Source organism: Plectropomus leopardus, chromosome 2, assembly GCF_008729295.1.
Source record: "Plectropomus leopardus isolate mb chromosome 2, YSFRI_Pleo_2.0, whole genome shotgun sequence".
NCBI classification, from domain to species: domain Eukaryota; kingdom Metazoa; phylum Chordata; class Actinopteri; order Perciformes; family Serranidae; genus Plectropomus; species Plectropomus leopardus.
The window spans coordinates 5,949,337-6,093,515 of record NC_056464.1 but is presented as its reverse complement, the minus strand read 5'-3'; the positions used below and the strand labels follow the sequence as shown (position 1 = coordinate 6,093,515).

Sequence of the window (144,179 nt, the reverse complement as noted above, 5' to 3'; positions counted from 1 at the left end):
GAATTATGGCTGACAAACAAGAGAAATTTAAGTATGACAAGCAAAATGAGGCATAAAGGCTTGTATTCTGGGAGCTGCAGTAAGGAGATGATTGAGGGGAAGTGGGAGAGCTCGCTTCTTCAGCGCGGTGTAAAATCTGACTGACCTGGTCAAATACAGCTGCACACTCCATCCTTGGGCTTTTGATGTGTTTGGTTCCCCTCTGCTCTAACAGAGAAAATATGTGTTTTGTAGCTGCAGGCCAGGAAGACGGAGTGAAAGAGAGAAAGAGAGGGGGGTTGTGAAAACCACAGGCAGGGGTGCCATTCTGCTGGCCAGAGTCCGGCTCTTCACATGTCCTCCTCCAGCACTCACAACAGCACCACACAGCGAGACAAAAGGTGAAGGGTAGGCAGGTCAGCACACACACACATAACACTTTTCTACCCACCTTTTTTCCCCCCATCTGCCAGTCTCTTCACTTCAACCCCCTGCATCCTCCCTTCCACTGCAACCAACCTGCATGCACTCTCAAGGCAAGAGATGTGAAGGTTAACCGGCCCTCTCATCCCGCCTAAAACAACAACAAAAGGGACGACGAGTGATAGTGGCGCTTTTGAGTAGTTCAAAAAGACGTCGACACACATAAACCCTGCGTCTATCTTGATCACAAAGGAGGGTGACGTGAGGGAAAATAGCACTTGAAATGATGCAACGAGGCAGCAGCGACAATTTGCGGGGAGTTCCTCGCAAACTGTGATCACACGTGTGAAACAAAGACCTCTTGACATTTGAGATGGATGAAATAGATGGTTTGTTGGGAGCTCAGATCAATGCTGCAGGCAAAGGAGGAAAATAAGGAAAAAAGAAAAGACGGTGAAGACTTCTTTTTTTTTTCTTCATGTCTTACTGTCTGTTACCTGCTAAGCAAACATGTCATAACTGAATTTTTGGGATCATACTTATTCTGACAGCAATTGCTCTAGAGGCTGGGAGGAGATTTCCCCTCGGGGCATAAAACATCATTAACATTATTATTGTTTGAGTTCGTTTTTTCCCCTCTCTCCGTTAATTCAAAGGAGTTGTATTTACATGATGGATCCACAGTATTGACTGAATAATTTCTATAGAGTGTGAATATGCAAATAGCCGCTCAAACGTTAGAAAATACATACCCTACATGCAATTATGTAAATTGTCTTTGGTTATTCATTCAGTTATTCACCCTTGTATTCGCTCATGCATTCATTTGCCATATTAGGGTCTCGGCAGTGATGCCCTGAAAGCGGTGGGCTCTCTCCGCAGGCTCTGTGGACAGACAATAGGACAGGGAGAAAATCCCCCTCTCCAGAGTTGGGCTGCGAGTTGACCCACTCGCAGCACACAACACCATATGGAGAGAGATTGCTTTGAAGAGGCCCCTGCACACCGGTACAACAAGGAGCAACACACACATGCCTGGGCAAACACCCCTTGACCTCACACACACACACACACACACACACTGTACATGAGCACTTTCCTGCTGTAAGTCACACACAAACACTAGACCAGTGATATTCAACTTACAGCCAAATCTGACCACCTATTGGGTGCAGGGTGGCCCCTCGACCACTTTCTAATTCACAATAAAAATAAAGAGATTCACAGTTTGTACAGTCCAAGCAAATCCCCTAATGTCCGTAAATAATATAAACTTCCTAAAATGCTAGAAAAGTCCTAAAATCCTACAAATATTCTGCAATCCATAAATGTCCATGGCATCCTATTACCTAAAATCCTCGAGATGTCCTGAAATCCTCGAAATGTTCTGAAATCCAAAAAATGATCTGAAAACCTAGAAATGTCCTAAAATCCGAAAAAATGTCTTAAAATCTTAGTAGCATCCGTAAATCCTAGAAATGTTATGAAATCCAAGAAATGTTCTGGCGTCCTAAAAATGTCCTAAAATTGAAGACATGTCCGAAAATTCTAGAAATGTCTTGAAATCTGAGAAATGTTCTGAAATCCAAGAAATGTCCTTAAATCACAGACATGGCTAAACATCCTACTAACATCCTAAAATACTACAAATGTCCTAAAATCCTAGAAACATCCTACAATTCTAGCAAAGCCCCAAAAGCCTTGAGACATGTATGATGCTACTGCAGCTGACCAGTAGCCCCCAGTTTTTGTAAAAGTGGCTCTCAAGAAGAGCAAGTTGAGAGTCCCTGCACTAGGCTCTCTGACAAAAACAGTTTCAGATCTTTCCAGGAATGAAATGACACTGTAAATAAAAAATGTCATCAAATTCCCGCTGCTTAAAATGAAGAAAAATTAGTTTTTTGACAAGCAATATCAGACAATAAAGATCACACTGTTCACGAGAGGAAAGAGATGCAACTTCTTCAAAGTGGATCAAAAACAAAGTTTTATAGCTGTGCACCCTCAGGCGCTGGTGTGTCTCCAGCGTTTCATCTCGGTGAACAATACTTTTCGTGCATGAGTTAATGTTGCCCCTTTTCATGCCATGCGAGTGTACAGTAAGCTCACAAATACGCTTGTGGAGAGCACATGGGTGGGTCACCGCAAGGATTGATTTCCACGAGGACTGACATGAAAAATGTACACATAATGTTCGGAACACATGGTTCTGATCAGACTTTTGACCTCCACGTGACCTGCAATCACTAATTTGGAGCTTGCTTCCATATGGAGAGGGAGTGCCGTATTAAAGGTGACATGCAAAAAAAGAAAAAAAAGAAAGAAAGAAAGAAAGAAAGCTTAGAAAAATAACTGTATTGTGTCATAACCGGCCAGTCATGGTGAGATATTTTCATTCCTGAATAGCTTCACTGTGTAATGTAATGGATGCTCAGGCACTGACATTACAGGTGTGTGTGCGTGTGTGTGTGTGTGTGTTTCACTATTATTCCCCCCCGCCTCCATATCCCTCTCTCCTGCATACACTCCTATTCATTAGGACTCATGCATTAAGACGGAGGTGGTATTGATTTAAGCAAGAAAAGCATAGCTGACATATGAGATTATGGCTAATATTCAGCTCCAGACCTTGAAACAAAACAACCCAAACCACAAACTGCTGTTGTGATGTGGCGTTACACAACATGCGCTGAGGCAGTTTGTCTGATATAAAGCGTTGCTGGAGGGTGAGAGCGCATCCCGTTGCGACACCCAGGGTGACTTAGAGATATGTTTAGCGGAGGAACAAAGAGCAGGAAGGAAATGCAGAAGACACACCGAGCAAAGAAAAACATTTTCAGACACGACAGCAAAACATACCCTCCTCCCATCTTCAGCATTAACCGAGTGAGTTAATGAGTTCAGCTGCGTGTTGGTGGTCACTGGCTTTATTACTGGTTATTAAATGTCATATTGTAATATCCTCTGTTAATGTTTATTTTACATTAAAATGCAGTCATTTTTTTGTGTTGTCTTGTAATGATCTGATATACTCCGTATAGCTCAACTGGTTTTAAGGTGTATTTTAAGAGTTTATATTTGTATGAAAGTTTCTGATAATGGTCATATTTTTTGCTGATATGACTGTTTTGAGGGGAAAAAACATCCAAAAAAGCCAAGAGACTGAGTGCTGCCATTGCTGTATAACAGCCCAGCCACCAGAAGAAAATGTTTTGTCTACAAACCACGAAAACATTAAAGTTGTACATTCCATATCAATATTTCTAAAATGATGTCATACAGACATTTTTATGTGGATGTCGAGGAGATGGTGGATGGTGTGACACCGAGGAGAGAGGCCTGCCCAGATGCAGATTACTGCTTAAGACCGATAAACAACATCATTGTTTTTCCAGCGGCGACGCCTAACCTTAACCCTTTCCTAACACATTAACACAATTTCCTGTTGAACTATTAAACTACTGGCAGCTATAGTTACCAGCATCCTACTGTTATTTTACGGTGTCACTACCGGAATTTACTTCATCATCAAACTACTGTTAAATGCATAACAGTATTCCACAATGTGAGTTTAAAAGTGTAATACCTTGCTAAGCTGCAGGTAATATGATGATTTATGATCGTTGCATACGGCTTCTGTCCCTCTTCCCCGTAAGGCTTCTAGTAAACTTCTGGTAAAATTAAAAATTCTGCATAATCATAATTCTGTAAATTATACAGCAGCCTACTCTTTCTGTAAGTTGTTTATTTATTTATTCATTGGATCCAAAAAGTTTCAAGATTGACAGTTTTATTGTAGTGTATGATCGAATTTGACTATATTTTTACAGGAATTTTTTCCACTTCAGTGTTATAATGTAACAAAGTAATAACATTTTGTTACAACAGTAAGTATTTTTGGAAGTAGCTGTACTTTACTTGAGTTTTTATGTTTCTGTCAACTTTCACTTATACTCCACTACATTTACCCTACGCATCTTAATCACGTCAGTAACCCATTACAAAATAGGTAAGAAAGGAAAGCAGGAAGGGAGGGATGGATGAATGAAGGAATGGGAGGGAAGGAAAAACTGGAGTTTGTTTTTTTAATCATTTTAGTTGTGGAAAAAACTTAAACCTTAACAGTCATTTTCTGTACTTTTATTCAAGCATGGCTTTTAGGTTACTTATTAGTGAATACTCATGTGATTTTGTGCCTAAACCTAACCACACACTAACCACATCATGGTTTAAATTTAAAGCTATGTGCATTTTCAAATTTCTTCTACATAATAATGTACAAATGCAATCTATCCAGGTTAACAGAAATGTACAATGCCAACATATATTCTGGTGACTTTGTTGTATGAAAGCAGTGGAGAAATCAGCCACTTTGTCTGGCTGAAACAGTGAAACGCAACTTATACATTAATGCATTAGTATAACAAAGTGTAACAATAGTTTTTGTTTTTCTTTTGATCATTTATGTACATTTTCTTTATAAGACTTGCATTTTTTTAAAAAAAATTGTATTTTTACAGAGTGGTAAAGCTGTTTATAGTCAAAATAAAAGATTTGAATTTGTCCTCCAGCACTGAAGCCTCTGAAATTACTGGAAATTCAGTTACTTCTGAGGAAAGACTTTAGCAGCTCCTAAAGGCAAAGTGACCAGCCGATGCCCCTCAAGATGTTTACTTTGAATCATATTCTCACTTCTGTTACACTGACATGATTGTTATCTGCACCTACGTGCCTGAATAGGATATTCTTCATAAGCAGCTGTCATTTTTCAGTTCAAAATGAAAAAAAAAACAGACATGTGACAAGGTGCAACGTATCCAAACTGTTATTCTCAACTTTTAAAAAGAACATTTTCCAGTTCCTCACTCTGTCTGTTCATAAATCACCGTTGAGGTATGTGTGTGTGTGTGCAGTGGAAAAACTGAAATGAGGACAACCAGCCTTTCATTTGTGACTTGTAAATAGAGGCACTTTGACTCCTCTTGTAGGGAGTGTGTTTTTTCTCCAACAATAAGTGCAAGTGGTCCCTCTGCGTCGGTGCATCCGCCTCACACGGGGGCCTGAAACGCTCCACGCTGCATGTTTGGGTAAACTGCGTAACAAATTGGAGAAAAAAGGCAGGAGTTGGAGACAACGAGTAAACTCCCTCCTGGACAATACCATGCTGTATTATTAAAACAACAGCATAGGTCCCGGAGTTGTAACCTGCTAAGATGGGGGAACATGCTCATCGATGATATCAAGGTGACTGAACACACACGGAGCAGCGAGCCAGCTGCTGTTCAGGCTGCATGGTGGGGCTCACGCTGTGGACTAGGTGCCTGGCTGCATAATTGGGAATTATTAAACATAGCTCTAGCAGCGAGGTGATCATGAAATTGTATTTTCAGTCTTGAGGGATGAAAGCAAGAATTAAAATGTTACCGTTTGTTAGGGAGAGAGACACAGGGAGAAAAAAAATTGAAGAGTCTTGTCCTAAACCTCCCATGATTCAATTTATTTTAAGAAACAAAAGAAATGCATTTGGACAAGCGAGGAGATGGATGATACAGACTGCTGTCGGAAATTGTGGATTGTTGTAAATTGCAATCTGGATAAATATTTCAGTGGCAACTGGACCAACATGATGAAACACAGGGTGAGATGTTGTCCATTTCTCTGCCAGTCAAAGACGCAGACAGCTACATCCAAAAAAGAAAAAGAAATGCCTTGCATTTATCCATGAAAACAAACAAATGAACATTATATTCAACTTTTACATCGAGATGTCCCTAAATCCCACACAATGGACTTTTCACATATAAAGAAACTAGAAATATAAAATGATTTTTAATTATTTCACATATTAAATAAGAGCCATCTGGAAATGATAATAAATCAAAATCATCTCAGTGCACCACATATTATTTTATATTTTATTTTTCACCACAGATCTCACTTTTGTCTTTAGCCTTACACTTCAGTGTCATATGAGCATGTCACTGGTAAGACCCTCTTAATTGAGTTTTTGTGCAGTGGAGTTGAAATGCAAATGACCCAAAGAAAAAGATGTTCTTTTATGCAAAACAGTAAGACATATATTATACCGATTGCTTTATTTGTGTCATTTGTTTGTGATTTGTAGTTATACAGCAACATTTAAATTGAAACACCATTCATAGTCTGGCCTGTATGTTTAGCAGAACACCCACCTCATGATACTTTGCACTATGCATTTCCTGAGAATCCCAAGAGGGATGTACTGAGGCCAGTAAAACATCAAGAAGTATGAGTGGTAAAAGTGATAAAATGACATTTTCTGTGTGATGAATGAGAATCTGAAACATGATTGAAACTTGTTTCCTTTTTATGGAGAAAATCCAAGCAGTGATGTAGGTTTCATTCCAAAATGACAATTATTTCTCCATTCTGTTGATTTTCAAGCACGAATTTGTGCATTTTCATCAGTTTAAGTGTAAATGTTGTTGATTATGTCAAAGTAAAAGTCCTCTGCTATTTTCTTCAAGTTTATTGAGGGAGAGGCTACAATTTTAAAATCATATTGGGCCAACCTCCAGTCAGCGGATGACGGCAAAACACTTCAAATCATTCAGATGAGAATTTTCTACATGATGCTTGATGGTTCTACCCATACACAGTGTTCTACCAACAAAGTTCCGACATCAAATACAAGCTGCTCATCGTTGACCCCCAGTGTTGTTTGACATTTCCATCCTGCCTTTTCTACTTTCCGTGTTATGTCATCATGCATTGTGTTGTGTTGTCTGAAATCTAACAGAAGTACGAATTTCTGTTAGATGCAGTTTTTGTTTATGTGTAAATTTGGTTCAATCAGACTTTATTGATTTAATATTCAGCTATATTCAAGTAAAACAATGAAAAATGATTGTATGATAACTATCATCAGAATGTTTGAATAAATGAAAAATGAAAGAAAAAATATTTTTTTATGCACGTAATCATGAATTGTTTTCAACTAACTAACTTATGTCTTCTAGAAGCAAGGTTGTGTTGTCTTTTTTTTCGCCATAATTCAAACACATCATGAGCTGCATTCTGGTGAATGTTTCTGCACTAAGTTGTGCATCTGCTTCAATTTAGGTGTAAATGTCTTTAAAAGTGTGAAAACAGTAGTCTTCTACTTTTGTGTCTTTATAAGGAGGCACAAATGCACATGTTCTAAAAGTTGAGTGGGACATGTCTTCACCCACTCAAAAAAAAACAAAGAAAAAAAAATAAACAAAAAAACAGCCTTTGACTATATAGAAGTTCTAGAATTAACATTAAATTAAGTGAAGGTAAATCATCTTCATGACTCATGCATGAGGCCTTCATTTTAAACACCTGCATCAGACCACAAATGTCAACAATTAGAAATAAAACAACAACTTTCCTCCGCTCCATCAAATATTAAGCGAAAGTTTGCAGAGGGAGCAAATCAGAAAAGTGTGACAGGCGACACGCGTCTTTGAAATGAGTTCATCTCACTGGAATCATTAGTTTGGAGCTGCAAGCAGAACATTTCCTCCATAGCAGCACTTTCAAATCACAATGCAATAATATTTTCCAGCATAATCTAAAATGATGTTGGAGGAAGAAAAAAAAAGGCAGTGAGTGGCTTGATGTGGCAAAGCAGCAGAGGATGTTAGTGATTGTCCTATATTGCTCATGCTCTCGTGGATTACTTAATTATCAGCCCGTGCCGACGTTGTGCTCTGTTAATGGTAGGCAATATGGCCTTTACCTCACTTAAGGAATAAATTGTATTGCTCCATCTCTCTCCATCTTGTATGGAACACACCCTCCCATGCACATATAAACATCCCTTCCCTCCTCTCTTCACTGCTCTATAGATCATTTAAGATAGAATGGGAGAGTCACTGAAGCAAAATCCAGATGAGATCCAGTGCTATTTCACAATAACAATTTCTTTAATTGGGCATCCTCTCGCCTATTTCCCAGCAACCTGTTTTATTCTCCTCTGCAAAAAAAAAATCAGGGATGAGATCCTCGTTGACACATGCTGGGTTTATGATTTTGAATCACGAGGAGCGCAACTTCTCAGGGAAATTGCTATTGGCTCAGTGGGAAGCATTGTTGTGAGCAGAGGTTTAGAAGATAAAAAAATATATTAAGTTAATCATGAACTCAGTCAAGTCAGGGAGCCGTGAGCTGTGGCAGGTGGCGGCTGGGTCGACATCAAAAAGAAAAATACACACCTTGAAGAGGAGGAGAAAGGCAGGGCAGAGGATACTGTGGGTATCTGTGTCATCAGGAGGTCATTGTCATTAGCAGCTGCAGGGCGGCAGCGCAGGGCAGAAAGGATACAGAAACAGAGAGGGTCTTAATATTAGGCTGTTCTTAGACAGTAAAAATACATTATTTGACATTTTTATTTGTGAGATATGAAAATGTAAATATGTCTTACTGAAAGTTTTGAGAATGCAATGTAAAAAATCCCCAAATACTTTAAATAATAATTAAAAAGGTCCACACCACTTAAGTGTCTGTATAGTAAATATGAAGTAAAAGAGTCACTCCTTGAAAAGTTTTATGTTTGGATCTTCAACATTTAACTGAAAAAAGAGGCAGTATAAACCTCTCAATATTGTTTTCAGTGGCTGATGACACTTATTAGCAAGAGGCAAAGTAAATCAAATAATAAAACTGTAATATTTATATATATTTATATTTTGAACTTATTTCTATTAAACTAGTCAGTTTTCCTAATCTGCTGTGCCCATTTCTTGCATTCATGTAAAGTAAAACTCAATAAAAATAGCATAAATCGCCACCTTAAAATTATAAGTTTAAAGATATCTGCATTCAGAGAAGTTTTGAGAAATTGAGCATTTCTTATAAAAACAATAAATAAATAAATAAATAAACACCTCACATATTATCCATAAGTTGTCACAGAATCAGAATATATGAATGACCAATTATGAAAACAACAAAAAAAACAAATCAGATATAACTTTGTAATTCTAAGGTGACAAAATCTCAGGACTTTTTGTCCCTTTGGGCAGTACAAATTTATGCTTTTTCATTGGAATGGGTTATTCATCGAATAAAAAAACAATACTTTGGTCAAGATTGCATGATTTTTATGTGTGCATGAGTTTCACATTCCACCCAGTCACACAAATGGATTTCTCCTCCAAAATACTGTATTATTCCTTTAAGTGACATCACTAAGAGGAAATGACATAATTTATACGTTGGTTTGAAAAAGAAAAACAAGAAAAATAATAATTGTTAGACTACTCTTTCAAAGCCTTCTCTATCAAGCATAACATATCCACCCTGTCATGCAAAACACACTGGAAATACACATCATTATTATTATTATTTATTTACTTTTTTTTTTTTTAAATATAAAAGCTAGAGGAGGTGATAGCTTTGAGATAACTGAGGCTGTAAATCTTTACGCTCCGTCACAGGCTGATATCTGGATATAATTGGTTAAAACAATGTGCCTTGCAAAATATATTTTATTGCAGGTCTAACATATTGTTCTTTCTATAAAATACAAAATCTTGGTTGAAAAAAATTAATAATCTGAGAATTCCAAGGTCCAATCTAAGCAGTTTTCAAAAGTTTTTTTTTTTTTTTTTTTTTTTTAAAATTACTACAGTTACATCATTAGAAGCAGCATTGTAATGCAAGTTGGTACTATGTGTACCTCATTTCTACATTGTCGGATATTTTAATTAATAGCAGTTCATCATATTTCAGATTTGCAAGATTTTTATTTATTTTTTTGCTGTAAAATCTTCATCTGAAAAGTAAAAGCCACAAAACCTAGTGACTGAATATTACTGTAAATTGTGTCAACTAGACCAACCACAGCTGATTCCCGTCAGAGTCAGAGACTTAACCAGGTGCTGAAGTTCTTTAATCACATTGACATTTACTGTTGGGGGAGTTTTTGGATCGAGTGTGTTTAATGTTTTTGTGTTTTTCCCCATTCTATGCCTTTTTTTTCTATTGATTTTTGTGTTTTATTTTTACACATTTGGATCACTGGCAGCAATTTCATATCGCTAATAAAACTTTTACTGCAGCAATTCTGTCACTTCCCATTTTTTACTGTACATTCTATGAAGTAAAGATGACTCATTCACTTTTAAATAGTGCACTAGCAAAAAAAAAAAAAAAAAAAAAAAAGCACACATTTGAGAGTTATATAAACTAAATTCTATTTTCGGACTTTGTATTGCAGAACAAATCATCAAATGTTTCAAAAGTTGTGCTATGAGCAACTACATGTTCCTCTTGGATAGAAAACGTCCAAGGCTTTCAAAGAATGATTTGATATTGAGTCTGCCTGGCTGTTTTGATAGAGGTAGTGTATGTAGAGAAAGTTGTTTTTTTGCATTTTGAAATGTAGAGATAAACAACATTTGGTTTTCAGCAGAAAATTAACTATTTGTGGAGGTGTGTTTTTTTTCTGCAGTGTGTATGTGCAGCAGCTGACCACACACACGCACTGCGAGCACTGGGAGGGCAGAGAGAGAGTCTGACACCGCTTTAAAGAGTCCCATTGACCTCATCATGAGTTGCACTCTCAACAGGAAGTCTCCTCCGATTTACACTTTCACTCCACTGTACTGTGACCAGCAGTGAGTCCACTCACACTACCTCAGAAACCTTTTAAAACCCTGTTTGCCGGGTCGGTGTGTTTCCCCCTCACGGGCCTGTTTTGGAGTAAACATCCGGCATTAATATCCACACACAGATCTTTTGCCAGGGGATTATTGAACATTAATTGCATTAGCATTTTCTCTCTGACAACAAGGTGGCGTCTTATCTGTGATCTTCAAACTGCAACCGGGAACTATTGATCTGGGCCATGTTGTCATTCAGATGATAATTAGGAGCGGGTGAGGGGTCAGCCTCCAATCCGTTTGAACATCTGGATGAGAGTTCCTCAAGGACAATTGGAGCCGCAGGATGCCGCCACTCTGTCGAGCCCCGCATGTCTTTATGTGCCTAAGTCCATTATACAAATTGTCTAATTAATTCCCACATTCCAGCAGAGTGGCCCAACAATCAATGGAGACAAACACGTGAATAGGAGGCTAGTGTACAGTTTCAGTTTATGCATACAGAGCTGGAGGTGCTGCACCTGCTGCAACCCTAACCCTAACCCCTAACCTTTTTTATACTTGCATGTTTTTACAGCAATTATTATATCAGTATTTATATTTAATATCTTATATTTTAATGAATGTATTACATTCACCTGTATGTTCTATAGTTTTAATTACTCATTTTTCACATTTTTTATTCACCCAACCGAGGTTTATGTAGCGATACACTATATATGTGTATATGACTTTTAGAAAACTGATTTTTTTTTTTTACACCTACGGTCTCCTGTGTGCCTGTACTCCTTGTAGCATTCTTCAGAGTACTGCCTAACCCCAACCCCAACCCCTAACCCTAACCCTAGCCCCCTGCAAAGAACTATCAATCTATAAAATTCCCTACTAACATACTGTGAGCGTGCCACAGAGGTGCAGCTCTATCACAGGTTATCCTTATCTATAATTAAAACTGTATTTTGAGGACATGCAAATGGAGATATTAGCAGACCTAACATATATCCTTCTCAGTGTGGCGGGGCGGCAGAGTTCAAAAGAATCGTTTTACAGAGAAAGAGAAAAGTAGTTCAATGTATTCTTTTTCATGAGTAAATAAAGGTAATCTCCACGGGTGCATTAAATTCTGTCGCCGCTGCATTTATGTTATCGTTAACGCGATGAATAATTCCGTTTGCACACTCAGAAAGTGCTTACAGCAGAACTTTGGAAGAATCAACTGAACAAATTGTGTAAGAAATTCCTAAATGGTCTTGTTCTGAGTGTTTAAAAAGATCTCCTGGCTCCTTTTATGCATTTCCATGCATGACCCCTTAAAACAATGCAATGCACAGTTCAAAGAAAAACCACAGCAGGGCAAGACTACACATGAGGTGGAATTTTTTCCCCCAAAACTACAGATAAGGATACAAAAGAGGAAGCGTCTGTTTGAGTCTGTAATTTATTATGGCCTGTAAATTGTAACATAAAGAGCCTGTGGTGCTGTTAGTCAGACGGCGTGAGCTGCTGTCGCTACAGGAAACAGCTTATCGTGGGTTTCTGTTAACATGTTGCAATGTAAATGAACAACTAAACTGCACTTGATCCAAATGTGCAAATGCAAAACATAAATGTAAATCAGCGTGTGTGTGTGTGTGGTGTGTGTGCGCCTGGGGAGGATGCAGACAAACAATGCAAATATTGCCCCCTTGTGGTTCATGTGCACTCATGGGTGTTGAGGGAAGCTGGCAGCCATCTGGGACAGCAGAGTACCTGTTATGGCTTGATTTTTGGGGTGTTAAATAAAGGTTGGAGCAGCGGAGGAGGGGCATTTTAAACTGGTATCACGTTGGAATCATGAGGGGAAAATCAAGGTTTTGTATGCAGGGTATATGATGTCTTTCTGCAACCAAACGTCCAGATTAAACACATCCCCTTCTCATAGCCACATCTCTCTCTCTCTCTTTCTCTCATTAGAGCAGAGTAAATTTCAATGTCACTTAAAGTCATGCCTGTAATTTATTGGCTCCTTAATACTGACAGACAAAGGTCGTGAGCAGCGCTGTGAGGCGTTCTATCAGGTTTATCTGTGCAGGTCATTAACCTTGACCTGGTGTAAATGCACTTCAGTCCAGGGATGCTCCCCCCGTCCTGCACATTTTCCATGCCCCCAAGAAGTTCCAACCCAGCGACAGCCACTCACGCCACCGCCACCACCGCCACCACCGCCACTGCCCCGCTCAGCTCAAGTGCTTTAAACTTGCCTTAATTGTCATATGGCAGCCAACGCAGCTTTCTTAATTGATCTGACCTTTCACAGCACTTTCTAATTTCCAATCCCGCTTTCATTGTTCCATCTGGCACTTTTAAAGCGACATCTGGTTGACTGTACTTTACCCGCTGATCTCTGTACAGTTATTTTTAAACGTAATGTATGCTTCAACAGATGTTAGTTTTTATAGGTAAGCGAGGAGCTGCTGGACGGCACTCTCAGCGCCGGCCCCACGTCCATAATGCTTTCCCCCTCAACTGTTCAAATATTGACAACAGAAATTAAAAGCTGGCTCGCCAGCAAACTCTGTGCCATTATGTCGGGTTTCTTGTTTTTGTTCTCCAGTCGCTGCCCATAAATAAAACCTTTGCTTTCATTTTAATGGATAAATAAACAATTTTGTTGCCACACAGAGTTTGGTTTTGCAAACACGTCTGATGTCAGCGAGATGCAGCAATATTTGCTCAATAAATAATAAGCTGAATGTGGCCACTGTTCACCATGGACACTGAGAGGAAAGAAGCTCACTCTCATACTGGAGTCCCTATCAGGAATGTTAAAATATTCCCTCCATTATCAAGACCACAGCTTCTTTTTTCTCCCCTGAAATCGTCTGATTAAGAAGCCTCTCTGCAGAACTGTTATTTGTAGATCAGTTCTACCATGGGGCATCTTCCCCTCTCTGCATGTTCTCAACAAGATTTCCAAGCTGCAATCTCTCCGACTCACGTAATCTTCTCTTTAACCCTTTCCCTCAAACCGCAGCTCTCCGGTTTGTCCTCCCTATCTCCAAAACACTGAAGACATGTTGCAGATTTCCATGTCCCCTCCCTTTGAAAACTTCATTTTCTGCTCTGACATTTTTCCAAAAGATAAATTTCCTACAGCCTGTATTTTCATGGGGAAGTGCTCAGAGATGGCTCTACCTGCAGGCTGTTAAATTAGTGCCATATAATTGACTGATTAAACGCTTATTGATTGCCGAGATCCAGATGATGGAGACGAAGGATATGGATACTCTTGCCCTTGCATTTTACACTGTCCTCTGCTCATGAGGAGGCATAATACAGAAAATGATCCCCAGATGAGAAAAACCCTGATTTATGCTACATTTTGTGGACTGAGGGTTGAAGTTTTATCAAGCTGTCTGGGAATCTATCAGGAATGTAGCTTTTTTTTCTGAGCAGCCACTTTAATATCAGAAATTAAATGTATTGTGTGTACAATTTTCTGTTGAGCAAATAGGGCAGTCTCGCAGGACTTTAGGAGACAGGGATTGACATGCGGCAGCCTCAAGGTCAGAGTCTGCTGCTCCCCTGAAAGCCTCCAGCCACTGATAGACACGTCTTCCCTCCTGAGCCGTGCTGGAGCGAACACACCACAGAACATCTGTTCGCAAACAGCCCTGATGGAGCTGTACTGACACTGAACGCGCACCCGCCGCCCGCACCTCACCACCCAATTCCCCGGCCGGGGCCAGATGGCGGCCTGCGCCGCCGCTACCCTCCTCTCCTCATCCAGGACAAATCATGAGGAAGAATGGCCTGCAGGTACCGCCCCAGGCACGCCTGTGCCACTCATCGCTGACCACCCTCTGGTGGCTTCCAATGTTCCCTCCTGTCAAAAGACAAATTGTCCAACAGACTGCTCTTTTATGAATTCACCCCGCGGTCCATTTCTCAAAAGAGGTTAAGGAAAATCCTTGGCCTGAGCCGCTCAACTTTGAGACAGAACTCTGTTCTCTGCAAAGTTAAGAGGCCTGGAGACAGAGCAAAGCAAGAGGGGGCTACTCCGAGTTTCTCTACAATGTTCGATTGTTAATCTGACTCCATCCCGCCGCCATCCTCCGTCCCTGACCTTTGAATTATGTGCTTTGCTGCCATTGTAAATAGGAACTTAGGTGCGGAAGAGGGGAGAACATTGGGGGACCTATTTTTGGGGGAAATTACCATCAATTTAAAACAGCAAAGCATATTGCTGGAAAATAAAATACAGACTATTCCCATCTCCTGGCACGTGTTTATTTAGTGTCAGTTTGGAGAAGCTGAACCTAAAATTTGAAAAGGATAAACACAAACGACTGAGGTTAACCACTAACACTGCTTCAATTTCTTCTATGGTGCAATAACACACACACACAAACACACACACACACACACACACACACACACACACACACACACAGACACACACATCAATCACCGAGCAAACAACCCAAATCATCTCATCATCATGAAAACCAGTTGTTGTGTTCAGTGATTCAGCAGCTGCCTCTCTCTGGTTTCTCTCATGTGATTGTGGGTTATTCCTCCGTGCCGGATCTCACTTTGAGAGCGGGCTTTTTACAGGTGACCCGGTTAGGAATGCCACCACAGATCAGGGATAAGTGTGATTAATCTCCACTGGCACTCTTATGGCACCTCTTACACAGTGTTTCATCTTGAGGCTGCACACACACACACAGAGATGTGTGGGAAACAATATCTCTCTAATGATAGTAAAAATCCGCCTCATGGATAACTGCAATATCTGCTCATTTAGACTTAGTGCTATTTTGGGGGTTAGCTCATGTTTGCTCTAGTTATAGTTACCACTAATTATCCTGGCTGGATATTCTGAAAGAGCTGTAGATCAAATAGATTAGTTTTTTGTTTTACCATAATGTCATGGTGCAAATTAGGCTTTATGTGTAGGTACAACTGCTAGGGTGTTTACATTATGTATAATGGTCACCATGGCATTTGCACTGGCAGTTTATTCTTAATGCTATACTTAGAGAATAAAGGAAGGTTTTTAATAGGTCACAAGGTATAGGTCGGAATAGGGAAAACATACCCATAAATGCTTTTTCATGCTGTCACAGTAGCACACTGTACTTACCATGAACTCTAATAATTAATAATGGACGTAGCCGCTTCGACATCACCCATGGACTTTTATTTTGAAGACTGAAGTTCAGCATTTTAGTCATTGCCGTCTTGGATTTTTGGAGCCAAAAGTGACCATAATTGTATTGGTTTGTTTTTGTACTGTAAACATGCTTATTTCTATTGTAAAGTTGGCCATTTTAACATTAGGGTCTATGGGGAGTGACGCAGTTTTGGAGCCAGCCTCAAGTGGCCATTAGAGGACCTGCAATTTTTTGGCACTTCTATGTTAGTTTCATTTTTCAGCTTTGGAAGTTGCCATTTGGTATTTACCAGAACAACACTACTCTTGGTACAACTCAACCAAACATGATTTGACTCTGCTCTTCATTTTACTAAACAGGACTCAAGCCAGTAAATGCGCTCAACATTGATCAGGTACAGACGGGCAACAACTCAATGCAATGCTTATACTATGCATACACGTACTCAAGTCACACAAGATATTTCCCAATTCTCCCTTGTGGTTTGCAGGCATGCCGATAGCTCTGGTTTTTGTTTTGCTGAGATTATTGCAGAGAATGACTGGTATTCAGTTTGCGGTCCTTCACTCATCAAAGGAATGACATGTAAAAAACCCAAAAGGGACACGTCTTTGCAATGTCTCTGTCAACTCTGAATAATCCACAGACCTCAGTGTCAACAGTTTCCAATTAGATTAAACAAAACAAAACAAACAGTAGAGGGAAAAGCTGCGAATTATCCTAAATAACAGGGGCTTTTTTTTTTTTAATGAACACTCATTTTAGAATTCTTTGTGTGCAATAATTCATTCTAAAACCGTTACTGTCTGTGTGTCCAGATACTACATGGGGTAGTGGCTCGTTTATACTCCCTTTACGTAAGAAAATAGATACGTACCTGCATATATACACTCATGCATCCTTTATCTTGGCATAAATTTGTCCACTAAATGGTACTAGTCAAAAGTTTGTGAGGAAACTTTGAAGGGTGTCGTAATAATCTACCTTGTAACAGAGGCAGAATTGTGGACAGCAGTAGTCTGATTATGTCTTCATTGTGTCTTGCTTGAACTATATACGATTTCTAGTTGTTTTACTCTTTTTTTGTTCGTGTACCCTATGAAAGGAATGCAGAGAGCAGAGAGAAAGCTTGATCCATGTCCATATACATATCTAAAGTTGAGCATAATTAGCTTCAACTGGAAAAAAATATGTCTTTTTGTGAGCTAGGTGAACTAACCCTTCAAAGTTTAAGGCTGGCGATGTTCCATATATTTTTTTCCCCATTGTCTGCATTTCATGAAAAGGTATAAGCCAACACTGGGCCAATTTGTCACTTAATTAAAAACTTTGCAACATCCCCAGCCTGATTGTGGCTCTCAGCCATAAGCCATTTCATTCCTTCTGATAATATAACCCTTTAAAAAGAGGTGATTTAAAAAGGCTCAGTCATTACATAAAACAGCAGGGCACTGTAGTTTTTATCAAATATCATTCAAGCTGAAGTAAATAGTCCATTTGTTTGGGGACTATTTTCTCCTGGGGATTAATACACATTTGGCACCCTAGTCAGTATTTATAGCAGTAGGACAGTGTGTGTAGGATTGACTCAAAATAAATTTTACAAATGCCAATTATAATGAAGGAACATGTCATCCAGTACAATAATGTGGCTTATAATATGCTATTGATAGTTGTTTCACAATGGAGCTCTATTGCCAGGCTGTTCTCATGCACAGCTCATACGTAAACCTATGAAAAGTGATGCACCAAAATTTGTTTATGTCCGATATAATCGGCCAGTAACTTGTGTATAACTCTCACAATCAGAAAAAGGCTGCAATTACATGACCAATGTGTATAGTAAAGGGATTCAAGATTCCAAAACTTATCCTCAGGTTTTTCATCACCATGTTTCTTTTCCCAGACCTACCCTAAATAAATCTACTTTCCGAAATCTAACCTACCTTAACTTAGGTTAAGTATAGTAGTTTACATTACATAGGTGGTGTCATTCATGGGGCGCAAATTCATTAGTCAGTTGTATGAACTGCTGTATGAGGATTTGTTGCCATAGCACAGAGTAAGACAATATATCAGGATTTGGTTATTCCATCATTATCTGTTAGTAGGGTTTATGCAATGTTGGTTTTGATTTTTTCATTGGTTTGTTGACAGTAAGAAGAATATAAAATATCACCAGACTTGTCCATTGAAGCCTCTAAAGCATTGCTTTGACTCACTTTTTTTGTCACTAGAAAAAGGATGAAAAAACAAAGTAGAAAATTTTTTGGTTTGATGGTGGAAGATTATTTAAGCTGAAATAAACACAAATAAAAATCCCAGTTTCCCAGTAGTTCCTGCAGGATTGTAAATGAAAAACTTCAACATATTGATAAAACATGTCCTTATCTTGATCAGAGCAAACACAAACATCTTGATATCTTGAATTTAAAACCTAAATCACTGCTGTATTACCTTTGCACAGATATTCAGATGACAATTTGCATAAATGGGAAAACCCAATATCAGCTGATTGTGTACTGTAAATCATCTCAGCTATGTTGGGCTATGACAATGTTTATAGCTTGATGATACATGTGTTTGGTCTGTCAGGCTGGTTTTGGCAACCACATAATTAAATGCTGCCTCTACAGTACACCATCAAGCACTTCTCCCTCAGCTCCATCCAGAGCGCAGCCTCTTGACCCATGCCAGCTGCCTGGAAACATTTGAACTAATATTTACACCACTTGAGAAGTTCCATAAACATCAAATATCAAGTTGAGGACTATCAAAAAAAGCCCCCGAAGTGCTCTTAATGACAAGATCCGACTAAATTCACTCGGCTGTTGCATCATCGTGGATGACTCAACGATTTCTGGACGGCTTCTATCAAGATATGAAACCATTCTGCTATGCTATTTCCTGAGCAACACTTCAAGCATGTTTACAGTAAAAAAGCAGGGCCCTCTAGACACACCACGCAAGAGCGCACTTGACCGTGTGATGCGCTCTCTGAGACTAAGGTAGAAAACATCTTGAACTAAGCAGGCCCCTACGGCGAAAGATCTCTGCCAAATTGCACTGGTGTTATTCATTGAGATTGCGCTAATTAAAGCCGTGCTTCATGGATGAAGAGGTGGTGGTGGTGTGTGGAGGGGGTGTATTTCTCGAAGCACTCACAAGCTTAATGGTGCAAAGAATTTCTACCTGATGAGGGCATTCCTACCACAGGTATGTGTCCCGATTGCCAGCAGCACCGCCAGCCAAACAGCAATTTAGCACTCCACTACAAGTGTTTAGACTGCACTTTGGCTTTGCGACTTTTTTAATGTACCATGCTGTTTTTTAATATTCAGTGTGTATTTACACTGAGAGGGTGATTTTGAGAACTTGCAAATGGTACACTAAGCCTGTCCGGTTTGGGCTGGAGCCCTCCGAGGCCACAGTGTGAGCTCGTCCTTGCAGAGCTGTGGCTGAAGCCCACTCACTTTCAGAGTGGAGCCAGTTGGCGCTGCAGGGAGGGCAGGCATAAAGGGTGGGTGTGGGTTAGAGAAAGGGGGGTGGGGGGCTCTGCCTTCAATCCCACATGATCTCACTGGTCCTGGAGAGTATATCAGGCAAAAGCAGCATGATCATTAAATGCCCATGCTGCAAATCTTTTTAATTATTCTCCTTCCTCCCTAGCCTTTTAATGAGAGGAGTATCCACAGATAATGCGGGTAATTGGACAATGGGATTCACTCATTCAATTATTGACCACTGAATCTGCTCAAGAGTTGATGGGTATTTTTCATTCTCAGCCTCTGGCCCCAGGGGCTTGAAATTCAGCATCCTAGTGAAAAAACAAAGATTGCTCCTTCTCCTCCTGCTGGATTGTATGTTGTTTAAATACATTTTTGGGTTCCATCCAAAAAGCATATTACATTATAATTAGTTTGAACCATGAAAGGGTTAGATCTAAATACTGCATGGCAGGCCTATCCATAAAATCCTGCTAAGTAACCTCTGGTATGTGATGCTGGCCTTTGCACTTAAACCGCAAACGCCATTTTCAGGGGGAGACACGTTTGTTGAGTGATCGGCTTTTGTTTGAAATCCATTGTAATCGGAGATGAGAGTGTACCAGTCATTTTAATGGTCTGCTCTGAATCCAGTGGAGCAATCAAGCTGCATTCAGAGTGTCCACTGAAATGAAATGAAATTTTCATGATGAAGAGGTGGTGGTCATTAAAGGAATAGTTTAACATTATGTGAAATGCTTTTTTTTTTCATTGCCTTTTTGCTGAGAGATAAATGAGATGATTGATACAATTCCCATGTTTGCATGGTAAGTAGGAAGCATAGACTGTATGTGAAGATGGACAAGGTGTCTCCATTTACCCTCACTATGCAAAAATGAAGCCAAAATATCCCAAATACAACATCTGCCATTTTGTCCTGGTGACATAATTTGGAACTGGAGTCCAACTAATCACAAGCAGCCCCGTTGATTGCGAGCACGACGAGTGAGTTTTTAGTTTGGTCCTATCCACTAACATAGAGGGGGCGGGGTTTATGACCTATACTGCAGCCAGCCAACAGGGGGTGATAAAGATGTTTTGGCTTCACTTTTGGGGAGCTCAGATGTTATCCATCTTTATATGCAGTCTATGGTAGGATGCTACAGTCTGGAGACAGCTTAATTATCTTAGCATAAAGACAGAAAACACTGCTAGCCTAACTCTGTAACAAAATTTTAACTAGCAGTTCACAAATTTACATATTATATTTTGTGTTTAATCCATATAATAAGCATGAAAAAGCATTTTAAGTACTTTAAATTTTCCATTTAAAGGGGGTTATGTGCCTTAGTGTATACAAAGTTAGTTAGAAGACATGATAAGACACATGGTACTTGTGTCCATCTCTAGCTAGCTTACACCTAATGTGTATATTTGCCTTGCTTTCACATTTTTTTTGTATGTTTGCTTGTTGTTTTGTACTAAACTAACAAGATGTAATGTCTCATCTCATTTTTTTAGCATCACAATCCCTGCAAAATTACTCAATCAGGATTTAATCCATTTGGTCTGCTAAAATTTGGAATGTTTAGAGAAGCCACAAGATCTAATCATTTAATCCCCATTTAAGTAAGTGGAGTGCGGCACTTATTATCATTATATATTATTATTACTCTATTATTACTCTATTGGCCCCATAATGCAGAAGCAATGTCAGTCATCCCTGTAAATCTATACTGTTGAACAATTTTGGCTTCATGCACCATTGAGCAACTTTGGTAGAAATGAACAAGGTCTTGCATCCAAAGTGGTATCTAGTTCTCTTTATACATCCATGGGAAGGACAGCCTCCTGACTCACAAGTGGATTAGGAATTAAAGTGCATTACTTTGAGAAGAAGGTATAAGTATGAACAGTAAATGAGAACAGCCTAGGTAGTTATAACGAAATATCAGTAATGTTAGAGCAAAATTTTTTAGTCACGTCTTTTTGGTGGTTCTTCCACATCACACAAGCAGCATAGATTTCATACAGTAACTTCTTTATACAGGTATTTATGGTCTATCCTGGCTGACCGGCTAAAAAGAGGCGATTACTTCCCCCTTCAGGACCCCTGCTTAATGCTCAATTGAAAAAAAGTCTCTGGATAAAGGACTTCTCCAGTTTGAGTGAATTTCCAACCTGAAGGCAAAATCTACAAACCACAGCAAAAACCCCAGAGAGTGGGAGAATTCCCCCACTGATCATCCAATTTGGATGATAGCAGTGCTTGTGGAAAAAAAGAAAGAAAACAGGGAGAAAAAATATATATATCTCAAAGGAATCTTCCATCACCCTGCTCCTTTGCAGCGGCCCACATTGATCCAGCACATTAATCATGAGCAGACAAACAGCATGTTGTGTCTGTTGGTAATTGTGACTCTCAACCATACTTAGCCTATAGCTACTCTCAACATGAGCTGATAAACCACTCTATTACTACAGCACAATGTAGGACACGTTCCGTCAATGGTAGCTTGAGAGCAAAGAGCTTCCTGCAGCAGTATCACAAAAGGCAGTTTATCTGTGTTGGGTAATGGAATAACACACATTTGACGGAGGAGAAGCCAAGATATTTTCACTGTGGCATCGCTCTATTAGAAGAAACGGGTGGAAACATATTTTAGCTTTCCAGCACGGCACTCGTGTTCACAGTGCCACAGTGCCCCCCCCCCCCACCCACACACCCACACACACACACAACCCCCCGCTTGTGAAATTCACACCTCCAGCTAGAGTCATTATCATAATTGTTACCAAATACTGTAACTCCCAAGTTTTAATTGCAATACCATTAATTTCCAATCTGAATGATTCCCTTGCACAGACAATTTCATTTCCAAATTGACATCCCCACTCAAATGATTTCATATAAACACACTGATAAAAAATAATAATATCTCAAGGGCCAAATAGCAAGAATGAAGGGGGGGGGGGCAAAATGATTTCAATATAGTTTAGAGGCAGGCAAATTGTATCAAGAACTAGTCACGGTTATTCCTCTAAGGCTTTAAAACAAATATGCCCTTCAACTGACGTGTTATCGTCGTCTCTGCACTGCAAATAAACTACTCCTTGCCTCATTTCTTTTCAAGATAAAAGACCAGTCGTTTGGGCATAATGGTCAGGGCCAACAAAATGAAATAATAAACCATTCATTAAATCAAGCACACAAGTGGTAACTTTTCTAATAAAAGATTCTGAAAGTTTAATTAATAGCAGTCGTTAGCGCTCGTTTAAAACTTATCGATTTAAACATAACAGTATGTTAAAATAATGTATCCTGCAACAGTCATCACCCCCCCCTCGGCGGGGCCTCTGCTCGCACCACATTGTAATCAACAGATTGTTAGACATGCATTTTCTGGGCCACTGACAAAGCCTGATGTATGGGGTCGAAGGGAGCGTTCGTAATCCATCCATTGCTGCAATTTATTATCTTATTTTAATTGTATACACAAACATTGAGGTGATTTAGGTGACACGGTGGAAAGATGAAATCCGTTTATATTAAAAGGGTTGCTCACCCCTGGAGCCCACTGCCAGCAACACCTTTCAATGACTGCTTTTAACAACATGGTTATTGTTTTATTGATCAGGGTTTTATTACAGATTTGACACCCATGTTATGTGTTAATCGAACCGCATATAATTTTTTGACACATATTTTACGAGATTATGACTGCAATTAATTTAATAACTATTATTTTTTCGGTGATTTCAGTCTTAACGAGGTTTGTGGGAGAGTGCTCCATTCGTCTTGGCCATGTTGTCACTCATGCACTCTCCGGCACGGTGGCGCAGTGCGTGACCTTAATGGAAAGCCACGGAAATGGCCAATCGAGCCAGCGTCCACACTCCCCAGCTCATTGCAGAGCCACCTTCTTTTGTTCTCGGAAGTGATATCACTATTAAGGAAGACATTCATAGCCATATAATTCCTCCTTTCTACACTTAAACGCTCCGAGCTTATGGGAAAATTATACAACTCAGCCTTTGCTCAAAAGTACTTTGAGGATGTGTCATTTTTCAGCCAGTGTACGTTTAACCTGGGAGGGGAAAAAAATAACCATTTTCCGCAATGTGGACAAGGATTAATATCTTTTCTTAAAACACAAATTATGCAACATTGGCTTTACACGCAGTAAATCAGGAAAACATGGACGCCTGCTGATGGTACGCGGGCCGTTAAAACGGGACAGGGGGACGGGGAACATAACAGCGTGTCAAGCGGAGATAAAGCTCACACATCTATAAAGGCAGACACAGAACGGGGCCACTGTTGGTCAATAGCCTCCATCTGCGTCGCCTCTCATCTCAAAGAAGTGCACATCTGCTGAACATGGCACAATTTATCTATCAGAAGAATTATTAATTAATAGTTCATCTCATCCTGTATAATTGAGGATAGATCTGGAACGCCATTAGCTGCGATAATAAAGAGAGCGATACCTCCCGCCCACCTGAGCACACGGGAAAAGCCTCCCCTGCTCCGGTTCTTTGTGGCCTTGTCAGCAAATGTATTCTTTTGCACTGAGCAGTAGTTAACAACTTATAGGTTTGTCAAACCAATTTCATTCTTTTTTAAATCTTCATAGCAATTATCTTTTTGCATAATCAGTTTCAAGACCTTGGGGGTCTACTGGGTCTTGTAACGTCTTTAAAATAATTGTTCAGATAGTAATTTGAAGTTTTGTGGAAATTGCTTAATAATCAGATCCCAAAGTCAATATTTGGCTGAGGAACTAAGTTGTAGATGGAAAAGACTTCATGGGGCTCCGACAGAAAAGAGGACCGGCTAAAAATAAAATTACATCAGAAGTTGGAGCCAACTCGACATAAAAGCATATGTGTGTGTGTGTGTGCTTGGATTTTCGAGCGTGTGTGTCCACATATACTTTCACATCACACTTGCTTTGTGTGTATGTGTGAGAGAGTTTAGCGGTACAGGTGCACATCCAGGTTTTTCCGGAGACTGTGCAGATAAAATAGACCCATTTGAACTTGTTTTAATTTTCTGTTTTAACATGCCATCAAAAGAGACACAAAGTGGGAAAGATATCAGTGGGAATAAAGCTATATTATCATGAAATATTAACAGCTGTTGTGGACCTAACACAGCAGTTATCTACTTTGAGCATTTGAAAGATATCCAACTTAAAGGGAGGGGGGGTATACGGATTTTATGTTTGTCCCAATTACCCTTGTAATGAGATGTATCTGAGTCTGTAGTAATGACAGTAATGAGAAAGATAAAATGACAATGTGTAAAAACAGAGCTAGCATATCAATGACTCGCCAGACAGAGCTCTGCGTCTGATGTATGCAGGGACAAAGGAAGTACAAGATCCATGATCCCCCAACAGCAAGGACAAATAAAAGAAAATACAGGTCTAACATGGTGCTCCCCTTGACTCCTAAAGTATATATGAATCACTACCCTTATTATCACCCTGACACAGCAAGGAGCTTTGCTTTATGAATGCTACTTAAGGAGCATCTCATAATGTGCACTGACTAAACCCAATCATAATCCGTCTTGCCCAATAACAACAAGACAATGCTTTACAGAAAACGTCTGATGTCATATCATCATTACACTAATAGCAAAAGCTCCGGCTACTCTTAGCACCCCCCAATTAGTCATTTTAAACTGCTTATTGGTGAGAAAGCATCAATGATCAATTCAAGCATTTAGCCTGTGGAGCAGGGCTTGAGTCAGTGCCAACATTGATTATCTGAAGGAGCAAATTGGTCCGTAATAATGGGTATTTCTCATGATGCCTGCGTGAAGCTGCATTTTGTACAAATGTTCTGCTGATGGAGGGCTTTATTTTATTATTTTATTTCAACATAAAGGTAAAGCTCAGGTTTCTCAGAACTTATGAGTTATTGTTTTCATACATCATAGTTTCTGCTCAAAATGTTATATATTTAGGATTCAAGTAATCATCTTGATTGAAATACTTAATAGAAAAGAACATTTAAAAAAAGATAAGAAAAAGAAACTGTAATTCATTCTTTCTTAAGGCTGCAAATATTTGTATATTAATAATGTATCAAATTATTACAATAGTGGCCAGTTAATAAATCCAAAGAGACATCCACATTGGCATGACTTCCCTCCTTCTTTTTAGCATTTTTCAGCTTAATGTTTTGATTTTAAGGCCTATGTTTCACTCTCAGTTTTAGTGTATTTTCCAGCAGCAGCTGGTTTTCACAAAAAGTAAAGATAATACAACTGTAAGTTACCAGGTTAGCACCAAATGGTAGACAGAGTTAGCAACCAGCAAGTGAGCTAGCTAGTTAAGAAGCTTGAGATGGATGAAAGAAGCTAGCAAAGCTAAAAGAAGAGTTAATATTCAACTTACGTGCACAAATACACCAAATAAATATTGTTCTGGGACTGTTGGATGTGTCAGACCATGGTTTGCTAATGCGTTAGCCATGCTAACTTTATTTGGAGATAATGTGGTAATACTGCCCTCACATCCGGGAAGGTATGGCACATCGTATTTTGACATGTGGGTCCACAGACAAAGCGTTTGATGAGTTGGGATGAGAGCGAGTTGAATCTCAAGTTAGATTTACAATCTTATTTACTCTTCCAACAATAGTTTCTAATTTGGATTAAATTTTTGGCAGTTTTAGAAAACTTTATTGAGACAAAAATCTTGCACAGTTCCAACATTTAAGAAACTTTGTTCAGTAAAACATAGTGTTATAGAGAAAACGACCAGCCTGTATTTCTTGATTTCAGTTAAGGTATTTTCAATATCAGTGCCCATATGATACCCAGCCCAATATGGAGCACCCAACTAAGTTATACACCTCCTGTATAGAGTTACAGCCACACTAGTTCTCTTTTTATTCCTTAAAATCTGATGACAAATATTCTATATTATAAGTTACAAAAGTAACAAAGTTCAGTAATCAAAAGATGAGATGCTTTTTAGGTTCACCATTGTTTGATCCTTGTTGACATTCAGTGTGGTACAATAAGACCGCAGATATTACCAAACCTTTCAGCTATGCAAATTAAATACAGAATATTGACTGTATAAAATGAAATAGATTGCCTGAAACCAGTATAGAAGCTTTGAAATCAGAGCAATACAGCCTAAATGTTAATAGAAAAAAAATCTATTTAGCCTTGAATAACTTGAAGGCTTTTTACGAACACCCCATGGATCATCAGGAGGTCCCAGGTGGGACTGTTGCCTTAGGAAACTCTCACTTCCTCCACTGTGAGAGAATCCCCAGGTGGTTTAAGTCATATACTGTTAGACGCCAAAGAATCCAATTTACCCCGTTCCCATACTTCTTTGATTTCCTTTGCTTTGTAAGGTCATCTATCTGCAATCTTAATTTGGAAACTGCGATTTCTTCCCTTTGTGACAAGCAGTAGCACCCCCTCCCCAACCCCCCCCCCCCCCCCACCCGCGCTCAGCTGTCATAAATGTAGGCAGGTGTCCTTAAAGATGTGGGAAAAATTGAATACAACAGGCATGTTCAATTAGAGTAAAATGATGTTGAAAATGGATTATTATGTTCTTAATGGGTTGAACAGAAACACTCCCTAGAGCACACAAGGTGAGCTCTGCTTTAAGGTACAACACTTTAAGTGGATCAGAACAAAGTGCTCCACAGTAAACTCTGTGGTAGTTAATGAAGACCGTGAATAACTGCTGAAATGTATTCTCTAATAAGAGATTTGGCTAAATGTGTTTTACCAATATCTGAGCAGTTGGTCTATCAGAAAGAGATTCTTTGGTTTCATATTTCGTTCTCTGGAGCACAGCTCAGTTTCTCAGAGGTGATTTTTCAGGATTATCAGATAATCCCATAAGGAAGTAGCTGTTGGAGGTGTTCCCATCTCTTAAGGTTGACCAGAAACTTGATGCAGAAACAGATGGTAAAAGTCAGTTAACACAGAGAATCCCTGGAAATGTTCAGAGTATCATTATCCAGAAATTACTCATTTTTTATAGCAAATGTAGACCTTTGATAATCTAATTTGAGATATTAGACTGTCAGTTGAGCACATTTAACACATTTATTTGATAACTCATAATTACTTTCTAATGTATTTAAATATCTCTGCTGTCATTAGTTTGTTTTTATTGCAAATAAAGCAAAAAATCTGACTTTTTAGGTATTTTTTCTAATCTTTTTCTAATGTTTTTTAAATGGATGTCCAAGGTTTATTTATTTAAAAATGTACTTATTAAGTAATTATTATTAATTATGACTGAACAAGTACAATATATGAAGTATAATCATTTAAGCAGGAGTATGAAACTGTATTGTCATCATTTAACATATATCAGATACCCTCCTGTGTCAGATTTCGGACCTTTTCATCTATGAGGACAATGATATTTGCCTATGAAAATAAAGTCGGCCCAGGGTTAAGCACTTGTAAAAGGAGAGAGTGAATATGACATCAAGAGTCGTCTTCTCTTTGTCTTAGCCAGCCTCAAGGTGACATGGGAGTCTGCTCTCATCACCAGAGCCAACCATGACACTTATTCTCTGTGGAACTCATTAAGGGGCAAAGGGGACCTTTGCACTGGCAGCATGTTCAACAAACTAAGACATTTTACAAAAACCAAAAGAAAAAAAAAAACCTCACAATTTCCATTTAGTTCCACGAAACACCTGCCACAACCACACACATGCATGGAGTAAATGTTAAGGTGTCCTTCCAAGGTGATCTGGAAGATACTTTCTGGAAGACTTTCACATGCATGAATTATGCTTTGATGCTGCATCTAATGTAAGATTTATTCTAGATTCAACCAGCCAGCTGATTGAAATATCAATGGATATATGGGAAGTTTTTGAGGCAAAAACATATTGTGGTAGGTGTGTGAATACAACAATGTTGTAGAGGCCTACTCGAGATTGGTCTTGAGACCGGTCTCAATACTTTTTGAAAGTCTCTTCTTAGGCTCAAACACATTTTCCCTTAGTCTTATCTCTGTCTCGGACAAAGACGACTTGGGATTTTATTGTTTTTCAAGACTGAACAGGTCCACAACTGGACAATGGGGGAGTGCCGAATGAAGTTGACAAAGGTTAGGTTAGATTTTTAATTATTGCATTAAAACATTTCTCATTGTCCACTTACATACTTAAATAAAGTATGCAAATAAAAGAGATGGAAAAGAGAAGTATGATTTGTGTATTCCATATTTTATCAGAAGTTTGTATGTTTGTTTGGTGTGGTCTTGATCTTCTCTTTCCATCTTTCAACACAGGTCATGCTAAGATGTTAGCACAGAACAGTATCCTACTATAATCAGTGAGAACACATTGCATGTATACAAATACTGACTTGATTTATTTGCATTAATAATATAAATTAGGGCATTTTTGAGTTCAGAATGACCCAACAATTTCGACCTAAACCAAAATTTTGAGTTTGCAAAACTTTGTTGATTAAGTTGTGTGAGTCTCTCATGGAAAATAAACATTTAATAATAATGATAAAATAAATAATTATTGCTTTGCAAGCTGTTACTTGTGTTTTTAGTTTCATTAAAGCCTTTTTTTGCTGTTTTTTTTTGCTATTTATGGCACTGCTGCTCTTTCAAACACAACATTGTGGTTCACCCTCTGACTTTTGTAGCACAAATGCAGAATCAAAACTGACAGAAATCTCACTAATATGAGGCACACATATAAAGAGTAAATGAAAATCTGATGACCCAGTGCTGCTAATGGAGTACTTTGCGACAATGCTGTTGTAACCAAATTCTCATTTCTTAATATTTATTTTATCTCTTTATTTTAAAGAACAAAAAGATTCAAGATCCTAAAAAAGATGGTAAATTCCTTTGAAGGGAAACAAACCCTTTGAAACCTCAGAAAAGTGATTTGCTCAGCAACTTAACAAGACATGGCCAAAAAAAATAGGCAAGAAATTAGCATATATATATATATATTGGACTTTTTACACTCTTTTTTAGGGCTATTCCTTGTCACCTTTTCCTTATTTCTTGCAATTTGTGGGACATTTTTTTGCAAAGTCGCTTATTGCTTACCAATTTTCTCAGGTTTCAAAGGGTTAAAGAGCTTGTAAAAATCATTTGAATGCAGCACAAGAAAACAGATGCTGACACAGGTTTTAAAGGGTTAAGACAGAGAAGCCAGAGTGACAGGTTCACCCCTGTGCCACAAACGGCATGAAAACGCAGCAATACTGAAGCTCGATGTGTTTACAACTGTAAATAATGAAGTGGACTGTAACTACAAAAGGGGTGGGGTGGGGGGGGGGGGGGGGTCAGAAAGCTGTCGCTTAGATGTAGTGTAATTTGCACCTGAACTTGATCTCGGGCTGTCACTTCACTCTACATTAGGGAAAGCTTTAATGGGCTTGAGTGTCAGCCACCGTGACTTTTCTGCAGACGCAGGGCCGCACAGCTCATTCCACTGAGAGCACATTTCCATGGGTGCCAAATTAACCATGCAACCTGCTGAACCTCCCTGATGGCATGATTGACGTTGACCAATGAAACCAAACCTGCTGTGTCAGTGAGAAACTCACAGACCACAAAGTGTGAATACGGTGTTGTCAAATCACCGCTGTGGGCCTTTTGAATAAAGCACAATCTTGATTAGTTTTTTCTCCATCACTCGGTATCACCGTCACAACATGGAGAAAATGAAAGGAGGAGGAGTAGGAGGAGGAAAAGAAAACGCTAGAAACTCTCTGCGGAAGTTCACCTCAGGAGTTATATTTACACTGAGTGCAGCATAGTGGGAGCTCTGTAGACAAATACTCTCACATCTTAATTTTTCAATTAGCATGGCTCTTGTTCTCTAAACATATGCAAACACAGCGGGGCGTCCATTAAAATGCAACTCCAGTGTTGAGCCTAATTAGACTAAATTGGTTGGCTTGTATTCGGAGAAATTTGAATGCAGCTCGCTATCCATGTTTCACCGCGTGTTTTTGCCCCAACAAACAAACTGGCACTGGTTGCCTCATGCATATGTTCAGCAGAAGCACAGCCTTGGAGGAGTGAGCGGCATGTGCATCAAAATGTCTTTTCTTTACAATAATCTGCCAAATATTTTAATATACTCAGTGACTTCTCTATGCCCCACATTACTATAACATCACAAAATCTCTTTATAGTGTGCTTAATAATGCATTTGTATAGGGAATTGGACTTTTAATGTGAAATTTTCCTTTTATTATGTGATGCTCTGCATTTGCCTTTGGCTTCATTATCACTTCATAAAAGGAAAAATAACATACATACAATAAAATGTTGCTGACTTTGTCCCGGTGATGTTTTAATAGGAGCGGATCTCCAATGTTTTTGCCAACGTCATTGGAACATTGGAGAGGCTTACAGTACAGCAGGCAGCAGGCCAAATGGACCCTGTGCAATGTAAAGGATAATTTCTCCTGGATGCTCTCTGCTTAGCCGAGGTAAACAGCTGCCTCCACAGCCCAGGACGAGAAGACTATGTCGCAGCCCACTGCGTGAGAACCTAATCCCGGGAGCGTACTGAGACGCAGAGCCGTGGTAACACTGTGTTTGACATTAACTCCCGTTGGCCTCAGCTGTGTGCAGCCACATTTTTTTGGCTTGAGATAATCAGGTTTGTCATAAGAAGTGCATTTTTTATTTGTGATGCAATGGACCAGATGGCAGATGAAATGACTCTGAGAGCCGATGTGAAAGACAAAGGGAGAGTAAACACTGCTGAGGAGAGCTCGACGTGGGTGAGAGGAGGTAAGTTGATGTGATTGTGGAAAAAAATCTGAGCATTGGTATAGTCATTGTGTTTCGTGAAAAATCTGTTATGATAACTCACACTGTCATTCCTCCTGTTCCTGGAGCAATTTCACTTCTACTCTGTTGCACTAGGTATTTAACTTGAGAAATAACAAAAAAAGTTGCACAGTTTCAGAACAATTTCCCCTGCAAATCTCATTCTGCAGCAATGAAACAAATGCTTTTTGTTGGGCGTTTGCTTACAACCACTCTTCAAATTGTGTGGATGTTTCCTGTTCCATGGCTCTGATGTGCTGCAAATTCCAGTTTGCATTTTGATTTAAAACACAAAGTGAAATTATCTTCAGATGCAAGCGCTCCGAGTTAACTGTGGTGTCTAATGAGCGTGTGAGTGTGGCTCGGTGAAACACTGGAACAAAACCTGAAAAATGCATAGTATGCCTGCAGGCCTTATTTCTCTATCAGCTAATGGTCATGGGCATGGACCAGCTGCACTTCTTACTTAATTCATCTGATAACCCGGGAGCATCACGCAGCTTCTGAGCTCAAACGTACACGCAGACGGCGCTGATCTGAAGTCTGCTTTCACTTGTTGTACTTCAAATACCAACCTCTGCCACCTCTCATTCAATCACCAGAAATGACAGATAAAAACATAGACAATTCTAATGAGAGATCAAAAGAAACCTCAGGCTGATGAAAGGTGCAAACAGGGGGGACTATTTTGAACTTTGTTATTTCACACGTATTCAAAAACAGCTAATGAAATCTTAAAAATGGCCAATACAGCCCTGAGCAACGTCCATTTGTATCTCTCTTTCAACAATTTAGGTAAGACAAATACAGTTTATTCGACTTTCAAAAATGTGTCCAGAGTGTGAATTAATCATTAGGCATTAAATGTTAAATAAAACAGAGAAAGGAACGGTGAATAATTCATCTGGAATAGGTGGTGAAAAAGTAAACAGTCTGCACCCAGCGCAATAATTCATTAATATCTATTTAAATCAGATGTTAACAAACAGATCTATTCTTGCTGGAGATTTCTCAGACTAACTCCGCATTTTTTTCTCCAAGTTTCTGGAGTTTCTTTGATGTTGACTCTGATCTTATAGACTGTGCATTTTGTTGTGTGAACAATACAGGTTTACATGTATGTTGTGCTTGCACACATACTTCTCAACAGCTGTTTCGAAACACTACTGAAGTGCTAAAGATAATAAAGTAATGGACAGTTTCCAGGCAATGAATTCACTGAATCTAGAACTTTCAAGAGTGTTTAGGCTATTTAGGCCTTCAAGTTCCCATTTGCAGGGTAAACAAACAACAGTTCACCAATTTGTTTGACCAATATGGCTTTTAATCAGATACAGATATTAGTCTTGCAGTGTTTGTCACACATGTTATGTTGAGGTTCCTATCTGTCCATTGATAGACTAAACTAGAAGTAATTTTGTAGGCTGGGTATGAGATTTATTCACTTTCTTGCCGAGATGTTTGGATACAGTTTTGTCTTTGTACTAAATATGTAGCTAGAGCAAAGGGGCAGGTAGCTTAGCTTAGTATAAAGACTGGAAGCAAGGAAAACAGCCATCCTGGCTTGGTTTCATGGTGCAAATGAATCTGCCACCAGCACCTCTAAAGGTCTAAAAAATAAATATCTCACAATTTGTCATGTAATGTTGAGTAAGTGGACCCAAAAACAAGAGATAACAAGCATCAGGAACTCAAAAAGATCACTCTTTAGTCTAAAGAAAGAGCAACTGAACCTCACGCAACCGAAATAAAGATCAAACAAGGACTGAACTGAAAAGAGAGACACTCAGGTAAGGGGAAGACAGTGATGAAGCAGAAGAACAGGCAAAGAGCTGATTGGCTGGGAGCAACTGAGGAACAGAGAAGGACTAACAAGGCTGATGCAGGACAGCTGTGAAAGAAAAAGGCGGGAAACAGACAAGGGCAGGAAGTAACACAAGACATGATACATGAGAAGAATACCTACAAAAATGAATCATGAAACAGACACATATATTAAACAAGGATAAACACAAAGAGGAAACCCTAAAATGAAGTCCAAAAGGACACAGAGTTTAATGTAAACCCCCTGCTAAACAAACAGCAATAACACCACCTTATGCTGGTACCTGGTTTTACTTGGTTTTAGCTGGTTAAAGATGGTCTTAGATTGTCCTGACCCAGTTCTTGCAGATCTTTGATGGTTTAGCTGGGTGGGCCACCAGCCAGAAATGCTGGTGTTACCAGCCTGACAAGCTGTGCACATTTACCTTTATTCATATCCCATGAGAGCAGACTGAACTGATTTATGCCCTTTGCTTTTCATACACCCCCCTCATGACACTGATATTTCAACAAACTCAAGAACATTGATTTGATTTCAATTTTACAGGAACGTCAATGGATAAACCAGCTAGAGTGACCATCACAAGCTGGTATGAGCAGCTAAACCATCAAAAATTATGTGGAAGCATACCTTAAGATGGTCAAACAAGCTAATCAACCAGCTTAACCATCATTTTTTCAGCGGGACCAAGATCTTGACAAAATTTGCAGTTTTAGAGGGGGACATGTAGATGCACTATTTCTTTATCTGGGCTAGCAACCTCAGGAATTCCTGCATATTAATTTATATGTGGTGGCCTGCCACAATCAAAACATTTGCCACCATGTGTTGATTTTATTTTTTTGGAGCTGAACCATTCATTAAGAGCACTATTGGAATACATACATTGTTCAGTTATGTATTGCACCAAACTCTCAGAGTGCAGAGCGTACTCTGGGCACAGACAGAGCAGCCAAATGTCAGGCGAAATGCAAGTAAAACAATTGAGCTGGGTCCGAAGGTTTGCATTCACTTGTCTCTGCAGCAGCTGCTCCTCTTATCCTTCGATCTGATCTAGTAAGCTCCAAACAGTTCAACAGATCAATTGTCCACTCTGTGACTCAATTTTAACAATCTGCTGCTGAGGAAAAACAGAACTCATGTCAAGTTTTGACTTTTAGTTTGATCCAAACCAAAATTACAGGTGTGAAATTTCAACCCAGACAACGGTTTGGACTGAACAGACAAATTTTAGTCTGATGGAAAGAGGTGGTCTCCATCCGGTTTAGACTGAAGAATGGTTTGATTTGTTTGGACCAATTACAAGAAGTTTTGGGAGGCTATCATGAAGTGACAAAAGTAATGAAGTACCGCGGTGCAGTGTGTGTGTGGTCTGGCGACAGAGAGTAATGGTGGCTGCACTCAGAGCAGACAGGTGTTAGCGATCAGAGCGAAGGAGAAATTAGGAATAAAGTTGTCAAGTGATACTAGATTAAGGTTTCAATTTGTCAATAAAAAAACAACATAAGCAAATGAGCCCCGTCAGCACGAGTGAAGGAGACAACTTTATATGACCAACTTGGCAAGAAATGTCCCACCAAATGTAATAATTAGTAGCATATGACAGGAAAATCACCCAAAAATTTGTTTTGCAAAATGAGGATCATGAAACTAATTAAAAACAAAATTATATTTATAATAATTTTGTATTTCAAACTATGATAAAACATTAATCAGAATATTTTCAAATAATATTCGTCGGGCTTTTTTAAATTTTCAACACTTTTTTTAAGGTAATTTTCTTGTTTGTTTTTGTTTTTACTTTTGCTTATTTTCAAGGAATTTTCTGAACTTTTTTATCCAGTTTCTTGTGAATTTTGGACCATGTCTTTTTAACTTGTTTTTTGTTTTTTCCCATGTTTTGAAAGAAATGAAACCAATTTGCTGGAGTTTTAAGGAATTAAACCAGTGTCAGTTACGATAATCTTTAAGCTGCCATTTTTGTGCTTAAGTATAATCAAATTGTATTTGTACCTATTTATTTAACATTTCATCTCTTGGACAGAAAGGCTACAAAGTAAGGCTCAAGGCAACGACTGGAAACTTGGTGCCTCTGCAGACACTGACCCTGGGGACACCGGTAGAGACACAGGCACTCCGCGGCCTAAAGAGTGTGACAACTCTTCTTCGCCTTTGTTCTCTTTGAAAATGTACCTGAGGAGGTCTTCTTCTGCAGCATCCTCTACAACAGACTCTCTGTCTTCTTCTCAGCAGAGCAACATTGGAGGTTAGTGACACCAGCACTTCATCACATCCATCTCATGCCTTCTAGCTGCACATGCACAGCTGTTGAAATTATCAAAAGAAAAATCATGTGTTGAGTCCTCAGTAAAACTGTTATGAAATTAACTTTTTTTTCATCCAAACATAGTTTCTCTACTGAAGAAATAAACGATGATTAATATGCAGAATAATAATGCCACAGACCACAGACAGAATAAAAAATTTGACAAATTGCAAGCTTTATGCCTCACCATGCTGTGAGAATGCTTAAATACAGTTCATATAATCAATTATGAAAATGTGTGAATAATTTAGGAACTGAAACTACAGCAAAAAGAGAAAAACTAATGCAAAGCAAGGCCACCAAAGTCGACTTGCTGCTATAGATGCAGCAGCATAAGTGATTACACCATAGACTGTTTATATTCACATGCACTTTTATCAAATTAACTGAACAGTATTTAAAGTAGTACACATTCTTAGGTTTTCTTTCCAAAAGATGAGAAAAATGTCTGCCTCATGTATCTGTGTACATACTGAGTTGGGGTCATGATATGGTAAGCCTAGCTTAGCATTAAAACTGGAAGCAGGGGAAAACACCCTGACTCTGTTTTAAGCATAGACTGTATAAAATTATAGATGAAGCTGCTGTGACGTAAAGCATGCTTAGTGAGATGAATGTTGTTTTTTTTTATGACTGGTAATCAATCATTGTAGGGGAAGAGTGTGTACAAATTAATAAGTGCAATGGGAGGGCTTGTAAGTAGTTCAATTGTTCATACTGTGCAACTTATTAGAAATATGTTCAAGCCATATACTACTTTATTTTATAAAAGTTAGCTGCGGGCCATTGAATAATGGGCAGCTGGCCAAAGTTGACGTGTCATAGCAGAGGGCATTTTGGCACACAAAGACCTTGACTAAGGCTGTTTTAGTAAACCAAAATATTACAGTCAACTTTCATGGCCTGAAAACACACCGAAATAGTGACAGCTACATCTAAGCCTATACTCAGTGAATCTGGGGTTATGGTAACGTTACCTAACCAATATCTTTTCTGTAGTAGCGACTTGTCAATGAGTGAGTTCTATTAAAAAAAATCACTCCTGTATAGTTGTCATGAATGTTAAAAGTAGCTATAGAGACCAAAACCATTATATGTACCAGGCTGTAAATATATTTATTTTGGGAATTTTAATATGGGGGTTTAAAGTGATTTACTCGCTCTTCGAGCCAGCCTCAAGTGGTCGTATGAGGAACTGAAGTTTTGTCACTTTTGCGTTTGTTTTATGTTTTAGCTGCAGAGATTGCTGCTTGGTTCAGAGACATAATCTGACATAAACTGATTTAGCTTTTTAATGCATTTAAAAACTGCAAACACATTTATATGTTTACTTTTATGTACTCCAGATTATCCTGCAACATTAACAGTTTTTTGCCATAAGGTAGGGCTACAAAAATGGCTTAACTTGATGTTTGTAAGTCTGAATAACTGGAAATTTGGCTTAATTCATCCTCATTTAAGGCCTATAAACAACAACAACAGATCTCAACAGATACTCTTGCCTAGATTAGCATGTCTATTGCCAACTATATTTTAATCTTGATTGTGCAGATTTAAAAAAAATATGTACAGGATTTTGCAGCCTTGTGGGAGGTGTACCTTCACTAAATACTTTTCAACACAAGCCATAAGGAGTTTCCTACAACATGTCTTTGGTGAGTAACTGTTCATGGTCAGTGTCATTTGATGATCTCATGCTTCATAGCGCCCATGGGGGCACCATTTGGCAAAGGCTGCTGGGAAGACACATAGCACATTGTTTGACTGCAACCGCAAGGCAACTTAGAAACGCTCCTGGCAAAGGAGAGGAGAGACTACTGGTAATTGATTATGTCTCCAAACAGCCTTCTTGCTTGTCTCTCAGTGAGGGATCAAGACATGATTTCCTAAATTATGCATGTGTAAAGGAAGGAAAGGAGGCTTTTAAAATGTTAGAGATGTAAGTGAAGCACAGTATTATAGCAACACAGATGATTAATGTCCCAAGATGTGGTTTAAACACAATTCATCACACATCATTTGAAAGAGGTCATTGAAAATGTGTGAAGAGGACAGGCCTGTTTTTGACCCACAAGAAGTAGACAATAAATGCATTGTCCAGCCTGTCTGTATGTGTCTCCCTCAGTTGACTGTGCAGGAATCATCCTCAACTGTCTCTTCTGTCGGTTCTACGATATGATCCTCATGCTACCTGACTCCTGTGAGAGAGTCTTCAATCGTTGTTTCCCCAACTACAAACAAGTCGTCACGGCGATGGAATCTGTGCCTAGCAGTAATGACGAGTCCCACGTGGACTGGGACTGTGGTCTGTTCAGCTCCTGTCATGATGCAAGTGACTGCCTAGAGCTGGCTATGGAGATTTCTGAATTATGCTATCATTAGTGGGAAACCCGTACTAATCATCAGTCATGATAAGGGACTGGTTGGATAATCCAGGATCAGACTGTGCCATGTGACGTGGATTTCTAAGGGCTAAAACACAAATATATTCAAAGAAGATCAAATTACAGCTGTAATATGCAACATTTGTGATATTAAAATGACAATAAATATATACATTATTCATCTGTGTATGTGTGCGACCTTATGTTTATGTCTCTGAATGTATGAAATACACCCTGAATCAGTATTAAGCCTGAACATTTCATATTGTGCTTTAAGGATGGATGGCTTATAATGTATAAAAACAGCAGCAGTACAAGAGAATTGGGATTGGGGGAATAACTGGCCAGTCTGGAGTGTTCATACCAGGTGCTGATGAATTTTGATGAACCAAAAATAACAAATTACTATCACAGAAAAACAATATTCAAAGATCCCCAGCAAATACATAATTTGAAATGCACGTTACTAAATGTTCAACTTATCCTCACACAACGGTTAGTATCATATCTAACAAATTAGCACCCCACAAAAGACATTCCGTACATAATGCAAAGTCACGTTGGTTTGGTTTATCAAAAGAAACATGGTGATGATGTACATAGAATTGGCTGAAAATTCAGTTTGTTTCAAATGATTCTAAACATCGGTCTCCAGTGGAAAGTCCTGTGTTTCGTTACATCTAACAAATTAATGCCCCATGAATTGCATTCAACACTTAATGCAAAGTTACATAGGTTAGGTTTTGGCAAGTAAAGTAACGTAAGTTAGGTTAAAGCAATTAAAGTCACATGGTTTATGATGATGACTGACTTAAAATGAAGTTCCTTTTTCATGGTTCTGCACACCAAGCTCCAGGGGGAAAGTCCTGTGTTTAACTAATAAATAAACAACTAACAAATTAGTGTCCAATGACTTGCATTTTGGACCAATGCAAAGTTACATAGGTTATGTTTAGGCAAGTAAACTAACATAGCTTAGGTTTAGGCAAAGAAACTTGGTGATGATGCACTTAAAATGACTTAAAATTAGGTTCCTTTCACACAGTTCCATTCACCAGTCTAAAGGGGGAAAGTCCTGTGTTTTGTGATCCATCCATCATCCCATCCTCCCACTGTATGCAGACCGCTAATTTCTGTACTCCAGTCATCGCATTTGACATGATGGTAGCCTTCCCAAATATGTGGATTATATGTGAACTACTAGCTCAGATATAAATTTTGTTGCTTTACTCTATGTAGGTACAAACAGTGCATGAGAACAGTAGGAGATGTTTAATGTTATAGAACGATACAAGCAAAATTAATTCAGTGAGTTTCAGATTTAAAACATCAAATGCATACATTAAGTTTATGATAACAAGCACAAATAGTCACAATCCAACTCATAGTCACCACAGAAAAAATAACTATAGCACTGCCTCAGTGCAATGTTAACTTACCATATCATTGGAACTTATTCGGTGACAAGCTGTTGTTTCAGGACTATGGAAAGTGTTGTTTATTGTTTGTTGTAGTGTGCGAACAAGACATGCACCAAGAGCTGTTCCCACAGCACCGCCCTTTGCTGAGTTTGACTGAGAAACTTAAGCACTCTGCTAGTGTTATGTTCTCATGAGAGTGCTCTGATTAATAAATTTGGTCTTTTTCTTTATTTTCTGATCTGCAAGTGAAAAGCTGCAGCTAACTGATGAGAAAAATCTGACACAGTGGACACTACAGAAATTAACTCTTGGATTGACAATAGTCATTACCATTATATACTTCTGAAATCCTGCATGTGATCAACCTACTTTGTTTCTTTTTCGCCCAGAAGCTAACACTAACCATTGCGCTGTTCCAATAAGGGCTTTGGTGCAATTGTATTCCTTTCAGAAGCTTTTTAATGCAGCCTTGAGCTACAGTTCCTCTTTGAAGACATTGAAAATAGTTAATGATGTTGTTAGCCATCCACTGGCCTCAATAGCAGTAGCCTGCATAAGAGATGTTTAGGGGACATGAGTACATTGTAGTGTCGAACAATAATTTCAGCGTTTCAAATCACACAATAAGCAGCAAAGGTCAGCTGTCACTGTCATTACATTTCTATTCCATAAATGTTTTTCTTTACAAAATGACTGAGGAGAGAAGAGGGCTTATGTGTGGCTCTTTTTTTTTTTCTAAGGCAGAGCTTAAGACCCTGCCGCAATTGCACCCACATCTCTTACTGTCCTTGTAAATAAATATTTCTTTATCTCTAACCTTGTTCTATTTGGTTGTGACAAAAACTCACATCATGGCTGTAAAACTCACCATCTACTGTAGATACAGAATGAATAAATACCTCAACAAGCTGACTAATGTAGTGTCTTGAATTCCAATTGTACAGTACCAAATCATTATGCAGAAAGGGAGCGCTGTCCTCACAAACAATACACTGGCCTTGAGGCCTGCACATTCCATTGCTGCTCCATTGATACACACACTGACACACCAACAACCACTTCAGCTTCAACATGATAGTCTTTCTGAAGTACAGAAAAAAAAATCTTGAAGCCTGTCCCCTGTTGAGCGTGCCTATTTCAGTTCAAGTGCCACTGGAAATACAGGAGCTGTTGGATATGGCATTTGTAGGACACTCGTCCTTGTCGCTCCCCTCGACCTCTGTTCTCAAAGACAGTTCTCTCAAGTGGTAGATCACTGTTTGGATCACTTCAGTCTGAAATATGTCCTTGTCACATAATGGGAAATGGACACAGGAGCATGGCTGCTATGTCACTGTGAGAACAGTGTACAGGACAACATTGTACTTAAGCATCATCTGTTTCCCAGAGAGGTCAGTGTGAGAGGCGAGGCAGAAAACACAGTGTTACTGGATTATCCTCAATTACCAAACATTTGTTTTCTGCCATTACATGTAAAAACCAAGAGAGTAACCTCACTCTACAAACAAGGAGATTATTATAGTGTAGTTGTCAGAAGCACTGCTGTCTCCTGTTGTCACAGTTATACACTGTGGTATATGGTAGTACAACATAGTACTGTACTGACACATGTTTGCATGACAAATTCACTATCAGCAAAGCAAATATACCATGATCTATAATTTTGCTTTGGATCTTTTAGCCCTCTTGCTCAGATGTACTCAACGTATCCTCATACAAAGATTTGTGTGATATCCTTTGAAAAAGTACGTACAACGGTTAATATGATATTAACTGTTAGTACCCCACAAGTTAGTACCCCACAATTTGCATAGTCACATTACAAACATAACAAAAGATACAAACTTAATGTAAAGTTATTTAGGTTAAGTTAAGCAAGTTAAGTTACATAGGTTAGGTTTAGAAAAAATAGGTTTAAGTGTAGGAAAACAAATATGGCTGAGCATGGTCAGATTATGTCTTTAGCATTCGGTGACAGTTTAGATTTAGGAAAGGTAGGTTACGAAGGAATACGAACGAACATAAAATTGCGACTTAATGTAATGCTATGTAGATTAGGTTTAAACAAGTTAAGTTACATAGGTTAGGTTTAGAAAAGTCAAGTTACGTAGGTTTAGGAAAAGAAAAACGGTTGGGCGCCATCACGTTATGTGCTTATTTGTCAGGTTACATAGGTTAGGTTAAGCAAATAAGATTGATAGATGAAGATAGATTAGATTTAGAGAAAAGAAACATGGTGACAACATACCTCAAAAAAGCTTGTTTGTTGGCGTAACATGGGACACAAACACCAGTCCCCTGGGGGTAAGTCCTGTATTTGTTTGACCCATCAGCCACAAAACCTGTCTCCTTATGTGGGCTTTTGGTCTATATACTACTTCCTTTCTTTACTCCTGTAAGCTCATTGGTCTTGTGATTGCAGCCCTCCGGATTATGTGGATATAAGAAATCTGGTGCCTTTTTTTTTGGTAGGTAAACAAATATTTCATGGAAACTTTTCCTCCTTATACTTACTACACACTATTCCACACAGAAGAAGACTGTAGCCACATATCAGAACTGCTACAACTGCTGCATTTTTATAAAGAAAATTTGTATTAACTATTTAAGACCCACACACAACAAATATGGTTGTTTATCGTGAGTAGTTCCTGTTTCCAACACCTTTTGAGTCTTTTGAGTTTTTTTTTAAACGAGTATTTTAAAACGAAATCATCTTTTCTTAACCATAACTAAATAGTTTTTGTGCCTAAATCTTACCACAAAATAACCACAGCGTTATGGAAATGTAAAGTTGTGGGACGCACAATCCTAACATTTATTCAAGTGATTGGGTTGCATGTTAAATAAAAAAACAATCACCATTTTTTTTGTGTTGTCAGGCATCAAAAGAAGCAAAATACTTCCTCGCTGGAACTGCATCAGTCACAAAAAATTTGGGAGCATAAAAAAGCTGTTATTTACAGCAGGGCTGACATTCACTGTCAGTGGACAAGGACACACAACCTGTTATAAAAACACAACACCTAGAATCATACAGTTTTCAGATAAATCTGTATTTCTTTTTTCTATATAATACAAGTTTACCTTTGAGGAAGTCTCAGTCCATGATGTGTGTAACTGTTGAACATGTTTAGTCAATGACAGCATGTGAAATGGAGGAAATTGATTCCATTGTTGAGGTCCAGTTTCCACAGTCTAAAGACTGACAGAAATCATCACTAATGCTACATTTCTTTTCTTCATAATTTGTCCATCATCCTTGTCCAAGAGGTAACCATGAATATGTAAATACAATATCCTGATAACATGACAATATTATTGTATTGGCTTAAGAAGTGAGCCTTGAGACAAGTCATATTTAGGAAATACTTTAGCAGTATTTTCTAATCCAGGATGAAAATAGTTTGACAGGTAATATTAAAACCAGGCTGGAGCGGCTGCAGAGAGATAATAATCCAAATCCTCCATCTTTTAATAATACTAATACTTTGATCAGCTGTGTTGAAAGTTGCAGTTTAGTCACAGAGCACAAACAATGATTAGTCCGCATTCATCAGGAAATCATCAGCAACTCTGAGGTCAGTTCTGTTTCAGTTTTATTTCATGAAAACCAGACTGAAATATTTTGTCCATATAAAGGGGTTACACATTACATAGAAACTCACACACAATACCATTTATGTATTGTATCATGTGTTTTTTACAAAAGATCTGAAGAGGCTCACTTGCTATAGACTTTATTATTCATAATGTATGTATGTAAAATTGTTGTCTGCACATGTATTTTTAGATTGAAGCAGTCCTCTTATAGTATGAATTAGGCTGTAATTTGTGACCCTGTTAGACCTCCTGAAAGCTGCACAGGAGCTCCGACAGCACTGCACAGACTACAAAAAAATAAATGTAGATACTGCACATGCTGTGCAAATTGTATGTTGCGAGTTACATCTACAGGGAACACTGCTTGTGACCAATTTTCTCATTACCTGGTGCAGCACAATTACAAAGCTGAGTGCTTGAGCTGATACTGCTCCATAAAACCTATTGGAGGTCCTTTGTGGTTTTTCGAACATAAAGTGCGTCTGCATAAACAGATGCCAGTTTTAAAGCGAAAACATCTGCACATCTTAAACGGGCTGGATCTCTTTCAAATTACCTGATGGCTCTGGGAGTAGTGCGGGCTCTGGCTTTTTTAATAACATCCAAATGGCCTGTCCTTTACTGGCCGGGCTCAAATGCGGCCCCATCCCGGCCGAGCGGATGTGGACAAGGTCAGGTGGTTTTCACTGCTGCACAACACATGCATGCACCTTAATGGTTGTTCAGAGGATAGTGTTAGCCCATTAGCTTGCATACTGCGTCTCTAGTCTGCAGCTTAATTCAAAACACTTGTGCAGAGGGTCAAAAAGAAACTCTAATATTGGAATGATTAAATGTGAAATGTGTTGTTGCTAGCAAAACACTTCAAAACGCTGCACGCCGCTCGGCTGTTGTGTTTAGTGACACAAGACTCGCATTAACGACGTGATCTAATCGCGTGCGGCTCCGCCATGTTTACATGCATCTCTGCTCGCTAATCGGATATGAGGTTTCTTCAGAGTTCAGGCCCTGATCGCTTCATTAGTGTGAAGCTGCTCTTCCTCCAGAGTGCACAGCACTAATACCGTCTCCCTTCAGACACAGCGCTGCAGCCCAGAGTGGCCTCCCGAGGAAGCAGCACCATTAAATATTAATGCCATGTGTTTAGAGGATTTTTATTTCAAACAGCGGGTTTGTCAGCATCTTATGTAGTGTTCCTCAAGATTAAGTCCATGTGGAAAATGGGGTCCCGAAGCTTTGTGCGGCGTTGTGCCTTCAGAATAATTTAGGCCTGTTTTTCTAATGGCCTTTCTGTGTTAATATTGCCAACATTTTCACTGTGATTTTTCTTAAGTAAATGGAGCATTTTTAAGTGGCGGAGAGTACAGCTTTCTGTACCTTGCAGCGTGCAGTGTAGCTGTCACAATGTGAGATATGTTTCGGTGCATTCGACTTGACGTCACTTTGGATAGTTGATGCATGTGTTTCTAATAAGCCCATTTTGCAGTTACACCCATGATGCAGGGCAAAATAACATTTGGCTTCATCAAAATCATGACATTAGAAGACAGTAAACACCCAGTCAGTTCTCACAAAGTGTTGGTACGTTTTACAATGAAGAGTATTGCACCCAAGTTTGTGCATATCCCTCGTATCTTGAAAGGCTGCGATCATGTGACCAATGCGCTGACTGGGGTAAACAAGTTAGGAGTCCTGAATTCAGAATTTCCACCACTGGAGACACGTGTTTGGAACTGCGTCTACTTTTATTGAACTTAAAGCCATTTTATGGTACGTCCCTATCATGTCATCAAAAAGGGGGAGGCATGTCAAACAACTTTTTAAGCACTGGGGGTGGGACTTATACTGTCTATTTTGGCTTAAGGGGAAGGGCATACAACTTTAAATGGCAGTATTTTGTATTACTTTACTGATATTTTTTTTTAAAAAACATGGGGAGACCTACAATTGGGTCTTTTTTTCCTTAAAAAATGTTTGTCGATTTTCGTAGAAGAAAATGTTGGCTTTCTTTTTCTTCAAAAGTTTTGTTTTTGTTTGTTTTTGTTTGTTTTGAATGAAAAACAAATCAGCTATTTTATTTCCTTCAAAAACTTTTTGCTTTTTTTTTTCCACCACTGATCAGAGCCAGAAACTGTGAAAGCCAGAAAGGTCCTTGAGGTAATAATGCGTTATTATACAGGTGTGTGGAAAAAAAAACCAAGGCTTTTCCAAAATTTTCATAGAAAAAAACTTTTCCAGTCCTGGAAATTGCTATTTGCAGATTCCTTGACTTTTTTATGACCGTAGCAACCCTGGTAGGATATCATACAAACTCTTCAATAAGGATACATTGAAACACCACAAAGCAAAGTTCCTCAACATAATCAAGTCCTCACTTGTATTGCTGAAATACCACGTAACGCTTCATGTGTAAAAGCAGCAGGACATGTCTAAATTTATTAAAAATCTATCAAGAAATTTGTCATGTGTCCTCATTTTTTTTGTTCTGTTGTCCTAGTTTACATGCCAATTTCACAATTACCCCCTCAAATGAACCTGACCTCACTCCCATATAGGGAAGTGGTGGTGTGCGAGCATCATCCTCAATTAGGTCAGGGGCGTTAATAGTACAGTGGAAAGCGAACACTCCCCACAACATCCTCCAGGAATTGCGCCTGACACTACTGACTCTCTTGAATCTATATTTGGGCCACGCGTGTGGATGTGTGTCACCCAAGACTACCCGCCTACTCTCCGCCAGAGAAAAGTAAAGTGAGTTGTGTGCCCATGGGCGGAGATCGTCAAGGCACAAAGGGAGCTCCCAGCAGGCACTGCCAAAACCAGGCCCTGGGCAGGTTTTTATGATACCTTTCAATCAGAGGATGATTCCCAGCTGAAATGACAGGTGATTTGACTCAGCCTCCAATTAATGACCTCATTTTAACAATTAAGAGCAGAGGAGGAAGGGGAAAGCCCCGTGAAAAAGACAGCGAACAGGGCCGGGGGGCGAGTTTTGATAGGACGTGGCGAAGCTGCTTTGTTGAACATGACTGGAGCCCATTGTCCCGGCTCAGGCAAACTCTCTCCCTCCTTGAACCTGGTGGTGTCCTGTAGGGAGAGCACACATTGGCGAGGAGCTGGCATCGGGATGGGAGGTGGAGGAGGAGGAGGGTGTAGCTCGGCGAGGGCGAAAGGGTGACAAGAGGGTGGCAAGGGGATGATGGAGTGCATCAAGCTGTGTGTGCCCCCCCTCCTCGTCCCTCCCACCCCTCCTTGCCCCACCCCCCACAGCATAGAGGAAATTAAAGAGCTGTGTAGCAGGAGGAGAAGAGGGGAGGAGGGTGGTGATTTAGAGCGTGGCGCAGGGGGATGGGGACCCGGCGCATTGGAGTTAATTACTGAATAATGAGGAACAATTTATTGTGTTCTTGTTAGAGACATCAAAATGCTGCTGGATACTGCCTATAGAGAGGAGCATGTCTCTCTCACTCCTTGTGCATCAGTTCAAATGTGGCGTTTAACTCAGAGCCAATAAAGGGCCCCTGCCTTGCTTTTCCTCATGTTATGAAGTGGGGGTGTTGCAGGTCTTTTAGGCTGATGAGTGGACTTATCTCGTTGCCCTCACATACTTTCACCTTCTTCCAGGCTGTCTGGGTTCATGCTATAACCTAATGAGAGCAGCACTAAACTGAGGAGCAGTTTGTTTTAAAGGCTTGTGCTGAACATGTGTAGACTGACCACTGACAGCTGTTCACTAGCCTTATGAAACTATCATTTGTCATCGATCATTTACAATGCTCACAGTGGCAGATTTGCAGCTTCAGATTTTTACAAATTTCTGAAACAATGGGTTGTTCCTAACTGGCACCGGACATCAAGCCATTTGAGTTGGACTGATGTTAAATTTTACTTGGAATGAGAATGGAGTTTACTATTTCAAATGTCTAACAGCCTTGTCATTCAAAGTCGTCACATATTGCTGCTTTGTCAGTGGACCTCTGCGTCTACATATTTTGCTCTAGGTATTATTTTGCATCTGCTGTTGATGTTCAGGATGCTGCTACAATGCCGGGATGTCAACAAAAGCACATGGTGGGATAACACTACAAAAGCATGCGGTTATGTTTAGGCAACAAAAGCACATGGCAGCCAAAGCTGGGATGTCAACAAAAGCATGTTTAGGATTAGGCAACAAGGGCACCAAAGATTAGGTTTAGGCAAAAAGTGCCCATGGCAAAGTTTAGGAAAAAAATATCACATCGTAGACAGAGAGCAAACACTGCACTCCAGCAGGAAAGTCTGTGGTTTGTTAGATTCATTTACCACCTCTCCTGCCCATCCTACCTGTACTGTATCACACAGCCACAAAAGGTGGTTTTTGGAGTTGGGATCTTAAGTTGAAATCAATGCAAAAATGGTGGTATTTTGGTTGTACCAGGCTGAAAACACCAAATGTTAAGCTGGGCATTTTAACATGAAGCTTTATGGGAATTGACTCTGTTTTGGAGCCAGCCTCAAGTGGCCATTTGATGAACTGTAGATTTTGGCACTTCTGAATTGGCTTTATTTTTCAGCCTTGTACAAGCAATGTAGGTAGAAGGGGTAGAGTTTGAATTTGTGACAATGCCTGCATAGCATACCTTTAATAATATGACAGTTCTTGGCCTTGGAAGTGATCCTATGGCCACTATGAGGCTAGTTAGCTGGACAAGCTTACATGTATCTCTTATGTTATTGCAGATAAATAATGGTATTCCAGCACTTTTGTACATGTGTTTTTGGTTTTGTGAAGGCTGAAAAAAGACACCAACCCATACCTTTTAAATGCCAAATTACTGCTCTTACTACAGGTTGATGATTGCCAAAATCCAAAGTTTGATAGGCCTGCTGCACCTAATTTTGGTTGATTGCCATTTAGCAATAAGTCAATTCTCTCCTTTTCCACCATCCCACTGGCATAAATCATCTAACAGCAAAGTCATTCTTACTCTGCAGACACTTCCACAGTGTCACCCAGAGCATGTGTTCGTAACAGTTATGAAATCCACATGCTTACAGTACAGATTACTCATGCAAGGGACAGCTTTTAAGCATGCTTTCATGCAACAGGAATTTCCTGCCAATAATTCTTTCATTATCCCAGTAAACATGACACTTCCTCTGTGATGTTTACTGTGGTCCTTGTACGACTGCCTGAGTATAACTTCATTTATATGGCAGGAAAAGTGAAAAAAGAAACAATGAATGCAACCTGACTTTAGAAAGACCAGCTCTCTCCTCTCCTAACAGCAGAGTGTCAGACTTGCTATCAGTCCTCCGCAGAGTGTGAAGTATCCCAACTCTTTGATGTGTTAAATATGAAATCTGACCATAGAACAAAGCAGCTGTCAGCAACCAGCACGTGTCAAAAGCAATCCATGCCAATTATTATTGAGTTTCTGTCATGCATGCATCTGCTGTGCAGACACTGAGGTGTGCTACACTATCGCAGTGCTAACAAAGACTTCAGACAGTCTTCAAAAATAAACATCACAAGCTCCACTTGTCTTCATCAAAAGGCTGCTGATGATCGTCTGCAAATACAGTCCCAGACATACCTTTTGTCCAGACGACTTTTAGAAAAGGTTAAATGATCTGCTGCAACACAGTCAGAAGGGTTCGGGCTCATTTATACTCTCTTTAGGAAAATAGATGTGACCATTTTGAATGTTGTAAATGTCACTGCCCTCATACTTTCATGCGTCATTGATGATGGCACAAACACAGCCAATAGATGGAACTAGAGGGCTGAGGCAAAAGTTTCACACAACAACAAATAAAGCAATGGTGGAGGAAGGTATAATAATTGTAACAATGTTTTAGGAGCAGGTGGACTCAAATGCAGGAGAAAGGAGGGACTCAGAAGATCACTCTTTAATCCAAAGGAACAGTTACTGAAAGTCACACAACCAAACCAGAATCCATCAAATACTGAACTGACAACAGGGACTTAAATACAAACTAGGCTAATGAGGGAATGAAGTGCAGGTGGAGAAAAAGGGCAGAGAAGCTCAGGTAAGGTGAATAAAATGACGAGGTAGAAGAACATGCAGGGAGCTGATTGGCTGAGAGAAACTGAGGAGCAGGGAGGACTAACAAGGCTGATGCAGGACAGGTGTGGCAGAAAACAGACAAAGGCAGGAAGTAACACAAGACATGACACATGCGGGAGGAGAAAACCTACAAAATAAACCAGGAAACAGACTGACCCTGAAGAATACATAAAACAGGGATAAACACAAACATGAAACCCTAAAAAAAATTTCAAAATACAACAGAAAACAGAACCCAAATCATGACAAACGGAGGCAGCATTGTACTAGTCTTTTGGGACATTTAATGCATTGTGACATGTGGACAGAGAATTCTTTTCACAGTATTTTCCAACACATTCTCATTCCAAGTCGTCACATATCACTGCTTGGTCAGTACCATTCACTTCTACAAGGCGAGGCATCATCCTGCCTTTGTTGTTGTATTTAAAACATTTTATTGACGGGTCAATTTCCACAAATTGTAAGCAAACAGAAAAAAAAACAGAAATTACTGATAAATGTACAAATGCAGCATAAATCTAATAAGTGCATTTACATTACTAGCACAAACACCACTCTTCTCAAGGATTTTTTAAATCATACAAAGGGACTTTCAGCTCCATATATTATGTTGTTACTGGCAGCATTTCACACTGACCATCCAGCTGCGGATCATACTGCCGCAACAGGTTTCGTCCTTCTTTGTTATGTGCTGACACCACCTGTCAGCATATCACATATCATATGAGCAGCGTGTCATATCGTCGCAAAATGTGCCATTCAAATAAATAAACTGACGTTGTCATACTGCCATGCGTGGTGACTTTGGGTGTTGGTGTCTGACACTGAAATCACTGACCAATCGGCAGTATCTGACAACTTCCGAATAAGAACAGGTTGTGTGTGTATGGTTGTATGGTTGTATGTGTAAAATAAAAAAAAGTAAGTTCAAAAAAAAAAAAAAAAGAACAGGTTGTGTTAACCCTTTACGTAATTTTTTGAATGTCTTTGTCGCCTCCTATGGTCATATGTTGCTTGGATTATGCAAAATTGCCCCCACGATCTTTGGTGGTATTGTTCAGATTTCCCTGCATCCATAAGCTTTCAGGAAACATGCACGAATACAGATTAAATTAAAGCAGAGAACAGACAAAAGGCTCCACCTGCGTCCAAAAATGCATCTAATATCAAGCATAAATGAGCCCTTTGTCCCAACATTGTACTGTGACCTCGAATATATGACTTTAACTTTGTCAAAGGTTCTTCCACATTAACAGCAACACAATCACTGGATCACAAATCACACACTGTAAGTTATGAGAGTTACATGCTGTGTCTCTCATGACATTGAGAGGGGAAAAGCGAGAAGGTGCTCGCTGAGTGTGTAGCCATGCTGTGTTGCCCAAATAGATCCGTTCCATCTGAGAGTGATGCAGCCTTCGGAGTGATCCCGCTAGACAGATGAGTGCTACTTGAATGTTAATGAGGGCTCCTTTAGACACGCATAAATTAAATGATTAGATGTCTGCAATCATGCAAGGTCCTTAGGTGTCCCCTATTTATGGCATTTGAAATGTAGCGCCCTTTATTTACGACGTGTCTCCCCTGCACAGGCTCCGCCACCTGAGCAGCCTAACGCTTTCAAAAGACGAGTTTTTTAATGACCTGCAAATGAATCACTCTGGCAGAATCGTAAGAGAAGCGGAGCCCTCCCCCTTTTGGAAAAACAAAAAGGGGAAATTGTGCCATCCACTGAAAAAGTAGTCTGGAGTGAATGCTTATGCTACAGGAAGTGAGGGATGCAGTAAAACATATTTGTTTCACAGATGCTGCATACACTGTCGAGCTTCGGAGAAGGGCCTCGGAGGACAGCGATCACAGTCACCTAACAATGAATCTTCCTCCTACTTCACATGCTCTTCATTGTCGTTTTGGAGTTGCAACAACAGCTATTTTCATCTTCATGATTGCATTAATTACAGCATAACTCACGTCTCTTGGCTCCAGTGGTGTTTTCCCCATAGAAAACAGTGTGTCAGGGCTTCAACAAAGGACGGGAACAGTACATATACTCAGTTGGCACTTCATTAATCAACATAAGAAATCAGCACGGCTTGACACTTATCCAGCTCACAATGAATCCATGACTGTATTGTGTTTTCTTTAAACGTTCTATTCTGATGGTTTTAATGAGATTTAGGCTGCATTTTCATTGTGATCAAAGAAATGCAGCCACATATATCCAAGCAGTGCAGTACGATAATGATAGACAGGCAGCAAGTGCCTTTCTATTGAATCATCAGGCACATTTAAAGACATCTCATGGTCCCAAGAAGACCCTTGGGTGTACGAGCAGCAATAATGAGAAGCACCTAAGTTACAGTCACCCACTCTCGGGCCTAAGTGAGGGCTTTTTTTGTGTTTTTGTGGTGAGAGGGAGAGAGAAATTTCTCTTAAGATTCTCGCTTTTTCTCCCCCCTCTATTTATTAGGGTAATGAATTTCCGACTGCAGTGCCAGTTCCACTGAGCCTGCTTCTCGGCCTAATTCTCTGTAACATTTCCTCATTGCCGCTGGGGAACATTATATGAAGGCAGGGCTTACAATACCATCAATATGCCCAAGACGACAATCGGACGTCTCATAGATATTAATGGAAGTGCAAATTAAATCAAAGTTGGAGTGCAGCTATCGGGGGCTATGATCAATGCCTTTTGCACAGTCAGATTTAATATGGGGTTTGTAATTTGAGTATCCAAACAAAATGTGCATCTTAATGGGAAAGATGAAAGTAATCCCACATGGGGAGGAAATAACACATTAGCTGCATTGTAATTAGAGAACTCGGAGTGCAATGTTTCTCTGGCTCAGTATTAATGTTGAATAAAAGCTTGATACATTTATGTTGTGGATACTGGATGTGGACATTTGAATTGTTTTTAGACACCTCTTGAGATGTCATCTTTCAAGAAAAAACAATCATAATCATGTTTGGTAGATGCATTAGTATCATATCTAGTGCAAACTGTGAAATGAAGGGAGAAAAAAGATAACAGCAGGAACACATCTGTGTTATTGCAGTCATGGCAAATAATGAGAGAAAAACACGTCAGGTATGTTTTGATTTGATTATGAAAAACCCCGCGTTTAAAAGCCAAGAAACTAAAAGGGAACACAACAAAAGTATGCGAGACATGATTTTGGTAAAAACGTTTTTAATAAAGCCTGATTGTGCAAGTCACCTCGCCAGCATTCAAAGGGAATACAGTAATAACGCTGCAGCTTTAGAAAGTCCTCACACTTTTTATTTATTGGCAGTCAGTCTGAGTACACACAGCAGCCGGTTAAAGTGACCCTGTGTGAAGTCAGCAGGTAGCGTGAGGAGAGCAAACAGCAAAACAGCTTTTTCAATGAATAACACATGAGATAACAAACATTGGCAGACAATGATCCAGTGCCTTCAGCGAGTCAAGTGCAACACACACACACGCAGAATCACATGAAAACACAACAGGCTAAACTTGACGCAACCTCTCATGATCAAAATGAAACAGCAGTCAATAGCTGGTGCCGATGCTTTATTAAAAGGGAATTAACTTAATAGACTTTGAATTCATTTGGGGTTTTTTTTGTTGTGTTGTAATTACTGCTTTAAAAAAGAGAAATGCCTTACTTACTGCCTTAAAAAAGAGTTTTACATTTTCAGAAACACACCTTTTTCTTTCTTGCAGAGAGTTACATGAGAAGAACAGTTGCACTGTCGTGTCTGTTGAAAAATTTGAAGGTAGTTCTAGCAGCCTGTAGTTATCAGTTGGCCCCAAACGTCATTATGACAACACAAAGACATTGGACTCTCACATCGGACAGATGCTAAACTTTGGTTGGTATTAAATTGTGTTGACGATAACTTTATTTAAATGCCTGAGGATGTTAGAATTTTACATTTTGTAGATATTAACATTAGGAGATGTTCGGTTTTGGTCTCCATACCTTATGACTAAATTTTGTTCTACATAAAAATGCTGTCATGAGATGTCTGGAAGATGTTGGATTTTAGTTGCCTAGCAACACATTTTAAAAACAACAAAATAATAACACCATCTGTCTATTCTATGTTAAGTTGACATTGGCATTACACAATGTCCTAACACTGAATTTTGTTCACCCAACATAATAACCTAAATTCAACCAAATATCAACGTCTAATTAAGTTGCTGGCCAGCTGTGTTTGGTTTTGATTAGCATTAAGTTTGGAAACAGGGAAAACTCTGTCCAGATGTAACAAAATGTTTACACCTCTGCTGCCTATTAATCATATATTTTGTTTAATCCACACAAAAACACAAAATGCAAATATGGCAAGTTGTGATTTTATGATAATCTAGGCTGAGAGAAATTAAGCTACCAGCAACTAGCTTCAATGTGAGAGTTATATCAATCATTTTATCTAACTCTTGGCAAGAAAGCGAAAAAACGTACAAGTGTATCTTAATGTGTCACACTATTCCCAGAAAATGATTCTATGCAAAATTTGGAGCACATAAATTGTCTGCACATGGTTCTCAACCTGGAGGTGGCTAAACTGGCAGCTAACAGCTAATGGTGCAAACTCCATAAACATTGCTAAATGATGCCATGGCATTGTTCTGACAGCCAAAAATTTAAAAGCCCCATTCGTCCAAAAACTGTCCCATAGCTCATTTCTTCAACAGCCCATAATACCAAAAACAAACAGTCATTGCTCTGAAGTCCCTTGTTTTCCAAAAGGACACACTTTCTGTCAGTTTTAGTTTCCCAGCGGCATTTGAGCCACTGAGTCTGGCTGTTTCCCAACAACTCGATCGTGCTTTTCCAGCTACTATTGTACAACCTGATATGGGCATTTTAAGACAAAATATTATTTATTTTTATTTTTTTTACCTAAACATAACCATACATTCACAAGCATTGTTGACAAATGTAACATATCTGCGATTTCCAGAAACATACAATGCGCATATTTTGTGTGTATTTTTGGAGAAATGGGACTTCAGAAAAATGGTTGTTTGGGCGTAATGTGCTGTCAGAGAAATGGGCTTCCAGTGCATTTGACAGTTTTTGGACGAGGCTTTGGATTTTAGGTCATGGAACAATTGGCAGTTCTGATAGAACTTGGATTTTGGTGCTAAATTTCCATGTTAACGCCATCCCAACATCAGCGGTAACCCCATACAAGAGCAGTGTAAAGCAGCGGCAGTGAGCTAGCCAGTGGGATAAACACATGCACTAACATGCACGCATGGCCAGACCTACTTACGACAACAAACCACAGAGAAGCTCAGTTTTCAACACACACAGAGGCAGCATGACTTCACTCAGAATGTCATTTTAAGGCTATCATTACATAGAAAATAAATGGTTTGCGTTGTATTAATGCTGTGAATGTCGCTTACAGAATCTTTAAGTGCAGCACAGCAAGTAAAAAAAACATTTTTACACACTCATATTTACAGTGTGAGCCTTTATTCAATTCAATGGATTGAAGACATTTTTTGTAAAAGTAACGCCTGACACAGCAAAGTTGAAAGTTTTGTTTTGAAGCAAACGATGATCAGATTTTCCATTAAGTAATTCATCAAATTAAATCGTCTCGAGTCATTAGAGGTTCACACGGCACCACCAGTGCTTATGAGAAGATAAATGTGGACATTTTCCTTTTGCTGTTGCACAGTCCCACCTCTGATGATAGCATCAGGGGGCTCAACTCAATTTATAAGGGGTAACATTTCATCTTCAAACACCTCACTGAGTGGCTCTGTTACAGGACGCCATAATCCATCAATAAAAGTGTATTGATATTGTCAAATGTTAATATGTCATCCATAAACCCTTGGATCCTCTTGTCAGCAGGACATAGCCTGCTCAGCAACACATACTGCCTCACCGTGTTGTTCACCATCGACCCTGGTCTCCCTGTGAGCGCCTGCCGCTGTAAAATGTTGCATGCCATGACAGAGCCGAGCATTAATCAAAGTTGATTTCAAGTGTGAGGGTGCGAGTGGCTTTTTTTTCTCTGCCTGAGAACTGTTTGGCACAACAGCGCTGTGTATAACAGGGTCCCACTCGTCAGTGTAATGGTAGCAAAAGGAGGTCATAAATAATGGATTCAAGATCACTTACACTTCATGAAGCAGGCTAGTGTATGGCGTTTGAGGGGATATCACACTTTGCAGCTCAAATTATAGATTTGCTTCTTTCAGCTGCAATTGTAAAGGAAAACAAGACCTCCAAAGGGGGCTTGGAAAGAGTTTAATACGATGCAATACATGATGGCAAAACAGCTGTTTGGACACTGAAACTGAATGATGATAGTGAAGAGCTTGAAACAGAGGGACTGTATGTAAAAGCAGCTTTTAGGCTCAACTGTGTGTTCAATCTTTTTGCATTCCTTCTGGTACACTTTGCAACAATCTCCTTTGAAACCTGGAGCAACATCACTTTTTTTGTGCTGCATTCAGACATCTTTCACGGGTGTTAACTTCACAAGCATTTGTTGCGCTATTGTTTGTAGCTTTTTTATTGTGTTTTGTATGTGATGTGCTGTGTTTTAAGTTACACAAATTATAATTAGCATGATATTGTGCTGTGTCTTTGTTCTGACCTGCCTAGGGACTGTGGACGCAAATTATCCCTAAGATGTAACCTGGTATGGTGCATCAAATAGTAACATTTATGTTTTAAAACTGTACATGATATACCTAAAAATAAATACATAAATTAAAAAAGGTATTTAAACATGAAGGAAAAGGTTATGAGCAACTTGGCAAGAGGTGCTCTGCAAACTGCAAGAGATTAGCAGATTTAGATTTTTTTAAATGTTGAAATATGTTTTTTTTTTTAATTAAAAATTATAATTATCATAATTATTTTAAATTATGATGCATTTTATTATTTTTCTGTGTTTTTCAAGTAATTTCCTCATTTGTTTCTGTTTATTTACCTTTCTCTTTTTTGTGTGCTAACTTGAAGCTGATTTTTTTGTACTTTTTCTTTATTTTAAGCTAATTTCTTGCTATTTTGGGGTCATTTTTTTCTTGAGTTTCTCATTGCCTTCCTGTCACGTTTTTTGAAAGAAATCAAGCAAATTTAATCAGGTTTCAAAGGGTGAATGTGCAGGAACTGTCAAAAGTAACGAAACAGTGTGTCCCAGCTTCACCCACATCAACTATTGTTAACTCTAATCCTATTTGTCTTGAGGAAAGATTTTGTTCATAGATGCAAATGCAGTTTATAATTCATCAGCTCATGTTACAGATTCATATTTGCACTTCATTGCCTGTGGACTTTAAAGGCTACTTCAATCTCCCCTTGAAAAAATGATGGATAGAGTTACATATTTAATGCATTTGAAATGTAAGTGTCCACTATCAAAGCACACTCAATTGAAAATATGAGTATTTATTCAGGATTTCTTTGATTGTCTCTCACACTGAGCTGTTTGCATACCAGTATTGGAGAGGAGTTCTTATTTTATCTCATACACCTAACACACAGTTCACTGTTGTTACCTTTAGATGATAGCAAATAATGTGATAACCTCTTGTTGTAACACTGTGTCCTTATGTCAGTGGCTGCCTGTCTTTATACTGCCCCTCAGTGGCCAGACAAGGACATGGCCTGCAAAAGACAACTGTGTGATCAAACCCTCTAAGACCTTGCGTGCGCACACTGTGTGCAAAAACTTCGATATTTCACCATCAAGTACGAGGATAAGAATCCCAATAATTTCTAATGTGCCAATGCAGCCGGAGATAAATAGCACAGAGCAGAGGAGATGATCAGATCTCACTCCATATCTTAATGGGATCCTCTCACACGCCATTCCCATTAATGACCAATCCCTCAATTATGTAAATCAGAAAACGGTCACTAACAGTGAGAAGTTGAAGTTGCTCACATAAACACCAAACAGTGTCACATTGCAGAGAGCGCTAATTGGCCACTACTTTGTGTATAATTGCAGCGGCTGGGGTCACGTCCTCGGCTGACCTCTCCTTTAAGTATTGTTTTTCAGCGCACAAACAGTTAATGGAGCAATTAAGATGGCGCTCACAAGCACCACTTGTGGGGACCATTTGGCAAGAAAGAGCCGGGGAGAGGCGGACTGGGATGCCGTAAATCCTGCGTGTGGTACACAAGAGTCTTGGACCAGAGGGAGTGGTGAGTCAAGGTGCACAAAACAACTCACCGGCATCCAACTCTGGTGGGAATGCGATCCGGTGTTCATCACCGAAGCAGTCAGTCTGGTACTCTCCTTGTATTTCATAAGAATACTTAAACAATAACACTGCATCTTGAATGTGCCATTTTTTATTTTTTTTTTGGTTATTCAAATATCACAGTTTTTTATATTCATTGTTGATTTTAACAAAAAACGGCCATTTCTTCAATTATCCTGAACATGTATTAGAAAGTGCCCTAAAACTAAACTTAAAGGAACAGTTCACCTCAAAATAAAAAACTGATATTTTGCCACTTACCTGTAGTGCTATGTATCAATCCAGATTTTTTTTGGTGTGAGTTGTCAAGTGTTGGACATATCAGCTGTAGAGCTGTTTGCCTTCTCTTCAATATAATGGAACTAGATGGCACTCAGCTTGTGTTGCTTCCGAAAAAACCAAAACTTTTGAAAAACTCAGCAGCAATGCCTCTTTCTACTACCCACTCTTCCCTCTACGCAGTGACACAGTTGGCAGGTGTAGTTCGGTACAGAAAAAATAGTTCCTACATGAAACTGCGCAAAACAAGGTCTGTGGATTATCTTGACTAAGCGAGTCATGATTTCTGGAAAGAAAAGTACTTTTCTGGTGCACCAAAAACCAAATGCCATCTAGTTCCGTTATACTGGAGAGAAGGCAGAAATCTCTATGGCCGATATCTCAAACACTCAGCAACTGACACCAAAAAAAAAAAAAAAAGTAAAAAAATTAATAAATAGTGCTGCAGGTAAGAGGAACCATGTATTATTGATTTTCGGATATCTGCTCCTTTAATAATCCTTTTTTGTCTGTTTGTTTTTTATTGTGTTTTGCATTTTCATAACAAATACAATACAAAAAAGAATAATTCTTTTCAGTAGTATTTAAGGCAACATCAACAGCCTCCTATATCAAAGTGGTTGATATAGGAGGATATAGGATGAATGACGATATCAAAAATATATGAAGCAAAAATAGTGACAAAGCCACAGTAACGGTTTTCATTTTCTTTCTTGGACTTTTTCTATGACATGTTCATGCACATTTCCACTGTGTCAAAAAGACCAGCTGTTGTTTAACGTAATGTTTTTCATCCACTTAAAAGTTCAGTGAGCCGCAAATTTGACACATGTAACAGACAGTGAACCCAGGGTTAACACACACCTTATGGAAACAAACTTTTAAAGGATCAATAATATATATATATATATATAATTTTTTTTACTTGCATTTTGCATTTTTCAAACATATCAAATTCAAACTTTTTTCATAACATAATTAAATAGCATAATTTCAGCTAGTTGGCATACATGAAGAGAGAGACGGAAATGTATGTGATGGTACACAGAACAAAACTAACGCATAGACACATATCAGGGCTATGTTACGTTGTCAGCTCCAGAAAATAAATATGCGATTATGTTACATTATATGTAAGGTTATCCACGGAAGATTAGTGTAAATAAATTCATTACACACAACATTTCATGATTTTTCCAAAACATTTAATTACTTTTCACTAATTCTTAGACTCCTCCGGGCCTAGAAAATGTGACTGTGAAATGTTATGACTTTTCTAGGTTTTCCATGACCCTGGAAACCCTGTGAACCTCTACAGGATGCACAGAAGACAAAAAGCCACCAGATCATTGCATCATCGCACCATGAAACAAATGTTAACTCACCAAAAGTTAAGAATTTAACTATATACTGCTGTAAATGTGTCCAAAGGAGATCATGTGAATGCCACCTATTTCAGAGACTTATCCCAGGAGAGTGAAGAGGAGAGAGAAAAAAAGTTTTCATCTCTTTATCTACCCCCTCTACCACAGACTTTGCCCACCCTCTATGACTAAGTTATGCCCTGTCATGTAGTCTGAGGCGTCAGATGCCAAGTAGACCACTGCAGCTTGCAGGTCTGTCACTTGAGCCAGTCTACCAGCAGGGATATCTGACAGCCAGCGCTGCACCAGAGGCCTCAGACTCTCCGAGTGGATGAGAGGGGTGTCAACAATCCCCCTGAAAAGAGAGACAGGGGAAAGGGAAAAAAAAAAGAAAACAATGAAATCAGAAGGCATCACAGCTCAGAGCCAGGAGTGACAGCGTTGTTTCAGAGTCGCCACTTTGGTGACAAAAATAAACCCAATTATCCTTTGAAGAAAGGGCATGGCGTGGCATCTCTGATGATGTTTACTGCGGGACTGCTGGCATGTCTCAGGAAGAGCCCACGGGTGTGAGGGGACGTCTGGCTTAATTTGCTCAAAGCCTTTGGTTAAAGGGATAGTTCAGATTTTTTCAAGTGAGGTTGTATGAGGTACTTATCCATAGACAGTGAATTAAAAACGTTAAATATCAGTCGGCAGGCCCCCAGTTTGGAGAAGCAGGCTGAAATTATGACATGGAAGCTAAACAATGCACTGCTGTGGATGGGGGCCAGCAACAAAACAGATTTTGGATACCTAAAAAAAGTCCCACCTAAAAGAAAAACAGTAAGTGTATGCTATATTAAGACAGGTTTCCACACATTTTCATGAATACAATTTCAAAAATTTCCAGGACTTTTGAAGCACCTTTTTTTTCCCTTTCCCATTGGCTTTTTTTTTAAAACATATTTTGAAAAGAGAGAAATGCAGTGAGAAAATGGAAAAAAATACATGATTTTAACATCACACATTAATGCATGATAGAACCTCATTACATTGACAGCTATGAAAAAAATACGTTTTCCATAATGTCACATTTTGGTGATGGTTATCCACCAAAGATTACTGTGGCAGTTCATTGAAAACAGCAAACATGTTATGACTTTTCCAAAATGTTCAATGTTTGTTTTACAAATTCCATGACTTTTCCAGGCTTGGAAAATGTAATTGTGAAATTTCAGGTTTTCATGACTGTGGGAACCCTGTTAAGAGTATTTTTACTGCTTTACTTTAATGTCACACAGTTTGTTTTTTTGTTTGTTTGTTTGTTTTTTAATGGGAAAATGAAGCCATTATTTTGCTCTCTTCAAAGCCAGACTCCATTGATAATTAACAGGCCTTGCTTAGTTAGATTGTTTGGTTTAATGTGTGACTTACATGTTTAGAAGGGTTAATTTGGATTCACAAAAACTACACAATAACACAAACTAACTAACTGATTAAAGCTGTAGCAGACCAGCAGCTCTCCTGTTCAGAGTGATAAAATGAATGTTTTTCTTAATGAAGTCGGCTTCGATGAAAGCATAGATGGGGAACTGAAGCCATTACTGGCTTCTCTGTTGAAATGGGCTGTCTGATGGAAATGTAAAGCAGTGAAAATACTCATAAAACAGCGTACACTTAAACTGATTTTTTTTTTGTAGGTGGGACTTTTTTTAGGTGGCTGAAATTCATTTTGTTGCTGGCCCCCACTCACATCAGTGCATTTCTTAGTTTCCATGTCAGACTCCAGCCTGCTTCTCCAAACTGGAGGCACATTGACTGACATCAACTGTATGTAAAACACTGACTATGGATAAATACCCCATACAACCCCTTTTCAAAAACATCACAACTATCTCTTGAAGTAAGTGCAACTTCATATTCCTGCCATGATGTCAATATATAGGTGGGTTTATGGGAAACAGGCTGCTGTGGCGTCTAATGGCTAAAAACAGTTTCTCCAAGTTGCACCATAAAAGTATCACAGAACTCATATTTGAATAAATATGTCAACACGGCTGCCCGCGCCTAATACGAGACGACTTCTGACTCCTACACAATTGACGTGACAGTAACTAAAAGCCATGCGACCCGAATCATTGTTCAATGTATCCTGGCGCCATGATATGAAATTCCAACATTTGGCTAAATTAGCACTTCCAAGGAGCGTGTGACACCTTGGTTAACATATTCCACCTCAATTATATTTCTCTTCAGCTGCCCTGTTATCTGGAACCTTTGCTGGCAATCAGAGGTACTGTTTTCCCTCAGCCAATTTTCTAGATAATGCAGCTTATCACCGCTGCGGCTAAAGTTGCCAATGGAATCAGGCTCCAGTCAACCTCGTGAGCGCTAATTGTGTCCCTTTTTTATGCATATTTACCGACTGTCACTTCAAAGAAATCAGCAGCCCATTGAGACACCCAGTTAGCAAGGAGGGGTAGGGAGAGAGAGAGAGAGAGAAAGAGAAAGAAAGAGAATTGCTTCTTTGCAAATTAAAATTAGCAAACAAGCTGCCGATAAATAAAGCTGAGCGGTGTGTGCGAGTGTGTGTGTGTGTGTGTGTGTGTGTGTGTGTGTGTGTGTGTGTGTGAGGGCTTTGTTCTGGGGCTGTGACTGGGCCTGGCTCGCCTGGTGCCACCGGACGGATTTGCTCAGGGATGGCTGGGGCTAAGGGATGCTCCACTTAACACACACACACCCCACACACAGCTCTTCCTGTGTTTTCCTCTTTTCTTCCCTCCTGCTCAGCTTCACAGACAAATAGATACAAACAAGGCACCATTGTTGCACCGACACTTGGAGTGAGGTTGCAAATTTGATTCCCTAATTGAATAGAACAATTAGAGCAAGTGTTTGGTTGATTCATCCCTCAAGACGTCATCTAATTAAGCACTGATGTATTGTTTGAGGACTTAAATTAGTGCATCATTCTCAAATGGGGCTCTTCATATGAAAGCAAACACACTAATCACCACTTCCTTTTTGCAGGCCGATCCCTCATAACACTCAAAGGTGGACCGGCGTGGTTTTTTTTGGCACAAAACGGAGAGAGGAGGCCAAGAATAGACAGCACTTACGGTGAGATGCAGTTGACACGCACTCCTCTGTCAATCCATTCGGTGCCCAGAGTCTGAGTCAGTTTGACCACTCCAGCCTTGGATGTGTTGTAGGAGAGCTGCTTCTGAGGATGGGGCACTGCAGGGAGAGGATGGGAAAAAAAAAAAAAATCAGTTACCCTACACCAGTGATGCTCAACTTGCTATTCCCGGGGACCACTTTTGCAAAATGACAGAAGGCTTAGGGCTGGTTAAGAAACAAACATTCATTATAATATTAAAATGTAAATTAATTTTTTGTTTTCAACCTTCAGACTTTTGCTGTCCTCACTTATTTATATTTGACAAGAGGCAAATCCAGCAACAGCAGCCCTGTATAGGTCAGGTGTAAGAGGGCTGTTTCTAGGATTTGAGAACATTCCTGGGGCTTAGTCTGAACCTCTTGTTGTGGGTCTGAGGTATTCTCCACAGGCACTTTTTGATTAACAAGCTCTCTTTTTTATTGAAGTTATCTTTACATTAAAAGTCCAACAATGTTTCAAAAAAACTTTGGACTTTATGTAAAACGCAGAGTTTCCCATACATTTATCAATTTTCAAATTCAATAAACTGCTGCAGAGAAAAAAAATCACAAACAATTCTGCCTGTGCTTCGTTTAGGGAGCCGCAAAAACCAATGCAATAATTTACATATCCTTTTTGACATACAGTTGGGGAAATGAGTTAACAAGTCAATTTTTCTGTCATTAAACATATTTCCAATGCATCTGTTTACTTGAAAATTTGGACCAGACATCGGTATTAACTTAATAAAACAGCACTGATAAAGAAATTGTAGCATTTTAGTTCATAAAAACAAATATGCAAAACAAAGTGGAGTAACACATGGAAAAACATTGAACATGCCAATTTAAATTGGTTGCCCCCTCCCTGAGCTACCACCTTATAATGGTGGAGGGTTTGCGTGTCCCAATGATCCTCAGAGTGAGGAGTTTGGTGAGGCCATGGAGAACGACTTCCGGATGGCTTCGAAGAGTTTCTAGTCCACCATCCGGTGTCTCAGGAGGGGGAAGCAGTGCTCTGTCAACACTGTGTATGGTGGGAACGGTGTGCTGCTGACCTTGACTCAGGACGTTGTGGATCAGTGGAAGGAATACTTGGAAGACCTTCTCAATCCCACTGACACGCCTTCCGTTGAGGAAGCAGGGCCTGGGGACTCGGGGTGGGCTCTCCCATCTCTGGGGCTGAGGTTGCCGAGGTGGTCAAAAAGCTCCTCAGTGGCAGGGCCAAGGGGGTGGATGAGATTCGCCCAGAGTTCCTTAAGGCCCTGGATGTTGTGGGGCTGTCATGATTGACACGACTCTGCAACATTGCATGGACATCAGGGGCAGTGCCTCTGGACTAGCAGACCGGGGTTGTGGTCACTCTTTTTAAGATGGGGGACGACGGGGTGTGTTCCAACTATAGGGGGATCACACTCCTCGGCCTCCCTGGTAAGGTCTATTCAGGGGTACTGGAGAGGAGGGTTCATCGGATAGTCAAACCTTGGATTCAGGAGGAGCAATGCGGTTTTCGACCTGGTCATGGAACTGTGGACCAGTTCTGGACCCTTGGCAGGATCCTTGAGGGTGCATGGGAGTTTGCCCTACCAGTCCAAATGTGTTTTGTGGACTTGGAGAAGGCATTCGACTGTGTCCCTTTGGGGAGTCTTGTGGGGGGGTTCGCCGGGAGTATGGGGTATTGGACCCCCTGATACGGGCCGTCTGTTCCCTGTACGACCGGTGTCGGAGCTCGGTCCGCATTACCGGCAGTAAGTTGGACTCGATTCCAGTGAGGGTTGGACTCCACCAGGGCTGCCCTTTGTCACCGATTCTATTCCTAATTTTTATGGACAGAATTTCTAGGCACAGCCAGGGCGTTGAGGGGGTCCGGTTTGGTGACCTCAGGATTTGGTTGCTGCTTTTTGCAGATGATGTGGTCCTGTTGGCTTCATCAGGCCGGGACCTTCCACTCTCACTGGATCGGTTCGCAGCCAAGCGTGAAGCGGCCGGGATGAGAATCAGCACCTCCAAATCCGAGGCCATGGTTCTCAGCCAGAAAAGGGTGGAGTGCCCTCTCCAGATCGGGGATGAGATCCTGCCCCAAGTGTAGGAGTTTAAGTACCTCGGGGTCTTGTTCACGAGTGAGGGAAGGATGGAGCGGGAGAGATTGACAGGCGGATCGACGCAGCGTCTGTAGTAATGCGGACTCTGCACCGATCTGTCGTGGTGAAGAGGGAGCTCAGCCATAAGGCGAAGCTCTCGATTTAATGTCGATCTTTGCTCCTACCCTCACCTATGGTCACGAGCTTTGGGTAGTGACCGAAAGAACAAGATCGCGGGTACAATTGGCCTAAATGAGCTTCCTCCGTAGGGTGGCTGGGCTCTCCCTTAGAGATAGGGTGAGGAGCTCGATCATCTGGGTGGAGCTCGGAGTAGAGCCGCTGCTCCTCCGGGTTGAAAAGAGCCAGATGAGGTGGCTCAGGCATCTAATTAGGATGCCTCCCGGACTCCTCCCTGGTGAGGTGTTCAGGGCACGACCCACCAGTACGAGACCCCGGGGAAGACCCATGACACATTGGAGACACTATTTCTCTCGGCTGGCCTGGGAACGCCTGGGGATGCCCCGGGAAGAGCTGGACGAAGTGGCTGGGGAGAGGGAAGTCTGGGCTTTGCTGCTTAGGCTGCTGCCCCCGCGACCCGACCCCGGATAAGCGGTAGAAAATGGATGGATGGATGGATGGATGGATGGATGGATGGATTTGGAGAAGCCTATTTGTTTTGGCAGCTCCAAGACGTTTCCAGTATGAAGAAACTAATCTCTGAGTGTTCAGACAAGATTTTAGAACATTAATCTCCACAGACAGTCTTTATATCCTGAAGATTGTAAGGGGTGTGTTTGGGAATTTTAATAAAGACATTTCCAAAACTTCAACATTTAGTGTCCTCAAACACTCACTGAGTGTTTTTAAAAGGAAAGCCATGAACATGTCCCTGTCCCACAGATTCATTTATTTGTGGCAGCCTACCACGATTAAAACATCTGTCACCAAAAAAAAAAGTTCTATTTTTGGAGCTGGGCCAAAATATATACCAAAAAATATGTATCTGAGTGCAGAACATACTCCACTCCACAAGTCACACACTGTTGCTGGGGGGGAAAAAACAGACTAATGGAGAGCCTACCTATGCTGTATTTACTGGCCCATAAAAACCTCAGAATTTAGAGAGGGGACACAGAATGATAGAAAGGGACACACAAGTATCTAAAAGAAAAAAAAAGAAAAGTTTACTGCCGTTTTGTCAAAAATGATTTGCAAATCATCGCATTCCATTTTTATTTATGTTTTACAGAGTGTCCAAACTTTCTTAGAATTGGGGTTGTGCAAAAAAACAAAAAATAAAATCAACATTCAACTAAATTTATTTTCATTGTGAATTAGAAAATTGGCAGCAGGCTACACAGCAGCCTATCAGGCTGCAAGTTGTGTATCATTTTATGAAGACAAAATTTACTTCATCATTAATAAAAGTAGGCACTTTCACAACTCTTAGGTGGTCATTTTTATTTTTAGGAGTCATTTCTTTAACTGAGAAAAAAAGAAAGGGCAATAGTTACTTTCTCACAAAAGCTGACAACAAATACATTTTATATTGCAGCTCCTGCGGTTTCTTGTGAACACTACATAAAAGCTCTTCCATTAGCTGCTGGGGGACTCTGAGGATGAAGCCATGTAAAATTAATTGCATATAATGTCCAGTTATGGTCCGTCCTCAGCAACAAAGACAGGGAGCCATTTGTTTGCCTTGACCATCACAGATGCTGCACACTGCATGGGAGAACGGGACAGGGGCTCATTTTCTGCTGGTTGATTAATCATCACAAGGAAGGCTCCAAGTTACATACAACTTTAGTAGTTAACCTCATCACCCGCGGATCTGACTGCCAAATGGCTTCAGTGTGAGACTGGGGATGATAAATACCAGCCAGCTGCAGAGAGGCAGGGACCGGTCCTGGGGAAGAAAAAAACGCTGCAGCATCCCTGCGTACGCTGCTCAGATAAAAGGAGGAAAAATGTGCAGGATAGAGGTAAAAGTTGGGGGAAAGAAAAAAGATGTAAAGGGTGGGACGACGGCGGCAGAATGCATGGTTGAGTGTGGCGAGATAGCGCAGGATGCTGAGGTTGGGCTGGGCTGGATAAGGGGAGGCTAGGACCTCAGAGGAGCAGGCGAGGAGGAGCAGAGCCCAGGGCTTACACGCAGATTGAAGGTGAAATCCGACTTATCAGGACAGGAAACACAGCTCAAAATGCCTAACAGCACTAATCCTCGCTCAAGACCTGATGATACGGCCCCAAAATACCATTCAGAAAATGCCTTCATCCTTTAAATAAACCTGCATTGATGTTTTTCGCCGTCTTAAAGAGCAGTAATCCCCAGAGAAGGGAAAAGGAGGTAGAAGGAGAGCATTCTCTAAAGCCCTCTTTAACATTCACCCTGCTACTTATTGCCCATTTCAAGTAGGAGAAAACATGCTCTTTATCAGGCTGGATTCTTCTGAGTTCAAATGATGCACTCTTTTTTCCCAGAATGGCACCGCTGTTGTTATGTACATCACTGTGCAGCTCTGCAGGTATAAGTGTGAGAGTTGCAAATCCTTCACTTAAGGTCATTGTGCAGCCAAAAAACCTGAGTGCGATCATATCAACTGGGATATTTCCTGTCTGGGTGTCTTTGAGCTGCTGGCTATTATTCCCCCAAAAAAGTGTAGTTGATGGTTAGGAGTGTGTGTTGGGAGGGGGGGTGTTAGCGCACACATTCTATTCAGCAGATGGACAAAAAGCTGTCATTGTGCATTTTAATTGGGCATTTACGGCTGCTTTTTGGGCTTCCACTTGGCTAGAACAGGTCCCATCTGATTACACATTATGACAATATTATAACAGATGTCCAGACCAATAAAGTAAATTCCTGAAGGACTGTACGTAATGTGAGTAATTGATCATTTTTTTTTATGCTGGCCTCTATTTACCAGCATGCTCCTGTTTTACAGATTGCCCCTGCAGTCGGGACTGGGGCCCATATGGCACGCCGCTTTACTGGCGATTTGACTATACTGCTGATGAAGTGTTGCTGTTCCTCTGGAGGAACCTGTTGGAGGAGAAACATTGTACAAAGCTTTTACTAGGCTCGCGCTAAACTCTCAAAGTGTCTTCCGCTGTTCAAACAAGGCTGCTGGCACAGGCTGGGGTTTTGCCGTTGCACAGGAACCCTCCCTTCCCAAGTTGGACCTCAGGTTGCCTTCCACATCCTCCAGACAGCTCCGCAGAGAGGGGATGTTTATTATGATGCAAAACCGCCTCGGCGAGACGCAATCACAACACTTTTTTCCTGCTACTGTATGCAGGGGTGGATGCATCTCTATAGAACTGGGGTAAAAGTTGCAAAGAAGAAAAGCTGGCTAATCCTGTTTTAAAAAGGATAAGTTGTTCATAAACAGGAAAACTGCAGCTGAATTTTCTTAATTTTGCCATCTGACGATAAAAACTCTTTAGTGTGATGTCTACTCCTGCACATAGCTGCACAGCACACATGTATTTAACTCTTCCTTCCACCCCCCTCCTCCTCCTCCTCCTCCTACTCTCGACCCAACTCTCCACGCCAAATGGAGAGATTAAAAGCAGACATGGAAGGGCTCCAGAGAGAAGGTGGGGGAATGGAATCATCACTCACCTATTAGACTGGCCATGGAGGCTGTGTTGATAATCTTGCCGTATCCTTGCTTCAACATCACTCGACCTGCTGCCTAAGGCAAGGATTCAGGGGGAAAAGGCACATTAAACACCTTATTATGGGGCTGATATGCTACCAAAAAACCTGAGCATGGATAACAAAAACATGGAGTTTATCCTCACAGACAGAAATAGTGGTCAAACATCTGGGTGGTACATACACACACAAAATGTTTACATGTAGTATGTACATTTCTGACAGCAACTAGTTAATTTAGAACTAACTGAAGTAAAAGAGACCAAACCACTGAATATGTCATAGGAACAAATATATTTTGTATGAGATGGCAATTCAGGGCCTTTTTTTTGGTTTCCTTTTGTTTGTTTGCTTGTTTTGTAGATTTTTCCCCTCTCTGTCCTTTTATATTGTAAAAATAATCAAAATAAAGTGTTAAAAAAATAAATATGGGTGAATACAGAAAAGATTAAGCTGCTAGGACCAGTAATTAGGTCATACTCTTTTTTTAAAAAAATCAGGTGGTAGGGCATATATTACATAAACACACACATTCACACACACAAAATACACAGATGTCATGTAGATGTGTGACAGCAACTAGTTAATTAGAACTAATGTTAGTCACTACAGAGAAGTTTAGGCTGCTTAGACAATTAATTATGTTGTACTCTGAGACAAATAAATTAATAAAGGAATACATTATCAAAAAACAAACCAGGCATAGACTCTCTTACAAACTGATAACAGGATTACAGAACTTTTTAGAACTGGCGAATATTTAGTAAATAAAGAGAAGATTAAGCTGCAAGGACCAGTAATTAGGTCTTACTCTGATTGATTTTTACAAAATTTGTGTGGTAGGGCATATATAATATAAACATACACACATGTAATATGTGGAAGTCTGAAAATGACTAGATAATTTAGAACTTACTTATGTACCAATAGAGATGCTTATACTGCTTGGACCAGTAATTAGGCTATAGTCTGTTTAATTTATTAACAAAAGTTAGGTGGTAGGTCGTAAATAATATAAACACACACACACACACACACACACACACACAAAAACAATATCTATGTATATATACATTTACATTGTAGATGTGTAATAGCAACCGCATAATTTAGAACTAATTTTAGTAAAAAGCTTAGGCTGCTTGGACCATTAATTACATCATACTCTAACAAAAATGAATACTAAAGTAATAATTATAAAAATCACTTGGTTCTTTAGGTGTAGATTCTCTCATTAACTGATGGCAGAATTACAGAACTTTTTAGAGTTAGTAAATAAATTCTCCATTTTTAATTTATAATGCAGCAAACATTACTTAAGATTATTTCAGAAGGAAATCAGAAATACAGGTTACAGGTTGAACTAAACTACGGCTTTGTATCATTGGCATCTACTGCCAGAATTTAATTATGTATATTTGCTCAAGTACTGTTCTTAAGTACAATTTTGAGGTAGGCTACTTGTACTTCACTTGATTATCTAAATTTTTGCTACTTTATACTTCTACTCCACTTCCTACATTTGGGAAACCAATATTGCACTCTACTCCAATTTTACAATATTAGTTGCATTGCAGATTCAGATTATTAATACAAATATAATTAATAAAAAATGATAATGTATTATATGGATAAAAATAAAAGTGTAATGATTCCCTTGGTGAAATTCATAAGCTATCCAGCGGTATACATAGGAAAAAATGAGACCCAACTTTATGAGCTGCAAAAATTAGTGATGTTCACATATATTTGTTAATAACTGTAATTTAGTAATATAGTCGTCTATAAAGTACTTTGAAATGGGCTATTCTGCATCATGATTACATTTACTTTTTGTTAATTTACTATATTTTAATGATAATATTTTTGTACTCTGAAGATTTTCAATGGAGGACTTTTACTTGCAACAAAGTATGTCTTTACTGTTGTATTGCTACTTGCTAAAGTGATGATCTAAATATGTCCTCCACTCTTTGTTTCTACTGTACAGTGCTGTCCGGTGAAAAACAAATTTCCAAATTTGGTGAACTTTTTGGACAAATCGATAAAATTTTTAAATCAATTGTATTAGAAAAATGAACAGTGTTTTCCTTAAACTATTATTTATTCTATCAAAATTAACCATTGCAACGTTGGTGATATATAAGCATTTAATGTCTCACTCACACCCTTTTTATCATCTCTGCTTCATATGTCTTGTTGTGTTAAATGTGGGACCTTCAGTCTGATTCTGCACAATAATAAAACAAAAATACCCTCATATTCAAGTAATTAATGCACAATTTGAACTACTCACATTGTTTAGTAAAGTGCAACATCAACCATCAGTGCAGATATATATATATATATATATTATATATATATAATTTTTATAGTTTATATAGTTTGGTGTACAATTTGTCTTTGCATTAAAATTTACAGCAGTATGTGACTTAAGTGAAAATCTTTTGACTATTTATTTTGGAGTTAAACTTTTAACATTAATAAAACACTAATTCAATATAATATTTACAATTTAAAGTGTATTTTTGCTCATCTGAAAATTTCACATCACACCAATACATCACATTGTTATACAGCAAAGTGAATGAACTGTGGCGGCAGCAGTCTGACACACACACATACGGCAGGTGATACACACCTGACAGCACATGAAAGTCCCCCTCAGGTTGACGTTAAAGGTTTGATCCCACTCCTCCAGATTGGTGTCTTCACTGGCTGAGTTCATGTTGATACCAGCATTATTACAGGCGATGTGGATCATCCCCCATTTGGAGACGATGCTGTCAATCATCCTCTGGACATCAGCTGATTTGCTGATGTCAGCTGTGATCGAAATAGCATTAATGCCTGTGTCCAAAAAAAAAAAAAAATAAACAAACAAAGCAGGATGACTGTTGGAAGACTTTGTACATATTGAAACAATACACACATTAACAGCTACCTCTGTCTTGGACATTTTAGAAGTTCATTTTACTAATCCTAATGTGGCTCTAGATGTGTAAAAAAGTTTTAAAAATACAATAAAAGAAAGCTTTGCTCTTCTTGATGCCTATTTGATTAGTTTTTTGAGCTGGAGATTTCATTTTTTAGGAAGAGAAAAGAGGGAAAATCACACATCCAGAGGCTCAGAGGAACATGTCTAAGATCACAAAGTGTATCTTATGCTTTAGTCTGCTGCCATCTGCTGGCCAAAAACCAAAACCTGACCACACTGACAATTTATGACATTCGGCACAACTCTAAAGTGGCCAAACCAAGTTTTTATTCACATCATGGCTGTAGGTGTGCTACCAACTCATGCGTCAGTCCTAAGACGTGACATTTGATGAGTCTGTCATTGCAGAAGGAATACTGTCACCAGTTTAACATCAGTATACTGCAAAGACTCTTGCATTTTTTTCATAGTGGTCTCATTTTGACTCAAATGTCTTTAGAAAGGACAGTTTTCTAGTTTCAGATTTAAAAACAAAATCAAAGCTAATTATTAAATGAATACATATAGTATACACTCCTTATTTTGCTAAAATTTCAATTAAATTTAGACGTGTTAGAGACAGAGAGCTGTGTCAGTTTTTCACAAAAGAGGACAGAAATTTACCAGTAATGGAAATTACAGTATACTTAAATAACCATTACAAGATTAACCTTCAATATAAATCTGGTATTTTAGTTTGGGTTTTTTTGTTTTCGTGCTTAGAAGTGATGTCCTCTAAAGAAACAGAAACACACTACTGATGTTGAACTATCCATTTCTCATTTTTTTTCTTATGTATTACCTGAAATGATCCATCAAGAAAATAATCTCTGCATTAATTAAGTTTAGTTGAAATCCAATTAGTTTCTCAATAAGTCAATATGAAGTCATACTAAAACTAGTACAACTCTGTGGAAGTAAACTGAGAATGCTGACCCATCGAACAGCCCAGTGTGCTGGAAGTTTGGGACTGAAGCCAGTTTCAGTTGGCCAATCTGTACAGAATGAGGCATCTGTCGTCAAACACAGAGTTTCTGTTTGATGTAAACTTACCATTTTGCTAATCAAATAAAACTGAGCTCACTGTCATTTTACCAAATATATCTGAAGGCAGAATGAGAGTTTCTCTGCTATAAAGGTACAACAAGTCAATATGTTAAGTGAGTTACTGAGTAATCAGTTACAGGAATAATAGGATTAGGATGGGGATGTGCAGGTTATACCTAAAGGGATAACTTGGACTTTTTGAAGTGGGGTTGTATGAGGTACTCATCCATAGTGTATCACACACAGTGCATAGCACTGAGCACACCTGCAATTTGGTGAAGCAGGCTTGAGTACCTACACAGAAGTTCTGCAATGTGTTGCTGTAGACGGGGGCAGCAGCAAAACGTACTTAGCCACCTAAAAAAAGACCTACCTAAAAATATTCAACTCAGTCTAAGTATTTTAGTGTTTTAACCCTCAGGGCCACTGTCGATTAGGTAAGTATTTCTTTTTTTTTTTTTTAGAAAACAAATATTAGACAATTACAAAAAGAGTGATTATGAATAATAACAACAATAATAATAATAATAATAATAATGATAAACTTTATTTATATAGCACTTTTCTTAAAAGGGCTTAAAGGTGCTTTTCAGAAAAGCAGCAGATAAAAACAAGGCAGCAATAAAACAACAAAAAAATGAAATGCAAACCACATTAACCACATTATATATATATTAACAGTGGGGTGTAAAACTAAAAAGTAGAAAAAGTAGTGTACAAAGGCTGCAGAGGAATGATAAAACCTTGCAACAGCAAAATATTAAATATTCATAAATGCTTTCCTGTAAAAGAAGGTCTTAAGAAGGGATTTAAAAGATGCTAATGATATTGGGAAACAACTATAAAATGCCAATCACTGTGGAGACAAGAGGATATCTTTATGAACTAGATTATACAAAGAAACTTGAGCAGAGGAAGACTAAATGGGCTGATAGAGAAAGATGCGCAGGAATATGAAGGTCTACTGTGGATAAAATACAATATGCTGCTGCCTCCGTCCACAGCAGTACATTACTTATCTTCTGTGTCAGTCTTCCTTCCTGCTTCTTCAAACTGGAGAGTTGTACCTAATACATTCTCACTTCAAAAAACTTGAACTATCCCTTTAAGGCTACATTACCTTTAAGGTGGAGCTCTTTTGCCACCATCTCAGCTTTCTCTTGGTCCAGGTCTACCACAGCCACATTGGCACCAGCCTCACCCAGAGCATGAGCAAATGCTCGGCCTATGCCCTGCCCAGCGCCCGTCACATAGGCCACCTTTCCATCAAGACGCATGCGATCGAGGATGGGGCGCCCCATGACCCCACGGAAAACTTCATCATCTGTTATTTTACTCTATAGAAATCAACAAGATAAGCAAAGAGTAATCATCAGTGAGAATGTATGATAACAGCAACACTGGCATCAAAGTTATCTTAACAGTACCTCCGTTCTTGAGCACTTGGAGGCCACAGGTACCCGCCGAATAATGCTGATGCCATCTCGGACAGGGATGATGACCTTTAAAACAAGAAAGACATTGGGTGCATTCCAAACTGCTTACTTATTTGTTTTTACTTTTAGTAGGTACTACAGCTGCCCATACACAGTATGTACTGTTGCATGCAATATGCACACAATCTTGGCATTCTAATTTTTCATAACACTGCACTTTCTCCCTCTTGCTTAAATATCTTCTACCATGGAGATCAGAAAAAACACCATTCACAGAGCTTGTCAGTGATAGAGATCAACCCGCAGAGCTCTACTGTTGTTACTTGACTTACTTTACTTGTTGCAATGTCTGTAGTTAAAACCGCTTAACCCTTTGAAACCTGGATCAGTTTTCTAAGACAACTTCACAAGTATTTAAACCTTTAAAATCCAAGCAGATTGGTTTCATCTGTTTCGAAAACATGGGGAAAAAGGCGATGGACAATTTGGAGACAAATGCCCCACAAATTGCAAGAAATTAGTGAAAGTTAAAAAGACAGCATACCTAAAATTATGAGTGGAGGATGATAATAAAATTACCCCACAAAAAAGACAAATTTCCCAGAAAACTTCATTTGTATTTATAATAATTTTATATTCAAAATTATGTGACAGGAAAATAAATAAATAAATAAATAAATACTTTTTTTTCAGAACTTTGTTTTGTTAGTTTTTTTGGTTATTGTTTTTTGTTTGTTTGTTTTTGTTTTGTTTTTTTTTGCTTTTTTCAGATTATTTTCTTTTAACTTTTTATGTTTTTCTAATTTTTGGGCCACGTCTTGTTAAGTTGCTCATTGCTGTCTTCTCATGTTTTTATAAGAAATAAAACCAAGTTGGCCAGGTTTCCAAGGGTTCAACTATAAATGCATGCGTTGTGGATTCAACATTTTAGGTTTCCAAAATAAGCCTGGATATGCATTTCTCTACAACTGTTTTTTTTCTTTGTTGGTAGCCTAATCCCTATTATTTTTTTGTACACTTAAACAATTCATAATAATACTATTTGACTCCTCGCCATCAGTCACTTAAATGTGATATCATACATCACACTGTGGCCTCTGACAGCTGATTGACAGCTGTCGATTGTCTGCCAATCAGCTGTCATCTGATTGCATTTCAGCTGATGTGAGGTATGTTCTGGGGTGCAGAGGATTATGGGTAGGAATAATGAGAAAAGCATGCTAGTTCACATACTGCAAAATCCCACCAGATGTAGCAGAACATCCTAGTATTTATTGGCATACTGCATCTGACATACTATGTATTGGGACATACTCAATCTTTTTCTGGCATACTATATAGTATGGCAGTATGGGTATTGGAATGCACAGTTTGTTTAAATAAAAAGGAATACAGAGTATAAAGCTTTGAAACGCACCTGCTCCACGCGTGGATCATCACAGACAAACTGGTTGAATTTTCGGAGCGCCAGTCCGTTGCTATCTGTGGTGTCTTTGAGGTAAACCTTGGCTTTGAACAGCGAGTTATCCACACATATGACCCCACGCAATCTCAGCAGACTGTTGTCCAGAATGAAGTTGTAGTAGTTTATGTAATTGTCCTTGTCAGCATCAATGAAGACCATGTCAAACTGCTCACCTACAGCAGCCAATTCCTGACAGAGACACAGAGTTATTAGAAAACTGGCCATGTGCCCCACAGTCTGTTAACTTATTACCACCATAAAGGGAAGAGTCAGCATTAACCCTAGCCTGCTCTCGTTATTCAAAGCTCCCAAAATGGCACACTGAAACTGCGATTTTAAACATTAGAACGAATAGTGCTAAATAAAAATATTGAAAAATACTTAAGTTTCTAAGGGATTTTTAAAAGATGGTCAAATCTCCCCCTCAATATTTGGCAAATATGCATTTATCCCCTTCAATAAAAACATGAAAATAGTAAAGGACTTTTATTTTGAAATATATACAAATAAATAAAATTAATGGTGAACAGGCACAAACTGAATGCAGAATATCAAGTGTTAAATGCTATAAATTTCCAAGCTGAGGACCCCTAACCCCCTACTTCTTGAGTCTAGTTGGAAGTTTGTGTTGAATTTTAAGAAATTCCCTTCATGAGAATGAAATGGACAGGGGTCACAGTGATTTTGACCTTTAATCTTTAACTCCAGCCATTTCATCTTTTCTAATCAGTTCACCCTTATCTCAGAGTGGATGTTTGTGCCAAATTTGAAGAAATTCCCTAAAGGTGTTCGCATTCATGAGAATAAGACGAATGCAAGGGCACAGTGACTTTTGACCACCAAAATCTAATCAGTTTATCATTAAGTCCAAGTGGATGTTTGTGCCATATTTAAAGAAATCCCCTTCACAAAACAGCGGAGTCACAGTGACCTTGACCTTTAACCAACAAAATATAATCAGTTCATCCTTCTCTCATAGTGGATGTTTGTGCCAAATTTTAGGAAATTCCCTAAAGGTATTCTTGACATATTGCATTCAAGAGAATAAGATGGATGAAAGAGCACGATGACCTGTAATAATCACACTCTAATCAGTTCATTGTTTAGTTCAAGTGGATGTTTGTGCCATATTTGAAAAATAGTTCTCTAACCCTAAAGGTGTTTAAGAGATATCGCAATCAGGAGAATGAGACAAATGCAAGGTCACAGTGACCGTGACCTTTGACCACCAAAATCTAACAAGTCCACTGATGAATCTAAGTGGACATTTGTGCCAAATTTGCCAAAATTCCCTCAAGGCACTCTTGAGATATTGCTTTTACTAGAATGGGATGTTTGGACAACAAACCTGAAAACTTCATGCCTACCTGCAAGGCTATCGCCAGCGTGGACGTATATAAAAGTTGAAAATGAAGGCATACAAGTTAAATTTTTTACTGAAAGATAAATTATGAAAAGTTCTAAAATGACAAGAATTTCTTGTCTTTTCTCTGGTAGCAGAGAACAGAATGACTGTAGTAAACATCAATAGTGAGAAAGACCATTAATGCAGCTGGTTCCAGTGTATCTATACAGCAGAAAATGAATATCGAAACAGTTCAAATACTCAGAATGTATGGATAAATAGATATTTTGGACAACACAACTTACCTTCAGAGTGTCCATGGCAGGCCCAGTCTTGACTGTAATCTTTTTGCCATGTGGAGACTTGTCAAAAAAAGGTTGAGCAAAGTCTTTGAGGTATGGCTCCAGCTCACAGGCAACCAAGCGGCCGTCCTCGGGAAGCCCTTCGGCCATGGACAGCGCACCATAGCCCGTGAACATCCCAATCTCCAGAACTCTCTTAGCGTGACTCATGTGGATCAGCATCTTTAAGGTCTGGCCTGCCAAAAAGACAACTCAAAGCAAGTTATCACAATATGATAGATCAGTAAATATAAAGGTAAAAAGCATGCCAATGTCCAACCTTCAACATGTCCAGTGATGCACTGCTTGGGGAGCCGGAAGATAGTTTTTCCCTCCTTGTGTAATTGATCCCAGTCATAGGAAATGGTTTTTCTACGATTAGTTATAAAAGAAAATATTAACAAATTTACCTCACATGCTTAAACTATGGATTCTTACGTGTAGGAAGTCAAGACATACTTATATAGCTCTGCCAGAGGTTCACTTTCCTGTGTGGTCATTTTCTCCAGGTAGTCGTCCAGGCCGCTGGCTATGTCCAGAGCCTTCTGTAACTGACTCATCAGCTCGGCTGGTAAATTGCCACTTGCTGCAGCTATTTCCTTGGCTTTTGTTAAGACATCCACCAAGAGTTCCACTGGGGTGTCAGGAACTGGGGAAATGACACAGTGAAGTTTAGTTTAGTAATAATCAACTGCTCTTACTCATCCCCTTTTCTGCTCCAGGCAATAGGATGTAGAGCTGTAACTCTATATTATGTTCAGTACTCAGTGATCTGTCAGCTATTGTACAATTATTTAATCAGTTGTTTGATTTATAAAATGTCCATTGGTTTGCTAAAACCCAAATAAGACAAATTGAAATTGCTGGCTTGGTTCAACAGTCCAAAAGTAAGCCAAATTTATGAATTTAACTCCACACAAACAAAGAAAATAACTAAAACCATGATACTGATAGGCTGTAACAAAGTAATGTTGAGCATTTTTTTAAAAATGGCATTAAGTATTTATCTCTCAAAATGCTGTAGATTAATCTGATGAATTGATTGTCAATTGATATATGATTAAACACTGTTGTTGCCCCAAAGGCTGCAGGCATGGAATCATCATAAAGGGGGACCAAATCTGCTGAGAGGTCTTGGGGTCTGCTTGCAGAAAAAAATAAATATTTGAAAACATATTTTGTATTACAGTATTTATCATGAGCAGGTATACAGTATACAAATATGAAATACATGAAAGCTACAACTCTCTTCATCCTTGGTCTTCAACAGGGGACTGGGGCCTCTGGGGCATCCTCAGAGGTACTGCAAGGGTGCCGAAGTATCATTTGGTAATTTCACTTTTTATTTATTTATTTAAATAATTAAATTTGTCTGAAAGGACTATTGAAATAATTTCAAGAAAAAATAAATTGGTTTATTTGGGGGAAATAAAGGCATTTATTTACAGTACACAACTTTGATGAGAAACTGTTACATACTAGACATATTCATCAATTAGCTGTATTATCATCATGAATGAGCCACAGTGAATTATTTTGTAACTTTTCAAACAAGAGACTCAGAAACAATATGTTATATACAGTACATATATATATTTTTTTCCCCAAAATATATGAATATGATTATAAATATAAATCACATCAATATTTGAATTATGTTAATTAATATGATTAATGAATATTTTACCTGCATTACAAGCAATTTCTAATTCAACTTTGCTAAAAAGATGGAAAAATAAAGAGCGGAACATCCGAGAGAGCACATGTCAGAACGAGGAGTGACAGACTGAAATTGAACAATAAAGCCAAAAAAATAAACCCAAATTTGCTTTTCTTATTTACATGTTGAAGAGACTTCATTAAACTAAAATAATGGATCTAAAAACGTTTTTAAGAGGGAGGTGCAAATTTAGATTAACTTAAAAAGTGATTATGAGCTCATACTGACGTCACTAAATCATAATATTTTTCATAATAATGTAAAACAGCATTATATATATTTCTTTAGCATAAAACCATTTTCTGATAAAACGCGAAGGCTTCTGTGCAGACTGCTGACTGACTACTCAACATAACATTACAGTTGGTCTGAGAAACAGATACACACTGGACTCCGGTTTTCGTTACCTAAGTTATGACACGTGTTAAGACCTCATGAAACGAAGCCTGTCTCCGCCACAAAGCACATATTAAGCAGTAATCTTACCGTTTCCACTGAGCATGGTGCGCGTTTTTCGACGTGAGGATTTCAGCAACTGTCAGCTGTGAAGTGGATACAAAGGCGTCGCTGGACTTTCTCTTCGTTCTCGATGCAAATTTTTTAATGGGTGGAGTGACTGCTGGTTTGCACTGCAGGCGTAAACCTTCATTATCCAACTGCAACCAGCACGTGCGCTTTTCGTGTCTGTGAGAGAGTGAGTGACCACAGATTTTCATGGTTTTGGAGTCCGATTGAAATAGAGGATCAGGCAGACATTACAAGAAAAGTGCATGTGTCTTTCTGTTGGTGAAATATTTTACTACTCTGCAGAAACGTGATCATTAAAAATTAAAAGTCACCAAAGCTCACAGTGAAACTTTTTAAGCATAAAACTATGAATGGCTGCATTCCATTCAGGTTTACCAGTTTTAGGCTGTGACTACCCCAGAGTTGGGGCCTGGGGTTGTAAAAGGTTTGGTCCACTGGGCATGTGTGTTAAAATCCATCAGAGCTGATAGAGTCTGGGATGAGAAGGGGTAATCTAGGGGGTGCTAGGTGGGCATTTGGGTTTTGGTTTAGGGTAATCTTTTTATGTATGTTATTTATGTATTTCTATGTGTGGACACCTGGAAGTGACTAATGGGAATCCAATTTCACAAATAAACAATTAAATAAACAAATAAATGGCTGCAGTACAGGTCATAAAGCCTGCCCCCTCCATTTTTAGTGAATGGGCCATGAGCCAAACTAAAAACTCAAAGTACACACCACATACATTGTTCCCCAAAATGTTTTTTTGTCATTTAGGGTAGTTCTCATCACCCTGATGTTTGTTCAAGTGATCGTTTTTCTGATAAATTTGGTTTTAATGATTATTTATTTCAAGTGTAAAAGCATCCTCAGTCAGTTGATCCATCATTATAAAATGCAATGATTAGTGTAACTTTAGTTAGAATCTAGACTATTCATATTGACATTCCTGAAAGGGGGCACAGCCTGATTGGAAATAGACAGTGGTAAAGTAAGGTCACCTTGCTTTCCTTAACAATCTTGCCAAGATTCGCCATACTGGGTCAAAGAGAGCTGTTATTGTCTCTGGCTCCTCTTTTAATCTGTTTTTATATGTAACATTAGATTTAAGGCCACACCATCACTGGTGCAGCAGCTGTTTCCAGCTAAAAACAGTTGTGTTTTTTTGCACTTATCATTCCAGAATCCAGCTCAGACCGTTACCACCTTATGGTCTTTAACTACCTGCACTGAAGGCATGTTATGTCTGGGCTCTAAACTCTGTTGACTTCTTTTCACCCTTCACAGCTCTGGAGATACTTGGGGGAAAGCGTAACTCTGATAGTTACTGTGTCAAAGTTCAGCTGTATGGTTGTTTGTATTTGAATGGGATTGTATAGGCTGCAAGTCTCTCCCTAATCTGTCAAGGTTGGACTTCCACAATAATAAACAATCTTCCATTAGCTTCCGGTGGGAATGCAACGCTGACAAAAAGCCACTGCATGTCATGTAAGAGCGCAAACCTCTGCCAAACTGTCAAATGATAAATTTATAATCTGGCAATGTTGACGAACACTGAAGATAATTCATGATTCACAGTGTCGATGTTATATGACAGTTGTAAGAACCTTTTTTTAAAAAAAAATTTTAATGACAAACCGTGATGTTTTTCTCTGAACCAGACCATGGACTTTTGCTGCAAAGAGGAAGTCAAACCTAAAAACAATGTGTTTTACATATGTTGAAAGTGTATTTTGAAAAGATACTATGCATGGAACTAGCTTTAATTGGCACACTGTCTCTAACAGTTAAAACTAATTTAGGAGGGTCACGGAGCACATCCTATTTTTATGTCTGGGTCTAGCCCCTTCTCATTCCAAACTTTGAAAATATTGCCGCTTTAATAGTGCTTTTAGTATAAGTGTTTGATGTCTGTCCGGCATAATACACTGATGGTCAGTGTCATGTTGAAAAGCTGCTGGTATGTCATATAAGATGCATAAAGGTCCTAATGGAACGGCTGGGGATGGATCCAACAAACCTCGGAAATTCATGCAGGAGTTTGGTGTTCGCTTCCTTTCTGAATTTTATTTTACTTTTTCTTCATCCTACTATGTGCTTCCTTCCCCTATTCCTAACCATGTCCTGGCGTTGGCTGCCATGTGCTTTTGTTGCCTAAACATAGCGACGTGCAGTGTAATCCCATCCAGTGCTTGTGTCGATATACCGATAGCGGCATCCCATCTGTAAAGAGCAGATGCAGAAAAATACTATGCAGACTTGAAAATCCACTGCAAAGTGGCAATATGTGACGATTTGGGATAAGAATGAATGGGTTTGATACACAGGATTTGTTGCTTCAAAAAATTATACACAGTGAGAGAATTATCATGTAAACAATGAAGAATCTGAAAAAAAAACTCAACTTTGCAAATATTTTATAAAGCAAAAAAATAAGATTAAACAAGTTTGTTTGTCCTTAAAAAACCCCATGCTGCATTAAAAACCACTTGAATACAAATATTACTAAAAATAAACCTCCTCGGGGGACTTTTAAACCATGAATGCAATGCAACAAAAAAAAACAATTTCAAGTTAAATTTTTGGGATTTCTGCAGGGGACAGGATTTAATATTGATATGATTTAGTAAACCACAAGATCAGTTTAGGGGAGTGTATGGTTATTTTTGACAACTTTGCAAAGCCCAAACAATCCATTTATTTGTGAGGAATTTATTGTATCCCATAAAATAAACTGTTTATTTATCATTGAGTGAGGGCTTACCCCTAATGACCTCTGCCCTCACACTAAAGTCACTCCTTCAGGCTACTCTCACATTGATCAACCCAGGTCACATGAATGGGTTGCAAAAATGCGCTGAAGTGCTCCATTATCCATAGAATCCTTTTTATGTTCTGAATTTTTGTTTTTTAGGTGATCGCAGCCTGCTAGTCTTCTGCCTATAGTGCACAAATCTTCTCCAAAATATTTTCAAACATTTCTACATCCATATCTGCCACCCTCTAAATTTAACTTGAATCCAGCTATTTTGTGATTGGCTTAAGGGACATTTTCAACCCCACAAAAGAAGGTTTTCACTTCACTGCAGAAGCCTACAGAGAGGTCATGACAGAAAAATAAAATAAAAATAAAAAATAAACACACAACACATAACACAGCCTATTAAGTCTACATAAGTCTATCAACATTATTTGTCTAAGGAAGTATTTATTAATATGTTTTACAACAATGTGGCTACTCTATATTGGGCTATTCATGATTATTTGGTACTTTAACTTTCCAGAGTTGGCAGTTAAAGCAAACAAATCTTTTTACACACTGTTAAATTCTCTATTTTCCTCCAAGCCTTTGGATTTGTAGTACATAACTAGCCAAGCAAGGTAAACTCCAGACGAGCCACCGTCATTAAGGTTTGGCAACATGTATAAGAAAAGGCGCTAGGCCATAGATGTATGACACAAATTTTTAGTTTAATTTATTTAGTCAGTGGTATTTCTAAAAGTGGAAAATGTAAGCATTTATTTATACCTAGAAGAGGAAAAAAAATGAAAATTTTTGATTTCTTTTTTTTGTGTCAAAGCCACTGGAAGCCACTAGAGAGGGGCTTAAGAGCCACATGTGGCTCCACAGCCACAGGCAACCTATATAGAGTTATTCTCCTGTCAAAAATCGACAAGCTTATATTTGATTCAAGAGCACAGTGATTATTTGTTAATACGTTTTGCACAAATCTGTAATGGAAACCCGCCGTACATTGTGATCTGAGGCTAGCAAGACATGAGCTTCTGCAAAATAACAGATCAATTAGAGAAATAAGGAGTGCATGCAGAGGGGCAGAGTGGAGCTTGGAAGTGGGATGAGTTGCATATCTTTTTGTAGCAAAAGAGACTCAAACACCTGAGGGTTTAATCACGGCAAAGCCAAAAGCCAAAAGCCAACGCAGCATCACAGTTTAATAGCATCTGACACACATTATACACACAGGTATGTTACACACCTATGTCTTCCCACACACACACACACACTCAAAAGGGACTTGAGCTGGTTTTCCTGTTGAGCAAAGGTTATCATGAATTCCTACACCACATTACCAAAACCCTAAGCTGACTGTGTCTGAAAAAATAAACCCAGCTAATCCAAGAAAACTCTAAGGCAGCCTGCACCAACCAGTGTTGCAAACTCCTCTCTGAGGAAAGTAGCTGTTGGCTCTCCCAAAAGTAGCTAGAAGTCGCTAGATGACGTAATCAACTAATTTGCATAATATGCCATGCTGAAATGCAAATGCAGACGCAAAATGAATAGAAAAGGCTGACCAGGTAGTTTACAAACTATTTATGTATTTACAAACATTTTTTTGTTGCCATATTTCACTTTTCTTTTTTAGTGACCTAATGAATGTAGACCTACTTGCTGAGTGTGTGAGTGAGACTGACTGAGACAGTTAATTTTCAGGTGTGAAACTATAAAAAGAATGAATATTTAAAGAAAAACATATCTACAAATATGTACTGAGCAACAGCTAACTGCGCACACGTGGTTCATTGGCAGCTCTCAGAGCGGTCACAGACTCTGCTGCAGGTTGGGACTGTGGGGCTGAGGAGGAGACGGCAGGCGCTCTCGCTGTACTCGGCTCTCGAGAGCTCGGTTGTAACGTGAACCGCGGAATGGAATAAGTTAGATGCTTTTGCAGAGCTTTGTCAACACAATCATTCCCCAAATCACCATTAGACCAATATTCATAGAATTCAGATCAACCTGTTAAGAGAAAACACTTTAATTTTCTGACTGTTTAACTCTATTAAACCTGAGCACTTTGCCTAGATTTCTGTTAAAAACATGGGAGGAAGGCAATGAGCATCGGAAGAAGAAATGACCCCAACATTGACAAGAAATTAGGCAAAAGAAATTTGAAAAAAAATAGAAAATTTCCTGAAATTATTTAAAAAACAGCAACAACAACAACAAAAAGAAAATAAAACAAAAAACAAACAAGTAAATGACCTAGGAAAAGTGCTTAAAAATGAAAATTCTGTAAGATAATTTTAAATACATAATTTCTTTAGCATCGTTCTTTTTCCCCTAAATGTTTTCCCATAGCTTTTAAAATATTCTCTAAATCTACAATTTTTTTTACAATTTGTGGAACACCTCTTATGAAGCTGCTGTTTTTGAAAAAAATCCCCCCAAAAAATGAGAAAAAAAATAAGGTCAAACCTGTTGACAACGCCTTCACTCTGACAAAATAGACAACTTGACATCCAAAAGTGTTTTCAACCAACAGCATGTAAATGCCATTTTGCAAATACCAATAGCAGATTAATGTATCTTATTATTTTGTCAATTTCCCCTTTTACAGCCCTTATTGATTGAACTTCATCATAGAGAAAAATTCTGGATCATTGGGTCTCCTTAATTATTTTTTTTCAAATTCAAGTTAAATACTTTTCTCCTCTATGCAAATATAATTTGCCAACTACTCATGTCATTCTCTTTACCATGAAGACACATCTTAATTTAATGTTTGGCATGTCATAAAATAAAACTGAGCATAGATGCAAATGTGGTGGTTGTGTCGGTCAGCAGAACAGGTGATACCTCAATGTCACACAAAATTTGTATAACGGATTAACACATGCTGCATGTGAGGCCGGCTGAATGCTCCTCCCATGTGTCAAGGCCATCCTCTATATACTATACTCTGTGTAAGAGTCCTCCATTTAAGGCTGCACACTCCCTAACACACACTCCTCACCACAAAAATGGGAAAGGGCCATATGGAGGATAATAATACAAAAGAAAAGAATACTGAGTTTAACTTAGTGCAGGTCAAAGGTACCTGGAAGTGCAAACTGGGAGTGAAAGTCAGCAAGGACACATCAGACTGTGTCTCTGCTGCAAAAATGTGAGTATACTTTGCTCTTTACTCACAAATGACTGTATTTCAGAGAAAATACAAGTAAAATGCATATCATACAAGTAATGTATGAAATTGGGTTTGTTTTAGATTTTAAAAAAAAAACAAAAAAGGTTAGCTGACTAATGCTTTATGTTGTCTACCTGCTGGTCACACTGCCTGGCACATGGCTCTGTGTAATCTAACAATTACTAAAACATTATTGAACAACTACTCTGTGTTGTCAGTTTAAAACAGGACAGCCACAGCCAATAGCAAAAAGTTACAAACGTTATTAAAAGTTATAAGTAATAACAATGGTATAAAATGTCACATTTCAAATTCAATCATTTTTATGCAGTGTGGAGTCAAGAAATGGATGAAAAACTATAATTAAGCCATAAGGGTTTTTTTTTTTTGTTTGTTTGTTTGTTTTTGGTAGTAGGGAAGACCACCCACATGAAAACACAGATTTTTGTCATGCCATCAGTTTTTTGAGATTTTGGGCTATTCCATAACATGTCGTCCTTCAGACAAGTTTAGAAAAAAACATCTACACTACACATTTCAGTGTTTATTTCAGCTCAGATTTCTGTTTTGGAAATGTGTATGCAAAAAGCATATATTTAATTAGATTACACATCATTTGCGTATTTAAACTTTTTTTTGTAGAGATGTAACCTGGGGAAGTTTGATATCTATATGTGTCCTAATTTGAGTCCAAAAATGGAATTATATATTGATTCATATCATGTTTTATTCCTAAAAACTTGGCAAAATCTATTTTACATATTTTGGCTGTTGAATGTATTTTCTGATTTATGGAGTGATACAAATAGGCATCCAATATACTCTCTGTGAAAACCCTTGACTCCTATAAGACAACAAAGTGAAACATTCATTTTGAACCTGGCTTCATCCAATGGCCCATGATGTGCAAACTGGTGCTTATTTGAATGTTCAATTTCAGAAAACTTGATATAAAAAAGAACTGTCATACTTGAAGTTCCAAACTGGGGGACTTTCATGGTGGCATCTATTCGCTAAAAACATTGGTAAAGGTTCGAGATTGTAGTCATAGTTATGAAAAGTTTCCCCCGAGGCAACTAACTAACCTCGTTGGTGATAGCATTTCAGCTATGCTCTCCAGTGTCGGTTTTACATGCTGTGTCATGCCAAACATCCTTGACAGCTGGATTTAGTTAGAGGGCAAATGTTAAAAATAATAGGGATTAGGGCCTTCAAAAGCACTGCCCTGTCTGAAACCAGGTCTCAGTTTAAAAATAAAAGATCATTTATTATAAAATTTGCATGACACAGACCTTAATGCTGAGATATACCACACTGAGCATTGTCAATCTGTCTGTTCTATGAGTTTTGGGGTGGAATATTTTAGTGTTTTTCCATTTTTGCTTTCTCGTGAAGAGAGTGTTGTGATATAACTTGTTTATTCTTCTTCCAGCCAAAACAGACAGAGAGTTTTCTAGAAGCTGAAGTTTAATCTATTAGTGCTGACAAACTAATACTAAGCACACAAGGACACTGTTCATATCATCTGTTATTTTTGACCTTTACAGCTTTTTGCTGTATGGCCAAATTGGAGGAAAGGTTGCTGATATCAATAGGAAAAATTAATTTGGCTACAGTTTGCCATATGTACTTTGTAATTTGTAGTAAACTAATTTTAATTTTCTCTTCATTTTAATTTTTGACTTTTCTTTCTTTTTGATTTTTCTTTCCTTTTTGCAATTCAAATATTTCCTTTTAGATTGGGTTTTGTTTAAGTGTCTGTTTGCTGTTGATGCCAGCAGTAAATCATGATCGATGTTGAATACTGAAGTCACTCTTGTCACTTGAGGCTGGCTCCAAAACAGAATAAATCCCCGTAGACCCTCATGTTAAAATGGCCAGCTTTACAGCCTGGTGCAAAAAATGTTTTGGTCTCTACAGCTAATTTTAACCTCAATGACAACTGTATGGGGGTGATTTTTTTTCTTGAGTCACCCGTTTACATTTTATTAAAGCCCATAGTTACACATATATAAAGGCTTGAGTGACAGGCTGTCAGCTGATAGTGTCATTGGCTTCTAGTCAGATCTCCCCCTCGCTCCCTCACAGCTCCAACCTCTCACCCAGATATCATCACCTCTGGTTTCAAAAAGCCAAGATGGCGATGGCGAAAGTGCTAAACTCAACACTTAAAACACCCGTTCCATGATGACACATATTCAACAGGCTTGCAAGATATTAAAGGTACCAAACCAATTTCCGTGGAGGAGTAGGATTCGATTTTCCCTCACTATTCATTTAAGACCCATGTATCCACCAAAATCTACCCTCATCAAACCCATACAATTGCATTTCAGAGTTGAGCGGAGCAAAGTAAAACAAACTATGATGTCAATTATGAACATCATCCCTGGCAGCATCTATCTTGTCTGTAGCACTCGCCATTGTTCATATTACTCCTCATTGTTTGTGGCTCACAAAAATGGTTAATCCTGCCTATGGTGTCGATTGACAAATCAGGTCCACCCACAATGCTCATTGCTCTTTTTTAAAATTTTATTTTAACAAAGAGACAGCTGTTTCATGTCACAATGCTGGACGGATCAGTCAACTGAAATTTGGCGGAGTGCGCAGATTTAAAGTTCTGGACTCTGACAAAAGTCCCTGTTTTGTCTTTGGAAATTAGAAATAATGCTTCTGTCATTGGTCAAACATCCTGTGTATCTGTCACAAATATAGTAATGTTAGCATGTTGATGGCTATTACAAGAGACTGCATTAGTTTCTGAGTGTATGAAGTGCAATAATTGAAAGTTATGCCACTATAATTCTTTTTTTTCATGTGTTTTGTGTGGCAGCTATAAGAGCATCACCGAAAATGGCGACAGTTGGACAGTGGTCAGCCCCATCGTTTTTACTTACAAGGTAACGGAAACCCGAGGCTTGCTGGACCCAGGCAATAACACGCTCCTGATGGGCCACATCACTGACCAGCAGCAGCTGGAGGACATTAAAAAATCCAACAAGCTAATCAAACGCTTTGTAGTCATTGACCAAGAGGTCTACAAAATTTACGGCCCCAAGCTAACCGAATATTTACAGGCTAACAAAGTCCTGTACAAGATCTTGGCTCTTCCCACCACTGAAGAGAACAAATCCATGACAATGGTCTTGAAAATCCTTGAGGAGGTCAACAGCTTCTCCCTTGACCGCCGCACAGAACCAATCATTGCCATTGGTGGAGGGGTGTGTCTGGACATTGTGGGCCTGGCTGCTTCACTCTACAGAAGACGCACCCCTTACATCAGGGTCCCAACCACACTGCTCTCCTACATTGACGCCAGCGTGGGAGCAAAGACTGGAGTTAACTTTGCAAACTGCAAGAACAAGTTGGGTGCCTACATTCCACCTGCTGCCACCTTCCTTGACCTGTCCTTCATACAAACTGTTCCACGACGACACATTTCCAACGGGCTAGCTGAGATGTTAAAGGTGTGTTAAAGTCTGTGAATATGAAACACTTACCTTAAAACTGATACAAGAAATAAAGGACAAAGAATAATTCCAGTATCAATGTTATCATCAGCTAATTCCATGACATCACAATACTAACAACTAGGGGTCTGTTGCGCAAGTGTAATGACAATTGCAAAGTGGAAGGTCTTGAACTGGTGTATCCAGTTGCTACTATTTTGGTTCATGAATGTGCAGCAACACAAACTTACAAAAGATTACAGTGCAGCAACTAATCAAGGAGTCATCAAAGGAAAGTTTCAAATCCCACTCATACCCCTTTACCACCAGATTAGTTTTTGTTTCTTGAACCTGTTTCATTCAAAACCCTCGGAACCTTGGTGCTATTTAGCAAACCAGGCTGCATTTGAGTTATGAGCAGAACCATCATAGTCAAGGATGCTTTATCAAGGGAGATTCTTGCACAATGCACAATGAGAGTAAACAGTAGCAGCAAGATGGTAGATCACATTATTACCTTTTAGCCACTAGTTACAGATTTGTTTTTATCCCCCCCAAAAAAACAAGCATGGACAAAGTATTTGTTTAAAAAAAAGGTGCAGAGACTACTACCTGCAAGAATCTATCCTCTCTTTCCAATCTGTAGAATACGACACACCCACTGAGGCTGTCACTGTTTACACTTGAAGTCACAGAAAAACTGCACATTGTTGGTTTTTAGCTTGGAACCAACTTTTTGGTTTCTGAACCAAATTAGTTTTGGTTGAAATGCTCCAAATAAATCCAAATTTGTTGCATGAACTTGTTGGTGGAAAACGGGCATGCCATTAGAGCAGAAGTACCACAGATATGTTTATTGGCTCTGAGATGAAGTGAAGTTTTTCCATATTTGAATTGCTCACTGAAGTTTTCCTTGCGTTTTTTGTTGGTTCTTTGCAGATGGCCTTGATGAAACACAGAGGCCTCTTTGAGCTTCTTGAGGCACACGGCCGTATGCTGTTGGACACTAAATTCCAGGCTGACAACAGTGTATACGAATGCAGCTGCTTACAGACTGCATCGCAAGTGACTCGAATAGCCATCGTAACCATGCTGGAGGAACTTGCCCCAAACCTTTGGGAGGATGACCTAAACAGACTTGTGGACTTTGGCCATCTGATCAGCCCAGCATTAGAGATGGTAAATGATCCGTCATGGCAGCCATGGCTAAACACTCAGCCCTTTTGTTGATGCATTTTATTGTACGTATATTACGGTAAATTGTACATACTACAGAATAGAGTACATTTAATTCTATGTGAGTCTTTAGCATTCTTGAAACTGTTGATCTTGATCTTCACATGTTCATCCCTTTTCAGTGACAAATAGCCACATCCTCACGTAATCTTTGTCTCCATTTAATACAGAAAGTTCTCCCATCTCTGCTTCATGGTGAGGCAGTGAACATTGATATGTCGTTCATGGTTTACGTGTCCAAAGAGAGCGGTCTGTTGACAGATGATGAAAAGCAAAGGATCATCAGCTGCATGGTGGGCTTGGAGCTGCCTGTCTGGCATGAGGTGTGTACCATGGAGCTCATACAGAAGTCTCTGCAGGACAGGCTGAAGCATTCAGGAGGCTTGGTCAGAATGCCTCTGCCTGTTGGGCTTGGAGAAGCAGGTAAGAATCACTGGCTATGTTTACATCATACTGTAGGAGTGCAGGAATAAGGAGACAGAGACTTAGTCAAATGGAGTCGAGTCTGTTTTCTCTCACTTTGAAACAACAACAGCAACACATGCCATGACAAGCTCCAGATAGTCTGCTGGTAAAGCTAAAACAGGCATTATCAATAACATTCCCTCAAACTGCATTTCCCAGAATCCAATTCTGTCAACTCTGAACTCAGCTTCACAAAAGAGCAACAGACTCTGGTAAATGTCTCTATAATGTGGGTCACCACAACACCAATATTTACCTCTTTTTCTGAATATGACAAAAGTATGAATTTGACATGGGTCATGTAAACAGTATATACTGTTTAGATATTCTAAATAAGGCCTTTTTACAAATTAAGCATTTTCCTATTAAAACATGGGGAATATGCCAACATGTTCTCATCCCAACTTGTCACATGGTGCCACCCTGTCAGTGACCTTCCGTGTCTATGTATGCCCATAAGCATACTTGTGCTCCTATTATTACATTGTCATCCTTCCATGTTTAATGGGTACAAAATCAATTCCATTCTCAAGTGATGCCACCTGTGCGTGAATCATGTGGCTTCACTCGGTGCCATCCAGCTCTCTGCCGGCGTATAATAATAACCAGCTGGTTATTATTATACACCGACGGAGAGCTGGCTGTATTCTCAGTTGATGCCATCCAGTTGCATTCCTGGTGGACGCAGAGGCTAGCTTTTTGCATCATGGTCATATGCCGAAAACATTAACAGAGCAGGCATATTAGTCAAGTTCGGATTGAGAACAAGTTGGATATGCTGGTATTAATTAGGTTTTTGGAGCATTATTTTAACATCCATCCTGCCAATTTCAGAATATGCATCTTACTGCAGTTTGCGACACACGACTCCTCATCTGTATACAGGCAGCTCTGTGCATTGGCATGAATATGTTGTACACAAACCATCCTACTAACAGTTTGTAAGGCTGGGGTAGAAATGCATGCAGAAAATCTTACATTTTTGGTCAAAAGGAGAAACACACCCTCTTTTTAACATCATGAAAGACTTATACCAGCAGGTTTATAGATAAATGCAAATATCGCAGCACTGATCCAAAAGGTAGTTGAGGGAATGAAGAAAGGGAGGCTGGGCTTGCATGGTCCAACAAGTCCACCACCTGTAGGAAACTTTGAAAAAAAATTCTATATTGAATATAATAATAAACAAAATGACGAGCAGCTCCAGCTGTTCTTTTCCATATTGTGACGTGATCAACGACATTTTAGAGTACGTTATCGGAGTATGCACACATGGATGTAAATGGGAGTATTAGGGGAAATTCATTTCTATTGACTATGGAAACAACTTAGTAAGAATATTACCTGTTTCAGAATAAAGGCAAACATTGAACAGTTTTGTGCATGTAAATGTACTCACTTGATCGAGACTGTCTGTAATGCAAAAAAAACCTCCAAAAAAACAGGTACCAGATTAGCTCAAAGGGGCCTTTTTTAATACGTTGACAAGCAGCTTATATTTCCTGTAAAAGTTTTTAAATGAGCTAGTTCATATTCAAACATCTTGTGATGTACACTAACTTTGGTGTATCTAATGCATGTTCTTTTTACTCCCCTTTCTGTCATTGCAGAAATCTTTAACAGCACATCATGTGAGATCCTGCACAGGGCTTACGCAAATTGGTGTGATGAGCTGGGTGCCACCTCTGACAGCAACAGTGATTCTTAACCTGCCCGTATCACAACTGCATCCATTTGGTCTGGTTCGAAAAAAAAAAGTTTTGTGTCGGAGTGCCTGGTGGCTCAGTGGAGAGAGCTGCGCCCCATATATGAAGGTTGTATCCTTGCCGCAGCGGCTACGAGTTTGATTCCGGCCTCAGCCTCTTTGTTGCATGTCGCCCCCTCTCTCTCTTCCCCTTTAATGCTTAAACTGTCATGTTGATTAAAGGCAATAAAAGCCCCCCAAAAAAATCATTAAAAAAAAAAAAAAAAAATGTCGGGAAAAAGAACCTGTACTGGTTGGCATTTACCTTTGTTATTTTCACAACATGGCAACAAGGGCCAAATGTGTTATAACCATATATGCCTCTGGGCAGTTTCTACAGGTTTCTGTTCAGCATGGGTTCTTACCTTTCACTGCAAATATTGACTGTTGACCTTGTCAATGGATTATAAAGGGTTATAAAACAGATCAAATTAGAAAAGATGTATTTTTTAAACAAATTAACACTTTTTTAACATCATACACAAGCTATTAAGCAACACGCAGCTTGTTAACTATTCTCTTATTATGTCTGTCAAATATATTTGTAAGCATGCCCCATTAAATATATTTTTACATTTATCAAACTGTGATTTTGTGTTTTACAGCAGATTGAAAAATGTTCATATCGACATCCTCCTGTCATTATCTTCATTAGCAATGACATCAAATTAAGATACGTTGTAACAAAAACACAAAGCTTGTACAAAAGAGTTAATAACTCAGACTGAGTTGTCTGTAGCATTGTTGAGTTCCTTAGGCAGTGATTGTAGATTCCACCCCCGTGTTTTAAATGGTGCTGTTGAAGTTACTTTGTGATTGACGTTTGACTTACGGTTTGTGCATATAAATGTGTGTGAATGCAAGACATCAGAAAAACACAAAAAATGCTGCAGGAATGAGTCCTTAGACCTAGGAATGAGTTAGAATTTTAGTTCCCTCATCTCAAACTCAGTGGGGTTTTTTGAATGTTATTTTGGTACACAAGCTGTAGAGACATTTACGTTTTGTTCTACAACATTAAGTATATCAGTAAATACCCACCCATGAATTTTAGCCTTTATGTGTCTTAAAGTTCAAAAGTTTCATTCATGCATCAACACAAGGCAGGACTTTCAGTGTGCACTTATTGAAATGCTGCATAAACTGAAATTATGAAACTAGTGTGTGATTGGCCTTACTCCTTATTTAAACAAAATTCAACCAGCTGAAGTGACTTTGCTTATTTATATGGGATTCCTCCCAATGTTGGCCGAGGAAGGGCTTAAGCCCACAATTGCTGCTAAAATAAGTATTTACCTCATTCTGCAGGAGAATTTAAACTTGATTACTAAAGTTTATCTTGCATTTTCTAATTCTGAATAATATACAGGGTTTCTTTTTAATGGTAGAAAAAGAAAAGATAAACATCATCTGCTGCATCCAGTGTCATTCTAAGAGCATGTGGCCTGTCTTGGAGAAATGTGGATGTGTGATAAATATTTTTACGAACACATTTTGATATTATGTGCAATGTTTAAAATAAAACATATATACATGACCACAAAGTAACAAATACAACTGATGCATCTATAACAAATAACAAGAACCCCAAACTAAATTCTGGCATAATGCCCGATATATCAGCATCTCAAGGGTTTATTAACAATCTTGGCAAAAGAAAGCAGACATGAACAAAAACGCTACACCGTAGTATAAACCAGTTCTGTCCACATGTTAAAAAAAAAAATCCACTTCTCAGCTCTGAGTTATGCAAGATAAAGATGAAATCAGTATTGATCAGTGCCTACAAATCAATTTATACATTAAAGGCAAAGGTTGCTGTGAGCCATTAATAACATATATATCACATTTTAGCAGATTTATTTTATATTCATGTAAAGATTTTTTTAAGTTTTACAAGACCAGGTTTAATGCATGTAATGTAATGTATGTAGCATTTTTGGTTTTTGCTTTTTGTAACCTGGCTTCTTTTGTCTAATTTGCCTTTAGGCATCAAAATTTGTACAAAAATCATTTTAAAATAGGAAAATATAAATAATGTGTTTGTGGGCTGTTATGTAAGGTTCTCAAAGAAAACCACATCTCACAATTCAAAATCTTAAATCTAAAAAAAAAAAATAAATAAATAAATGATAATATAATACTTAATAACAATAATAATGATTATGATAATTGATGGGGTCAATGTTGGATTTATTATTACTTCAGAATGCATCAAGATCATGGGGTAAAAAAATCCATTTAAATTTGTTTACAAACATATAATTAAATTCAGTAGTATGCATTACTTGATGCTTTAATATTTAAATATCTATCTTAAAGATCCAGTCTGTGGGATTTAGGGGGAATTGTTAGCAGAAATGGAATATAATACATAAAAATATGTTTTCTTTAGTGAATAATCACCTGAAACTGAAAATCTGCTTGCTTTCATTATCTTAGAATGGGCCGTCGATATCTACTTACAAAGAGGGTCATTTTCTACGGAGTCCACTAAGTTGTTTCTACAGTAGTTCAGAACGGACAAACAAAACACTGGCTCTAGACAGGGCTATTTGCATAATCTCATCAGCTACCGTAGTTCTCCTGCGTGCTTGGCACACAAGAGAAGTTTCATTTGGTTGCAGTCTGCAACCTCACCACTAGATGGCACTGAATTCTACCCACTAGCCCTTTAATTATTTTGTGTTTCTTTTTTTTAATTTTTTTTCGCCACGGAACCAGAAGTTGAACACTATTCACATTCAGTCTACACGGAGTTAATTGAGTTTTTTGAACATTAAACTTTTTTCACTCCATTATCAATGCGTTTTCACATTTGTATGTTATCTCTTTCGCCATAGACTTCGACACAGAGTACATTTATGACAAATACAAAACCCTTGTTTGACAAAAGACAAAAATAAACTGTAACATCATCAAGTTGGCCAGTCTTTAACAGTGGATTGTCGTCATATCTGTCACCTTGCATATGCTTTTCAACTGTCCATCTATACAGCATCAAGATCAAAAGAATGTAAAAATACTGCGTACAATCGGGAAACTGAAATCCCTCAGTCACATTAACATACAGTATTTGAACATCAGAGTTTAGCAAGAAATGGGCAAAAATATAAGAAAAATATAAACTTAAGATAAAAATAACTTCTGAGTTTATCCACTAAGTCTTGTGGATAACTTTAAGTCACTTTAAGGTGAGGTGCCTCATTGATGGCATTTTACAGGTAGAAAATGTCAAAATGCTAACAGCCATGCTCCTTCTCCTCCATACTGGAGCTGGAACTGTGGAGGCTGCTGCCATTGTTGGAGCCATCAGGGGACATTGTGGAAAGCAGGGGGTCACTTGGGGACATTGGCGACAGGGTGTCCCTTACCAATTCCTTTATTTTACAGGTCCTGCTGTTTCCATAGTGACCGGGGTCCCCAGAGTCTGCAGAAACGTGGTCGAAAGTGATGGCGCCATTGTTGAGGTCCAGTGTGGTCGGAGGGGACATGTCAGAAGCTGAGCTGTGCTGGTAGAGCTCTGCGGGGCAGTCACCGAGGATTGGTTCTTGTTTAATGGCTCTGGCCATCAAATCTGATGTGCAGACAGACGAAGAGGACACCACTGTAAGACCATGAGCACGGGCCTGCATCTCCAACTCCTAGATGATTACAAAAATAAACAAAATGCAATGAAGAAAACACATTTATTTTTTAGTAAACTTTACTCTACACTAAATTCTAGTAGTAGTAAGGTAGGTTTACTTAGTTATAGGCATCAAAACTTCTTGGCCAGAATTAAAAGAAATATCTCAGTTGACATTTGGCTTCACGTGGGACACAAACAGCAGTCTTGCAGGTGAAAGTCTATGTTTTACTCTACCTACCACCCCTCACCATTTTTCCATGCTCACTTTCTCACTGTTTATTCTATATCCGTTGCTCTGATTGTCTAATAATGATGAAGCTCAGTGTGTCTCATACAGACACAAAAAGGGTGCCTCTGTGCCGTGAGTCCACTGATTAAGTGCTGGTGTTTGGCAGTTTGGAGTGAGAACGGTTTGGAATCCAACAGTTCAATCCAATCCATCCAACAGTTGCAGCATTCAACTCAAACCCAAGGTATCAATGACTGTGCTTGAGAAAAAGTAATGGAAAACAGACTTTTTTTTTTTAACTACATGGCAATTCATCCAATAATTGTTGGGATATTTCATATTTCAGCATTGTAATTACCATATGTAATAATATATGACATTATGCACAACTAACTACCACAGCTAATATCCCCTGATAGATGGACAGGGGAATAAATTACCTTAATACACCAATACTATGTTTGATATGTTCCACCAAAGACAACCTACCTGTATGCGAAGCATGAGATGGCGGTTTGCATGCTCCAGCTTCCTCTGTCTGCACTCCAGCTCCTTGGCTCTCTGCTGCTCCCGTTGTAGCCTCCTGATGTAGTCCACTGAGGCTTTGAGAATGGTGCCCTTATTCCAGCGCATGTCTCTGGGGTATACAGGAGACAAAGGTCTACAGTTAGAGTCAGCTGACCAGCTGACCAAAACGGCACAGGATGTGCCGTAAAGGCCCCTCAGAGCATATAAACCATTAACCTTTAAAGACATTCGGACATAAGAAGAGGATGATGTTTAAAAATAGAGTTAATGAATAGACAAACAGATGAATAACATATGCATTCATAAGCACAGACACATGCAGAGCGTACTCACGGATCATTTGACTTGGGTATCAAGGTTCCCAGTTCTTTGATGCGATCGTTGATGTTGAATCTTCGTCTTCGTTCAACTAGAATTCGTCACATAGAATAAACGGTGAATATAGCTGCCTCTTAAACCAGTTATGGAAAGTTTATTTCCAAGTCAAAACAATAATGAATTTAAGTTTGAATTTTATAAATAAATAATTTTTTTTTTGACAAATTAAAAACATTCACATTTTGAATTTCCCTGTTTTTTGCGTAGTTCTTGTCAACACCTAGAAATGACTGATTATTATTCTAATCGTGATAATTTAAAAGAGAGAAAAAAACAAGCAAAGCAACAATTAAAATAAATAGTAATAAAAAAATTACATTTTATATAACAGTAACAGATCATATTTGTACTAAAGGTTAAATTGGGTGTTTGGGGTTTTGGGGTAATTTAATCCAATCCCACTTATTATTTCAAGCACTTTAGTTTATATCTTATATTTTATTGCATGCATGGTTTACACGTGTTTTCTACTATATTTTTAAGCACTAATTTTAACATTTTTATTTATCCTAAATGGGTGTATATAGATATATACGTATGGATTTTACAAATCCATTTATTCCTTTTTATTATTGGTATTTATTTATTTTGATTAATATCATACCTTCCAACCCCTCCCAACCCCCTATATGTTTTGAACCTTTTTATTACTAATTTTATGTTTTTTTTCATTCAATAACATTTTTGAATAACTTATAAGGGATTTTAACCTATTAAGGCTGCTTCTTTTAAAGTTTTAACACCTATGGTCTCCTTGTGCACGTGCCTCCTGTAGCACTCTTTAAAGCACTGCACCTAAACCCTAACCCTAACCCCCGACTTATATTATTTAACCATCGAGACAACCATTAAGAAAGTTATGGAAATGTGATCCTGGTTGATTGACTCACTTAAGTTGTGGTTGTCTTTCTTCTGTCTCTCTTTAGCAAGAGCACGGACTTCAGCCTCTGTGAAGCAAAGACAAACATGAATATCAGTGCTTTGGGAAGACATTATCATTTAATTCAATGTGTAATAACACACTAAGTGAATAAAATAAAGGAAACTGCATGCTAGTATTTCACAGTGTTCAGTGCATCTGCTACTTTGTTTAGGAGAACATTTGAGGTCATGCTGGACATACACAGCCAATAATTAATCATTTACAAAAAAAAAAAAAAAAATTACTTGGCTGTTTAATTACATTTGATTGGTATTGTGTGCGATTTAGTCATACACAAAACACTTTCTATACAGTTTACAAAACATGGTTTTCACTGTTTTCATTTTGCTATGCTTACCTACTGGAAAGCCTTCTGGCCTTTGATAGTTTTCATACAGGCCACAGGAGTCAGGCTTGTCCAGTACTTGCTTCATGCCAGGAGCTGGAGTAATTATTTAACAAAGAATTGACTTAACACAGTATGTTGTGCATTTCCAAATTGCACACAATATTGACAAGGGCCTATGGTTATGCTTTCACTTTCAACTTTCTGTTTGAAGGCTGATTCACAAATTGATTAGACAAAGTAATTTACAGTATTAGCTCTTACAAACTTTTCTTTAATGAGATTAGACTACCAGATCTACTGAGGTTTATTCACAAAGAACCACAAATAATTCATAATTCCACTTAAACTCAAGCTAAATGATATCTTAGAACAGCAAATCAGAGTAAGGAAGATAAAAAGATGTTTCTCAGTGGTGTACCTGTGTATTCCCTCTTTATGCTGGGCGGACAGGAGTTGCTGATGGCGAGGCCTGGCAGTGGAAGTCCCTGGTTGCCATATACGTCGAGAAGGTTTCCAGACACAGGGAGCTACAGAGTGATAAATACATCTTGTATTTTAATTCAATTTAGGTATCAGCAGTAACATTTTTCTTAAATTAAAACTAATGGAGACTTACAATATATAAATGATAATAATAAATACTTACAATATAAAATACATCCTTTTAAAAAGAACTTACCTGGTTGTTCATTTGGAGTCCCGGGTCCATAAGTCCGAGAACTTCTTCATTGTAACTCGACTCCAAGCTAATAATATCATCAATGACATCATCCATCTGTAAAGCAGATCAAATCAGATTTGATTCAATAATTACAGTTTATTTATAGTATCTGAATGTAACTAAGGGTTTTTGGTAATGAGCAGGCGTACCTCTTTCTCACAGTTGGAGCTAAGGGTCAGCAGGGCCATGGGACTGTTGGGGGCACTGCTGCCGGGCCCGGGCGGCATGCCGTGCTCGGGGGGCTGGCTGGGGCACTGGCTGCCGACTTTCCCACCCAGGGTGGTGGACAGATACTGCCTAACCTGCTGCCTCTGAGCCTGCTGGATGTGGTATTTGGTGGGGTTCTCCAGGTGGGACTGCACCTGCACAAGCAAGACGTAAACATTACAACCTGCGATTCTTTTCTGAAGTTTAGTGTTTTGTATTATAGACTGAAAGACAAGAATTAAGTATTCATTGAAGAAAAAAAAATAACATTGACTCTGAGAACTAGGTAACAATATTTAATCCTTTGAAACCTGGACTGACACCAGTTTTCTAGTGTTGCTTTCAGACACATTTCACAAGCATTCAAAGTGAAGTGTGAGCCAATTGGTTCGATTTCTTTCAAAAACATGAAAAAAAGGCAATCAGCAAAAAAAAAGAAAGAAAATCTGAAGAGGTGACAAGAAAATGACCTGAAAATTAGCTGAAAAATAAAACAGTGCACAACAGACAGAAAAACATTATTAATTAACTAGGGAAAAATATCAGGAAAACTATACTTAATATATTGAACATTAGGTAACAGAAAAAAAATCTTTATTATATATATATTTATTCAGCATTCTTTAAGATCATTTTCTTGTATCTTTTTGGTTTCATTTGCTAATTTTAGGTAATTCTTATGTAACTTTTTATAACTGTCTTGCTGATGTTTGGGTCATTTCTTGTTAAATTGCTCATTGTCTTCTTTCAATGTTTTTGAACGAAATCAAGCCAGTTTTCTCAGGCTACAAAGGGTTAAAGTAAACATAAAGTAGGAGTGGATTTTCATTTCTTAAAAAAAATGTTTTGAATTTGATTATTAATGTGAAATTCTAGTTGTTAAAACCTGTAAATCTAAATAGCATTTTAGATTCTGTATGGCTGATTTTAAATCCAAATAATACATTTAGCTTACAAAGTAACCACCATTTCTCCAGCTGCGTCACCCTCCAAAATAATTTAATATGCCAACTGCTCAAGGCTGAATGTGGACTTGCTCTTGAACTCTTTTTTTGTACATATATTGTGGAGATGTGTTTAAATTTAACTCCTTCTCCTCACATTAAAGTTCAAATATTGTAGTGCAGATTAATTCAAAAGCATAATCGATTCACCCTGCTACCAGATGATAGTTTTTTAACTGGGGACAAAGACTCCACAGAGAGGACACTGTGGAGCAAGGCAGTTTTATCACATACACATGATACACATCTATGACCATATAATGGATATACAGCACCTTTTTAGCAAATCATGCTGTGATATAAAAACTATTAAGCGGTTAGTTGCTTTTCTTCCATGTTGTTTAGTTCCATTAGGGGTAGATAACAGTGTAGAAAGGGATAATGATGACTTTTTTAACAGTGTGTACAGTCCAAAGAAATACTATTTCAGCAACAAGAAATAAAAGAAACATTAGGTTTGTCATCAGACTCTATCTCCTATTTATTTTCGTATATAACATCAAAGAGAAAAACAACCCATCTCACCTGGTAATGGCTGTATTCAAGCATTTCCAGCATGTTATGTGAGTAGTAATTGATAAAATAATCTACATACAGTGTATAATCCCTTTATCTCATTAGCCAACACTGTGGACAGCCAGCTAGCATGTACAAATCTGAGAGCAGTTACCAGTCCTGCTTAATTTATCCAGGGCTTGCAGCTCATTAGTTATGCAAGTTAAGAAATGGAGGAGGACACTGCAGACTCATCCTCCCACTGTTGTGTTGTTCCATTTTAACTATGACTTTATGTCTTTAAAGAGCCCTTTTGACGTCACCATCTCTGGCTTACAAAGGAGTCTTTTTAGCATTTGGCCAGTAGCCTGCGAACCGAAGCTCGCTTAAGGCTAACTAACGTTTAATCTTTAGTTCTGCTCATCTAGTATAAAACATTATTTGTTCTGAACAGCAGGGACACAATTGACACCACTGTTTCGCTGCAAACTAGCCATATGAAAACGCAAATGTATGGTCTGTTTACCAGCCCCATCCATTTTTGGGAAATGGGTGTTAATCACGTTTAACCATCAATTGTTATGCACTGACACTGGCAGGGTAAAGAAGTTGAGCAGCTTGATTTTATTGAATTTGACCATTCATATGAGCTTTCGTCCGGTCTATGTTGTCTTTCTGTACTAGAAAGCATTGGATGGCAGCTCTGGTATTAATAGAGCAGCAGTCAAAGGGAGGTTGTTTCTTCCAAGTCTTATTTTTTAGGCTTTCGTTTTGTGAATCAGTTGATCATAGTGCCAAGCGCAGTCAATGGTGCGCTGGAAATAGCCCTGAGGGTGTGGGGACTGACTTTCAAAAAATGTTGTGGTCAGAGATGCATGGTGGAGCTATAGCGCTGTTGGAAACAGGATGACCCATAATGACCCATCAAATCATATTGTTACCTTAAATAAACAGTGTAATGTGCACAATGACAGGCAAAAGTGAGTCCAGAGAAAATTACAGAGCAGTACACTTCATTCCAAAAAAAAGCTTAAATAAAGTAGCAAAGGGTTTTTACTTTGGCAAAATTGCTTTGATTTCATTAAAAAAAAAAAACATGAGGAGAGGGCAAAGGGCAATTTAACAAGAAATGCTTCAAAGAAATTTAAGATCAAAAACAATTCCAAGATATACACCCATATCCATATTTCTATTGCACAATTTTAAATATACAATAATAAACAGAGTTTTTAGACTAATTTTATCTCTCACCTTTTAAAGTAAACTAATTTTTAGGTCATTTTATTGTCACCTTTTCCCACTTTCTTGCAATTTGTGAGGCATCTCTTACTCATAACCTTTTCCCCTACGTTTTTTCCCCAATTTTTTTATTTCCATCTTTAAAAACAACAACAAAAAAAACAGGTCTTTTTCTTGTAAACTTTTACTAATTTCCTTCTATTTGTGGGGCATTTCTTGCCAAGTTGCCCATTGCCTTTTCCACCATGATTTTGGAAGAAAAAAATTGCTTGGGTGGTAAAGGATTAGAAATAATAGAATGATAAAACAGTCTAAATAGATAGTATATAAACTACACACAAAAAGTAAGGAAATTTGTGTTTGGTTGATTATTTCTTTGTTGTTACAATGCTTCTTGGCAATAAATCTTATACTGCTGGAAGCCTGTTTATTTCTCTATTTAAATGGTGCCACATTTGTAAGGAACATGCATTTGTGGGATGAGCAGCAGAGCTGAGTATGTGGGTTGCGCCCATGAAAAATTTGGCAAATCTTTTCTACCGATGCCAAACAGTTTTTCTTGCTGTCGGTACTGACTATTGTTTTGAGCTTCTGGTACCCCCAGGTGCTGACAATCAGGCGCCTGATGTTAGCACCTGTGAGCATGGGCCCTGCTACAGTGGTCAGTTGGTGTCTGATCCAAGAATCCAACACAGCCACGTTGGCTGACTTGCGACAAAGAATGGGATGCCATCCCACAGCAGTGTGTGACCAGGCTGGTGACCACATGACGAGCAGGTACCAGGCTGTTGTGGTTGTGTATGGTTCTTCCACATGCTACTGAGGCTCCTGTTTGTCAAATGAATAAATTGTTAAGTTGCCAACATGCCTTGTTTATTCAGACTTCAATCATCCAATCCACCAAACAACACCAAACAAGAGTCAATAGTAAAATAAGCTGTTTGGCATTGGCAGAGAAGATTTGGCAAATGTTTCATGGATGCAACCCACATACTCAGCTCTGCTGCTCACCCCACAAATGCATCTTCCTTACAAATGTGGCACCATTAAAGAGGGACATAAACAGGCTTTCCAATGGTATAAGATTTATCGCCAAGAAGCATTGTTACAACAAAGAAATAACCAAACATAAATTTCCATACTTATTGTGCTACGTTTATTAACTTGTGCATTCACAGAATTTCTCATATTCTGCGATCCTTCCCCGCTGCCTTTCTCAGAATATCTTTAGAACTAAAAATTGCTAGGTGGGCTGGCTCTGGTGAACGGGCTTTGTGGTGTGGGCCCCAGGAAGCATAGCAGGGAACAACACCATAAACATAGGCACAAACACAGTGATGAGCGCAGACAAACTGACAAAGGACAAGGTGAAAGACACAAGTATATATACACAGAAAGCTAATTACAAGAACAAGACACAGCTTGAGTGGGTGGACACACAGGGATTGGCTGACAACAAGGGTGTGGTAGGGAACACTAGAGTGGTGCAAACAAGACTAACACAGAACAGGTGTGCAAGGAAAGGACTAAGGAGACTGATAGAGGGCAGGTGTGTCAGAAAACAGGTGGGAAACAGAGATAACAAGATGTAACTGAAGATATGACACATGAGGAGCTTGACTTTCAGAATAAAACGGGAAATAAAGTACAGCAAATTATAACAGCTTGCTCTGATATGCCTATTGTTGTTTTAAAATATAGCATTTATTTAATTAGTGGAGGTATTTTTTTCCTGTGTAAAAAAAGTTAGTATTCTAAAGTTATATGGAAAATAAATATATATAAAGACAAGCAAGACTCAGTCTGCACCACCGAGGCTATAGAGCATGGATTTAATCAGCTGCTTGTTCCACCATTAGAGATTGCAGACTGAGCTCTGGTGGTGCGTGCTGTGCACTTCTTACAATGAGTTTAAAAGAAAGAGGAGCACCTGTATTTATGATGCTACTGAAAAAAAATACTGTTGGAATTTATTCCAGTATACCCTGGTGTTGTGTCCTGTAATTATATTAGGCTGTCGCCAGAAGGCGCTACTGAGCATGTTAAGGTGATACACAGGTGGTTTCAGTAAGAGAGGGAGAAGAAGAATAAAGCTATGAAGTGAAGCAGACAGGACGTTTCTTCGGCTGGTTATTTTTACTTTCTTGAACTGGAAATACAACATTTTGGCGACGAGGATGGCAGTTTCTGTACCTCTACCTGCACCGTTCTTGCCATGCCCAGGCGAACCTGCTATTGCTTTTCCTACTTGGCTAAAAATGTTTGAGAACTACATGCTAGTTATCGATGCTACGGGGGATAGCTGGTCTGACGAACGAAAACGCGCCGTTCTTCTCCATGCGCTGGATACGGAAGGACAGAGACTGTTTTACTCTTTGCACGATACAGGTACTACCTACACTTCTGCTGTGGACGGACTGAAAAAGCACTTTGTTCCCAAAGTGAATGTAGTTGCAGAACGCCACAAGTTTCGTAAAAGGGCACAGAGACACGACGAGACTATTAACCAGTTCCTGGCTTCACTACGTGAGCTGGCAGCAGCATGTGAGTTTGGAGATATGGAGGACCAAATGCTTCGTGATCAACTGATAGAGTGTGTTGCTAATACACGCATACGGGACAGATTGTTGCTGGAACCGGATTTGACTTTAGCTAAGGCTACTACGCTGGCTTTACAGATTGAAAGCGGACTACGAAACGCTGATGTCCTTTCCGACACTACTGCAGCTGCACCAGTAAGAGCCATACACACCCAGCCACGGGGCAACCGCTGGCGGGAAAACGGCAAACCAGCTTCAAAGACGACCCCTGCTACAGCTCACACTGCCGCTAAACGCCGCTCCTGCTACCGATGCGGATCCACCAGCCATCTGGCCAATAAGCCTTCATGCCCTGCAGCTAAAGCTACATGCAATTCCTGTGGAAAAGTTGGACATTTTTCTAAAGTTTGTCAATCCACCCAGAGGGAGGTACGTGAGGTACGGATAAGTGAACTGACTGTGCTCTACATGAATGATGCTGTGCAGGATAAAATCCTCTGTACTGTGCATGTCAATGCAAGTGGGCATTTTCATGACATTGAGCTGATAGTAGATACAGGTTCATCTGTTTCCATTATTCCAGTGAGCATGTATAAGACTCTCTTTCCTACCTGTGAACTTGCAAAGCCTACTGTGACTCTGCTCACGTATTCAAAACAGTTAATACCAGTTATGGGATCTTTGCATGCTACAGTGATTCATGCTGGACATTCAACTACAGGCTCATTTATGGTGGTTGAATCAGGTGCTGCTTTGCTAGGGCTAGACTTATTTGTTGCCCTAAATATGTCTATTGAGGGGAACAAAATCCTTCCTGCTACGAGCCCCAAAGATCCCCCTGCTCCACAGAATGCACCTACAGTACTAAATACAGCACCTCTGACTACACCAGAGATACCAGTGCAGGAAGTTGGGTGTGCAAAAGGATTCGTACATAAAATCAAACTGAAACCAGATGCAGTACCAGTACAACAGAAGCTGAGGAGGCTTCCATTTACTGTGAGACAGGCTGTTACTGATGAGCTCAAAGACCTAGAAGAAAAGGGCATAATAGAACGCATTGATGCATCTCCATGGGTCTCTCCCATAGTTGTGACCCAGAGAAAAGAGGGAGGAAAGCCTCGTATGTGTGTTGACCTCAGGGAGCCAAACAAGTCCATTGTTAGCGACTGTCATCCCTTACCACACATGGATGATCTGTTCACTAACCTGCGAGGAGCCACAGTCTTCTCTACCATTGACCTAGCCTCTGCTTATCATCAGATGATGCTACACCCAGACAGCCGTGACCTGACCGCCTTCATCACTCACGAAGGTCTTTTTCGTTTCTGCAGAGTTCCATTTGGCCTTGCTTCAGCTCCATCAGCCTTTCAAAAAATGATGTCAGTTGTACTTGCAGGCTTACCAGGAGTGCAAGCCTACCTTGATGATGTCATATGTTATGGTGCTACTCGATCGGAACACGATGCTAACCTACAGAGAGTGCTACATGCCTTGAATGAGGCCGGACTCAAACTGAACATGCACAAGTGTAAGTTTAATCAGACGTCTTTGTGTTTTTTAGGCCACACTATATCAAAAGATGGTCTTTACCCCGACCAAGACAGGGTCAGAGCAGTGGCTGATGCACCTGCCCCACATGACATGCCTTCCCTGCGCTCATTTCTTGGTCTTGCATCGTGGTACAGTAAATTCATTCCCAACTTTGCTACTGTTGTTGAACCACTACGAGCGACACTACGTGCCTCTACAGACACACAATTCAAATGGACTGCTGAGGCTGACTCTAGTTTTGCAGACATTAAGAGACTCATTCTAAACAGTCCAGCTTTAGCACTCTATGACCCTGCTTTGCCTACACAAGTGACTACTGATGCTTCTGACTATGGACTCGGAGCTGTGCTCACTCAACTTAAGCCTGACAACTCAGAGAGGATAGTAGCTTTTGCTTCCAGGACACTTTCCCTTGCTGAGAGAAAGTACTCTACTGTGGAACGTGAAGCACTTGCCTGTGTTTGGGCAGTAGAAAGATGGAGGACCTATCTGTGGGGACGTCACTTTGTACTGCGTACAGATCACCAAGCACTCACAACTCTCCTCACATCTAAAGGTACAAATCGTGCTGGATTGAGAGTAGCCCGATGGTCTGCTCGACTGCTTTGCTTTACATATGAGGTTACTTACCGTCCAGGGAAACAAAATGTCACTGCTGACTGTTTATCCAGACTTCCACTTCCCACTACAGGAGACACTGCTGAGAGACCAGACATGGTGGCTGCCGTCTTCATGGAGTCTTCCCATGCCATGTCTTTATCAGGGTTCACCGCTGCGTGTGAGACATGTCCTGAGCTGACACAGCTGAGACATCAGATACAGACAGGTTGGCCAAAATGCAAAAAGAATGTGGCGCCTGAACTTGCTCCTTACTTTAACATGCGAGATGAACTGGCTGTAGATAACGCACTTATTATGAGAGGCTCCAATCGTGTGCTTGTTCCCACTTCACTCCGGTCCAGAGTGGTAGATTTAGCACATGAAGGGCACCAGGGAATAGTATGAACTAAGCAGAGACTACGTGAGCTATACTGGTGGCCAAGGATGGACAATTGTGTACGGACTTTGATAGCTTCATGTGTGTCATGTCAGTACAATGACAAAACAGCAAGAACTGCACCTGCACCACTTACACCAGTGGAACTCCCAGATGGTCCATGGGAATAGGTGGCCATTGACATTACAGGTCCTTTTGAGCAGGCCACATGGGACTGTCGTTATGCCATTACTCTCACTGACTATTACAGTAAGTGGCCAGAAGTGGCATTTGTCTCAAACATAACAACAGAGGTCATTATTCAGTTTTTAACTTCTGTGTTCAGTCGAGAGGGAAACCCTTCATTCCTGGTTTCTGACAACGGATGTCAGTTCACCTCCACTGCGTTTGCTAACTTTCTCAGGGAGAGAGAGATAAAACACCTGCGCTCCAGCGTCTACTATCCAAGAGCCAACGGAGCCATTGAAAGATTCAATAGGGTACTTAAAGAGTGTATACAGACTGCTGAAAGAATGCACAGACCATGGAAACAAGCAGTTACAGAGTTCTTGCTGAACTATCGAGCCACACCCCATGCTACAACAGGAGCTACTCCATTTGAGTTGCTGAGAAACAGGAAGATGCGCACAAAACTAAATATCCTTCCTGTTTCACACAAAACCAAGACACACAAACAAGTGAAAGAGACTGCGAGACAAAGACAACAGAGGAGCAAGGAGTATACAGACATGAAGACAAGGGCAAAAGTTCCCATGTTCAAAGTAAACGACACTGTACGGGTCCGGAGACCTGAACATGTTCCAAAGGGATCATCCAGATTCACAGAACCTCGGACTGTTGTTAAGAAGTTAGGACCGAGCACTTATCTGCTCAGTGATGGTCGAAAATGGAATGCATCCAAGCTCGCACACTTCCCAAAAGAGGCTCAAGCTTCCATCATTAAAGACAACGAGAATGTGTTTGATGAACTAACAGTACCTGAAATTGTGCAACATAATGTACCTAACCCAGGCCCAAGAAGGACCCTGAGAGTGAGAAACCCACCTCAGTGGCTGACAGGTTTTGTGAGATAAAACGAAAGATACAAGGAGAATGTGACTTCATATTTCAGTACATAGTGCAATGTTTACATCATATTACAGGATTTATGCCATATTTGAGTTTCAAATAGTTACTACCTGATATGGGATTCAGTTGAGTTGTAATAGTTATTTCATGCAAATTCTGCTACATGATGTTATTCCTGACTGACATGGTTATTTTACATGTGTTGGTGTTACAAGATGCTGTTTCAAACAAAATGCTTCATTTTACTGATCAGTGTACAGGATGATGCCTTCAAGAAAAGGGGAAAATGTTGTGTCCTGTAATTATATTAGGCTGTCGCCAGAAGGCGCTTCTGAGCATGTTAAGGTGATACACAGGTGGTTTCAGTAAGAGAGGGAGACGAAGAATAAAGCTATGAAGTGAAGCAGACAGGATGTTTCTTCGGCTGGTTATTTTTACTTTCTTGAACTGGAAATACAACACCTGGTTTACTAGAATACAGTGACACCATCCAAAGCCTAGTGTAGATAACACACTGCTGCTGTTGTTAAATTCAGTGCTGATGTTGGCAAACAGGTACAACTGCTGTACAGATTTCTTGCCTCTAGAAATTGTTTATGTCTTAATCTGATGCTAAAATAATTAATCACTTTTGGGATTAATATCAGAATAAAAGGGGATTCACCAAAGTGTAGACCAAATATTTAGTTGGCGGTCCTCTACAGAAAGACTGAGCACGCCATGGTTTAATGTCTTGGTCAATTACACACTATTGGTAATTATATCTGCTATAACAGAAGTTAGACATGAAATTCTAAACGACAAACTCTTCATCCAAGTCTTACTCCAAAGTGGTCACATGGTGACAGTCCGGGCAGTGACTGTCCACGTCAACCCATGACGTTTTAGGTATCCCTGGCACGTTCAGAGTGAGAACGGTTGGGTAACCACGTAATATTGCTCGAGAGACACATCTCCTGGATGCACTGGGACGCATCTTCAGTGATGTATCCTGGGGTCATCGGGTGTTTTGGGTCTCGCAACATCAGACACCCTCGCCCAGGCGACCCAGTCGGGGGTGATCAGGCCCCGACTTGCGTCCCAGGAGCAACCCACGGATCTGCCCTCTTAAGCCACAGCCATCTCGTGGCTCTCTCTGCAGCTTCGCTTGCAGATTGGATGGCCCTCCTCTTGGCTGCCCCTGTAACGCCCAATTGGCCAAGACTCTGCAAAGAGAGCGTCCTGCAAAGCCTCTACACCCAACATCTATGGGCTTGTAGAATGTCCTCCAGCCCCTGCCCCTGCACTCCTCCACAGGTTCCTAATACTTGGCACGTTTCCTTGCGTTGGCTTCCTCAATCCGCTCTTCCCAGGGCACTGTGAGTTCTAGCATGATCAGGTGTTTTGAAGCCTCGGAGGTGATGATCATGTCTGGCCGGAGAGATGTTGTAACTATGTGCTGTGGGAACCTCAGCTGTTTTCCCAGGTCAACGTGCAGCTGCAAATCAGGGGCTGTGTGGAGGAGGCCTGCTGTTGTCTGTAGATGTGCCCGGGGGTTTCTCTCCAGCTTTGATGAAGGGGATTGCCTTCTTTGGTCCATGATGGTGTTTGCTGGTGCTAATGGCTGAGGCTATGCTCTCAGCAACTGCTTTGAATACCTGGTCATGGCGCCAGCGATAGCGACCATCAGCCAGGGCCTTTGGGCAGCTGCTGAGGAGATGTTCTAATGAGCCTCTTCCAGAGCAAAGAGGGCAGGAAGGTGTCTCATTCTTCCTCCACACATGGAGGTTTGCTGGGCTAGGGATTGCGTCGTAGACTGCCAACACAAGGAACTGGACGCGATGAAAGTCTGCCTGCATGAGGTTTGACCGGGTGACTTTATGCTGCAATGTGCTCTCCCACCTTGTCCATGCTCCCTGCTGCTGGAGTCCCACTGCCCTACTCAGTCGCTCTTTTTCCATGCCTGCTCGGACCTCTTCCTGGAGTAAGTGGTGTCTCTCCTTGCCCCGGGCCTGGCTAACTTGGGTCTTGGGAAGTGGCCCAAGCCTTTCCTTCCTTTTGCCACAGCCCCCACCAGTGCCTTTTGCCTTAGGCATGACTCTGCCACCTCCACTGCCTTCTCTGCCTTCCACTTCCTTCCTGTCCTCACTTCAATCCCAGCTGATGACACCTTGCAGTCCCTAGAATCCCTGTACTGTAGGGCCTCTCTTGTGCATGCCACCTTGAATTCTTCAGTAAGCCCACTGAAGGACAGCTGCAGGGTGTTAATTGTCCCGTACAGGGCAGCACTGTTGAGGCTGCGAGGAAGGCCCAGCCACTTCTGAAGAAAGCCGCTGATCTTCCTTTCGAGGGATTTCACAGTTGTTATTGGGACTGCATAGACAAGGACAGGCCACAAGACTCTGGGCAGAATGGAGTGCTGGTAGATCCAGGCCTTAAACCTACCAGGCAGGCCGGACTTGTCCACCTTGGTGAGCCACACTCCAAGCTCTTCAGTTGACTTCTGGATAGCTGCAGTCTTTCAGGCTGGGGTCAAAGAGCTTCCCCAAGCTCTTGACTGGTTGCTCCATGATGGATGGGATTACAGTTCCTGAGAGTGAGAACCGGAATTTGTCAGTCACCTTACCCCTCTTCAGTACCATGTACCTTGACTTGGAGGGCTTGAAGCTCATCCTTGCCCATATGATGAGTTTCTCCAGTCCTTGCAAGATCCACCTGCTCCCTGGGACTGATGTTGTTGTGATGGTGAGGTCATCTACTGTATATAGGCTCTTATGGGGGGCTGTCGAACACCTGATCTGGATAGAGGCCCTCTGCATTCCACCTTAGCAGCCTTGACCACCATGTTCATCACTAGTGCGAAAAGGATAACTGAGATGGTACAGCCTGTTATTATTCCTTTACTAAGGTGATGCCAGTCTGATGTTAGAATAGAATAGAATAGTCTTTATTGTCATTGTACTGGTACAACGAAATTGAGGGTGCTCCCACAAAGCCACCGTACACCACAGAAGATTTGAAAGTGACATAAGATAAATAAACAACATAAATGAGGTTTAATAAAATATATATAAATGTGGGCAATGTGTGTACAGGTAGTGCAGTATAAACATATAAAGATGTATATATGTATATAATTATGGATGTAAAAAGTGGTGAGTAGTTGCATCAGTTTAAAGTGACTATAAACATTAAAGCAGTGACCCAGACGTGACCCTGAGCCTGAAATTGTCAAAAAAAAATCCAGGATCAGGTCTTTGATCTTGCTGGGAACATGGTGGAGGTGTAGCGCCAGCTCCATTAGTTTGTGTGGGATGGACCCGTAGGCATTTGTCAGGTCTAACCACAACACACTCAGTGGTGAGATTGTCCGAAACTGGTTGATGTTTTTCGAATCAAAACTCCCTCTGCACACCTCCACTGGTCGGCAATTCTCTCCCTTCGCCAGATCACCCTCAAGGTCTTCCACAGGTGTCAGAGAAGCTCTGGGCAGCGCTTGTAGACAAGATAGAGTACACCACTGGGGCCTGGAGAAGATGCTGAGTGGGCTGCCTTGATGAACTCTTCAACCTCCTTTAGACTAGACTACGTCAACTTGAACTCTTAAAGAGGGAGAGCTTATAGGTCAGGTAGGTTGGGAGGGGGATGGGTCACACAAACAACCTACTTTTGTATGGTTTTCTACACCTTTCAATGTGCCCAAGTCTAACCATCCTAATCCCAACCATCATGACAGTCCGTACTGTTGTGTAGGGACACAGGAACGATGTCGCTTCGTCCCACCACGTGCATTTGTTGACATCAAGGTAATGGGCTGCATCATTCCACCATGACATCCTCCCACTATGTGCATTTTTGTAGTGGCATCCCGGCATGTCATAGCTTGACATGGCAAGGAAACCTAAACTTCATAGGCTGACGTGGAAGGTCACTGAACAAATGTCCCCATGTGATGGATTTAGAGTGAGAATGTGCTCTTTCTTCAGTCAGTCCATGCAGTGACTTTACAGCAGGTCACTTTAAAACCACGAGTTCCGAGTACCTTTTATTATAATAAATTGATCTTCTAAAAGCAAACCCTCACTTATCTTAGGTCATTTAAACATGATCATGACATATTTTACCAAAGTATAATTCAACAGTTTTAAGCACACAAGTCACACAGCACACAGTTTTAAAAAAATGTCCATGTCCATTTCAAAAATAACATATCATCTGTGTTTATTTCAAATGTTCATTTGAGACATTTTACTTGTTATGATATATTTGCTCCAAGTCTCAGAGCAGCATTGGATGAGCTGAGAATATGCTTTTGTGTCAAACTACACAATAATTTTGTTTTCAGACTATGACTAATACTCCGCGGAGGGAAACATCGACGTCACGCCGAATTTTTCTACAGTTTAGTCTCTACATGTTAACTGTTGAGTATGATGCCAAAGTGCTGCACAGTTTTAATTCACAACTACAGACAATGTTTTCCTCTGAGGAAAAACTGAAGCATCAATTATTCACACTATTTCAACCTCTATTTTGTCACTCTGGGTGATGATGATGTGAATCCGTTGTAACAGGCAAAGCACACAAGGCAGAAAAAGCTGATGTACTGAATCAGAAGCTGATCTTATAGTAAACTGTTCCCATAAACATTTATCTGAGGAATTAAGCTGCTTCTCAGGTGCCTTACACGTGATGATGCACTATCAGTGCAGCTAAATAATGCAAACGCCTGCCGCCGCATCTCGTGTAACGCTGCCAGAACAATCCTCCCCTAAATTACTGGACTCATTCAGGGCTGGAGAGGTGAACACAAACACAGGGGAAGTGCCCTCTGGCTGGACACAGCCTTACATGATAAAACAGAGAAAGCATTCTTTGTTAACTCATAGAAGAGCGTTTCTTTGTCTCCCCTCTGGAGTGTGGCCTTTTCCTTCAGCCAAACCTTTGGGTTGAGGAACTATCAACAAGGGAAGTATTTCATTTATCCCTACAGCAAGCTAAGCCCTTACTTTATTCATGGACTCTTTGTGAGATGAAGGTTTATTACCTTCTCAGGGAGAGCACATGGGTCCATGTTTTAGATGCCTTGGGGATCAGTAACATTTTGAGAGATAGTCGTCACTCCTTGACCTCTGAAAAGAAACAGATCCATTCATGTCTCTCCGTCAGCTCCGCTCTGTTTTTTACTGCCTTGGTAACCAGCCACACTTGGGGGCATTTTGTCAAGGAGGATGCTAAACATTTAGCGTGTGCTCGGAAAATGCCAACACTTGAGCCAAGTCTTTGCTTTCACATTACATCAAAGGCAACACAGAACTGGGGCCATGATTTTTTGCATTGTGCTGTATTTTGCATATTTACACATTTACACCCATCTGTAATTTAATTTTCTGATGTCTTTTATGTCACTGAAGGCAAAATTATAAAATTCAAATCACTGTTTTGCTTGACAGACTCCCTTTCACAAAAATGCATTTTTTCTCAGCTTTCTAGAAAAAAAGTGGTCTTTTTGATGAAACTAGCCTCTATTCAACTTCAGATAAATCAAGAATGGAACAAGGTGCAAACAAACGTTGTTTTTTTTCCATGACGCAAAGGAGAGTTTCTTCTTTCAGTTTAACTATTCAGTGTTTTCAGTCTTTGTACAAAATATTCTGTGGTTCTTGAAAGATGACTCAAAATGGCCAGAAAAGCTGGCACAAGCCACTTTCCATTATATAATAGGGCTGGCACTCAATGAGTTAAGACTAGATCCTGGTAACGATAAAAAATCATTCACAAAGCATCACAGCCATTAAGGAGGACTTTTAAGGGACTAAAGAGTTTCTGAAGTCACAGGAGAAAATAGCAGAAAGACAAAGAAGCAAGAGAAATATTCTTCAAATGCCCAATATAGTTAGTTAGTGAGAAACTACAGATTAAATCATGTAGGGATAATGTTTGTGGTTGATCTCATTAAAGATCTCCTCAGATCTGCGAACCAACACAATAATGATATAATAAAAATAACATGAGGAAAAACAGATAGATATTTGGAAAAATGCTACAGTGCAGCAGTGTTATTCAACATGTTCTCTTCCAAAGTCATCATATGCTGCCACTGTGTCAGTGGACTTCCTCCTCTAAATATTATGCTGAAGGTATTCCATCTGCATCCAATATTTATGTTCTGGGATGCTGCTACCATGATGTCACCAAATGCACATGGTGGGATGACGCTGCACGTACAACAAGTTTTCGCAACAACAGCACGGCAACCCATGCCGGAACATCAAAAAATGCACATGCTGACACGGATACAGAAGGTAGTTACGACACGCCCCAGTGCACACTATTATGATGGGCCCCTGTGCAAGCTGTAATGCACATATTGTTTTGTCACACTGAACGTCAACATTCATATTGCCCAGTAATCATCACTGCATAGCTGTATGACAAAAATACCATAGAAAAAAGGAAATTGTGCATTTAATTCCATTGTTTGTTTTTATTGTGTATGTATTGTAAGTATCATATTTTGTTATTGATTTCTAGAGACTACTTTACAAAAATCAAGAAGAAAACCATGGCAGAGATGTGTTTGCCTTTTGGAGCAAATAAATAATAGATGGTTTCATTTTAAGAAAATGGTATATTTTCCAGAAGTCCACAGGTGTATTTTTTAAGTGGTGTTTTCTCATAAAACTCTTATTTTCCATCTGACATATTGTTGGATGGGCCCCCCTACCTCATGGGCCCCAGTGCAATCCCACTGCCTGCACTGTCTATATTTATGCCCCCCTATATGTTTATATATTCCCCTGCCCCTGGTTTGGATGAGGGGAGGGAGGCACATGGTAAAATGTAGGAAATATTACATTCACATGCGAACCAAACACCAGACTCCCACATCAAAGTCAACTGTTGTGCAATCCACCCATCACCCCTCCAACCTGCCATATAGACGCCTTCATGCTCCTTATATTACATTGTTACCAGCAGTTTTTTAACCTATTAGCATCCTGCCACATTTAATGCACACGTGAAAGGTTCTATCCTGCCAGATTCTCTAGTGACACTGACTGTTTGCCCATTGGACAGATGCAGCAGGTGCCATCCAGCCATGCGCCAGCATATAATAACACCATGACCAGTTCTGTCTGGCCGCATTCTCACCTGAATCCGTCCAGCAGCGTTCCATGTGCATGCAAAAGATGCCTTTTAGTGTCATGCACTTACACTAAAAGCACTGACAAAGCAACTCTTCTTTACAAGTTCAGAATGAGAATGGCTGTGTGATCACACAAATATCACTTTCACAGTTTCATATTGTGATGCAGTTCTTTTTTTATTTCCTAGCAGCTGTCTACACCTTGCAGGCCCACAAAGGACTGTACCTGTGACAACCAATTACATCTGTTTAAAGCATGTGTCAAGCAACAGGGTCAACCACATCTCCTCTCTTAGGTAAAAGTTCTGTAAGGGTCAGTAGATGAATGTTATGTGTTATTTAGACTTCATGTTGATGAATGATGACATTTACAGCAAGTTAATATTTTATTAGATTAGTAGCAGAGCAGATGTTCTTTGAGATAAATTAGAAATGCTCACTGGCACAGCAAAAAGATCAAGATCCATTAAATAAGTCCACTCCAGCCCGCATATCAGATAAAATACACATCATTGGTAGAGCGTTTTTACAGACTGGACTTCCCCTGTTGGAAACAACTGTGAATTACATTTCTGTATATCATCCAAAAATGTGTCAACACTTGGTGCAGCTGGGTCTTCAGGGGTTCACTGAATTTTTATTCTTAGTAGCCAAAATCACTTTTATTTTCCTCTGTGTGAGTAGAGGTCACATGGGCATGGCAACTGTAAGCGTACAGATGAAAGTAACCCTTAGAAAACTTAGCGTCATTGAATAAATATGTGATATTTTAACAAGATGAGCTGATGTACGACATCTATAGTCCAATGTGTGTGGCATGAATTATTTACAGATTTACAAATGAGTAACGGAAGCAGTGAAAAGTAATTTCATTTTACAGCTAAAGCCTGTTATCAAAATGTTCATCCCTAGAGCTATTTATGCTTTAGTGAATGGAGCACTGATATAAAGATGGACTGAGCTTCTTTGTTTTAGGGTAACAACAGATAAAACGTTGCCCTCCAGGCCCGCTTTGCCTCATTTTTTTCTTTTAATTTAGGCATTTATGGAAAAGCAAAAAGAGATATAATAAACTATATCCTGCACGTGAGCTATGCTGAATCATGCCCAGTCTGTAAGAATCAAAGATTCACGTGCGTTTGAACTCTAATGTGCGTTTCACTACAAAATGGAAAAATACTGTCAGTTGAAATTTCTCAATCAGGCATCATTTCTTATACATTAAAAAAATTCCAGTAAGTCAGTCATATTATTATTATATATTATAATTTTCTTGGGAGGAAAAAAAAAAGCCCTTTTCCCCCATGCTGTATATTGTGCTGCACTGTGCTCCAGCGTCCTTAATGGATCACCAACAAGATTGGTTACAGATGTCAAGCTCACTGTGGATATAAACACTATTTTTTAACTGGATCAAAGAGGGGCACTGCTTTGTTGAATGTTTTTTGCCTAAACCTTATCGCAACCATTTTACAATAATAACCACTCATTACAACATGTTTCACCCAGGGGATTGCTCTACGCACATACAGACAGTATGGCTGTGTAACGTTGATATGTAGGGGGAGCATGACAAAGCAACTTGACCTGGGAATGAGATGTTGCTGCTTAATGTTAAGCCGACGAGACCTTAGAATGCAGCCTTGGGAAACTCCACGATGTAATCAACAAAACACCTTATCAACACAAAGTAGTCCCTGTCCTTTAAATAGGGTCAAACCAGTTTAATACTGTGGTCGACCGTGTCAAATGCAGCACTGAGATCTAATTATACAAAGACTGAAACTTGCCCACCGTCTGTGTTTAAGAGGATGCCATTAAAAAGCTGACTTGGTCCTGTGCTGTAGTCTAACTCCTGACAAGGAAACATCAAAGTGCTTTGTTTATGGCAGTAAAGGAACTGATGTGTCCTGTCTAATTTTCTGAATTTTGCCAGTAAAGAAGGCAAACTCATTATACAACTGAGCAGATAAAAGTTCACACATTACTAGCACAGGGGGGGTTGTCACCCTGTCAGCAGTAGCAAGTAAGACAAATAAATTAGTATTGTTTTCAGATATTATGTCAAAGACTGCCTCCTTCCCCATTTCAAAGTTATTATTCTAAAGTCCCTTTTAACACTTCACTCGTCATAATGAACTTAGAAATTCCACTTGAGACTACATTTACCTTTCAAGGAAGCAATGGTGTCAGTAACATTGGTTATCTTATAAGTGATATCATCTATAAGATCATTGATTGAAACCTAAGCGAAGTCAGGTGTGGAAAGCCTAAATGATTTATTCACTGGTTATTGCCAGTTTTCTGATTAACTCTGAATAATTGTGTGTATGATATTCATCTCAAAGAAAACACAGGGATGATCAGAAATAACAACATCTGTCACCACAACCATATAAATTCATGTTAAAATACCAGCAACTACACAGTAAAACTCTATGCAGATGATGGACAGAAATGATCAGCTAATCAGTGGAGTTAGCACATTATCAGGTGACCTATAGATGAATACAGCTTGACATGATGGATTATGTGTGCGCAAGATCAAGATACAGGATAAATCTACATCTGGATGTCAGGGTCATTGAGGCAGAAGTCAACTTTTGAATATATTGTTCTTCAGTAGGAAGCAAATGGTGACCATAAGACTGTTGATTTGTATTGATTTGATCTTTTTAGGACTGACATATTTTATGCCTTTATGCCTTATCATTGAGGCTCCAATTTCGTTGGAGACATGTGGATCTTCACTGTAGTTTGAGGTTCAGACAAATTCCGCTGATCCAACTGATCCCCTCACCATTGCCTGGTTTATTCATATGCTTAACCAATAGTTTATTTTTAAATCTCTGATAGAGTTAGATCAGATCACATTAAATCCAACAATCTTATATCAGCCTCTGAATTACTGAATGCAGCATTGATCTCAGAAGTCACAATGAGACTCATTCATGAATTTTTTTTTTTTTTTTTTTGAATGGTTGTAATATTTTTTTTCTGTTAAAATTATTACTGAAAACAGATAAAGAAGACCTATGAAAAAAGTCTTTCAGTCTCAAGGCTCAGAACTCATCATCAAATCTGTCTTTTGGAGTACGAGCGTGAAGCCAAAAGCTAAGGCTGGATGGCGTTAGATGAGAATGCACTCAGACAGAACCAGTGGTGTTGTTATTATACGCTGGCATACCAGGCGCATCCACATGCAACGAGTGAGCAGCGTTACGGAGTTAGTGAGGACGGAACTGGTTGCATGCACATGAAGCACTGAAGGACAACATCAGGTAATAATACTGTTGGTAACAACATAATATAAGGTGTGCTTATAGGGCAGGAGGGTGGGGAGGTGGATGGATTGATGGGTCCCACAAAAAACTGTAGTCTAGGGTTCACCTCTTGTGTGGATGCAATTTTATTTTTATCTACATGTTATCATGTGCCTCTTTTGCCTAAACTTGACCATCTGTTACTTTTTTGCCTAATCCTAACCATCATGACGATGCATATTGTTTGCCATGTGCTGCATCATTCCACCATGTGCATTTGTTGACATCATGATAACAGCATCACAGAGCGTAAATAGCTGACACAAAAGGATACCTACATCATAAGTAGACGCAGAGGATCACTGACAGAGCAGCACCACGTGACGAGTTGGGATGAGAACATGTTGTAGAAACAAATGTAGCTAACAGGGCCACTATGATATGTCTTAACTAAGAAAACTAAAAGTAAACCATGAATTCTTTGAACTTTATATACTCGCATCCTTATGTGCAAATGTCACATTACATGACATACTTGCATCACTTAACAACGTACTCACATCCCATATATGTAATAAATGTAGTCATTTTAACTGAGAACATTTTTCCTTAACCTAACCAAGTAGTTTCACTGCCTAGAGCTAAGCATGCTGCCACCATTCATTTAAATGCATGACTTGCAACCACCATGAGATTAGACTGTACATAAAGTATATTCAGATGCAAATATTTATGAGCTTAAGTATGATATTGGATGGAGAACTGTTATTTATTTGTTGTTACAGAGTTTTTGTACACAGTGGCATTTTCTACCTTTATTTCAGTAAAACATTTAAGTATTCAGTGTTCAAATTACACCGTCGCTTTCAGGTGAGCTTGATTTTTCGAGGGTGCTAGGCTGCATGCATATACATGACACGCCTGCCTATGTTGGAGGGCAAGACACAAGGACTTTACTTGAGTCTTGTGTTGTCTAATCCCAACCATCCGTGCCGGCATGTGCATTTGTTGACATCCTGGCATTGGTTGCCATGTGGTAATTTTACCATGTTCTTGTGTTGACATCACCGTAGCAGCATCCCAGAACATAAAGAGCAGATGCAAAAGGATACCTAGAGCTTAATATGTAGACACAGAAGTCCACTGCAAAGCATAGTCTTGTCTTCCTTGGTCACTAAAGATAGTTTGACCTTTATTGTTGAGACAGAAAACATGTATTCCTTGCCATCTGCTTGTTGAAGCTATATTTTGCCTGACTACCAGAAATCTAATAGACATTGTTTCACCCAACTAAGTAGAACCAGTGTTGCCATCTTTTTCTTTGTCAAGCTTGTCCAACAGAGCAACAGTTACTACAACATAGAATCAAACAATCATTTGTCAGGTGGCAAGTGCTAATTTGAAACCCTGGTTGACACATTTTGAATTTTAAGATAATAGACTCCTTGTCTCTATCTCATGGTTTATAAACACCACTGTTCCAGCTTTTATTTTGAAATTTCCTCTCCAGATCTGGCTCACTTTAGTTCCATTTCCCTTTCAAATCATCTGTGCCTCTACACTTCCAAAGGCAGTACTTGAATTAGTTCTTTTTTTTTTCTTGTCCATATACTTCCATAGAGAGAGAGGGGGGGGGGTGGAGGAGACAGATGAGACATTTTGGTGACCCTGCTGACCTTTTCAGTCCCACCAGTCTGGGCAGAGGACAAAAGTTCTGTACTTTTGTTGTCTTTGTTATCATCAGTTGTGCTTGACCGGAGTCGAGGCAGACAAGGTAACAGTGACTGGGGGGTGAATTTATGATAGTGTTCACCAGCGCTTCCATTTTATTAGTGAATTCCATAAGGGGTGAGGCAGGGGATAGTGAAGGAAGGAGGAATTAGGAGCTGGTTGTCAACACGTGACATGGAGGCTCTGATAATAGGAGGGACTTTTAGTTGGACGACTACATGAACTCTTCCAACGCCTGCAGGGTGTAGATTTTGCTCTGTTGCCTAATGACCTCAGTAACAACTCTCTATTTCACAGCAGCTACAGAAGAGACAAGCCACTTCATCAGGAGGAGGACCCCAGGACAAAGACATGGCTTCTCTGCTTCTTACCCCGTGGCTACAGGGTAACATTAGTTAGAATTTAACATCCTCTTCCAAGAATGAGGCACATTGTCCCGTCTGTGTGGGATAAGGAACATGCACTTGCTTAAGTGACAAACAGTGGAGCTTAATTTAGCAGCAACATAAACACATAGAGCCCCGTTATGATGCCTGGTGAGGGGCTATGCAATCAGCTAAGCCTGGGACGACGAAATGAAACAGTTAAACAAGACACTGTGTTCCCAACAAGCAGCAAGGGCAAAGATCACACAGTCCAGCACAAGATATTGTACAGATGAAGTGCAGTACTCAAATGGTAAAATGTGCCAATTCAGTATTAAGTGAACAAGTTCATGCGGTCTTTTTAAAAACTTGTTCAGACATGTCTTGCTTTTTTCAGAACTTTATCTTGAAGAATCTGTCAGCTACTAGAGACTGAGAAAAGAGCTCTAGGTATACTTCTTGAGTTTAATAAACAAAAGGCTCTCTTAGCAAAGTCTGAGACCTGCCCTGAAAATCGGAGAGCACAAAGATGTAGCATTATTCAGCTCAATGTGCCTGGAGTTTGAGGAAAAGGTCAATGTAAGCCACAAAGACCTGCACGTGGAATTGAATCTGGTGATTTTTAAAAAGTCAGGGCTTTTCTCGGGCCATCAAATAATACAACTGCCTTTGATCCCTTTCCTCTGATAAATTCAAAGCCACAATTCAGGAGGAAAATTTGAGCAATAGATCAACTCTGTGCCCTGAGTATTCAGTCAGAAGACTTTTTCTGAATACACATTTACAAGAGCCACAAATTGAGGAACAAGACACTAGCTCCCTTATTACTGCAGTGGATCACAGATGCAGCCTTTCAATCTGTCATCTCTTGTATAACTGTAAATGTAAAAGGTATCTGTAAGCTATACTTTTTAAGGTCCCATATTACAATAATATTCAGGTTCATACATGTATTTTTGGTTTTTTTTTTTTAATGAAAATATGTTTACATGCTTTAATGGTTAAAAAAAGAAGGGATGTCTAATGATTAATTTCTTAAGTTGCTATTAATTGCCGAATTTCAATATATAATCACAATTTCATTATTATTGCATTTTTACGCATGCTTATTTTATACTTCATAACCCTTTTTAGTCCATAATGCCAAGGAAAAGCATTTACAAAGGTAAATGTCTTGATTAGGAATCAACCAATTTCAAGTATATTTAGGAACTCCAATGTTCAGAAATATTAGAACACAACAAGCCACAATAACACATTTATATGCAAAAAAACGTAATGGTTTTTGCCCCAAACTGCATGGGATTAGCGAAAAAGTGGGCATGTTTGTAAAGTGAAGACTCGTGGGTATCCACAAAACACATTCAGATATCTTGAAGTGAGAGGTCAAGAGATCTCTGTACAATGGCCATGCTGCTTTTCTTTGCATAAATTTAGCCTAACTTTGGAGCATCCAAAAGATGTAGCAGGATCAAGAACAAATTAATTAATTTAGTTTAATCTAATTTTTTGACCTGTGTTTAAAAAATGACTAATAAATCACCTTGTACCTTGTTATTTAGCCCACTTCCTGACAAGCTAGCATGACAACACTGCACAGCACCATGGGATTCCTTGGGTCTTCTCGCTTTGATACCAGTATCATTACCCGTGATTTACATAATTAAAAAAATATTCATGCATTAAGTATAAACTTTTGATAAATCTGATTTGACACATTAACATTTACAGCCCTATAAAAAAAATTTAAAAAATAATAAAATAAATAAAAAACCTTTGTTTTTTGCTTATACTGTGTGTGCTGGAACACCTGTATTCAACATTATATCCATTTATCAATAAATCCATATATCAATAAACTTAATGTCAGAAAAAATAGACACCTGGATACAGCCTTTTGTGTTGGAGCCGTGCTTGTTCCTATGACAGTTACTCAGTGGTGCATGTGGCCAAAAAAAACTCTATTTTCATAGTATGAAATTATCCAGATGATCAGTGCTCCTTCCATAAAATAATTTAATCTTGCGGCTTTTCTAGACTTTCCAAATGTTGCCGATAAGAATCAATTAAATCATGATCATCATATTAACAAAAGTTATTTTGTTTGTGAAAAAAATACATTAAAATACATTAAAAGAAAAAAAAAAGAAAATGTATTCACTTAATTAGAGACACCTCTTTCCCCATGTAACACAACGGGAAAAGATGGAATTATGTAATTTCAAAGTCTAGTGTACTTCCTGGGAGCCTGGTATTTACCATTTGTTTGGGAAGGGCTCATTTAGTCCCAAAAGAGTTAAATCTGCTCTGATTGGTCAGTATTTGAGGGTCTTCCATATCTTGGCATCTCTAAACCAGTCATTGCAGTCTGGGAATGACTGTAACTGAGAATAGTGGCACTTTGTATCATAAAAACTTGCCAATAAAAGATTGTAAACACAACAAGACATGTTCCAGCAAAAATATTATCCAGAAGAGTTTTACAACATTGACCACAAGAAGTTATTGTTGTTAAGCAGTCGTAGTTAGAAATATTGACTTTTGGTTTCATTTTCTACATCGGTTCCTCTCAGCGTCAAATATTGCTATGCATGGGTTTGCAATAGACCTATTTGAAAGCCCAGTGTATCTCATCAATATAACCAACACATTCTCATCCAAAGTCGTCACATATTACCGCTTTCCAGTGGACTTTCGCTTCTGCACATTACACTCTAGGTATCCCTCTGCATCTGCTATTTAGGTTTGGGGATGCTGCTACCAATGCCAGGATGTCAACACAAGCACATGGTGGGATTACGCTGCACATGTCAACCAACACCAGGACGTCAACAAAGGTGCATGCTGGCATGGATAGATTAGGCTACAATGACACAGATGGTGAGGATTAGGGGGGGGAGTCACATGGAAAGATGCAGCAAAAAAAAAAAAAAAAAAAATCACATTCAGACAAGAAGCGAACACCGGCCTCCCACATGAAAGTCCAGGTTTTTGTTGGACCTATCCACCTCCCCTCCTGCCTGCCCTGTAGGGACCTTTGGGGTCCTTATATTACATTGTTTCCAGCAGTCTTTGTGTGATGACGTTACCGGCATTTCATTTTGACAGCGACCTGGCATATATCATGCAGAAACGACAGATTCTGTCCAGCCGTGTTCCCAAGTTACACCACCCATCCGCCTATCAAGCGGATGCAACAGGTGGCTTTTGGCACACTGTGAAAGTGGCACTATTTGACATCTTTACAATAAGAATGAGCTGATATAACACTCGGAATAAGAATGGGCTGAAGTAAGCATGCAGCTACATGTAGCAGTGTAGGCTAAACATTAGCCTTTGCACAATAAGTGAAATTTTCTTTCATATAGATTTTTTCAGTCCTTCATTCAGATTAAACTTGTTTTGCACAGAGGCCTCGCAAACCGCTGCATGTTATTGTTCAATTCATTGTAAAAATTTCCTCCATTGCCTCTCCCCACTTAAGTTACCTCTCTTACTGTTGCAGCTGTCTCCCTGTGTCTCTTTCAAACGCTTTCTAAAGGATTTTGACGAATGTGAGCAGGCACAGAAAATTAAAACTGTTTCAAATAAACTTGCAAACATGACTGAGACAACCTAGGGTTGTATTTTTGTTTTTAGACATGCAATAATTTTGACTGTGCGAATGCCTCAACAGTAGCATGCCTGAAGCAGATGACCATATAAAGAACTCCATCACAAGCTGATGTCATTTCATTTCCAAAGTAAACAAACATTTGAAACACAGTGTTCGGAACGGTCTGACGCCTGAGGTTTTGTTGCTCACATGCATTACTTTTATGTGCATTTACCTCATTATTTGAAATTTAAGCCATGTTTAATATGAACATTGGCACTGACATTGTAACATTTTATATGACAGAAACTAAGGAAAAGCACAAAAGTTCCCTTGTAACTATTGTAAATGCTGCCATTGTTGCAAAAGTGCCTATAAAGCAGAAAAGAGTGACATGTTTATGATTTAACATTTTTATTGTGTGTATGTATATTTGCAGCTTTTACCTGTTTATGTCATAATAAAGATTTCTTTCTAACCAATGCTGAAGACACTCCCACTGGTGAAGTCCCTGCAGTCAGATCAGCTCTGATAAAATCAAGAAGAAACCACACAACTCCAGGAGGAACACTTGCAGCACACAGGCAAGAAAATGTTCCTATCCGTGATTCACTGTGGAAGCACAAAAAGGTCCTATTGTGTAAAATAAGTTCTTACTTAACCTCGAGTAGCAGTTAAATGTTAGAGGGCAGTCCTCATTTTGATTAACTACCGTACGTAGAAAGCCCACTTTGTTGGTTTTCTGAATCATCTTTTTATATTTCAGCGAATTAACAACTTCTAGTTTTTATTTATTTTTTTTAATGTATGAATTTCACCAAACAAAATTATATTAAGTATGTGTGGAGTTTTCTTCTTGTTATAAATAGCAGTTGCATTAGCGCTGACATCCTCTAGGGCTTTGATTCTCAACTGGTGGGTCACGGCCCAAAGGTGGGTCATGGACCTGTTTTCAGTGGGTTGTAGGCCTTTACCTAGGCAGAAAAAAAATGTTAAGAAAAAAAAAAACTGTGCTTTTATTTTGAAGGGTCTTTTTTATGCAGCGGAGTGCCGTCTATGCACACTCCTTATCAGTAGGTGGCGATAATGCCCTGTAATACCATAGTCTAAAGTTAAAGCTACATATTTTAGTGTTTTTGTGTTGGCATACTGTGATATTCTGTACTATCTCAGGTTCAAACTGCACCATCTTTTCATTAAATACATTTGAGAAGTTGAACATTTTCCTTGATTTGGGCTGCAGCTTGTCATTAAGGGGTGATGGTGGGTCCCCAAGCCAGACTAGTTGAGAACCACCGCTCTAGGGCTCTACCATCAGAATTATAATCATGAATTCTATTTCTGTTGGCACCACTTTTTATAAAACTTTATTAAATCAATAAATAAATAAAAATAAAAACGTATGTTTAAACCTAGAACTAGCAATTGTTTTTGGCAGCTTTGGGGCAGCAGAAACAAGTAGTGAACAGAACATTGACACATCAAGTCTTAAGTTGAAATGGTAACTTTATAAAGAAGAGTTGAACTGTTGCTTATTCCTGATCTAGCAGTAATGAAGAAACATGATCATTCATTAGGAGTCATATTTGTGTTCACCTTATTAATGTCCAATTTTCACTCTCTTTCTGCTCTGTTTTTGGTCTCCACCAACTCCTGAGGGAAATAACTGGTTCTTTTGCTGCTGAATACTCCACTATGGAGTATTCAGGTGAATACTCCACAATGTCCACAAACTAGTCTCAAACTATCTGTCTGCTCTTGCTGCTAAGCAGCTAGACCACAGTGGCTTTTTTTGGAGCGTTTTTCCCTGAAAAGAACATCGCAAGAGCAGTGAGAGTAAACAATAAAAGTAAAGTTTTGGGGCATACAGATTAACAAAGTGAAACGAGCTCCCCAAGAAGTGTGCTAGACTTCCAAGCCAAGTTAACATAGTGGCCAAACTGTGTAACTACAACTTTGAACTTGTTTCACGTGATCAACTACGTTGTCATATCATTCCCATCTCCAACTTTTAAAATAAATGGTACACAGCATATGATGTCCAGATCCATCAGATGATGCCATTGGGCCCAAGAATACATTGCCACATAGTCTTATATTTGGTCTGTTAATCAATGGATACATTTTGGGAGCATAACTACCCCATGCAATGACTAATTTAACTATTGGGATATGGTTACATGACATAATTGTTTTATCCCAATTTAAGTAAGCAGAGCGCTATCCTATAAGGGGCTATCGAGGTTGGTGAATGTCTCTAGTGTGCTTGTCCTATGGGCTCAATGATGCAGAAGTAACTTAAATGCAGGAAGTCAACCATTTTGGGCTTCATGCCCCACTAAGTAACTTTTATTGAAATGAATGGGGTCCTGCCCCAAACGCTGCATCCACTACGCTGTATACATCCATGACTGAAACTCACTATAAAGGTCTGTAACACTAAGGGGAACTGTTGTTTCACGAAAACATTCTCTGACATTGTAAAAGGTGTTCCTTTTGGTGAACTAACAGTTAATATATTGTTATTTTAACAAATACTGATAATAAATATCACTTTAAATAAATATATTATTCTGTAAAATAAAGCTTAACAGATTTCTGAACTGATAGTTCTCAATAGAAACTAGGAGGCACAAAAATGGTAAAGATGGCAGGTACAATGGTGACTGTGGCTTAATGTTAAAAACATTTTCTTACAATATTTGTTTTGCAGAGGCTGATGTTTGATTCATTTAGATTGTCTTGCACTAGTGTTTCTCTCAAACAAGCTCAAGATTTAAATGAGCATTTCTTGCTGTCTTGAGTGTGAGATAAAACTCTTTGTCTTGATCCTTGAACTAGTTTTTCACTTCATTCTGACTGAGGTCAGAGGTAACCTGGCTAATTAAGGGTCCCCCTCCCCTTTTGGACAACCTCATCTGAGCTTTATGTTTTCACTTTCATGGTCCAGCAGCTCTGCCTGGTACTTCTAAGCTAATTTTGCCTCGCCTGCACAGCTTTAGGGGGGTCTTTGATAATCCACAGACAGGTTAGGTTCAAACTGTCAAGAAGTATTTGCCCAGGAAACTGAGGTCGTTGTCTGGACTATGAAAATAATACAGTATGAGAAAAAGTTCCTCCAAATTCTATGCCCATCAAAACCGGCACATTTATAAATAAATCCAAAACAACGATAAAGTAATTTTCTATTATGCACAAAGACATAAATTCACATGAAAAAAACCACAAGATGCTAAGTAGGAATTAATTTCTCATGCTTAGATAACTGAAAGTTACTCTACTATCAGTGAACAAACTGATACACCAAAGATGAAAACGGTACTTCACAAAAGTCATGACCTTAAAATAATGCTTCTGTCACCCAACTGGAGAAACATCACACTTATCTCGCAGAACATGTTTGACTTGATGATATCACATGCATATCGGTGATAATCGCCAGAAATACTAGAAGTTGTTTTTGTACTTGTCGGCACAGAAAATCTGTAAACCCAATACAAACGTACAGTGTGCGAAAGACAAAGTTTCTCTCAATCGTTTTTGACAAAGTTAAATACTTTGAAATTCCTGAGATGCATCTTATCTGTCTAATACTGATACCTACAAGTTTTATTTCCAGCATTCTCTCTCTTCCAAAAAAAAACAGTTTCTCGTCTTTCTATTCTCACATTCTCAGGGTCCATTTGGTCATACCAGGAATGAAATGAATGAAAATATGTCAGTGTAGTGGAGCAAATAGGATTAAATGTGTTGAATGCCAAATGTCTGGAAACAGGAATTCTGTCAAGAGATAATCCCCCCTGTGGATTTAACACAGTCCACTTTCAGAGAACTGTATTTGTGTCTCAGGAGTTGACACAGACATTGGAATTTCTCAAGCCAAAGTCCATAATCATGTCGAATTTTTGATTTAAAGACATGTAAAATATATAATCCAGTTTGGAATTGGGTGAATTAAGGCTCCAAAAGAGTCTCCACCACCATGTCGCCTACTAAACAGTGTTATCCTTCATATCACGATTGTCGCTCTCAGGGTTATACAAGTGTGTTGGTGAGCTTACCTTCAGAACTTCCATGGACGTTTGGCTCACAGCAGGCCGGTGGCGAGGAGGTGTGACATGGACAGTGGAGTTCTTTTGGGTGCCGTGGTGTAAAAGGTCCCTGGTCCTTCTTTCTTGGTCCTCCTTGTGCTCTTGACCCTGGCAATGGGCAAACGTCGGCTGGTCTCGGAGCCGCACCTGTGACGTCACGGCCAGTAGAGGGTGGGAGCTCTGGAGGCGCTTATAAAGGCCTTGCAGGTCCGGGGTAGCACTAAGGACCCCAGCCCACCCAAGGGTAAAGAGAGAGAAGGGAGGAGTTAATGAGAGCAGCCGAAATAATATGCTGGTGTGTATGAGCAAGGCCAGTGGCATTTTTTAGAGCCATCCTGAATTAGTGAGCAATTTAAGGTATTGTAGTGGAATACAATATGATGATTGAGTGAGAGGGAAGCCGGAGATTCTTTAGCTAAGAATATGTTATTGTTTTTTGAATTAGGGTGAAAGATGTGTAATGTTTCAGGGAGGTTATACAATATGAATGGGGTGCTAAACATTGACACCTTGCTGTCTATTACATTTTAGCACTCTGACCCACCCTGATCAAATATGTTAATAATATAAAAAGTACTGCTGTAAAAATGGAGGCATTCGACTTCATGACTCTTCAAAGGTGCATGGCTTTTTTTTGGCGGTTAGACGCAGCAGGAACAAGCTATAAACACCTCTAAATTTGAAATGGCAAACTTGTAGAAAAAAGTTGCCTACCTCACCATTTCTAGGCCTATAAAGGGAGCTGGTTAAAGTATTGTAGCCAAAGGCCCGTTCTTTCTGACAAAAGTTGCTCAGTGGCATATGAAGCCAAAAAAAGGTCCACTTCGCAGATGTAAAATTATCCAAATCTTCCACATCGTTGGGTCCATTGAGCAAGCACACTAGAAAGTGCTAATTTGAATGGGGATGAAATTATTTAATTGTGCAGCTCTTCTTGACTTTTGTAATGTTATCAGACTGATGGATCAAATTCCAACATTGAGGCAAGTCATTTTGTGGAAGTTTTGACTGAAAAAAAAAATCACAAACAGATGTATCTTTCCCAAAGTAATTCTATGGGGAAAAGTCTCTTTGGGCCCAGTGACATGACACTCGGAAGTTGTATGTTAGCATTCCATTTGCTACATAAGTTGGAGGTTGGAGCTGGGAACAACCTTTACTTTATCGCATTCTAGTACAACAAGTCAAAAAAACAAGATGTTAACCATACCAGTTTTAGCTAGGTTAGACATTTTTAGCAATACCGGTTGACAACATTACTTTGAGTTTTGAGCATACAAACACTGTATCAACATGTCCACAGATAGAAGTTGGACATTGCTTTTCCTATGACTGTATTAAAAAGACACAATAGTTTATGTACAGTGCCTCCATATTGGATTTTGAGGTCAGGGTATTCCAAGTTGGAAATCTGACTTCAGGTGGAATTCAAGTTAAAATTTCCAATTGGGAAATTTTAACTTCCCAGTAAAAATGGAATGCAGCAGTAGTTCCGCGGTTTGGCCATGATGTCAAATTGGCTTCAAAGTTTAACGCACAAATAAATGAAATGTGTCAAAATCTTCCATGGAAAATATCTGGTAGTGTACACTTAGTTTTTGCAGATTTTCTACTAAAAAGAACTGCCTGCTGCTTCTGAAAATGACACTTGTAATTCTTCATGGATTCATCACCGCATGCCACTCATTTCACACACAAATATAGTTATTCTATACATTGTTGCACAGAAAAATATTGATTAGAGCAATCAACTTTGGTTTCCTCCTAAATCACCCCTATTTTATTAGGAAGAAAAGGCAAATCTTTAGCTGAACTGAGGCATTACATTAGTTGTTAATCCTGCTAATTAGCCTACCATCAGTGGCCAAATCTGTTTGGTAAGATTATTAGGTCTAAATTTGGTTTACCCTCCATGCTCTGCCAGTTAAAAGTACAATTTGGAGGTAAGCTGGTGTCATTATGTGCCACCAGACTTCCAGTAACTGGTCTGTTGTGAGGTCCGAGGCAGTACCTATACCCTTTGAAAAATCACCTCACAGCTTTACTCATGTGCAATAATATACTGAGCAAAAATTCAGCGCTGTGCTTTCCACTCCTGTCCACTCTAAGTTCACCCTTTCAAAACAGCAGCATATCTGAGCGGACAGTGCCTGCACATCCCAAACCGAAATGGATCTGGCAGTGCACATGCTGTCAAGATGAAGCATTCCCCGAGAAAATGATCCTTTTGATAAAACCACTTCAAATCCTGTCAGCCTGTGCAGCTCTGTGATAATCGCACTAATTAGGCTAGCATGTCAAATCTAGCCCTGGTCTTTAGTTATCGCTTCAACATCACCAATCGTGATGCTTCAGCACTCGCAGAGAAACTCTTAAATATCTTAATTGTTCACAGAAATCTGCACCTTGTGCCTTCTTTTAAGTCTTGTTCATGACTCCTGCCACTTGAACCACATAATTCCTATACAATCCTAGACTGAGGCAAAAGTGCGATTCATAGTCAGAGTAATCTGAGTAGCGGTTTTCTGGATATTTCTGAAATATTCACAGTCATGCACTTAATATCGATGAATTGCTCCAGTGAGTTATTTTATTTAAATAAATGCGCTAAAGAATATAACACAAGAAAAAGAGACACAAAACAATGAGAGCAAAGTGACAACAGGACAAACTCAAGGGCAAAACAACCAGCTCCCTTCCCCTAACCTGGGGCATGCCAGGACCAGTTCGTTCTCAATCTAAAGTCATCGAAAATCCCCAGCTTTTCAGTGATTTTGGTGTAAGACCTTGGTGCCAAAAGCCACCTGATATGCCGCTGGAGGGCATCAGTGCAGAACTGTCTGCACGATACACCGTTGAAAAGCATCAGGTTGAAAAACTGACGGTAAAGACCGAAGGACTGACTGTCCTCGCCTTGAAAAGAGATTCTTAATCTCAATGATTTAATAAAGGTAAATAAAAAATGTTAAACACAGAGTTTATATTTTAAATTATATTCATTAATAATGTTCACTGAAGGTGAATATGTATGAGGACACTTGATTCAGCACAATGGACACAAAAAAGAGAAGAAAAAAGAGAAATAGCGTGAGTCATGTTTTACGCCTATCGACTGTGGTTACCTTGTTCCTCACGTCTGTATTAGGAAGTATATAAGTCACTGTCGGCACAGAAAATCTATAAGTCACACAAAACTAAATATCTAAAATACCTAAACCAAAAAATTAGAGTATAACTAATTTGCAGACTCATAGCTGCACATACACATAACTCAGCAGGCCACCACTGTTTACTGCTCTTTCTTTCCCCGAACATGCAGAACACTGATTTACTGCATCCACTGACATTTCCTGAACAAACAGCGATGTCCTGACCCCCTAATGGTGTCAATCATGCCACGCCACGTTGAACCGTTGTGCTTAAATGAGTAAATACATTGTGTCTACAACCAAATCAGTTCCACTGACTTGTGTTTGTCAAATTGAGATGACCCAGGCAGCCTCCAAGAAAGGGCCTGCTGATTATGTTAAAAGCACATAAAGCCAGTTCTCTACAGTCAGCACTGAACAGAGGCTGAGGGAAATGAATAGCGTGCATGTGGAGCTCAGACACACATCTGATGTGTTGCCAATTGTTAAGATGTGGGAACATTAGACCTCAAGCATATCACTTATCTAGTTGCGCATCAACACCCATCGCTTAAATACGGAAGAAGGAGAACACAGTAAACATGTTTGACCCTTGATTGGACCCCAAAAAGAGCTGCTGCTTTTGCTACAGCTAATAAGGATACTCATAAATTAACTGCAATGTTAAACCAAAGAGGAATGAGTGCTCATAACATAAAAAACATATGAAAATGACTTTTCAAAGGATAAAAGAAGTGTCTTACCTTTTTATTTTCATGTCAGTCAGTGATTCGAGGGTCCTCGCTTCACTATGGTTGCAGATGAGGAATTAGGTCCTTTTAAAGCACTTTAGGATGTCAGGACTTCCTCGTGTGACACAATAATGTCTCACTTGCAAGTTGACACAATGACAAGTCCCAGATGGCTTGAGTTTTGTGGTCTAATTGGTCATATTGGTTTGGGGAAGGAGGACAAGCAGTTCTGTAGTTTTTCAACAGGAGCAGTTATCTAGCTCACTAGATCTTTGTAGAGAGCATAGAAGCTAAAAGCAGATCCCCCAACTTCTTGTTTATTTTTGAGAGGTTTGATAAGGTCTAAGCACTGTCTGAGTGTCTGCAGGACCATGACTGTCTAACATTCTAGTCCACAAGCAACACCAACAAGTGATTAAAAAAAAACACAACCCACTCCTTTACTGACATTCAAATAAGCTGCCAGATCCAAAAGGACAGAATTGTTTGGGAAATCAACTGAAAACGATGGCTTAATATTTTTGTAAATACTGTGAGATATTTGCTTTTTTGCATAGAGTTTGATAAGATGATCCATGACACTTTCTTATCCATCAAATAGGTGTTGTGTCTAGAACCATGCATCGTCATCCCACCACGTGCTTGTGTTTACATCACTGTAGCACCATCCTAGAAGGTCAAAAGCAGACACAAAAGGATACCTAGAGGGTAATGTGTAGACATGGAAGTCCACAGCAAATCGGCAATATGTGACGACTTGGAATGAGAATGTGTTGGTGTCATGGCCTCTCTAAACAAAGCAGGTGCCAGACACAGTTTGCAGGACATTAAAAGGCCAAGAAACCAGTCAGTGGGCCGTCGGACCAGCTCATCCCCCTAAATCTTCTAACTGAAACTTAAATAACAAAATGACATGCAAGACCTGAACTACTAGCCTCCGACCCAAACTGAAATAATAAATTAACATAATAATAATTCACATAATTTAATCTTGCTGCTCTTTTAGACTTTCCAAATGTTGTCGAACTGAATGAATTAAATCTTGATAGTGAAAAGAGTAAATTCACAGAGGCTTTGACACTAACAAAAATGTATTTACTAATTTATAAACGTCTCTTTCCCAATGTAAGTCTATGGGAAAAAAAGTCCCATGGCAACACAGGACACACCTGGATGGTTTAATTCCACTTTTGGACACTATGTAAAATTTGCTTCAAAGCCTGGTGCACTTCCTGGGGACTTGTTATTAAGGCAAAAAGTAATGCACATGTAAGGGGCTAGGCTGCTTAAGCAACAGGTTTTCTGTGATTTGTTGCCACAGTCTATGATCTACCTCGTGCTCCTCCACAGCTCCAAAGTCTCGTCCAAATATAGTCACCCCTGGCTCCAAAAAAAACCAAGATGGCAATGTCCGAAAGGCCGAACTCAAGACTTCTCAATGGCAGTCCACAAACAAATGGGTGACATCATGGTAGTTAAGTCCATTATTTTAATGGACAGATATGAGCAGTGTCAATCTTCTCATCTATCTCTCATTAAGAGTTTGAGATCAATAAAGTATATCTATCTATCTATCTAAATATGTGTTTCTTTCATCAGCTATGCTATTAAAATATCTATATCCTGGCTGCCTTCTTAATAAACCCTCTGCATGTTAAGGCATTGTTTTGTCCATTTGTGCAAGTACAGCCTTCCATGAAAGCCCATTTCAATTATTGCAATTTAAATCATTAGTACCAAAATTTCATTAAAGCATGCATAAAACAAGCCAAATCTCAACATTTAATCTTTATTCTATACATAACAGAATGTTACTCCAGACAGTTAACATCAGTGTGAAGAAGCCTCAATCTTTCTGGGGTATCTGCACTGAAAATGAAAAGCACAATGAATATAATGAATTGATGTGCTTTTGTGTCTGCTGAGCGTTTTAAGCACAGGCTTGTTTCACGGCAGTGATTCCAACGATACACGAAACAAACTGTGATAATTAGGCCACGCCATGGGGTCAGTGTCCATTTTCATTTGCAAAAGTGATCCTTATCTCATTTCTAGTTTTAGCTTGCTCATGCTTACCGTATGTATACACTGAATAAGATTCGACTCATGTCAATGTCATTTGGGAATTATGGTTTAGTGCCTCAACTTTTTTTTCTTGTAAAAATGTTGTTTTTCTGTACAATATTGTCATCATTAAACTTAGTGAGGATAATATATATATTTTCAGATTTTTTATTTTTTATTTTTCCAATGCACAGCAAAGCAAAGATCCCTGACTCTTTAGATAAAGCCCACTGGTGGAAAAAGGCACTGGAACATATTGATAATATGACTAATGGCTAATCTCAGTTTTCCTTTTGAAGGGTGAATGTAAATGTAGCTCAGCTATTGCAGCCGCTGAAAACAGGAAGCATGGGTTGTGATTCAACCGTTTCCATTCTGAAACTTGGCTCTAAAATTGGGGCATTCTTTTCCAGACTGTTTCATCACCTTCCTCCCAGCTGCGTGAGTTAAGACACTGTTGAATACCTTCATAAAGGATTTCACAATGTAGCAGTATAGTCCTTAACCCATTTTTGGCAGAATATCAACTTGGTCTTTCAACATTTTAATAGGTTTGGAATTCTGCAGAGTAACATAAAACAATTTTTTTTTGTGTTGAAATATGTTTTGGAGGACTCATCCTCATTTGTAATTAATAGCAAAACTCTCACATCCAGTTCAAAAATCACAATTTAACACAACAATGCCTGTCTAAACCCTGTTTCCTACAAAGTACATTTGTATATAACTAAATTTGTGTAAAACATATTGTGTTGACAACATAATTATTACTTGAATGATGTTCAGAGACAATGCTTTTTGAGTTAACAAAGTAATACACTTGGCTATGCTGGATTATCAGTGAATTGTTTGGTGTACATGCCATTTATATTAAGTGCAAGTGTTAATTGGGATTTGCAAAACAATGACTTTGTCCCAATAATAATAATAATAATAAAAACATAATTCCCTCAAATGTAGAGTATTTGCTGTATAAAATTTGTTGTATACATTTTTTTTTTAAAAAATATGGCTGAGTAACGTGTGGCACGAAATGTGTGGAGTTAGAAAATATGTGTTTGCTTCATGCAGGACTCATTGGAAGAGGCTCCCTGTGTCTTTCTGCGCCATAACTGTAAAAATTAATTTTGCTGGTTGATGTGCAAGGATGCAACTAATTACAAGGCCAGTTGTCTGCACACAAAAGGACAATTCAAAGCGACATTGTGTGTTCTCTTCCAAGGATAATGAGTTATTCACAGGATCTAATGCAGTATAGTACAGATAATGCTTCCTTTGCCAAATAATCTATCCCATCAATGTGGGGTCTAAAATACCACCAGCTCTGCTTTGTTACACCTTCTGTGTCTGGTCATTTTTATCTCATTCAACTTCACAGTATAGCTCAAAACAGCTATTGTGAGCCTATATGCATGTATGTTGTGTTATAATTTACAAGTTACATAGATGACCCTTGTCCTTAAAGTAAACTGATAATTAAAATGTGTTCTGAGTTTGTCACATCACAGAAAGATGTGTTATTTAAACACCTGACCAAATCTGAATGGCCAAAAAAATCACCAAGTATGTAACAGAAGGTCTCAAAATCATTAAAAAAAATCCAGTATTCTCTGATCTGAAACTCTGGGGGCGTGTCCGCTGGAATAGCGGGGGCCACACCCAATCACGGGACCATGCTAATGATGCTTCTCATTTTTATACTGCTACATTGTCAGAGGCGGGGTTATGCTGAGTATAGCTCCAGTGTGTCATCAAGCTATGCTTTTAGGTCTTAAATCTTAAAACAGGAAAATGGTGAAAAAATAGTCAACCCTCTCACTACACAATTCAGTACTATATAGTAAAGTGTCTTTGTAACATGTCAACAATCAGTTTCCAGGAAATATAATGTGTTTTTAAACAAATTCTGCATTCACTTTACACAGACTTTAACCAAAAGGCTTTTATCAGCAGAAATCGAAGAGAAAAGAATATAATGATCCAATTTGTTGTGATGTATTTTCTCAACAGTTCCTTTACTGTCTTCTTATCCAGATTAGCTGTAGGGTCCCCTAAGGTTCTATAGTTTGTCCCTTTTTTTTCTTCATTTATACATATATCATTACAACAACAACAAAAAACACATCTCTCTTGATCACTCTAAAACTGTTGACATGTAGATGATCTCTGCAGCTTAGATATTAATGACTGTCTCTAGGTGTCCTAGACCTTTTTTCTGTTGAATGCATTCTGTTATATAATGTGGTCTGAATAGAGCTTGGCGATATATTGAATAATTTGATTAATTAAAATGTTAGTTTTAAAATGTGCCTATTAAATAATATATAAAATTTTAAAAATCTTACTTTTAGTCAAAAATCAATGTAGAAATGTAATGTAGTTGGCACATTGGCTGTCGAAGTAACAACAGTCCTGTAAACTAACCTAATGCAGCATTTTAACCTGATGGTTTATAAAACCCCCTCAGAAACTAGATTGTTCATTTCAAGGGGTTTATCCTAATGAATACACTGGTATACCTGCTGTGATATGAATAATTACAGTAAAGGGGACCTACAACTATTCACATTCTCAGATACTGACATACTAACGCCATGTCACGCCCCTCACACAAGTCACACTTTAGTGTCCGTAGGAGAAAAAACTCTAATTTAAACCCATCTATGGCAACATTAGACATCTTAGACTCATAAAAAAGGGAACCAGAGGACCAACAGGATGGATTTTTGACTCCAGTTAGCCAGTTATCACATTGACAACACAACCTGATGTTGAAAAAGGATATTTACTGTGAGCTAGCAGACTAAAACACAAACAATTACAAAATGTTTCTGCTGAAGAGCTTAATGGCTAAAAAATAGCCATAGCCAATATACCAAGTGTCTTTCAATTCCATGGTCTTTTGACTTGAACAGTTAGTTTACTCATTTCTGTTTCTCTTCCGGTATGCTGAACTGCCAATCAGAGTACTTTCATTCAGCCAGAGCCAGACCTCATACATTCAGTGCCCTCAGCAGGCTTCCTTTTTAAAATGCTGAATTGACTGAAAAACAGCCAACAAAGGCCAAGAATGCAGGACACAACACAAAAACATAAGGTGATGCTCACAGATGACCCAACATTGACCAACAGCCATTGCAATTATTAGCTGTTCAAGAAGTTCACACTGTTAGCTGTTACCCGCCAGCTGTCTGGTGGTGAATAATAATACCAGGACTGGCTCTGTCCAGCCGCGTTCTCAACTGACGCCGTCCAGCGGCATATCATGTGGATGTGAAAAGTGGCTTTGGCGTCGTGATCATATGTCAAAAGCACTGTCAAAGTGATAGCATTTGTGGTATAACTTCAGAATAAGAATGGGCTAAAATTACACCTAAAGCCCCTTTAAAGTCAAGCTTGATTAAAATTCATATATATGACGTGAATAGCACAGTTGTGTCTAGCTGCTCCTTTATTTCCTTCTTGCTGCACATAAAAAAGTTATTTGTTCCCTTTGTCTTTAGAGCGAGCATTAAATTGTCAAAGTTGCTGTCTGACACATTCTATATTCCCATAATTTTATATGGGTTAGTCACATGTTTCCATCCACTGCTGTACACTCTGCATAAATGTCTACTGTATACTAATAATTGAGGGGTGAACAATACAGACCTGCTTGGGGTGGCTTTTCAGCTGGCTATTGCTATAACTAAAATTGTGCACCAGAGGGCACCAAATAAACATGAGACCCAAACTATTATTAGTGTTGACTTCACTTTGAATTTCAGAATCAGCTTTATTGGCCCAGTATGTGAACAACTTAACCCTTTGCAAGCTGAGCAATGTGCCGTGGTTTCTTTTAAAAGCATGAGAAGAGGGCGAGGAGTAACTTAACAAGAAGAGGCCCAAAAATTAGCAAGAAATTAGCAAAAATATTACAAGTAAAATACCTAAAAATAAGAAAATGAATAAGAGAAAGAAAATGACCCAAGGAAAGTGCGAAAAAAATGAAATATGTTATTCTGTAACATGATTTTAAATTTATAATCCACCCTTATAATATGTGTCGACTTTCTGGGACATTTCTTGCCAAGTTGCTCATGTTTTTGAAAGGTATCAAACCAGTTTTCTCAGGTTTTAGAAGTTTAAATGCTTATATAAGGTGTCTGAATGCAGCACAAGAAAACTGATGTCTGTCCAGGTGTTAAAGGGTTACGAGATGAATATCAACATTTGACTACGACAAAAAATTGACAACCATGTACAGAATTTCAATGTTTGACTGATAATTACATGTTTACATTGTCTCTTTAAACCGTAAAAATGTCTAATTTACTGGTAAGGTGAATGTTGGTGTAACAGCGTTACAGGGATTGTTCCACTATGTGACGGGATTTAACTGTTTATTACAGTGACTGCCTGTCACTGTTCACTGGGTTGTGTCTGGTTATTTTACTTGTAGCATACGGTGCTCTGCAGCACCTTCCACAGGGCAGAAGTTGGAAAAGGTTATGTCCAGGGTGTAATGGTCTGCAGTGATGCTTTAAAGGTGTATATGTGCTGAGTGGAGTGCAGGCTGACATCAGTGATTTTTTTTCTGAAGTCCTGACTGGCCACTGTAGTCTGTGGCTTTCACTATAATATCAAATAAGTGTTGTTGGTAGCCAAATTACTGTTTGATTATTTCATTTAATCTTTAATTTAACTTTGTTTCATTATTTGCTTGATTGTTTATTTGTTTGTTTGTTTTTAAGTGTCTTTAAAATACATGTCAACATAAATTTCAACATATTATTAGCAAAGATAATTTGGACTATTCATAAAAAAACAAAGAAAAACATTTAATTTAACCTTTAGGGCCCGCTTTAATATTATACACACTGGTATCGCTTTTTGCACAAAATGTGCTTTTCAAAATCAAGCTTAAAAATAGATTATAGGTGGTTGATTTTATACTTTTATTAAGTACTTGTATTGTTTTTTAGCCAACATCAGTCCTAATCATAAATATCAAATATTAATTAATTTTCAGAATTTTAACCATTTAAATGCATGATGCCACCATATTTTTTAGATGACAAAAACAAAAAAAATCAATTATTTTCAATATACTACATGCCAAGTAGGGGTTTTTTTGTTTGTTTGTTTGTTTTTTGTGATTACCACATCCTGGGATATGTCAGTCAATGAGCAGTATTGACTGTAACAGTACACATAGTACACATTGCATTTATTTTCTCCTTATGAAAAATACTGGAAAATGACATCATCAGGTGGAAAAGATTAAAAATGACAAATTCCAAAGCAAAAGACCAGAATGACACCTAGAAACAATGCAATGCATGTTTTTATGTTTTGATAACTGTGGGATCAAAAAATACAGTTTGAATGAGTTTCAATGGCACATTTTGCACTTAACTGTATGAATGTAACAATTTTGTTTGCACAGTATATTTTAGACTTATTGTAAAAGCTGAGCTGGAAATTCCAAGATAAAACAAAAATACACATTCTTGCCAAAATGTATGCTGTATGCATGAACACAGCCAAAATTGTTAAAAACTAAAGAATGAAAAGCACTTAAAATGTGCCAAACAGTCCCTAGTACTCCCACGAATCCTTATGCAATCATGTGAGCTTATACTTCATCAAAGTATTGAGCAATTCAGCTTAGGTGTGTTTTCCCCCCTCTCATACTATGTTCATATTACTCATATGAAAGAGAGAGGCCTGAAAGGGTTAAACTACAGTAGACAGGATGAGAGAAAAGTCTAAAAAGAAACAAAAGCTGCCTGAAGGTCTCCTCTCTGCAGTTACAGATTGCACAACACATCTTCTCCACATGGTGGTACTCTAACAGCTTGTGAGGGCAGTTACAAGCAATGTGACCTCAATACAGCAGTGAGTGAAACAGAGGTTTATTTAGGTGGAGCGAAGACATACAGTGTCAAATGTTACATTAGAAAAAGTCAATTAAATGTATTTTGTGAAATACTACTTAAAGTAAATGTGGTATAAAATATGTCTTTTAACCCTTTTAAATCACATCCCTATTGTGCACCTCTTTAACAATATATGCCAAAAAAGTCCTGTAAAACAAAATATGACATGTGGTCACGTTATTTCTGTTTTTTCTCTCTTTTACTCCGCCCCCCCCCCCGGCCCCCCATTATGTCTTTATTTTTTCCAACATTTTTTTATGATTACAACAAAATAAATGAGTAAACTATTTAAAAGTAAGTAAGTAAATAAATAAAATGAAATGACAACATAATAACAAATTAAAAATTAAAAAAAAAAATCAATACTTACTTTACGTTTTTTGAAAGAATCAGAATCAGAATCAGAATCACGTTTACTGGCCAAGTTCAACAAATAAGGAACAAGGAATTTTTTCCGGGTTGGCAATGCTCACAGTACAGGGGAGGGAAATAAGTTAGGGATAAGAAAAATAGAAAAAAAGACAGATGTAGACATGTAATTGTATTTACAAAAGGAAGAGATAGACAATATATACAAATGTACAGTATGTAATTCAAAAATATACAGTATGAACAGTTTAGTGCAAAAACCACTGTGCATGAGGTAGTATAAATATATATATATATATATATATATATATATATATATATATTTGTTGTTTGTTGTTTTTTTTTTTTGTTTGTTTGTTTTTGTTTTGTTTTGTTTTGTTTTGTTTTTGTTTTGTTTTGTTTTGTTTTGTTTTGTTTTGTTTTTTTTTGTTTTGTTTTGTTTTGTTTTGTTTTGTTTTGTTTGTTTTTCTCTCCTGACACTCAACCAATTTGAAGTTTCAAGGGGTTTAAAAACTACCAGTAATTGTTATGAAATACCTTAACTTAAAAAAATAAGAGCAGAGAAAATAAACGTAGATGATTCCAATTTTAGAAAGAAAAAAAACAATGAAAAGGCTCAGAAGGTTTGAGTAAAGCATGTTATTTGGTCAGATCTGTAGTTTCTTCTGGTTTCACTTTTTACTGATGATGCATCCTGACTCAGCTTCCTGATGACGCACGATGTCTTCCCAGCTGTGTCCTGATAATCCCACAGAGTAGTTAAGGTTTCGATTCTCTCGCTGTGGGATCACGTTCTGTTTCAAGATGAGCAGCCAGAGGAACAGTGAAAGTCATGAGACTTGATTGCCAGAAAAACTAAACATCTCTCTGCAGTTATCCTGCACAGCCTGTGCAGTTTGCCCTTATAGTTCTTGCTGCAGGATAACCTGATTAAACCGAGACAATGTGAAGAGATAGGACACTTCAGGACGCCGACTCAAGGTCCTCTCAGCAGCTGTATGAGGCAAAGTCACAGAGAGGACGACACACGTGACTGAAAACACCAAAGACATATCTGATTATCCAGGAAATTTAAATCTGCCAAACACAGACATAGATAAAGCAGAATATATATATATATATATATATATATATATATATATATATATAGATAAGGCTGACACATGGAGGGCAATATGGAGTATTTCAGAGTAGAATAATGCAACTGTAAGAAGTGATTTCATGTGATTTTGTAAATGCTTATGTGATTATTTAGAGTTCAATAATAGCAACTGCTTGAAGAGGTGTTAAATGATAATGTTTTTCACACACAGGGTGCCTCAGGCTGAGTTGAAACATCAGAACAAAGTTCATTGTTTATCGAATAAGCCCCCACAAAAGTCCTACAGACACAGAATCAAAGCCTTTAATGCTTTTCCCTAGAGCAAATTTGGACTTGCGATAGCTCCACGTGTAGCGCTGAGCTGCAGTATACTCCGAAACAATCCCTGCAGTTTTCAGAACCAGATGTTTTCAGGTGGCTTCCTTCCAACAAGTCTTGGCACGTGTCGCGTTGTAAAAGTTTTAATAGATTATTCCATTTTTTGATGCTGTTTAGTTTCAGCTGGTTGTTGATTATAAACTTAAAAGTCTGTTATACATCTAATGTTACTGTATTTAAAATATTTTCAACAAATGTGACAGCTATTTAGGTAAATCCAGGCTGATACTGCTAGTGTGGGGTTGTAGTGATTCAACACAGTAAAATCTAAGGAGAATAACAGCTGTGGACACACCCTGACCACTGGGGGTGGGTCAACTTCTGCTTATGTTGGTGCAACTTTAAGTGTACTCTCTGTTTTCTTGTGTCTGAATCAGCTAAAAACTGTTGCACCACCACACAGATTAGCCAGTCTGACAATTCTACATAAGGTGCACTGCATAATATAACATAATATGATATATAATAATGATATTTATTTTTTTCATGTATTGGGTTTCTGATATTGTTTTTGTCAATGAAAAGATGTGCATTTAAAAATCATTTTTAAGTAAAAATATCTATGCAGATTGTTGAAAGTGTACTTTTACATACCAAATGACATGAATATCCTCAGAATACAACCACATGAGTTGTTTGTACAAGCAGCAGTTTAAACACATACTTTTGTTTAATGTTAGGACTACAACCTCTAGAGGCTATAAAAAAATATGATAGAAGCAAAGGAGGAAATCATGTCGCAGAGAGCCAAAGAGTCAATGTAGGAGGAAGGGGTGGTGGATGGGTCAAACAATCACAGGACTTTTCTTTTCTTCCAGAAGTCAGCAATGAGTTATTTTAACAATGCAACGTAGGATGCCGTGTGTGAAGTCACAAACTCACTGAGGTGAGGTTTTTCAATAATGTCCAAACAAGCAGTGAGTAGTATGTTTTCCAAAACCTGTAACTTTAAAAATATTACTGTAACTGTTTTGCTCTCAATTTCCTGTTTGTTGAAACATGAGCTGCCTCCATAGAACAAGTGCAAGCCATCGCTCAGCAGACAGCTGATGGGCAGGAACCATAGGAATGAGTAGCATATTTTCACATTTTACTCTGTAAGTTAAGGGTTTATTTTGAATCAATGTAGAGTTGGTCATTGTTGGAACAATGGACTAACCACCTGTATGACTAGCTGGACTAACTAAGATCAATTTTTAAATGTTGTCTTTATCGAGTTTAAATGAAGTGTTTTACAATGATTTAACAGTTAAGACTTCACTTGGATTTGTATACGGTCATATTTTTCAGTTTGATAGGGAAAACAGAGTTCTTGAACTACTCAAATGATGGGAGCAAATGGCTCAATGTCATTTCCATTCATTCTATTTCTATGTTTGGATGGTTAAATAAAATCTGCTACTATCAGTTATCACCTCAACCAACAAAATCTATGATTGTGTGCTAATAGGCCGACTACTTTTATCTACTTTCATGTGAAGCCGAAAACCAAGTGTTTTTAAAAATGACTGTAATCACTGTAAACTGCACATGTGCCATCTGAGAAAAGCTCAACAGGACAGGTGTACCAAAATTAACTTATTAAATTGTTATTTGTTTCGTTATTTGTATTTTTCGACCTAATTAATATAATGTAGGTGAAAAAAAATCAAACAAGTATTGCGCAATGATACACATTTTACCCATTTAGATTTACTGTAACTGCCACTGCACATGGATTGGGGGTTGTATCAAAAACCTTTATTATTTGATTATTACTTCATTATTTAACTCCTGCTCCCAGTTTTTCAAGAAAATGGTCTCAATTTCTCCAAGAAGATGTGGGGGGGGGGGGGTAAAACACACTGAAGAACTACTTAATTCATTCACCATGACCTGGAAAATACTAAAGACACACTGAAATGACCAAGCTATGGAGAAGAATGAAGACTGGTGGTCGGGGGACAGCAGCACAACAGCTGACCTGCTTGGATGTGAGGACGAGATGGGATGGATGGGTCAGTGCTCACTTATTGTTGATGTGACTTATTGTCACCAAGCCTTTGTTTAAGTCAAGCTATTCATGAACGCATCAAGTTTTCTTTAATGGGAAGCAAGAAAGTTGGCAAGAGTTAATGTCTGTCAAAGCACAAAAGAAGATGACATTACCAGTCCATCAAGGTCAAGGCTGATGTGAAGGGGGGGCAGAGTTAATCTGTTCTGGAGGGGGAGGGGGCAATCTACAAAACACTCAGAAGACAGGATGCACATTGACAATGGGCCAATGACTGTGGGACAGTGTGTCAGTCAGGGGCCGCTCTCCGGAGGGTAGACCTCTCCATGTTAACATCTGTTCCAAAGCACAACATAATCCCCTTGTACTTAAAATTCATAGTTTCCTTTCCGCTGCACAAACAAAGCACCCCTCGTTGACTGTTTGCATTCTCTGGTATTCTCAGTTGTTTAACTTGAACTACAAGAATGTGGTTTTGTATAAATTTTGATGAATTAATGGCTCTAACATTTGATCATCTTCTGAGAAATAAAATAAAATACTAGCATTTTCAAAAGATGTAAGTGAAAATTTTGCTTGTTTTGGATTATGATAGAATTTTTTGTGCACATATTTTTCTGTATTTAACCTTTTTTCTTTAGACAGTTTTTCCTACGTTTAAAATTTTTTCTATATCTACTAATTTCTTGCAAATTGTGGAACATTTTTTTTACCAAGTTGATAACAGTTGTTGTTGTACCAAATCTCACCAAGGTTTAAAAACTTGTCAGAGGCGTCTGAAAGCAGCGCAAGAAAAATGATGCGCTCCAGGTTTCAGAGGGTTAATATGTTTATTTGCACTATATAAAACCAACCCCCAGTGAATACTACTTATATTTTATTATTCAAA

The 144,179-nt window shown here is 39.0% G+C and overlaps 3 protein-coding genes across 4 annotated transcripts; 1 reads left to right on the top strand and 2 right to left on the bottom strand.

Annotated features, from left to right (window-relative positions):
* Nucleotides 1-58,884: 58,884 nt before the first annotated feature.
* On the bottom strand, nucleotides 58,885-79,177 carry zgc:113054 (uncharacterized protein LOC541322 homolog). The gene is made up of 12 exons (XM_042506503.1): nucleotides 79,120-79,177; nucleotides 78,703-78,900; nucleotides 76,956-77,145; nucleotides 76,777-76,868; nucleotides 76,461-76,693; nucleotides 74,763-74,999; nucleotides 73,337-73,411; nucleotides 73,030-73,246; nucleotides 70,527-70,735; nucleotides 67,850-67,922; nucleotides 62,101-62,218; nucleotides 58,885-59,354 (listed from the first exon to the last, which is right to left on the bottom strand). The coding sequence occupies exons 2-12, from the start codon at nucleotides 78,716-78,718 to the stop codon at nucleotides 59,159-59,161; spliced, it is 1,656 nt and encodes a 551-aa protein (XP_042362437.1). The 5' UTR covers nucleotides 78,719-78,900; nucleotides 79,120-79,177; the 3' UTR covers nucleotides 58,885-59,158.
* A 5,309-nt stretch (nucleotides 79,178-84,486) lies between these two features.
* eevs (2-epi-5-epi-valiolone synthase) lies at nucleotides 84,487-91,738 on the top strand. Its single transcript, XM_042494891.1, has 5 exons — nucleotides 84,487-84,629; nucleotides 87,487-88,120; nucleotides 89,042-89,281; nucleotides 89,509-89,761; nucleotides 91,414-91,738. The coding sequence occupies exons 1-5, from the start codon at nucleotides 84,487-84,489 to the stop codon at nucleotides 91,509-91,511; spliced, it is 1,368 nt and encodes a 455-aa protein (XP_042350825.1). The 3' UTR covers nucleotides 91,512-91,738.
* Nucleotides 91,739-94,754: 3,016 nt separating this feature from the next.
* LOC121949457 (microphthalmia-associated transcription factor-like) lies at nucleotides 94,755-131,551 on the bottom strand. 2 transcript variants are annotated; one of them, XM_042495152.1, is made up of 10 exons: nucleotides 131,476-131,551; nucleotides 127,554-127,803; nucleotides 98,455-98,667; nucleotides 98,264-98,359; nucleotides 98,003-98,111; nucleotides 97,594-97,677; nucleotides 97,204-97,260; nucleotides 96,269-96,344; nucleotides 95,897-96,044; nucleotides 94,755-95,191 (listed from the first exon to the last, which is right to left on the bottom strand). In XM_042495152.1, the coding sequence occupies exons 1-10, from the start codon at nucleotides 131,487-131,489 to the stop codon at nucleotides 94,790-94,792; spliced, it is 1,449 nt and encodes a 482-aa protein (XP_042351086.1). In that variant the 5' UTR covers nucleotides 131,490-131,551; the 3' UTR covers nucleotides 94,755-94,789. The 2 variants fall into 2 exon arrangements, with proteins under 2 accessions (XP_042351086.1, XP_042351091.1); XM_042495157.1 differs by lacking the exons at nucleotides 127,554-127,803; nucleotides 131,476-131,551 and adding an exon at nucleotides 100,042-100,115.
* Between the last annotated feature and the right edge of the window lie 12,628 nt (nucleotides 131,552-144,179).

What these genes read in the sequence shown, in the direction of transcription:
- zgc:113054 (XM_042506503.1), bottom strand. An exon ending in CCAAGTGCTCAAGAACGGAG is followed by an intron (nt 73,247 to 73,336) that starts GTACTGTTAAGA and finishes TGATTTCTATAG; the next exon opens with AGTAAAATAACAGATGATGA. An exon ending in CGTGTCAACTGCATCTCACC is followed by an intron (nt 59,355 to 62,100) that starts GTAAGTGCTGTC and finishes CTCTCTTTTCAG; the next exon opens with GGGGATTGTTGACACCCCTC.
- eevs (XM_042494891.1), top strand. Translation starts at nt 84,487, where the DNA reads ATGGGAAAGGGCCATATGGAGGATAATAATACAAAAGAAAAGAATACT. An exon ending in GGCTAGCTGAGATGTTAAAG is followed by an intron (nt 88,121 to 89,041) that starts GTGTGTTAAAGT and finishes GGTTCTTTGCAG; the next exon opens with ATGGCCTTGATGAAACACAG. An exon ending in TCAGCCCAGCATTAGAGATG is followed by an intron (nt 89,282 to 89,508) that starts GTAAATGATCCG and finishes CATTTAATACAG; the next exon opens with AAAGTTCTCCCATCTCTGCT.
- LOC121949457 (XM_042495152.1), bottom strand. An exon ending in CGTCCATGGAAGTTCTGAAG is followed by an intron (nt 98,668 to 127,553) that starts GTAAGCTCACCA and finishes TTGCTTGTGCAG; the next exon opens with GTGCAGTCCCACCTGGAGAA. An exon ending in GAAAGACAACCACAACTTAA is followed by an intron (nt 96,345 to 97,203) that starts GTGAGTCAATCA and finishes GACGAATTCTAG; the next exon opens with TTGAACGAAGACGAAGATTC.